The 144179-nt window shown below is 36.0% G+C and overlaps 2 protein-coding genes and 1 pseudogene across 2 annotated transcripts; 1 reads left to right on the top strand and 2 right to left on the bottom strand.

The window, feature by feature from the left end:
* The first annotated feature begins 14315 nt into the window (after window positions 1-14315).
* TIGD2 (tigger transposable element derived 2) lies at window positions 14316-16848 on the top strand. The gene has a single exon (XM_072625390.1). The coding sequence runs from the start codon at window positions 14954-14956 to the stop codon at window positions 16535-16537; it is 1584 nt and encodes a 527-aa protein (XP_072481491.1). The 5' UTR covers window positions 14316-14953; the 3' UTR covers window positions 16538-16848.
* A 57581-nt stretch (window positions 16849-74429) lies between these two features.
* On the bottom strand, window positions 74430-139223 carry GPRIN3 (GPRIN family member 3). The gene is given in 3 exon segments (XM_072625309.1): window positions 74430-82639; window positions 82642-82788; window positions 138653-139223. Coding segments are annotated over 2 exon segments (2055 nt in total). The 5' UTR covers window positions 82678-82788; window positions 138653-139223; the 3' UTR covers window positions 74430-80620.
* Window positions 93863-95635, bottom strand: LOC140513399 (TIP41-like protein; annotated as a pseudogene).
* Window positions 139224-144179: the final 4956 nt, after the last annotated feature.

The following is a 144179-nucleotide window of genomic DNA, read 5'->3' as shown; positions in this document are numbered from 1 at the left end:
GTAGCACCACTATCCTTCCAATGTCTTAGGTTTGTAACTCATCATTATCTATAACTTCTCACTCTCCTTCACCACATTATCAGTTCCCAAATCTTACTGCTTCTGTCTCTATGATATCTCTTTTATCTGATTCTTCTCTATTCACAAAATTACTTAGTTCATTCTTCACACCTCTCGTCTAGATTATTGCAACAGCCTCCCTGATTGAGGGAGTCCAACCTTCACACTGCTGCCAAAGTAATTTTTCTTAATCATAGATGTGACCATGTGATTCCCTACTCAGTTTTAGAAACTTCCAATTTCTTCTAAGATAATATAAACCCCTCTGGTTAGCTCCTAAAGCCTATACAACAAGGTTCAACTTACCTTTTTAGCCTCACTGGACATCATTATCTCCTCCTGCAATTTGTAATTCAGCTAAATTGGTCTCCTTTTCCTCACACATGATGCTCCATCACTCATTTTCATGTCTTTGTACTGGCCACTTCCCTTATTCCTAGAATTCACTCTCTCTTTACTTTGGCATCTTCAAGTCCTTCTCTTCCTTTGAGATGCAATTTAAGCACCATTTTCTGCATAAAGTCCAAACAACTTTGTATTGAACCACTTTGTATACATGTGTATTTAATTTTATATTTATTCTACGTATACTTTCACAGATACTTGTCTCCTCCATTAGAAAGTATGTTCTTTGCAAGTTGGCATTCTTTCATTCATAGTATCCTCAAGGCCAACCATTTATTATTTCAGACAACATGAGAACTGATCTTACAAAGCCCTCAAATTTGTGTCACCTCCAGCATGGTATATTTAGTTTAACCCACATTCTCTCTTTTTTTCTTCTTTACAGCTATTCTGCTTCCCATCAGGGATTAATCTTAAATTCCACTGTGGTACCTCAATTATCACTGGTGGAAAAAAATAGTATATTATAGAAATTTAGGCAGATCTTTCTGGGTTTTTTTTTTTTTTTTGGCTATTTGTTGTCATTCTTCAACTTTTATCTTGAAATGCTTTGGGGATATATTGGTTTAATTGGCTCTCACACTAAATTTTGTGCAAACTCATTTTTCCCTTCCAAAACTTTTTTTTAATAATAAGATGATAGTGCTAATAATCTTTAGCTATATTTCTTCATAAGATTTTGCAAATGAATTTATTTCCTTTCTAATTCAGTATTGCCTTTGACACATCTCTCTCTTTAATGTGGAGATCAAGTATTTTCTGGTTGAGGCAGTTTCTAGACTCTTGAGCTGTTTGTCATGGTATCTGTTTTTTCTCAGTTGAATTTCCATAGGAAATGGCAATACTCAATACTGATATCTCTTTCCCATTTTTCAGGATAAATAGTTCATTTCAATAGACCAGATTAGATCTGTTTTAATTTTCCACCGTATCTTTCTCTCATCTATTATTGATTTTGATTTAACAAGTCAATGGTATGATTTCCTGTAATTTCCAATATTACCAGCTCTCCATACTGACCTGTTTCCTCTGTATTAGTTATTCCTTTCATGTCACATTTTTATGAAATGATTGTTCCTTTTTACCTTTTTCTACTAAATTGATTTTTTAGAATCACCCCATCATACACAATTCAAAACCAACCTTTCTTCCAAACTGACTTAGTAATGACTACAGTTTTAGGAAGACTGATAACATTTTCATATATAATAAACATTTTCTTTATGAGTTCTGGTTTTTTTTATTACAAGTGCCTGAAAGTCTCTCAGTTCATCAAATGTCCATTTTTTTCCCCATTCAGGATTATATTCAACTTTGCTGGGTAAGTTATTCTTGGATGCAATCAAAACTCTTTTGCTCTTTGAAATCATGTTTCAAGACCTATGTCTTTTAGTGTAGAAGTTGCTAGATCTTGTGAAATCCTAACAGTATTTCTGCAGTAATTTTTTTTTCTTGTTGATTGCGATGTTTTCTTAACCTGGGAGTTCCGAAACTTAGATATGACATTCCTGTAAGTTTTCTTCCTGGGATCTCTTTCAGATAGTGAACGGTAGATTTTTCTATTTCTACTTTACTCTTGTATTCTAAAACCTCGGGGCAATTTTCCTTAATAATTTCTTGTAATATTGTATTGATTCTTTTTTTTAAATCATAACTTTCAGGTAGTCTGACAATTTTTATATTGTCTCTCCTCGGTCTGTTCTTCAGATCAGTGTTATTTCTTGGTGTCTTATAACATCATTTAATTTGCTTACCTAATTCTAATTTCCATGGAGTTAATTTCTTAAGATTTTTGTACCTCTTTTCCCAATTGGTTAACTTTCTTTTCATGCTTTTAAGCTAACTGGAAAGATGGATTACAAGTTTTCCTTTGAGGTCAAGGAGTTGGCAGAATTGGTTTTATCATAGCAAAGGCAACAAGAAACATCATGGGTCACTTTTACTTATTATCTTCATGAGCAATACACCTCTCTATTGATAAATGGTCAAAACATATGAATATGCAGTCTTCAGAGGAAGAAACACAAGCTATCAATAGTCATATGAAAACATGTTCTAAATTCCTAATAAATAAACACCAATTAAAACAACTCTGAGATGCCATCTTATTTCATCAATTTGGCAGTTAATAAAAAAGGAAAATAATAGCTGCTAGAAGGGACTGTGGGAAAATAGCTACAACTGTTGTTAGTGGAGCTTTTCAGCCATTCTGAAAAGCAAGTTGAAACTACGCACCAAAAATCTATTAAATTGTGAACACTCTTTGATCCAGCAATATCACCACTAGGTCAAGAGTGAAAAGAGAGCGATGAAAGAGGAAAAGGACTCGTAAGTGTAAAAATGTTTATAGCAGATCTTTTTGGCATGCCCAAAATCGAAAACCAAATGGATGCCAATAAATTGGCAAATGGATGATGTTATCATATATTAACGTGATGGAATGGTATTGTGCCGTAAGAAACGATGAAGGGAATACTCTCAGAGAAACTTGGAAATTTGAATGAACTGATGCAAAAAAAAAAAAAAAATGGTGCAGAATTGAGAACTACCAGAACAATTCATGGAGGTCATTGATTCAGAGCACAGTTTGAGGTATAAAGGTGTGCATACACACACACACATGACATGGTTAATGTTGGGAGTTTGATTTGCTTTGGTTTGGGGTGGCGGAGGTGCAAGTGAGAGAATTTGAGATAAAAAAATAAAATTGAAAAAAGTTTCAGTTCTGAGGAACCATTCTCTGTCCATATGAACTGATACTCACCTTACTGACATTAGTCAAACTACATCTGAAGTACTGTGTTCAGTTTAGGGTACCACATTTGGGGAAGAACATTGGGTGACCAGATAACCATCATAAAACCCAAATTAACCTCCATTTGTTCATGTGTAAAGAGGAGCTGTGGTTTGTTCTAAGGGTTCAAATGCGATAGTTCGTGAAAGATTTTGCAAAAATTAAAGCACTTTGTATGCCAATTATGTTGATTAAAGTGATGATGATGATGATGATGATGATGTTTTTGTGAACATCTTGGGGAGAAGAAAAATGTAGGAGTCATTGTTGCTATTGAATATTGGAAAAACTGTTATGTGAATTATAGGCACTACTTAATTTGCTTTGTCTCAGATGGTAGAAATAGGGCAAAGAGAAATCGCAGAGAACCATATCTGAGGTCAATACAAAAAAGTTTCTGAACAATGGCAAAAAAACCAAAAAACAAAAAGAAAAGAAAAGAAAAAATGCCCAATTGATTTAGTGATTTTAAGACTCAAGGTAAAAATTTACAAGTATAAGAGAAATAATGTTAAGCAAAAGTACAAGTATGGAGACACATAAGTCACTTGTATCTGAATGGGGAAATTGTTTCTACAACCATATAGTGATTTTTGAAGTTTCTCTTTCATTTTACTACCTTTACTTCTGTAATTTTTTTTAAAAAGGTTCTGGTACTTGCTTCTATGTTTTTAATTTCTTCTTTTTTTCTTATTACTATTGTTAGTATTACAGAACTGCATCAAGTAATAGAGGGGAGAATGTGCATCCTTACTTTACTCCAGCATTTACTGGAAAAGTTCTGGTGAATCTATATTACACATGATCCTTGCCTTTGGCTTAAGATACATTTGATTATATTAAAAATGCCATTGCCCAAAATTGCCCATATTTTATGTGGTTTTTAGTAAAAATGACTATTGTGCTTTGTGAAAAACTTTTTCCACATCGAATGAGATAATCATGTGGTTTGGGATATTTTTGCTTTTTAATATGATTAATTAGGTTGGTTGTTTTCCTAACGTTGAACATTCCAGCATACTTGGATTACTTTGTCATTCATAATGAATGACTTCTTGGATAGTTATAGTTTGACAGAATTTTGGTTAAAATTTTTAATTAAATTCATTAATGATATTGGTATATATTATTCTATTAATGATACTGGTCTCCTTTTGTATTTTATCCTTTTCTGGTTTAGATGTTAAATGGTCAGAATAAAATATAGAAAAAAGCAGAAGCCTTTTAAAATATAAAATATTTAAAAATACAGATGACTAAATAGAGGAGGAGACCAGTCTCATAAAAGGAAATAAAACTAGCTATAAAACAAGTGATTCACAGTGGAATTCTATCAAACTTTTGAGAACACACACACACACACATACACAATTCTATCAAACTTTTAACACACACATAATCTCAAAAACTGAAAAGAACCTAGTAGAATCCTTTTCTGAGACAAACATAGCCCCAATAGCACTGGCTTTGCTGTGATTTCAACTTGCTCATTTGCTATTTTGGTGATTCAGTTTTCTACCTATAAAAAATCAAATTTTCTAAAGGTATGTCAGTATTATTAATCTTTAAAAGAACCAGCCTTTAGTTTTATCATGTTCATAGTTTGTTTTTGTTTTTTTTTGGAAAGGTGTTTCATTTTATATATTTCTCTTCTGATTTTATTATCTCTTCTTTTGTGACTATTTTAAGTTTGTTGCCTCTCTGATTTTTTTGGTATGGCTATTTAGTTCCCTTATTCTTTCTTTTTCTGTTTTGCCATTGTGTTTTCATCGGGATACAATTTCCCCTCCTAAGTACTGCTTCAGTTGTATCTCAGCAATGAGTGTTTTCATCATTTTCTTTTACGTAAGGTTTCCATAATTTTTTCTTAGAATCATTCTCTTTTTTTGTGGGGAGGGGAGACGTAATTATTAAACCTTTGTTTGGGAGTCTTTTATCTGTAACTCTTGAACTTATTAGTATTTTTTTGCACTATGGTCTATAAATCTATTTTTGGTTTTTTATATTTGTTTGCAACATCTCTGAGCCATATCACATGATCAAATTTTGTAAGCTTCATGTGGCACTGAGAAATACATATATACTTTAACAACCCCATTCAAAGGATGACAAATATTTTTTAGATATAGTTTCTCCAGCAATTTGTTTAGTTTCATATTTTCCCTTTTGTTTATATTTCTGTTTAATTTATCCAAAACTGAGAAGACACTGAATCTCTTATTACTATTGTTAATGTCTTTTTGTAGCTCGGTTAATTTTTCCTTTATGAATTTGAATGCTAAGGTATTTGGAGCATATAAATAATATTGACATTGATTTGTTGTCTACAGTTTATTTCAGTGTAATGTAGTTTCCTTGTTTATCCCTTTTAATGTTTTGAAATTTGCTTTTGCTTGTCTGATAGCAAACTGCAACTCCTATTTTTTTTTTGGATTCACTTTATGCACAATAACTTTCTTTTTGCTAGTCCCTTACTTTTATTCTGTGTATAGTATTCTTTTTTTTAATGTTTCTTGTAAGCAACAGATTGTGGGATTTTGTTTTCTTATCCAATCTACTGCTCTTTTTTATTTTATTGCATTAATCCATTTACATTTAAAGTTAAGAAAGTTGGGAGGAGCCAAGATGGTGGAGTAGAAGGACAGACCTGCTGTAGCTCTACCCCCAAAGCCCATAAAATATCTGTAAAAATGACTCTATACAAATTCTGGAGTAGCAGAAGCCACAAAATGACAGAATGAAAGAGATTTCCAGCTCAAGGCAGCCTGGAAGGCTGACAGGAAGGGTCTATCGCACCAGGCTTAGACAAGACTGGAGCAGGCTTCAAGGCATGGAATCCTGGGCAGCAGCTGTGGTTCCCAGATTCCTCAACTCACAAACACCAAAGACAGTTTCAAAGGTCAGTGAGAAAGCTCTTTCACCTGATTGAGAAAGGAGCAGGGTCCTGCCTTACACGTGGCCTCAGGCAGCTGCAGGCATCCATTTTTTTGGAGTTCTTGGCCTAAAGACCCTGGGGGAATCAAGCAGCTGATCTGAATCTCAGCCCTGAGTGGCAGCCCTGGGGTGGGGAGGAGCACTGACGTGGTGGAGCTGGAGGCAGTTGGGGAGAGAGAACCCTACTCACAGATCCTGGGCAGAAAAACTTGTGGTTGCTCCCAGAGCAGAGTGCAGGCCAAGAGAGGAGTAAACTCCTCTCCCTTGATTGTGGTACCTTGGAGGAACTGAGAACTTACAGGTCCCTAGAGTACACTCTCCATTTGACAAAGGACTCAAAAGTTAAGTAATTGGCTGGGAAAATGCCAAAAAAAAAAGGGGGGGGAAAGGATAAGATTATAGAAGGTTCCTTTCTTGGTGAACAGGTATTTTCCTTCATCCTTTTGGATAAGGAAGAATAAAGAATACCTTTAGAGGAAGACATCAAAGTCAAGGCTTCTTCATCCAAAACCTCTAAAATAAATTTTCAATGGCTTCAAGCCATGGAAGAGTTCAAAAATGATTTTGAAATCAAGTTAAAGAGAGGCAAAGGAAAAATTGGGAAGAGAAATGAGAGTGATGCAAGAAACCCACGAAAAACGAGTCAACAGCTTGCTAAAGGAGACCCAAAAAATGCTGAAGAAAATAACACCTTTCAAAATAGACTAACCCAAATGGCAAAAAAGGTCTAAAAAGCCAATGAGGAGAAAAATACTTTAAAAAGAAGAATTAGCCAAATGGAAAAGGAGGTTCAAAAGCTCACTGAAGAAAATAGTTCTTTAAAAGTCAGAATGGAGCAGATGGAAGCTAATGACTTTATGAGAAACCAAGAAATTAAAAAAAAAAACCAAAAGAATGAAAAAATTGAAGACAATGTGAAACATCTCATTGGAAAAAACAACTGACCTGGAAAATAGATCCAGGAGACAATTTAAAAATTGTAAGGGGCGCTGACTGCCACACCATCTGGGATGCCACACTGACGGACATCAGGTAAACTGAGTCTGGTGCAGGGAAAGGTGAACAAGATGGCGCTGGAAGGGATGGCCCCACCCCTGGTTTGTTGTTGTCACTATAGTTCCAGCTTGTGTTCATTTCTATAGTTTCGGGTTTGTTTATGTGTGTTACCATGGTTCACTGGGCTAGCTGGCAAAGACTATATAATCAGAGTGCTCGCTTGAATAAATTGGAGTTGCTTACTGACCCGCTCTCCCGCCTCATTCTTTTACTCTCGAGCTCCACAGGAGGACAAGCAGCCTGCTGGTCAGGCATAAGACTTGCTCTTCTCGGTAAGCTATGCCGTCACTATAGCAAAAAATTATGGCACTACCTGAAAGCCATGCTCAAAAAAAGATCCTAGACATCATCTTTCATGAAATTATCAAGGAAAACGGCTCTGATATTCTAGAATCAGAGGGTAAAATAAATACTGAAAGAATCCACAGATCACCTCCTGAAAGAGATCCCAAAAGGAAAACTCCTAGGAGTATTGTAGCCAGATGTCAGAGTTCCCAGGTCAAGGAGAAAATATTGCAAGCAGCAATAAAGAAGCAATTTGAGTACTGTGGAAATACAATCAGAATAACACAAAATCTAGCAGCTTCTAGGGATCAAGGGGCTTGGAATATGATATTCCAGAAGTCAAAGGAACTAGGATTAAAACGAAGAATCACCTACCCAGCAAAACTGAGTATAATACTTCAGGGGAAAAAATGATCATTCAATGAAATAGAGGACTTTAAAGCATTCTTGGTGAAAAGACTAGAACTTAATAGAATATTTGACTTTCAAATACAAGAATCAAGAGACACATGAAAAGGTAAACAGGAAAGAGAAATCATAAGGGACTTACCAAAGTTGAATGTTGAGAATTGTTTTTGCATGCAACTGGGAAGTAAGAAATACAGGTAATGGGGTATAGAAATCTATCTTGCCCTACAAGAAAAGGGAGAAGATCAGGATAAGGGAAGGGAGAGGTGTGATGGAAGAGAGGGCATATTGAGGGAAGGGGTAATCAGAATGCATGGTGTCTTGGGGTGGAGGGAGGGAGACATGGGGAGAAAATTTGGAATTCAAAATCTTATGGAAATGAATGTTGAAAACTAATAATAAATTAAAATGTAAAAAAAAAAAGGAAAGTTAAGAAAGTTAGGTTTATATCATTCTCCATTGTTATGTATCACTGATATTTTGTTTTCAAATTATGATTTTTTTGTTCTTCTGTAAACACAACAGGATGCCTTCAGGTATTTTATTAGTTATATTTTAGCTTACTCATTTTAAGGCAACCTGAATCCCACCTGCTTTCTTTCCCTTACTCTCACGGCCTCCCTTCCCATTCGTTACTCTTTTCCTTAGTTTTGGATTTCTGCTCATTAGTCCTTTTTCTTTCTTGCTTCTATCCAGGTACTTAATTCTTCCCCCACTTTTTTTCTTAGTTATGTAACATCTTTATTTTTAACTGTTATTCATTAGTTTTTAAATATTCATTTTTTGTGCCTATTTCTAAAAAGCATTTTTTCTTCTTTCACTTCATCACTTATCTTCACTTTATGTCATCTTTTTATTCTTTGCTTTATGTCCCATATATGTACATATATATAAATATATGTGCTTTATTCTCTTTATGTATTCTTCTGTATTATCTGTATTCTTTATTCTCTGTATTCTCTTTATTCTGAATTAAAACTTTTGAGGCACCAATTTTAGGTTCCCTCTTCAAAAGAGTTGCTATTATTGTCTTATAGATCTTAATTCCTCTTGTCGGTTTTGTCTTATTGATAGAAATATCAATTTCTATAGGTAATAGAGATGGTGCCCTATGGTAGTAATCCTCCTATATCCCTATACGACCTGTGCCCTCTTCTTTTTTTCCCATTTGCCTCAAAATTTCTTCCCTGGTTCATAACCTCCCAGTCTTTTCAGTTTCGGCTGTCTTCAGGACACCACGGAAGGAAGAGTGATTTCTCTAAACACCACATCACTCCAAGATGATACCCATTGTATTTTCCTCAATTCCCCTTAGAGAGTATCTCTTTTCTCCCATAGGAAAATGCATCAGTGGCATCCCCTCCCAACATTGAAACCAGGTTTCCTTTCTTTTCCTCTCTTTTAATCCCTCTCTTTGCCTCCTCACCCATTTTACTAGTTTCTCTTCTTCCTAAGTTTATTTCCATTCATTGTTAGGCTTTGAATTGATTAGGATACACCATACATTCCTCCGTAACATCTCCTTCCCTTCTGCCCTTTTATGGGATCTTTCTTGCAGTAATTTTGTCTCACAAAAAAAACCCAAAAAAACAAAACCCAAAAACCAAACACTGATTCATCTGAAAGTGGGGTGTTATAAGGTATAGTCCCTGATGTTTCAGGACTACTTGTCCACCATCACTTCTATTTGACTTCTGTTTTTGTCCTTGTTTCTTTGTGTGCATTTAGAGGGAAATCTTATAATGTTTCCATTATTTTGTTGCTGTCCTTGGTTGCTGCATTTATTTATCCATCTTGTTGTCTGGGGTATTTGAGAAGCAAATAGTTTCTTCTGACCTGATTTTTTTCCACCAGGAATGTTTTGAATGCTTTCACCTTCCCTGCCCACCCCCGCCCCCCCCATCCATCTTTTCTCATTTATGGTTAGGCTCAGATTTGCCAGGTAGCCTATCTTGGGCATCTTGAGCTCCTTTGCTCTTTGGGACACATTATTTCTTTCTATCCTGCAGTTTGGGGGTATAGCTGTCTGTCTTTCTGGGCATTAACTTTTGCATTATGGTGTTCAGGTTTTTTGAATTGTGTTTTTCTGGGACATCTATAATCCTTAGGTTGTTTTTATGTACTCTGTCTTTGAGATAAGAATACTTGCTATGTATGAAGAGCATCCTTTCTTTTAATATTATTGCCCTTTGCTTCTCCTATTCCAGACTGCCCATTTCTATATATTTGCATTTCCAGTTATCCTCTCATTTCTTTGGTGAAACTTGCCAGTGTGGATTCAAGTTTTTCTTTCTGCAAACTGTTTCTGCTATGAAGGTCATAAATTCTGATTTCACAATTTTTTTCCCCTTTTATTCAAGAAGATCTTACTTTGGTTTCATACTGTCTTGGGAATCTTTTGACTTCTCAGACTCAGCAAGTGTCGATTCATTTTCTTTTGTCTGGTAACATATATTACTCTTTTTCCCTGATCTGCACATCATTTCCCCAGATTCTTCTAACATTTTCCCTCTTGGTTTATCTGCTTATGTTCAAAGTCTTTAAATGAGTTTTCTACCTCCTGAGATCTTTAGTAGTTTCAATCTTTTAGAAAAAAAAAAAGTTTCCCCCAGTTGTTCTTCCTACTTCTCTCCCCTTTGATGGCAGTTTCCCTGGAGCCTGGATCTCAAAGCTGTCTTATCCTCTTTTCCATGCTACAGAAACCTAGGGTCTCCACTCTATGTGACTTCTGGGTGGGCAGCACTGGCTCCAGCTGGATGCTGGTATCTTTTCCCCAGGTTTGGAGTGACACATAGCTCTCCACCTTCCCCAACCTCCCCTGCCCCCACCCAACACACATTTGTCCTGACCCAGTTCCCTCTATTCCTCAGTTTTCTGGCAGAACTCTTTTGGGGCACAGATTGCTATGGTCACACACCTCAATGCTATTTACAGCCTGAGCAAATTTCTGTCATTTGGATCTTGGAGACACTGGGAGGTAGGTGGGGTGTCAAGGTATGAATTTGAGTTCTATTGCCATCCCATTTGTTGTGATTGAGTGCTATGGTGAATGAGCCTAGTAGGGGTTAGAGATTAGCTTTCTCCACTATTAGTTCAATACATTTTTATATTATTTGGGTTCTTGGTATACTAGAGCACAGAAACAGCTGAAATTGCTTTATCTTTGATGCATAATTTCTATTTTTGAGAGGTCTGAGAGACTGTGAGGATCTAGTTGGTCACAAAACCTGGAAATTACATTGTGTCTTTAGTGACAATCAACAATCAATAAACATTCAGTGCTATGTGTCAGGCAATGAGTTAAATGCTGGGGATACAGAGAGAAAGCAAAAACAGTTCTTGCTGTCCAGGAGAAACACAATGTACATAAATTGGTACATATTATATTTACAGAGTAGACAACCTTCTGTTGCACACTTTCACTTATATATGCAATTAATTATTGAAAGGGACTTTGCATGACAGAAACTCAATATTAGTTGATAAAACAAATAATTATCAAAAGGTGACCACATGACGATGTGTTCTAAATGAGTAGTTGGCAAGTGATGGTCCATGGGCCAAATGCAGTCTGCCACCAGTTTTTGTAATCTGTGAACTAAAAATGATTTTTATATTTTAAAATAATATTTCATTGTATTTTAAAATGTAAAACTATTCTTAGCTTACAGGTCATACAAAAACAGGTGGCAGGCTCAATTTAGGTCTTGGTTCATAGTTTGCTAACCTTTGCTCTAAATCACTAATAGAAAGAAAAACTCAAAACAGTTCTAGGATTTCACTTGACATCTATAACATCAGCAATAATAACAAAAGATGTAAACAGTCAAGGTATAAAAGATTCTGGGAAGATAGGTACAACGATGCACTGTTGGTAGAACAGTGAAATGTTTTGATTTCCATAGGGAATTTCTTGTATTTCATTTTGAAATTATGCAAGAAAAAAGGACTAATTTGTGGGTCTACAAACTTCTATGGAAGTTACGGAAATATGATATGGAAAACACAATACAGACTTACAGTAGCCTATAAATAATAAATTATAGTCCTTCTAAGTAGGTCCTATTTTTTCTCTGGAGTTTTAGAAGTCCTCTAAAGTCAGCAAATCAGAAAGAAACGGACTTTGGGTTTGCCTGAAGTTTAATCCTCCTACCCTATTTTACAGTAAACTATCTTTTCCCAGATCATCCTTCTTCAGAAAAATCTCATGTGAAGAAATGGAGAAATAATTTTTTTTTTAGCATTTTCATGGTTATGAAGAATGAGGATTCGTTAGTACATCTTTCTCAGTTCTTAGCATTCTATTTCCCATATAAAAATGAAATTCATTAGATCTCGTAAACTTGTAGAAAAGAGCTTTGTACTAGTGTTGAGGTGATGAAGTGATAGGCCTATCAAAATCTAAGGAGGTAGTCTGGTAAAATGAAAAGCATGGGGAGTTAAATCTTGACTCTATTGCTTCTATCTAGGAGGCCTTGGGCAAATCATTTAAACTCTCCAGGACTCAGTTCCACATCTGTAAAATAAAGGGTTTGAAAGATTTGACCTTTTAGGTCCCTTTTCGGCTCTAATTCAATGATAGTGGGGTTTACTTTTAAATTACTTATACTTATTAATATATATTTTCTTTTAAATTAAATTGGGGGTTTTTTCTTTTAAATTATTTATATTTATTATATATTCTTTTAAATTATATATTTTGGTTTTTCTTTTAAATTATTTATATTTATTATATATTCTTGTAAATTATATATTTTGGTTTTTTTCTTTTAAATTATCTATATTTATACATATATTTTTCTTTTAAATTATATATTTTGTTTTTTCTTTTAAAATATTTATATATATATTTTTCCTTTTAAATTATATTATATTTGGGTCTTTTCTTTCAAGTTATTTATATTTATAAAATATATTTATTTCATATAATTATATATTATAATACACAATACGGTTCTATAATTATACAACATATTTATTTAATATAATTATAATGAAATAAAACATGATGAAGTAATTCTCGAAACTATACCTATCGAAAGGAGGAGCTCAGTTGAGGTTCCTTTTCTACGCTGACAATCTTTGCCCCCTCAGCGCTCCCCCTCCCGTTTCCGGCCCACTCTCCATCACGCCCACCTCTCCTCTTGGGGGGGGGGGGGCCTTCCGTCCCTCTGATGGCCTCCCCCCTTTCTGTTTCTCCACTCAATTCATTACCTGCCTGAACCTCCCAAGGGTCACGGTAACCCAAAACTGGGGAAAGGATGGAGGGAGCGGGGCTCCTCGCGCACGCGCACTCCGAGCGCGCCGGCCCCGCCCCTGCAGGACGCTACGTTTCGCTCACCCCTCCGGCGGGCGGTCACGAGGCACGCTCGCACTCCTCGATGGCCTCCTCACCATTGGTTTGAGTTCACCTCTTCTGCGGCTCCCCACCGGGATGCGCGCGCATCGCCTGCTCCTCGCCCCGCCCCTTCGCTGACAGCCGGATGTGGGCGGGGCCTCCAGCCTGCCGGAGGGAGGGGAGCTGGCCCCGCCCCCTGCGTCCTCGGAGGCGCGCGCCTCTAATCCCAGCGCCTTCCGGCTCCGGCGGCTACGTCGAGCTTGCGTCAGCCCCCGCTCCGCCGGAGGCTGAGCCTCCATTAGCCCGCGGTGCGCGGAGGAGGCGGAGGAGCTGCGGCCGCTCAGCGGCTTCCGGCGGTCCGTCGTTCCGGGCCGCCTCGAGTTCGCCGCGGGTCTCCGGCGTCCGCGGACTGCGCCCGCCCCCCCCGCCCCTCCCCCAGCCGGCGGGGAGGCGGGGCTCCGCAGACCCGTTCCTGCGGGGGCCGGGGGCTCCCCTGGACCTCTTCTTGGCCGGAGGTAGGCGCCCGAGGCCGTGCCCGCGCCCCGCTCGTGCCCGCGCCCTCAGTCTGATGTAGGCATCAGGCTGGTGAGTGTTGTGCTTTGTGCTAGCCTTAGTCGTTGCGCACAGTGATGATAATTACGGTAAATGCTGCTGACCCTGACGTTGAACCGTGTTTTTGGTGTTTTTCCTTAGGTCTTGGAGGCTCAGCATGTGTACTCAGCCCTCCCACCCTCACTGGGCCCACGGAGGATCACCCTTCTCCCGGATCTTTGTAACAAACACCTTCCTCACTGGTCTTTCCACCTTTGCCCTCCCCTGCAGGTCCTGGGTGCGCCTCCGCACTTGGCTTGGATGCTTGTCCACTCTGCCAGGTGACCACGCCTTCCCCCTGCTTCCTCCGGAGCCCTCTTGGGTCTTCTCCACTATCTTATTTTTAAACGTCCGTTTCTTACCCCTCCGAGAATAGTAATCACTCAAATAACCTTGAAGAAGCATGCTCCGCTTCTGTATAATCTCTGTATGTCCCTCGCAGGAATCCCGTCCTCTCTTGAACAGAACCTGATATAGTTTTAGATCCCGTAGAAATATAGCAGTATTCCTATATAGAAATAGAGGAAAATTCTCCCAACACATTTTGAGTATTATATTCCAAGTCAATGTCCCGGCCTCTCCAAATTTTTCTGTTAAATTAGATTTCTATTGGGCAAAGGGAGATCCAGCATTAAATCATTGTAGTAGAAAACGGTAAATTATTGTTCCTCCCAAATCTCTCCTTCCTCTCCCCCACATCTCTCCTTCCTCTCCCCCACCACCCAGTCCAAGGAGGTAGCGCATGCTGAATTGAGAAGGAAGTAGAAGGGCTATAATTGAAAGTGGGAAAATTTTTCTTTTGGCAACAGATAGCACTACTTAAACCAGTTTTCTTAGTGTTGGGCTTTGAGGGTAATTTTCCAGCCTCAGAAAACATTTTCATCAAAAAGCATTTATTAAACTCTTGTATAGAGTTCACTGCCCCAGTGAGTCTCAGGAGTGAAGAGGAACAAAAAAAACCCAAGGACTTTAAAATTTTGTTATCTCCTTTCTGCTGTCTTAAAAGTTCTGAATTGCCAAGAACTCAGGAAATAAATAAGGTCAGGGTCCCATCTGTTGATCGTATAAAACACATAGTTAAGATGTCTGGAAAGCGTAAGCGTGTAGTGTTGACAATTAAAGATAAACTTGACATTATAAAGAAACTTGAAGAAGGTAGCTCTTTCAAACGACTTTCAGTTGTTTATGGGATTGGTGAATCAACAGTTCGTGATATAAAAAAGAACAAAGAGAGGATTATAACTTATGCAAATAGTTCAGATCCAACAAGTGGTGTATCCAAACGTAAATCTATGAAGTCATCAACATATGAGGAACTCGATAGGGTTATGATAGAATGGTTCAACCAGCAACGAAATGAGGGGATTCCAGTATCTGGAACAATTTGTGCGAGGCAAGCAAAATTCTTTTTTGATGCTTTGGGGATGGAAGGTGATTTTAATGCATCTTCTGGCTGGCTAACCCGTTTTAAACAGCGACATGGCATTCCAAAGGTTGCTGGTCAAGGTACAAAGTTAAGTGGGGATGAAACAGCAGCCAGTGAGTTTTGCTGCAACTTCAGGGAGTTTGTTGAAAAAGAGAATCTACAACCGGAGCAGATTTATAGTGCTGACCAAACTGGATTATTTTGGAAGTGTCTACCATCAAGGACATTAGCTTTTGAAACAGAACAAAGTACTTCTGGGTACAGGTCAAGCCGAGAGAGAATCATCATCATGTGCTGTGCTAATGCCACTGGCTTACACAAACTTAATCTTTGTGTAGTGGGGAAAGCAAAGAAACCCCGTTCATTTAAAGGAACTGAAACTTCCAACCTCCCGGTCTCTTACTTCAGTCAAAAAGGTGCATGGATAGAACATCCTGTTTTCAGACAATGGTTTGACAAAAATTTTGTGCCACAGGTAAGAAAGAATTTAAAATCCAAAGGGTTGCTGGAAAAAGCAGTATTGCTTTTGGATTTTCCACCAGCTCATCCAGATGAAGAAATCTTGAGTTCAGATGATGGTAAAATATTTGTGAAATATTTGCCTGCTAATGTGACAGCTTTAATTCAACCTATGAGCCAAGGAATTCTAGCCACAGTGAAGAGGTATTACCGAGCAGGACTTCTTCAGAAATACATGGATGAAGGTATTGATCTTAAAATGTTTTGGAAGAACCTAACTGTGTTAGATGCTATTTATGAGGTGTCAAGGGCATGGAATATGATAAAGTCAGTGACCATTACAAGAGCATGGAATAAACTTTTCCCTGGTAGTGAGGAAAACATAGGCTTGAACTTTGATGAGGGAGCTATTTTAGCAGCTAACTTAGCCACAGTTTTACAGCATACAGAAGGTTGTGAAAATGTTGATATTGAAAACATTGAAGACTGGTTTGAAGCTGAGAATACTGAACCAAGTTATGATGTATTAACAGATGGTGAAGGAACACAGGGCCAGGTAGATCAAACTGATCACTCAGGTAAAAATGAGGAGGTAGAGGAAACAGAACTTATTTCACAAAGGCACATTAGCCATAAATCTGCTCTTGAGTGGACTGAGAATTTACTGGATTACCTGGAACAACAGGATGATATGCTCCTGTCTGACAAATTGGTATTAAGAAGGCTTCGAACCACAATAAGAAAGAAACAGAAGACCCAAAATAATAACAAAAATCAGTAGCAGTGTTTTTAAGTGTTTGTGACTTTGTGACTGTTAACTTGCACTGAAGCTTCATTATTTAGTGGTGTTCATTCCAAAACCAAATACATTTTATAAATAAGGTTAGGATTATCAATGGCACTGCTTTCTTCCAGTAACACTGATAATTAAGAGTTAATCTGTAATCTTCCTACTGTTTCTAATCTTTATTGTATTAGATCATGAGTCTCATGAAGCCAGTGATCGTGTGTCTGTTTTGTACCCAAATGACATAGAGTCTTAATATAGGACCATCTGCTTTTGGCTTCTCAATAAATACTAACTAAATTGTATATTCACTGACTTCAGTGAACTTCAGTTTTCAATTTTAACATATGGGGTAAGTTTTTAAATTTTCGTGATATTTCTAGGAATGCATCAAAGATTTTGCTTTAAAATGTTCACCATTCTAACAACTGGATCAAAATAGTGGAAAAAAGGCTGAAGCCTACAAAATATGAGAAGAATGAAAAAGTGGTCTTTAGAAAATCAGTAATCCAGCTTTGACGGTAGTAAATGAAGAAGGAAGATCAAATGTCTCTTTATTGAAATTATTTTAATCTTCACCTTTGAGGGGGGAGCTCCTCTATTCTGGGAATTCTTCTTTATTTTGTCTACTCATCATACAGAATGTGAAATTGGGAATAGTACATTACGGATGTGGGACTGGTAGGAGAGGAAAAGTTTGTGAGAGATTCTTATCAGGGAACATTAGCATAAATGCTTCAGACATAAGCAATCATACCAGCACAACTTCTCTTGCCATTTCCAGACCTTAGGCAACTGCTAATCAACAGGTTAGAGTAATTTGTGTAGGAAAAACTCAGGAGAAAATTTAACACTATAACAGCTGACATTTTAAGTTAAGAGGGCTTATATACTTACACAGGTAAAGAAGCTTAGCATTCAGTGTGGAGCCTTAGATTGACAAAAATGATTTTGAGTCTTAACTGAAAATGATTTTGGTATTAACTCTCTTGCCAAGAAAATCAACATGATTTTATTTGAAATTTATTTCCTGTATTAGGAAAATTTAAGTTTTTGGTGATATTCACAGTTCATTAAGCTGCCTAGTTGTCTTTATTTTATTTTATTTTTAAGTTCACCCAGAACCCTGGGAATGTTGGTTGAAATTAGTTTGAGTCAAGTGGATTATCATCTTGTTGGGAAGGTAGTAGGACTGGAGAATATGTATATGGGGAAATGATTACATTACAGAAGAAAGGAACTGGAAAAAAAAACAACAAAACAACAGCTTGGAAGGTAGTGGATATCATAACCAGGGCTGGCAAATTATACATCCCAAGTAGGAGGCCATTTATTCATTTTGCAATTTGAGAGTGTCACTGAGCCCTACTTGTACAAAAATATTTTCCGCATCAACCTGCTCCTTGTGGCTAAAATTTTTCACCCCGATTTATTGAATAGCGAACACATCAATGGCACTTGAGTGTTGGAATGAAAAAAAAATAAAACTGCCTTGAAGTTACAAAACATTTCTGTATGGTCACTAGTAAAATACATGTTGTCTTGAGGACAGACATAGCACAGTTTAGTTTATCAGATTAGTCAGCTGTTAGAAGTTTGAAAGAGGTGAAGCACAGTATAGGTAAGGTTTATATGGTAAGGAATTTAGAAAAGGCTCAAAACAGATATTAATGTGAAAGACCTTGAGAAGCCCAAAGAGACTGGGTCTCTGTTGTAAGGGTTATTAGAAATAAGGCATACTTATTTCATGATTTTTTTGTCTGACAGTGGTGGCAGTATCTGACAACCTGTTGATTTTATAGGATCAAGGGACTATATAAAATGTTGCTCTTTTTAAAGTATTTTCATTTAGCAATTTAGTTCATCTGATTTAAGAATACTAAATATTTACAAAACGAGGAAAGTGGTTACTATTGATGGGACTTGTTCACATTTTGTGTTGGGATTTCTAGGAATTTGTAAGGAGAATTTCCTAAGTCCAGGTTTGTGCAACTAGGAATGCAAGATGATTTCTATTATATCATGCCCGACTTCAGACATAAATATCATATTAGTTGAAGACTAATAAGCTATGGAAAACAAACTAAACTGTGTTTAGTTTTGAAGTTGGCCCTGAAGGATCATAAGGCTGTTAAGTATCCTCAAAGACTATGTCGTCCAACCCTTCATTTTATTGATGAGAAAACTAAGTTCCATGGAGATTTAAGTGACTTACATTAGGTCACACAGAAATGTCAGGTAGGATTTGAACTTGGGCCCTCCTACTGCAATGCCTGTGTTTTTTCTCTGTAACCTTGCTCTCTAAGGAGTAACATAGAGGATATTGAGAAAGGGTTACTTGGGTGTTTAAAGCAGCCGCTGAGGGTCATAGTGGAGAGAGAACTAGACTAGGAACCAGGGAGATCTGAGTTTTCCTCTTGCCTCTGACTCTCCCTAGCTGTGTGGCCCTGGGATAGTCATGTGACTTTTCTTGATATCACCAGTGGAGATGATACCTGTGTTGTTTTGTGAGCATTGACTACGATAATATATGTAGGTCATTTTGCCATCTTTAAAGCACTTAAGTATTAGCTGTTATTACTATTATAGCCTTAAATCTGAACCAAATTCTGTGTTTTGAAAACACTTTTATTTTGCATGTCGAAAATGTGAAAATCAGTTGTAATTGGTGTGATGTTTTATAATTTTTAACATGTGACAATAGTTTCAGTTGGTGTTGCTTGAATAGTTGGAACATGAACTTTTTTTTTAGCTAAAGATTACAAATTATGGTAACAACTAGCATTTATATAGCGCTTTAAAGTTTGCTAAGCACTTTACATTTGTTGTCTCATTTGATGCTCTCAGCAACCCTGGAAGATGCTCTTATTATCCACATTTTACAGACAAGGAACAGATTGAGAGAAGTTAAAATGACTTACCCACCCGTCACACAGCTAGTAAGTTTTAGGTAAGATCTGAATTAAAGTCTTCATGATTCCAAGTCCAGCTCTATCTCCTGTACCACCCACCTGCCTCAAACTGAAATGTGATTCTATTTAGCTAACCCATCACTGGATTTGTAATCAAGTGATGTTAAGACTCCTTTAAAACAAAAATGTACTACATAACCCATTTCCACATTTCGTGTCAGTGACATCTCAGACGTAAGGTGAGACAAGCAATGCATAGAAATTGGGCCTGCAATCAGGAAGAACTGAATTCACATTTGAACTCAAATAATTAAGTCACTTAAGCTCTGCCAGTTTCCCTATCTGTAAAATGGGGATGGTAATAACATTTACCTCAAACAGGATTGTTCTGAGGATAAAAAGAGAATAATTGTAAAGTGTTTTGCAAACCTTAAAGCACTTTTGTGTTTGATTAAAAAAAATAGGTGTCAGACAATAACATTGTAGCAGTCAAACTTTTTTTTCTTAACTAGCAATATTTGTGTCAGGGATAGGCAACCAAACTTTGAATATTAATATAAATTGCTAATGATGAGAGATATTTGCCTGGTTTTTAAAAATCTTTTTTGGCTTAATACATATGTGTATCTGCGGAAATTCAAATATTGTATTTTGTTGACATTTTAGTGTTTAAATGATCTAATTCAAACTTCAGCATGGCATAGTAGGGTCAGGAAGACCAGTCTCTGACTTTTATTAAATGTATGTGATCATTGACAACTTATTTAACTTCTCAGTGCCTCAGGCTACTCCAATACTATGTTGTGGATAAGTTGATGATTATGTTTCACTGAAGAAGAATTTTCTCACACTGATAAAATCTCAGATCTGAACACTGATGTCCCTCCCCAACCCTCTCTCCTGCACTCCATTCAGACTGTATATGTGTCAGCTTACCTATAGTCCAACAATACAGCTATTAGAAAATGACTGTGGTGCATTTATGTTTATTTTAATTGTGGAATTGGAATCAGCAAGGTACAGTGGAAAGAACATTGGTTCTGGAGTCACAGGAATTGTGTCCCAAGTTTTCAAGATGCTACCCATATAATTTGGGGAAAATCACTTAACTTGCGGGGGCCTCAGTTTCTTTACCTATAAAATGAGGGTGTTGGAGTAGATGACACCTGGGATCCAACTCTAGTTGGATTTTATAAAAGTCCTGATTCAGTTTTACTTTCAGCCTAGTATTGAGATAAGCTACCTATAGAATAGGACAACTAAATTATTATGTTACATTGTAGTAGGATATTCACTTTACTATAAAGTAGGATTCCCCACACACACATACACATTAAGCATGTAAATGCAAATTTCTACTAAAATGGCTTAAGATAGTAGAACAGTATTACTGTACCAGTAAAAGCAGCTAGGTGGCACAGTGGAGAGAGCACCAGGTTTGGAGTCAGGAAAACCTGAGTTCAAATCTGATCTCAGATGCTTACTAGCTGTGTGACCCTGGGTAAGTCATTGCCTTGTTTGCCTCAGTTTCCTCATCTGTAAAGTGAGCTGGAGAAAGAAATGGCGAACCATTCTGATATCTTAGCCAAGAAAATGCCCAGTGTTATCACGAAGAGTTGGACACAACTGAAATGGCAGAACAACAGAAAGACACCTCACTGCAAGCTATTTAGATATTTGGTTTATAAGATAACTTTGATACAAAGAAATTTCTTACTTTATTTGAAAAGAAAAAGAAACCTTAACAGAATTTTTTTCTGCGTATTCGATATGACCTGAAAAAATGATTGTAATGCTTTCTGTATTTTCAGTTTCCAGAATTTATTCGTTTAGACAGATGTGTATAATAGTAAAGTCTTGCTAAATTAGAGAAGAAATAAGAGAAATAGAATAAAAATTAATGAAATTTCAGACATTTTAAAAAGAAATACCATTTAATCACTTTCAACTCTATTACATAAATTAAGAACTAACAAAATATGGGAATTCTCTATAGATCTTGCATTGTCTTTCCCCAGACATTGCCCTTCTTCTGTCTTCTCCCCATTCTTTGTTTCATTGTCCTTGAGTGAATACCTTAGCTCTGAGACACTTCTCTCTGCTAATTGCTCAGTCCATCCGTCAGTAATGCAGACAAGTTGAGGAGCACAAAATACTGCACTAGTTTTTTTTGTTTTGGGGTTTTTTTTTCTGCAATAGATAATTGCTGGGGATGACACTTGTGAAAGTCAGTAGAGGCACATGGCCACAGAGAAACAACTAATGAACTACCCTTTGTTAATTTCATCCATGGAAACTGAAAACACTCTTTCTCATCAGTGAAACCAACAAAGCTTCATCCAGTGTTGAAAGAATGACAACTGTTTAACCACAGAGGACTGGGTTTAAAGCAAGGGGAGAGGAGAAACTAGTAATCTGGAAAAGAAATGAGGAAAATGGGAAGAGCAGGTAGAATGAGAAGGCTATGAAGAGAAAAAACAAAAATGTTATTATTATCATGGAAAGTTGTCATTAATTCAGGGTTTAAGAATGTATAACTAAATGAACGTACACAAAAGGCAAAGATGGTTGGGGACAAGAGGGAAGAGAAAAGGACAAAAGGATCCAGAAAGGGAAAAAAAAAAAAAGAGAAACAAGTACAAAAATTGAGTGTCAGGAGGAATAAAGGGGATCAGAGGAGAGGTTCTTGGGTAACCTTGGAAAACTTCAAGAGGTCTTAGTATCACTAAGTCATCAGTTTAACACTTCTCAGTATTCTGTATTCGTCCTTCATTGCCAAAGAAGACCATGCCATCAGAGAAATAATGACATGACTTGCACTTGACTTTGTTTTGTGTGAGGGAGGGCTGTGCAGGTCACCAGCCTCACTTCTCCTCTAGAGCCATCTGAATCCAGTGACCAGATATTCATCAGGATGACTGGAGATGACCCAGGATGAGGCAGTTGGGGTAAAGTGACTTGCCCAAGGTCACACAGCTAGGGACAAGTGTCTGAGGTGAGATTTTGAACTCAGGTTCTCCTGACTCCTACACTGGTGCTCTATCCACTGTACCACCTAGCTGGCCCTCTCAGTATTCTGCCATATTACTGGAAGACCAAAGTGGTGATAAGTAGATATTGAGGAACACTCCCTTATATTAGTTGGTTTTATTCATCACTTGTGAATCATTCACACTCCCTAGCTCTGACCCTAGGTAGTGGAATCAGAAATTTTCATTTCAGTTGTGATGGGAGAGTCTGAAGTCAGGTGGAGGAGAGAAGTCATATACTGTATATATGACAGTATACAGCATAATCCAAACAGGAAAGGGTGTGTGGTCCTCAGAGAATCCAATATGCTCCAAGGGAAAGGGGGAGAATTAGGTCCCAGGAGAGGGCCACCAAGACCTTGGAGGTGGTGAATGCTGGGAGATCAAGTGAAGGAAGAATGTCATGGCCCAATAGAGGACCTTGGGGACAGTGATCACCGCACTATCTTAGGGATTCCACCCCACACCCATGTTAAGTTTTCTGGGGCAAAGTCCCATTCACTCCCAGAGTTACCACTGATGGATAGAGAACTACAATGGTGCTGTGCTTCAAAATGTTATCTCACCATCAGTGTCTTTCTTGTTTCTTTTCTGTATGTGCCTTCCAAATGTGCTTTCACTGTACCCTGGGCTCTCATAGCCATTAATTTTTGTGTCAAGGTTTCTGCTTCTGTTCCTTACAGGATTAAGTTCTCACCATGATAGGTAGGATTTTCACTCAGGCTTCCTGCCTGGAATTCCACTACCTACCTGTTCAATTTTTGATGTTTTATTAATATCATAGTTCCCTAACAACACCATCCTCTGTTGACACCTCTACTATAGCTAAGAAAATTGGTTAAGCAAAACCAATTGACAAGTGTTATGGCTGATAGCATATGCAGTGCTCTGCACTGGTAATTACTAATTTCTTTTTTAGAGGAGACAAGTATTATGCCAATCTGTTGCAGACAATAGTTGACTTTCCTGACCTTGAACTCTGCATTTCTACCTAAACTTCAATAGCTAAATATCCTTCCCTATTCTTAGGATCATGACGCCTTGCTATCAAGGTTTCTTTGGTCTAGTTACATGCTTGGTCTCAGAATCTCTTAGCCTGGCCTATTTTGCTGTCCCCCAGTTCAAGAAGTAGGTATTTTTCAGGCATAACATTGAGAAGGAAAGTAATTGAATGGTAAGTTGACTTTTATAGTAAGCATTTATCCTTAACTAAAAGATTTTCAGATAATTTAGTTAGGATGACTTAGAATGTAGTTGGACTTTTACAGAAGTTAATCATTTGAACTGGTTCCTTTGGGAGTATAGTTAGTTTGAAAAACTTAAATAAAAGCTAAGAAGTGAAAAAAAACTGACAAAAGTACAAAATAGAACTAGATGTTTTGTAGGGGAAAAAATCGAATTTAATATCCAATTAAGATTTATGATATACAAAATTTCTGAAAAGATATTTAAAGCATCTTTTTCTGGTAGGAAAGTAAGGCATATATTTTCTGTTATTATTAGCATAAAAAGTCATGACATTTTATATTTTTAAATTGTTAAATCTAGTAGTACCATAGTAAATTGAAGTTGTTTTGTGTGTGTATGTGTGTATACACATCCTCAAGAGGATTTTGTTTTTTTGTAATGTGATTATACAATTCAGTAATATTAATTAAGCACTACTATGTGCCAGGTACCATGCCTCAGAGCCAGAGATAAAAGAATAAAAACTAAATGGTTTCTGCTTTCTGGGAAATACATACATATAAGTAAATGTAAAATAGATATGAAATAAAGTAGTCTTGGGGAGAGGGAGAACAAACAACTAGAATAAACTAGAAAGGTCTCTTGTAGAAGGTGTCACCTGAGCTGAGCCTTGAAGTTTAAGCTGTAGGTCAGGGGTGGGGAACCTGCAGCCTTGAGGCCACATGTGGCCTTCTAGTCCTTGGATTGCAGCCTTTTGACAAAGTCCATTTTTACAGAACAAATTCTTATATTAAGGGGATTTGTTCTTTGAGGTTTGGATTCAGTCAAAGGGCTGCATTTGAGGACCTAGAGGGCCAAATGCAGCCTTGAGGCTTCAGGTTCCCCACTCCTGCTCTAGGGGTTCTAAGATAGATAGGAGTAAGCATGCCAGGCATGAAATTTTGCAAAGGCAATGATCATATTTGGAAAATATTAAGCAGGTCAGTTTGACTAGAACATATTGTTATGAGGGTACATAGATAATGTGTATTCCAATCTGGGCTAGGGCTAATAGCAGAAATGTTACAGACTGGTAGATTCACCAAATTATTCCCAAGGAAATCTTAAGAAATAAACTTTCAAATGGCAGAAAAACATTCCCTACACAGCCAAATTCTAGGATAGCAAAGTTCTCCCATAGAACCCCATTCTACCCTACCAAATACACAAAACCACAGCCGTTGCTGTATGTATAATATGGTATGTATTTTCTCTCTCTGACTCTCTGTCTCCCTATCTATCTATCTAAAGCGGAATTGTGTATACATAGTGTATATATGTCTATATAGTGTGGAGGATATACATACTTATATTGCACTTATAGGTATAGAGTAGAGTATGGAAGGATACTTATATATCGTGTGTGTATATATATCTGTGTGTGTGTGTATGTGTGTGTGTACTGCACCTCCTGATTAGAGGGGGTGGAGGATGGATGTTAGAGAACTCCCAGATTCTCCATTATTTAAGGTTGGCATCCTGGGAATTATTTCCCATATGTCTTAATTTCCTGGAATTTATTTTTTTGTCACCAGAAATGTATCATTCTGCAAGAGAAAATCAACTCAGAAACTTATAGTTCCTTAGATTATTTCCCACCCTGGCTGCATGACTTCATTCCCTTGAGCTGAGTAACCTTCCTCTCTTCCTCCTCCCCCTAACTTTTTAGCTTCTTTTTCTGTGTTGCTTCCCCCATTAGATTGTGAACTCTTTGAGAGCAAGGACTGCCTTATGCCTTTCTTTGTATCCTCAGTGCTTAACATACATGCATACGCACGTATGTGTGTATATATATGTAGATATGTAGATATATATGTGTATATACAGATATGTATGTGTAGATATGCATATGTAGACATATATGTATAAACATACATATATATGTATATATATAAAATCACCTTAGGAACCCAAATATTAATTTGAAATTTGATACATTTCTGGAATTCATAGGAACAATTGGCTCTCTCCTATTCGGTCTGTATTCTAAATGGAAAAGATACCTCTGTTTCAGTCTAAGGTAACAATGCAGTACATTGTATAGAACACTGGACCTTGAGTCTAAATACCCGAGTTTAAATCCAGCCTCTGACATTTACTAGATGTGTGACCCTGGACAAGTCACTGGCACATAATAGATGTTTAACAAATGGTTATTCTCTCCCCTCTAAAAGCTTACTCCAAGAAACGGATATTGAAATCCAGTGAAGATATACAATGGCATTAATATACAGTGGAGAATTTCAGCTCATATTAGATTATTGGGAGTATATGGAATCTGGAAAATCCTATAGGAGGAGCCCTAAATTATAGTTAATAATTTAGATGTATAAAGAGCATTGTAGTGTTTAATGGTAAGTTCTAGAAGAGTCCAGCTAATTTACTCACATTTGCTTTACATTGATTTGAAATGATATGATAGCTATTTCAAACTAAGACTATGAACCATTTCTTTGAGAACCAATATATAAATTGGTAAAATATAAGATCCTTAAATCTAATATAGTTATAAGAGCACATAGGTTCAGTATCCCCTGGAGAGAGCTAGTTTATGTTAGATTGTTGCCAATAGCAGGAATCCAAAAAACCCAGCAGAAGAAATTGACTATAACCCTTAGGAATATAAGTATGTGACTCAAAATCTGGTATATTCCTGGAATATAATATGTGGCATAAGAACAGCTATTTTACTCCTGTTTGGTTTTTATTCTGCGTGCAAAAAGATATCTGTATTTCAAGCCTAGGTTGAAACCCTGTATAATCTACAGGAACTTAGATATGCAGTGAGAAATTTAGTACCTTCCTCAGTATAAGAATTAGTTTTTCATCTGTCTTACATTCTTCTAAAAGAGAGGGAGAACACTATAAGTTGGACAGTGAAAACATGCTAAGAACCAAGATAATGAAATTGAATCCAGTCTGAAGACGATGCAATGAAGAGTTTCATTTCATGTGGGATTCCTACCAGTTATTGGAATGCTGAAACCCCTACAGAAGAAACTCAGTACAACTTTTTAGAAACCCAGATATATAATTTTTAATGGAACATTCCTTGGAAATAATATATGATCTAGAGAACAATTTATTGCCATTTTGTTTGAATTTCAGGCTGACAGTGAAAGTTTGTTACTAGAGATCAAGATACTGAAATACAGTACAGGTGTAGAAAGACACTGAGTCATTATCCAATAAAGAATTAGAATTCTTATTAAATTGCTGCTATGGTGAGCGCATTTTTAGGGTTAGGGTTCGAGAAATGTAAATATATAACTAGACATGGTACATGCTTTGACTTTACTACTTGAAAATTAATGAAAATTAATTTGTTCACATTTGTTTTATGTAGTTCTGAATGGAAAGCATAGCTCAGTTTCAGACTAAGGAAAGGCATTAGGTTTAAGGAGGACTAATAAAGGCTTCTTACAGAAGGTCAGATTTTCATTGAGGATCAAAGGAAACCACTGAAGCTGGAAGATGGTGGCAAGGAAATCCCAACCATAGGAAATAGACTGGAAATACATGTAATCAGGAGATGGAGACTTATGTGAGAAAAACCGCTAGGAGGCCAGTGCCGCTGGGTCATAGAGTACATGAAGATGAATAAAGTGTAGAAATAAAGTGGAAATGTAGAAAGAATTTAGTTTATCAAGGACTGTGAAAGCCAAACAGGATTTTATATTTGATTTTGGAGGTAATAGGGAGCCACTGGAATTTACCAAATATGGATTTATCATGTTTTAGGGTGATCACTTTGGTAGCTGAGAATGGAGGTGAAGGCAGAGAGGCATTCCAGAAGGCTATTTCAGTATTTCACATAAGGTGATGAGGGCCTGCACCAAGGTAGAGCAATGGTAGGAGAGATGCTCCAAAAGTAGAATTGATAGGATTTGTCAGCAGATTGAATATGATAGAAGAGAGTGAGAGAATGAGGAATCAAGGATAACTGAGGTTTTGAATGTAGGTGACTGGGAAGATGGTTGAAACCCTCAACTGTAAAAGAGAAATAAGGGAAGAATTTGTTCAGTTTTGGACATTTTGAGTCTATATGTCTATAGAGTATATAGTTTAAGATATATACTAGGCAGTTGGATATTTGAGACTGAAGGTCAGGAGATAGACTAGGGCTAGATGCATAGTTCTAATCATTTGCATATGAATCTTAATTGGATCTGTGCAAGCTGATAAGATCACTAAATGAAGTAATATAGAATAACAGGTCTCAAACTTTTTGGTCATGGAAGAGGAATGACCACACATCTCTGCAGATCACAGCACCTTGGAAGCAAAAAAAAAAACAACAAAAAAAACCCCATATAGACCCCCAGAATTAGCTGTGAAAACAGCAGCTTGAAAAAGCCTGAAGCTTAGGACATCCTCTCCCCACCCCTCCCATTTCTCCTTCCCCAGTGAGCAGAACCCAGTTTAAACGAAGTTTAAAGTTTAAAAAAATAGGCTGGAAAATGAGAAACCAGTAAAAAGGGAACCTGACCATAAAAGCTACTGAGGTGATGGGGAAGATCAAGACACAAACTTAGAAGAAAACAACATGGTTGAAAAGGCTATAAGCAACATCTCAAAAAACAAAATCAAATTGTATATAAGCCCATCAAGAATTCCTGGAGGAGCAAAGAAAGGGCAAAAAGGAAAATGATTTAAAAATTCAAATAAGAATGGTAGAGGAAAACTTGGGGAATGGAATGAGAGTACTGCAAGAAAATTATTTAAAAATAATTATTTGCCTGGTAAAAAAAAAAAGCACAAAAAATATACTGAAGAAACTATCATCTGGAAAAACACAATTAGCCTCATGGCAAAAGAGGCACAAACATTTGATAAGAAAAAGAACTCTTTAAAAAAGTAGAATTGGAAAGTAAAATGCAGAAATGGGAAAAAGAAGTACAAAAGAAAAAAACATAATGCTTAAAAATTATAATACATGGGGAAATAACACACACCAAAGTGGCAGAGCATCCAAATTCTTAAAGGAAAAGTTAAATGAGTTACAGAAGGAAATAGTAAAAGTATGCTAGTGGAGGATCTTAATATTCCCTCTCAAAACTGGATAAATCTAGACATGAAATAAGAAAAGTTAAGGAGATGAATAGAATTTTGGAAAAGTTACATATGACAGACCTTTGGAGAAAACCAAATGGGAATAGAAAGAGTATAGCTTTTTCTCAGTTGTACGTCACCATTCACAAAAATTGACTATGGGCAAAAAAAAACCAAAACACAAATGTGGAAAAGCAGTAACATTAAATGCACCTTTTCTGATCATAAAGCAACAAAAATTATATTCAATAAGTGGCGTTGGAAGCAGAGGTTAAAAATTAGTTGGAAACTAAATAATCTAATCCTAAAGAATGAATAGGTCAAAGGAAGCAATCAGAGAAATAGTAATTTCATTAAAGAGAATGACAACAATGGGACAATATACCAAAATTTGTTGTTGTGTGTTTGTCCTTCATTCTCAAAGAGGACCATGACAGCAAGATGCTGACAGATTTTGACTGGAGTGAGGAAGGGCTGTGCAAGATCACCAACCTCACTTTCTTCTCTAGAGCCATCTGGAACACTGGCCTAATATTCATCAGGACAACTGGAGATGACCCAGGATGCAATGTGAGACTCTGGCCATTTTAGGCTAAGATCTTACCACAATCTCACTTTGAGTGAGATACATCCATTCAATGAATAGGCTTCTTCAAGTAGTTACTCAAAGGATGGCCCCATTTAATGAGGAAAAAAAAATCAAACTGGGAGAGTTCCTGGGTAAATACTAAATAAATACCAAAATTTGTAGGATGCAACCAAAGCAGTACTTAGGTAAAAAATTTTATATCTCTAAACTTTTACATCAGTAGTGGCAAAGAGCAGATAAATGAATTGGGCATGCAATTAAAAAAAATCTAGAAAATTCCCAATTAAAGACGAAAATACAAATCCTGAAAATCAAAGTAGAGATGAATAAAGTTGAAAGCAGACAAAACACTGAAGTAACAAATACAAATAGGAGCTGGTTTTATGAAAAAAAAAGCAATAAGATAGATAAATAATTGGTTAATTTTAATTAAAAAAAGGAAATAGTTTCAAAAATGAAAAGGGTGAATGCACAACCAATGAAGATAAAATTAAAGTAATTTGGGGGGCTATTTTGCCTAATTTTATACCAACAAACCTGACAATATAAGTAAGATAGATTAATATTTACAAAAATATAACTTGCCAAGATTAACAGAAGAGGAAATAGAACACTTAAATAACCCTATTTTAGAAAAATAGTTTAAACAAGCCATAAATGATCTCCCTAAGGAAAAAAAAATCCTTGGGACCAGATGGATTTATAAGTGGATTTTACCAAACAATTAATTCTAATCCTATATGAACTATTTGAAAAAAATAGAAAAAGGAGTTCTACCAAATTCCTTTCATGATACAAATACAGTTTTAATATTTAAACTTGGGAGAGGAAAAGTGAGAAGAACTACAGAGGCAAAATTCCCTAATAAATATCAATGCAGAATTTTAAATAAAAAAATAATAAGGAGGTTGCAGCAGTAATGTCACAAAGATCACACACTATGACTAAGTGGGATTTATACCAGGAATATAGGGCTGGTTCAATATTAGGAAAACTATAATCATCGTTGACAATATCAATAAAAAGTATAAAATGGGATTTTATTAATAGACAAAGATAATTTTTTTTGACAAATTACAACATCTTTTCCTAGTAAAATCCACTAGAAAGCAAATGAATAAATGGAGTTTTCTTAAAATGAAAAGATCTAAAACCAAGAGCAAGCATCGGCTGTAATGGGAATAAACTGGAAGCCTTCCAAATAAGATAAAAGGTGAAGGAAGGATGCTTATTATTACTGCTATTTTCAATATTGTACTAGAAATGCTAACTATATTTTCCAGCAAGAAGGCAAGAAAATGAAATGGAAAGAATGACAATAGCAATGAGAAAACTAAAGTATCACTTTTTGCAGATGATATATTTAGAGAACCTTAGCAAATCAACTAAAAAGCTATCTGAAACAATTACCTTTAGCAGAGCTACAGGATATAAAATAAACCCACATAAAATACTTGGGAGTTCACCTGTGAAGAGAAATCCAGAAAGTATAGTAATAGAATTTCAAACACATTTCACACAAATAAAGACAGATCTAAACAACTGGAGGAATAGTAATTCTTTCTGTGAAGGCTGAGCCTGTACAATAAAAATGGCATTTCTACCCAAATTAATTTATTAATTAATTTATATACTAATCAAACGACCAAAGAACTGTTTTATACATCTAGAAAAAATAATTCATCTGGAAGAAATAAAGGTCAAGAATATCAAAGGAATCAATGAAAATGTGTGAAGGAAGGCAGCCAAGCAGTACCAGATTTCAAACTATTACAAAGTGGTAATCATTAAACAGTCCCGTACTGACTAAGAAATAGTGATGGAACAGTGGAATAGATTAGGTACACAATACCCAGTAGTAAATGACCATAGCAATGTGTTTGATCAGCCCAAAGATCCAAGCTTTGGGGGCAAAAACTGAACTTCACAAAAATTGCTAGGAAAACTGGAAAGTAGTCTGACAAAAAACTAATTATAGATCAACATCTCCCACTATGTCTCAAGATATACCTAAAGGATGATATTGTAAGCAAATTAGAGAAGTATGGAAAATGTTTCTTGTTAGATCAATGAAGAAGGGAAGAGTTATGCCAAAGATGAAATAAGCAGCATTACAGGATGTACAATGGATAACTTTGATAATATGATATTAATAAAAAGTTTTTGCACTAACAAAACCAGTATAGCCAAAATTAGAAGGAAAGCAACAAACTAGCGGAAAAATTTTACAGCAGTTTTTTTTTTTTTGGATGAAGTCCTCATTTTTCAAATATATGGGGAACTGAGTCGAATTTATAAAAAAAAAAAATAACTGATTCCCCAGCTGGTCAAATTGATCAGAGGATACGAACAGGTAGTTTTCAGAAGGAAAAACAAAGCTAATGAAAAAATGATATTAATAACTAGAGAAATGCACATTAAACAATTCTGATATTGGCTAACAAACTTATCAGATTGGTTAACAAAATATAAAAGGAAAATGATAAATGCTGGAAGGGATGTGGGAAAATAGGAACACTAATTCACTGTTGGTTGTAGTGTGAACTGATCCAGCCATTCTTTAGAACAATTTGGAACTCTACTCAAAGGGATATAAAATTGCATAATTTGACTCATTAACTAGATCTGTATTGCAGAGAGATCAAAGAAAAAAAGGGAACCATATGTTCAAAAATATGTATAGCAGCTCATTTCATGTTGCAAAAGAATTGGAAAGTGAGGGGATGACAATCAATTGAACAATGGCTGAACAAGTTGGAGTATATGATTGTGATGGAAGACAATAGTGCTATAAGAAATGACAAGCATGATACTTTCAGAAAAACCCAAGAACACCTACTTTAATTGGTGTAAAGTGAAGTGAGGAGAACCAGGAGAACATTGTACAAAGTAACATTTATTTTAATGTTATAATGATGATGAACTGTGAAAGACATAACTACTCTGATCAGCACCATGATCCAGGACAATTCCTTAAGAATCATGATACAAAATGCTAACTGCATTCAGAAAGATAACTGATGATGATGATGAACTCTTGAGTAGTAGTCTTTGAAGTAGTCTTTCTTACTTTTTTCTTTTTGTAATATGGAAATATTTTTGTATGATTTCATATGTATAATTGAAAGCATACTGTTTGACTTATTACTGTGTGGATCATGGGCAGGAGGGAGGGAGGAAATTTGGAACTCAGATATTTAAAAATGAATGCTAAAAATAAATAATAAAGCAAATAAAAAAAGAAGTATGACTGAAAAAGATACGGGGGCTGTTTATCATCTAATGCTATACCCAAAGAACCTTCTAGTGTAATTAAAACAGAAATGATGTGGGGATGTCTTGGTTTTCTCTGATAAGGTTGTTTGGATAATGATTCTATGTTATCACAATCCCATTTTCCCTGCTGGGTGTTCAAGGATGACAGTTCTCAAATTGCTAGATGGTGAAGAAAATCCTTTGGAGGATATCAGGACCACTAATGTAAGTAGTATGGGTACTGGGATTTTGGAGAATCAATAATGAAATCCTGAAGAGAAAACAGTAATAAATATGCCTTACTATGTCCAAATGCCTCTGTAGAGTAAATAAATACAAGATTATAAAATATTGCAAAAACTCAAGAGTGAAGCACATTTTGAATAAAATTGTTGTAAATGTAAAACTAAGGCCTCAAAGCAGGGGCAAGGACATTTTTAAAGCCAAAATTGTTATTTGATTTTAAAAAATCTTACAAAAGGAGAAGACCAAGACCAAAACCTTGTTGAAACCCCATGGCTAATGGGCACAACCTGAATGCAAATACACCAAGAGAGAGTGAGGAGTGGTTACACATTTCAGAAGAGAATGAGGAAAGAGTAGTGTCACAGAAACCTCTGAGAGTAGCCAACAAAAGGCGATTGCTGTCAGTGTCAAAAGTTGCAGAAAAGTTGAGGAAAAGGATTGAGAAAAGGTCATCAGATTTGGCCACTGATAGTTGAGATGGATTTTGACTCATTGACAACATTGGAGAAAGCAGTTTCAGTTGAAGTATGAGTTCAGAAGCTAGACTGCAGAGAGTTAAGAAAAGAGTGAGATAAAAGCATTGATGATAGATAACTTTCAAGAAGTTTAGCCAGGAGAGGGAGAAGAGATGTAGAACAGCTGTTCAGGGAAAGTAGTAACTAATGGGAAGTGGGATCAGGAATAGGACCACTTAATGAAAGAATAAAGTAATTGTTACTTTGCTGAAAATAACTTCATTTACTTTAGTCTCTTCCCCTTTACAGGAGAAGAGGGAAAATGAATAATTTGGAAAAGACAATATTAGAGAGAAATGGAGGAAAATATAAATAATTCATAATTTCAAATGTAAATGGATTAAACAATCTAATGAAAAGACATGATTATATATGATTAACATATATAAAACATTTTAAAGAAACATTTAAAAACATACAAAATAAAACTGAATCAATGGGAACAAGTTTAGATTGCGTCAAGGGAACCTTAAAAAGCAAGAGTCACGATAATGTTTGACAAAAATAAACATTTGGGAGCCAAGATAGCAGAGTAGAAAGACATACATACTCTAGCTCTTCCCCCACAGCTCATAAGATACCTGTAAAGAAAGACTCTCAACAAATTCTAGAGCAACAGAAGCCACAGAACAACAGAGTGGAGGAGATTTGCAGCACAGGGTGACCTGGAAGGCCGATGGGAAAAGTCTGTTGCATGGGATGCAGAGCAGAGCTCAGCCCAGCCTTGGCCACATGGCTGGGAGGAAGACCAGAGCAGGCCTTGGGGACAGAATCTGCGGTGGCAGCAGCCTGGGTTCACAGATCCCTGAACCCACAGGCATAAAAGGCAGCTTCAACTGTCAGTGAAAGGGCTTTTCCACCTCTGTGACAAGGGAGCAAGGTCCTCCCCTAGCCCCAGCCCCAGGGAGCGGTGGCTACAGTGGCCTAGGAGGCAGCAGTCAGCATCTATTGTTGGACGAAGCCCCTGGGGATTTGAGCAGCTGATCTGAACCTCAGCCAGAAGCCAGGCCAGGGAGTGAACTCCTTTCCCTTGATTGTACCACCTTGGAGGAACTGAGAACTTACAGGTCCCTATAGTATGCCGTACTCTTGACAAAGGAACCAAAAGTCAAGTAACTGGTTGGGAAAATGCCCAAAAAAGGGGAAAAAATAAGACTATAGAAGTTTACTTTCTTGGTGAACAGGTATTCTCTCCCAGCCTTTTGGATGAGGAAGAACAATGTTTATCATTAGGGGAAGACATAAAAGTCAAGGCTTCTGCATCCAAAACCTCCAAAATAAATATGCAGTGATCCCAGGCAATGGAAGAGCTCAAAAAGAATTTTGAAAATCAAGTAAGAGATATGGAGAAAAAATTGGGAAGAGAAATGAGAGCAATGCAAGAAACTCATGAAAAGTGAGTTAACAGCTTGCTAAAGGAAACCCCCAAAAATGCCGAAGAAAATAACACCTTTGAAAATAAGCTAACTCAGTTGGCAAAAGAGACCCAAAAAGCCAATGAGGGGCAGAATGCTTTAAAAAGCAGAATTAATCAAATGGAAAAGGAGGTTTAAAAGCTCACTGAAGAAAATAGTTCCTTAAACATTAGAATGGAACAGATGGAAGATAATGACTTTATGAGAAACCAAGAAATTAAAAAACAAAACCAAAAGAATGAAAAAATGGAAGATAATGTGAAATATCTCACTGGAAAAACAACTGACCTGGAAAATAGATCCAGGAGAGACAATTTAAAAATTATGGGACTACCTAAAAGCCATGATCAGAAAAGAGCTGGGACATCATCTTTCATGAAATTATCAAAGAGAACTGCCCTGATATTCTAGCACCAAAGGGCAAAATAAATATTGAAAGAATCTACAGATCCCCTCCTGAAAGAGATCCAAAAGAGAGAAACTCCTAGGAATATTGTAGCCAAATTCCAGAGTTCCCAGGCCAAGGAGAAAATATTGCAAGCAGATAGAAAGAAACAATTAGAGTATTGTGGAAATACGATCAGGATAACACAACATCTAGCAGCTACTACATTAAGGGATGGAAGAGATATGGAATATCCCTTCTGTAATATGGTATTCCAGAAGTCAAAGGAACTAGGATTAAAACCAAGAATCACCTACTCAGCAAAACTGAGTATAATACTTCAGGGGAAAAAATGGTCATTCAATGAAATAAAAGACTTTCAAGCATTCTTGATGAAAAGATCAGAGCTGAAAAGAAAAACTGACTTTCAAACACATGAATCAAGAGAAACATGAAAAGGTAAATAGAAAAGAGAAGTCACAAGGGACTTACTAAAGTTGAACTGCTTACATTCCTTCGTGGAAAGATAATATTTGTAACTCTTGAAACTTTTCTCAGTATCTAGGTAGTTGGAGGAATTATGCACACACACACACACACACACACACACACACACATATATAAAGAGAGAGAGACCACAGGGTGAGTTGAATAGGAAGGGATCATATCTAAAAAATAAAACTAATGGGTGAGAGAGGAATATATTGGGGGGAGAAAGGGAGAAATTGAAAAAGATAAATTATCTCTCATAGAAGAGGCAAGAAAAAGCTTTTCCAATGGAGGGGAAAAGGGGGGAGGTGAGAGGGAAAAAATGAGGCTTACTCTCATCACATTTGGCTCAAGGAAGGAATACCATGCACATTCAATTTGGTATGAAAATCTATCTTGCACTTCAGGAAAGTAGGGGAGAAGAAGAAGCAAGGTGGAGGGAATGGTGGAAGGGAGGGCAAATGGGAGGAGGGAGCAATTAGAAGTAAACACTTGGGGAGGGACAAGGTCAAAAGAGAACAGAAGAAATGGGGGGCAGGATAGGATGGAGGGAAATATAGTTAATCTTACACAACATGACATTTATGGAAGTCATTTGAAAAACTACACATATGTAGCCTATATTGAATTGCTTGCCTTCTCAGTGGTGATGGGTGGGAAGGGAGGAAGGAAGAGAAATTGGAACTCAGTTTTAGGAACAAATGTTGAGAATTGGTTTTGCATACGACTGGGAAATAAGAAATACAGGTAATGGGTGATAGAAATTTATCTTGCCCTACAGGACAAAAGAGAAGATGGGGATAAGGAAAGGAAGGGATATTAGAAGGGAGGGCACATTGGTGGAAGGGGCAATCAGAATGGATGGGCGTTTTGTGGGGGGGAGGGGAGTGATGGGGAGAAAATTTGGACCTCAAAATTTTGTGGAAATGAATGTGGAAAACCTAAAATAAATAAATTTTTTGCAAAATTACATTTCTCATAAAAAAACTAAAAATGAACGTTCAAAAATTAAAAGATATAAACAAGGAAACTGCATTATGGTGAAAGGAACTGAAGGCACAAAACCTACATCAGTTATAAATGTGTGTGCTCTAAAATGTCTTCCCATTCAGATACGTAAAGGAGAAAATAGCTTTAAAATCTTAAAATCTTTTGGTGTTGTCTAAATGATATTGCAAAAGAATGTACATATTTCTCTGCATCACATGGAACCTCTAGAAAATTGACCATATATCAGGGCACAGAAATATTGAACGTTAATGGAAAATGGAAAAATAGTTAATGTATCATTTATAGAACATAACAGTAAAAATAGACACTAGTTTAGGGACCACAGACAAAGGACACAGACCCAAATGGAAACTGAATGATGAAACCCCAATAATAAGTAGATCAAAGAACAACAACAATAAATATAGTAACACTAAATAATTAACAACATGAAATGATCATGATGAAACAATATACCAAAATTTCAAGGATACAGTTAAAACAGTCGTTGGAGGGAAAAAGCATATATCTACAAATACATTTTAATAAAATAAAAAGATTAATAAACTCAATGTGAATTTTTAAAGTTAGACAATAAACTTAAAATAAGCATAATGAGATTAAAATAAAAAAGAAATAGATAATTGGAAATAACAACCCAGAAATTATAAATTTGAAAGCTAATTCTCTGAAAAGTAAAATTTATTAATCTTTAACTAATTTGATTAAAAAGAAGAGGACAGAAAATCAAATCAATTAAGCAAGACAAAATTACAACAAAACAGAAAAAGTTAAAAGAATAACCAGAACATAATACATACTTGTATGCTCACTAAACTGAAAATAGAAAAGAAACAGAGTAATACTTTCAAAAATATAAAATATACAAACTATCAGAAGGCCAGAAAGAGATTTTAAGTAACCTAATTCCAGAAAAGGAAAAGACCCAGCTGTAAAAGAACTACCAAATGGGTGATGATGGCACATAACCTCTTGGTCTCAGGAGAAATTTTTTAAACTTTTCAAGAATAATTTGTACCAGTACTTCCTATATTCTCAAAAATTGGGAAAGAATGAACACTATGAAAATTCCTTAATGATTGAAAGATAATGCAAAGAATGAAAACTATTGGCCAATATAATAAATAAATACTCAAAAATTTTGAATAAAATCCTGTCAAAAGGATTACTTTGATTTATCCAAGAAATCACTCATTATGACCAAGTGGGATTTATATCAGGAATGGATAGGAAAACAATTGACATAATTAATCATATTAAACACCAAAACATCCCAAACTATCTTATCATCTCAGCTGATACAAAGAAACCTTTGACAAAGTGCGGCACATTTTTTGTGAAAAATCCTACAAGTATAGGGGGACCTTCTTTTAATACCATGACAAGCATCTAACTAAAACCAAAAGCATGCGTCATATATATCATGAATAGGCTAGAATCTTTCCCAATAAATATGAGTAGAGCAGATATTCACTCTCCCAACTATTGATAAGACTTCTGGAAATCCTAGAAACAGAAATAAGACAAGGGAAAGGAAAGATCTAGAATATGAAGAGAAATGATGAAAAGAAATAGATATATAGGGGACTAGCACTTCCCATATATTATAAAACAGCATTTATCAAAAGCATCTGGTTTGGTTAAAAATTGAGAGTATACAATAAAAGGTACAATCAGGAATAATGGAACTCGATAAATCAATGTTTGACAAATTACATAGGAAAATACTATTTCATTTAAAAAACGTTGCTGAGAAAACTGGAAATCAGTCTGGCAGAAGTTAGGCTTAGACAAGCATTTTATACCATATTCCAACAAGACATTCTAAATGACTTTAATATTAAAGATCACAGTTTTAAAAATCAGAAGAAAAGCAGAGCATATACCTCTTACAGCTACTGGGAGAAGATATATTCTTAACCAAAGAGGAGATAAGGCAATTATAAAAAAAGTAAAATAGATAACTTTGATTACATGAAACTAGAAGGTTTCTGCACAGAAAAAATAATGCACCTAGGATAAGAAAGGAAATAGTTAAATTGAAAAAATTTTGCATGGAGTTTCTCTGATAAGAGTTTGTTATCAAAGACATAGAATTAATAATTATACATAACACTACTAGCCATTCCCCAATAGATAAGTGGTCAAAGAATTTGAACAAAATCCTTGTTTTGAACAGTTTTGAAAAAACAAGTTGCAAAGTATTTGTAACCATATGAGAAAATGCACTAAATCACTAATAATAAGAGAAATGAAATTGAAACAACTTTGAGTTATAACCTCATGCCCATCAGATTGTATAAGATGGCAGAAAAAAGATGGCAAGTGCTGGAGGGTATGTGGAACAGTATGTACATTAATACACTATTGGAGCTGTGAACTAGTCCAACCATTCTGGAAAGCAATTTGTCACTATGCCCCCAAAAGCTATTAAAATCTTTCACTATACCTTTTCATTCTACCTATTTGATCTATATCTGAAAGAGATTTAAATAGAGAGAGAAAAAGGGCCATATGTACAAAAAATATTTATAGCAGCTCTTTTTGTGTTAGCAAAGAATTAGAAACTGAAGGGATGACTATCAATTGAGAAGTGACTGAACAAGTTATGGTTTAAGAATGTAATGAAGAAATTTTGCTATAAGAAAGGATGAATAGAATACTTCCAGAAAATCTTGGGCAGACTTGTATGATCTGATATAAAGTGAAGTGTGTAAAACCTGGAAAACAATTTGCACAGTAACAACAATATTGTAAACATAGTCCACTCTGGAAGACTTAGCAACTCTGATTAGCCACACAAGCACTATTCCAAAGAATTCATGATGATGTTACATGGAAGTGAATGTTATCCACCTCCAGAAATTGAATTGATGGACCCAGAGTGCAAATTGAAGCATTTTTTCTTCTATTTTTCTTTTTCTTGGAATATGGCAGAAATTTGTTTTGTGTGTTTACGTATTTGTAATGGATTTAATTTTTCTTGCTTTCTTAATGAGTGAAGGGGGAAAGAGGAACTGGAAATAAAATAGAATTTAAAAAAAGAAAGTCACATAACTATTCTGACTGGGTCCACTACAAATTTGTGTTACACAGCCTCACTATCTTACTGATAGTGTCTAATACTTCTTACTGATAGCAGTCTAATACCTCTTCTCTCCCACATTTTCCTTCACAGACTCCCAAACACTTACTTACCCTCTCAACTGAGAACTCTGCCTCATATTTTACAGAAAAAAAGTCAGGCTTTTTGTCTGAGCTCACTCTTCTCCCCTTTTTCCCACCTCATAACACACAGTTGCCTTCTGTCACTATCTTCTCCTTTACCCTTATCTCACATGAAGTGGTAACTTTATTCCTTAGCAAGGTAAACCCCTTAATCCATTAATTGGTTGGTTGCTGTCTGTCATTCTTGAAGAAGACCAAAATGACATCACACTGTTGGAGTCAAGGTACAGTGTGTCCAACTGTAGCTGATTAGATCAATATAAGCTTGGAAGTCAGACATAGATAGTCTACATGAACATTTGGAGTGGAGATGTCTCTAAATTTGCACATTCCATTTGCTTATAAAGCACAGTGCCTTTTTTGATGTGGGCACACCATGCTGGGTGTTCCTTTGCCAGTATCTCCCATGTCACACAGCCCATTCCAAAGTTCTTCATAGAATCTTTGAGAGTATCCTTGTATCATTTCTTCTGACCTCCATCTAAATGCTTGTCTTATGTGAGTCATCTGTAAAATAATCCATAATATAGTAAATAGTAAAATAGGCAAATATGTTTGGCATTCACTCAATGTGACCAGTCCATCAGAATTGTGCTCTCTGTGGTAGAATTTGAATGCTTGACAGTTTAGCTTGAGAAAGAAACTCAGTGTTTAGTACCTTATCTTGCTAGATTACCTTCAGAATCTTCATGAGACAATTAAAATGGAAGCTATAAAGTTTACTGGTATGTTGCTGGTGTTTCACAGACATGCACCAATAAGGTCAGCACAATACCTCTGTGGACCTTCGGTTTAGTAGGCAGTCTAATACCTCTTCTCTTCCACATTTTCCTTCACAGACTCCAAACACTGAGCCTAAAGAGTCTTTCTGACTCCAGGCCCAACATTATATCCAGTCTGTCACCTGGTTGCCTGGGAAATTCTTAATTGTGTGCCAAAACACAAGTGCCGGATAAGTTTCTGTGCCTTGTCAGAGCATGCGGCTGGTAAGGGAGGAATTTTGTTTTGGAATTCTCCATAGTTAATACATAAATGTATTATATTGTTGGGCTTTTTGTTTTATTATTCTTTGCAAGCATCTCTATTTGTCACTGGTGCACAATTTCTCTTTTTGCTTTTTTTTTTTTTTGACAGTTATTGGGGAGTGGATAAAATGTTTAGTCCTCTAGCTTGTTGTTTTGTGATACAGAAATCCTGTATTGGATTTTTAAACCATTAACTTGTTTTGGGATTAGCTAATAAAAATATAATGATACCTGTAAGAGAAGAATATTAATTTGGTGGTTCTTGTCATTCAACTAGAATTTCATTTGATTCACAGCATTCCAAAGAAATTTTATTTTGACTATATTTTTATTTTATTTACTTTGGGAATGTAAATAGCATGAGTATTTTGCAAAGATAAAACATGTCCTTTTGTAGACATGCATGTTCTGTTTTGTATTATGATACTTAAAGAAATTATAGTGTTCATAATCATGCCACACAAGGTGGCAGCACATGACAACTTTATGACTTTTAACATTAAATTCAACCTAGCACTATGGATTTCATGTTTAAGATGTAAACTGCTTCAGAGAGAACACTTCTCTCTAAATATCTTCAGTAATACTTCACCAGAAGTAGCTGAAGCTGTGAGGGGATTCAGGACTGTTTGCTATCTGAGTGCTGATCAAATCATCTATGCTCAGCTTCTCTATAGCAGCTGGCCATGGTGCTGATAATAAGAGTCTAACACTTTCACCCCCAAGGCACAACACAGAACTTTTCATATGAAAGAACAATAAACATTGGTTGTATTGAGTAATAGGACCTCAGAAATAATTACAGTCACATAAAATTGCAAGTAGAGTGAGCCATTTCTCTCTCCACCAGTGTCATTGAATTATCAATCAATCAGCATTGGACTATCCAGCAATTAAATTTATATTATGCTGTACTGGCCTATCTGATGTTGATTATCAGCTGACTCAGCTGTTGTCAAGGGATGTAAGATTCATTCTCTGATTTCCTTTCTCCACTCTGTGATTCATGACAAGAAGTTCTCAGAATTGCCTTAAAGATAATTTCATTCTTCAAAAAGTGGAGTAACTAACAAGTTTATATTACATATTAGAATTGATTTACATTAACAGGGAGGAATTGATCATTGTGGTGAAAATGATACACTGGAGGAAAGTGAGCACTATCCCCTAGAGTTTGTGACAGAGAAGAAAGCTGGCATGAATGTAAGATTTTGGGAAAACAAATAGGAAAGGGCACCCAGAAAGTAAGGGATACTCTCCAAAAAATGAAATTCTGAAGACACAAAGGGAAATAATTCAGTTGAGGAAAAGAATGAGAGTTGCCTGAAGAGACTCCTGTGGATATATGAGCAAAAACCAATTAGTGTATATTTTGAAGATCTAAGTAACAAAGATGAAACCAAGGGAAAGTAGCAGAGGATGATTGGTCTTGTAAATGTAGTGTTAAAATTCAGGATGTGCTGAGGCTGCTGAGAGAAACCAAGAAGAACCAAAAGGAATTTTTATTCATATAAGGGCAGGGAATATTGAATTAATTGTGATTAGATGTTATGTACTGTAGTGAGAATGTCTCAATTAAGCAATCAATAAACCAAAGGTTTTAGATTAAGTTAAAAAAAAAGTTTTGCAAGCTACTAGATGAAGTAGAGTAAGGCTGCATGAGAAATGTGTTTGGATTGAGGGAAGAAATTTGATCTTTCCTTGTAGAGAATCTAGAAAGTAGCAGAGTAGTTTAAAAATGAGAGATTGGAACTAGTTTTGAGTCAGGAGATAGTGTTCCGGCTAAATCCCTTAAAAGGAATTATTTGGATAGGAGGTATAGGGGAGAAGGACAATGGCTCAGCCTTGACCTAGGGTTCTTCCTCTTTGGTTTGAGGACATCAGCTTTTCCTTGGCATCCTCATAGCATCACAGAGTCAGCAGTGACCATCAGTAGTTTATGTATGGAGAACTGAGGATGATACTGCATGTGATAAAGAAAGAAAGATTCAGTGCCCCATGAGGAATCCAACAGAAAAGCTACAACATATCTAAGATAACTTTCCCCTGGACTCTGTATGTACAGGTAGGAGAGTATGTTACAGACATTTTTGGTGGGGAGGGGGGAAGTTTTGTATTTGTATAGCATTGCAGTAAATACCTATTTCTAAAAGCTAATTAAATCTGGCTGACTCATAGATTCCACTGACAATCATTGAAATGGGAACACAGTAGTGGAGACTCATGAGCTATAATATTAGAAAACAACCCTCACACCTCAGGGATGCCCCTAGAATCCGGAGGTGAGATATAGTAGCCACCTTCTGGGGACCTGATTTACCAGTCTACAAAGATTGGAGAATAGCTCCAGTGTGCATTTAGTTTTATTAGGGAAAAGAGGACAGATATATTCAAAAGGGATAGGACTATTCTTGGAATGAATGAGAGAATCTTAGTAGCATGTAAGAACTATTCCTTCATATCCTTTTGACTATCGCTCTACTGGACAGTGGCTTTTGGCCTTGTTAACTGAGAACAAAACCCAGAACTGAAATAATTTAGAAAAAAGTTTATTAAGTCATTCAGCAGAGGGGACAACCAAAAAAAAAAAAAAAAAGAAAGAAAGGAGTGAACTACCCTCCCCGCACCAAGTGCCTGTAACTTACACATATAGGATTTTAACAAAGGAACAAAGAAAAAGTCATTGACTGGTCGATATGGAGACAGTTTTCAGATAAAACACCTTGGGCTACTTGAGATGTATAAGGGGAGAAAACTCCTCATGGTCCTTGCATTAATCTTTGAATCTTACTGTGTTTCTGGTCAGCATAACCTGAAGTCCTAAGTTAAGTATTAAACAAATCTGGTCTCTAAGCAATAGCCATGCAGGGCTAGGTTCAAACAATACCATAAAGTTTTTGTAATCTCATATTTCTATATAGTTTGGATATCAGAACTTTATCTACGAAATATGATACAAAGATTTGATTTGTATTCATTTTGCTCATGAGAAAGCTTTCAATTAATATATTCAAAATAATATATTTAATCTTTTGTGAACATTTCTATTCTAGGTTTAGTAAATAATTCATCCCCTCCCCCAGCATAGCTCTGAAAAGTATATGGTGTGCTTCTCTTCTAATTTTTATATCATATTATCTTTAATATTCAGTTCACATATCTATTTGGAATTTATTGTGATTCGGAATGGTGGTTAAAACTAATTTATACTAGATTGTTTTCCCTAAAGTTATTTTTGAATGGCTAATTATTTCCTAGATGATTTATGCCTTTTGGCTTATTGGACACTGGGTTGCTGAGTTCATTATTTCTAGCTCTTCCTTTTCTAATCTGTTTCATTTATCTACTTTTCTGTTTTTAACCAGTCTACAAAGTCTAATAGCAAATAGTTTTAATGATAACTGTTTTGCATAGAGTTTGAAGTCTAAGTGCTGTTCCCTAGTTCCAAGTATGTTAGGTTGAATGAGTACCTTGGGTTCCAAATGGGAATGAAGTGACCCATTTATATTCCGTCTAACAGTTAACAAAAGAAGACTTAGTCAAAGCAGGGAAAGGATGCTCATTACAGCAGTAGTCTTTTTTTTTTTTAAACACAATTTATAACAGATAAAGCAATTCAGACTTTCGGTCAGGTGATACATCTTTTTAAAGCATTTACAATATGGACCACAAAAGAATTTTTTTTAAAAACATTAACCGAGACACAGATAATATTTATGTTGCTAACTTCACAAGCTCTTGACCTAATTGTCTCCACAGTATTACTAAGAATTAAAGGACCCTAACTTAATGTTGTTGTTCTAAAATCCTATGCCTAATAGATTAATTTTAGACAACCTTGGATGTTCTCCTATCCATAATCTATAATTGAACAGATCTGGTATTGAGCTTACAAACCTTTTGACTGTAGGAAATTGCCATCAATAGTAAGGACATTGCAGGGATACAATATCTCCCCAACTTCATGTCAGTTCCAGGCAGGATTAGATTATTCACTTGCATTCAGTCAGGCTTGAAGTCTACCAGGTGTCAGTGGGGAAATTGAGTCAGGAGAATCCCACCTCAGCCCATGCTGAACAGCTACTCTCCCACCTTTCCCTTGAGATCACCTATGCAGTTCATACCAGCATCTCATCAGCTTACTGGCATCATGTATTGTAGGCTCAGATCACCTTTCTTGCTACCATACCTGGAGTTAGACTCAGAAGAACGTTTACTTAATAGTCCCATAGCATCTATAAATGGCAAGTTCCAATAACCAGGTTTCAAATATGATTATAGTTTCACTTTGGCTAAGGAACATCTTTTGGGGCAAGTCTTAAGTGGCCTACATGCCTTTCTACACATGTTCTAGTTCCCGATTAAATGGCAATCATAAAATCAAATTTGCCATTAAAACCTTGACTTTTCCATCAATGCCAAATTTTACCCAGAGGTTACCTTCCTCTAGGAAATTTACACAGAAATTCTTTTCTCCAAAGTAAAGATGTCATTGATTTATTCTCAGTAATTAATTCAGCCTATTGTTTTAATACTAATTGCTTTTACCTCACTTTGTAACATGTCCAATTTTTCTCCCCATCACTCCCCTCCCCCTGCTTCCTAATACCTTGCATTCTGATTACTCCTTCCCTGAATGTACCCTCCCCTCGAACACACCCCACCCCTCTCCTATCTCCATCTTCTCTCTTTTTTTGCAGGGCAAGATGAATTTCCATACACCTATCCCTGTAGTTCTTGTTTCCTGATTACATGCAATAAAAATTCTCAACATTCATTTCTAATACTTTGAATTCCAACTTCTCTCCCTCCCCCCTCTCTCCCCAACCCCACTGAGAAGGGAAGCAATTGAATACAGACTAAATATGTGTTATTTTGCAAAAGACTTCCATAGTAATAGTGTTGTGTAATACTAAATATATTGCCCTCTGACCTACCCTATTCCCCTTTATTTTCCCCCCTACAATTGACCTTGTCCCTTCTCGAAAGTGCTTATTTCTAGTGACTCCCTTCTCCCATTTGCCCTCCCTTCTAACATTCCCTTCACTCCACTTGTTGCCTCCTCTCCTACTTTCCTGTGGTGTATATAATTTTTCATATCAAATTTAGTGAGCATGTTATTCCCTCCTTCAGCCACACATGGGGAGAGTAGCTTTATTTCCCCCCCTTCTCCTTTATCACCTCCACTGAATAAGATTTTTCTTATCTCTTTTATGGGTTATAGCCTACCCTATTCCATTACTCCCTTTTTCTTCCTGGAATTTTCCTCCTTCACCCCTTAATTTTTATTTTATTTTATTTTATTTTTGTGTGTGTGGATATCATCTCTTCTGATATAACACACCCTATACTCTCTATCTATCTATGTGTATGTGTGTGTGTATGTACAATCTCTCCAACTACCCAAATACTGAGAAAAGATTCAAGAGTTAAAAATATTTTCTTTCCATGTAGTAATGTAAACAGTTCAGTTTTAGAGAGTCTTTTATGATTTTTCTTTTCTGTTCACCTTTTTATGCTTCTCTTGATTCTTGTCTTGGGAAGTCAAATTTTTAAATACAGATCTGGTCTTTTCCTCAACATGAAATCTGGAAACTTGTCTATATCACTGAATGACCATTTTTTCCCTTGAAGTATTATATTCAGATTTGCTGGGTAGGTGATTCTTGGCTTAAATCCCAGTTCCTTTGACTTCTGAAATATCCCACTCTAAGCCTTTCATTCATTTAATGTTGAAGCTGCCAGATCCTGTGTTATCCTGATTGTATTTCCACAGTACTCAAATTATTTCTTTCTAGCTGCTTGCAGTATTTTCTCCTTGATCTGGGAACTCTGAAATTTGGCCACAATATTCCTAGGAGTTTCTCTGTTTGGATTTCTTTCAGGGGGTGAATGATGAATTGTTTCAATATCCATTTTGCCCTCTGATTCTATAACATCAGGACAGTTTTCCTTGATAATTTCATGGAAGACAATGTCTAGGCTCTTTTTTTGATCATGGCTTTCAGGTAGTTCAATCATTTTTAAATTATTTCTCCTGGATCTATTTTCCAGGTCAGTTGTTTTTCTAATGAGTTGTTTCATGTTATTTTCTGTTTTTTCAAATTTTTAGTTTTGTTTATTACCTTCTTGGTTTAACTCATAAGTCATTCGTTTCCCTGGACTCGATTCTCTCTTTCAATGAATTATTTTGTTCAGTAAGCTTTTGAACCTTCTACTCCATTTGGCTAATGCTGCTTTTTAAAACCTCCTTCTCCTCCTTGGCTTTTTGGACCTCTTTTTCCAATTGAGTTAGCCTCTTTTTTAAAGCTGTTATTTTCCTCAGCATTTTTTTGATTCTCCTTTAGTAAGCTGCTAACTTGTTTTTTAGGTGTTCTGTTGCCTGAGCTAAGTTTAAGTCCCCTTTGGAGGCAGGGCCCTTGACTTCCTCTGACAGTATGCCTTGTTCTTCCTCATCTGAGAGGATGGGGGGGAGATGCTTGTTCCCCAAGAAAGTAACCTTCTATGGTCTTATTTTTTTTTCCTTTTCTGGGCATTTTCCCAGCCAGTTACTTGACTTCTGAGCTTCCTCTCCACACCCATCTCGCCTCCAGTTCCACCCAGCTAGTGCTTGGGGGCTGGGATTGAAATGCTGCTCCCAAGCCTTAGGGGTTTTTGGCAGGGGTGGGGCTGCTATTCAGTATGAGATTAAGTTCAGCTGCTCAAGTAGGGGCAGGGCCGCTGCCTGGGGACTTAGTTTCTTCAGGGGATTTATGAGGAGACCTTCAACAATGGATCTGAGCTCCTGCCTGCTTTGGGAGCCTCTGTTTGCTGCTGCCTCCCGAGGGGGCCTGAGTTATGGGGATACCCTGCTCCCCTCTCAGCCAGCCAAAAAGACCCTCTCACTGACCTTTGGCACCTGTGGGTTGAGGGATTTGCGCTGCTGCTGAAGATTCTGTCCCTGAAGCCTGCTTGGATCTGCACCTCTTGGTGCCACGTGGTCAAAGCAGAGCTGGGCTCTGCTCCATGTCCAGTGATCGACAGACCTTTCCAGTCAGTTTTTCAGGTCTCTCTGGAACAGAAATCTCCTCCACTCCCTTGTTCTGTGGCTTCTGCTGCTCTAGAATTTGCTGAGAGTTCTTCTTTACAGACTGTTTTTTTTATGGACTGTGGGGTAGGAGCTAAGCGTCTGTGTATCTTTCTACTCCACAATCTTGGCTCCTCCTAAAGCAGTAGTCTTGATTCAACTGATTACATCTATCTTGTGCTGTTATTAGTCCTGCTACTGGAACTTAATAAAAAACCTTAGGGAGGAGCTCTAGTCCTTCATGCCTTATCATTTTAGTACTTACAAGGTCAGCAATTTAATATAACATAGAAAGTTACATCAGTGTAGTCCCTTAGTCCCTTGAACCAATTAGATCTTGAGGAGAATTTTTCTCCTTTATTTTTTTGGTTAAATTTCTTGGATAGTTTTTGTTGTCATATTGCTTAAATTCCCCCCATATCCATTCCCTGCTCCTTTCCAGTGAACTAACCCATATGACAAGGAATATTTCTGTTAAGAGGAAAAAAGAAAAATAAGAGAAAATATAAGCAGAAGCCAATATATTAAAAAACTGGAAACAATATGCATTCTTCCATAAGGGTAGGGTGTGTGTGGAAGGAATCTTCTCATACCTTTTCTTTGGGGCCATGCTTTTTCTTTGTAATTCTGACATTCACTTTTTTTCTTTTTATATTTTGGTTGTTCTTTTTCATTTACATTGTTGTAGACAATAAATTGCTTCCTTAACTACGATTACTTCTCTAAGTATCACCTCTCATAGGAATTTCTGTGCTTCTGTGTATTTATCATTTTTTTAATCTCACAGGAATTTTCCATTACATTCATGTATCATGCTTTGTCTCTTTGTTTTCTAGCACAAAAAGTGCTGCTACAAATATTTTGGTGTATATGAAGACTTTCTTCTTATCAATTACCTTTTTATGGACATTTATAAGAGTAGAATCTGTGGTTCAGAGGGAATGGACATTTTAATCACTTAATTTGCATAATTCCAAAATTACTTTTCCAAAATGACTATTACAATAACAAAAGGTCCAAAATTGAAATGAAAGGATATTCATAATCCATCTAACAGTTAACAAAAGGAGACTTATGTTCCCACAACTGCTCCAAAATTGACTATTCCCATCTTTTATCAACTTAGTCAATTTTTTTGGGACTGAGTATTTTGGGACTCAGTGTTATTGTTTTTTGTGAGGCAATTGGGATTAAGTGATTTGCCTAGGGTTACACAGCTCGAAGGTGTCAAGGGTCTTAGGCTGGATTTGAACTCAGGTCCTCCTGATGCCAGGGTCTCAGTGTTATTTTGATGGACATTTCTGTTATTATGAGTAATTTGGAGCATTCTTTCAAATGGTTTTTAAGATTTTGTAATTCTTTTAAGAAATGTTTGTTCAGGGGAACAGAGTCAAAATGGTGAAGAAAAGACATGGACTTGTCTGAACTATCCCAAAGCCATGATCAAAAAAAAAACCTAGACATCATCTTTCAAGTAATTATCAAGAAAAACTCCCCTGATATTCTAGAACAAGAGGATAAAATGGTAATAGAAAGAATCCACCAATTACCTACTGAAAGGTATTCCAAAATGAAAGCTCCTAGGAATATTATGACCAAGTTCTGGAGCTTCCAAGTCAAGAAGAAAATATTGTAAGCAACCAGAAAGAAATGTCAAATATTATAGAGCCATAGTCAGGGTAACACAAGTTTTAGTAGCTTTTACATTGAAGTATCTGGGGTGGGTAGGGGTTGGAATATGATATTCCAGAGGGCAGAGGATTTAGGATTACAACCAAGAATCACTTATCCAGCAAAACTGAGCATAATCCTTCAGGGGGGAAAAGGATACTAAATGATACAGAGAATTGTCAAACATTGCTGATGAAAAGACCAGGGCTGAATAGAAAAGTTGGCTTTCAAATACAAGACTCAAAAGAAATATAAGACAAGAGAAATCATAAAGCATTCAGTAAGCTTAAAATGTTTACCTTTCTACATGGGAAGCTGATACTTCTAACTCATAAGAATTTTCTCTTTATTACGACAGCTAGAAGTAATATTCATAGGCAGTGGATATAGGTATGAATTGAATATGATGAAATGATTTCTAAAAATAAAATTAAGGGAAGAGAAAGAAGAATGCACAGGTATAAGGGGGAAGGAGGAGATAGAATGAGTTACTTCATAAAAGAGGCACGAAAGATTTTACAGTAGAGAGAAAAATTGGGGAGTTATGTGGGACAGCTTACTTCTATTGGAATTAACTCAAAAAGGGAATAACACACACCCTCAGTTGAGTATTGAAATTTATATTACCCTATAGGAAAGTAAGAAGGGAAGGGATGATAGAAGGGAGGGTGGATTGGGGGAGGCAGTAGTCAGAAGCAGAACACTTTTGAGGATGGACAAGGTGAAAGGAGAGAGGAGGATAAATGAGAAAATAAGATGCAGGGAAATATACTTAATAATCATAACTATGAAAAATTTTTGCAAGAAGTTTCACTAATAAAGGCCTCCTTTCTCAAATATATAGAGAACTGTAATGAGAGTTAAAGATCTTCCCCCACCTGTTAATAGGCTTCACCTGGAGCCCATTAAGGGAAGCTTGATTAGGGGAGGCTTGTTTTGGAGGAAGGTCCACACTTTTGTTAGTTGTTAATGAGGCACTGGTAGTATCATACAATTATGCTATAATACATGTGAATATATTTCATAATGTATTTATCAGATATTATAATTATATATCATATGTAGCTATTGTATAGTTGCAAACTATATTTTATATAGAGAGACACATCATGTATCTAAAATATATATTGCATACAAAAGTCTTTTCTGAATTTCTTTTCCTCATCCTTTTTTTTTTTTGTTAAATACATTTCATGGGTGTCTTTCTGGCTTCAAGTGCAGCTCTTTATCTTGACAAGTTTTGAAATCATTTTATATTCATTAACTCAATTGATCCTCACAACAACTGTATAAAATAGGTGTTACATGTATCAAAATCTCCATTTTACAGATTAGGTCATTTAGGCTCAAAGATTTTAAGGGACTGATTGGCTTATAGCTCCACAGTTGTCACCAATGCTGGTATTCATATGTGGGTCTTTCTAATGCCAGTGCTGCCTCTCTTTTTGTTTCCTGTCCAATTTTTTTGTTAGGGTCCTTTGATTTCATCAGTGTAGAGAACTGATGGCTAAGTCCATTCACTAAAACAGGTAAATAATGTGACTCAAACTTACAATCTTAGAAATGTGCTGGTGTGGGGAGAGCATGATGAAAAGGGGTCACAGTGAGGAGTCAAATGACCTGACCCTGACCATATAATTATTATACATCAGAACCAGGATTGCAACTGAACTCTTCGTGACCAAAAGGTGCCCCTCTTTCCATTATACTACACACTTTCTCTTCTTTTCTCATTCCCCCCCAACTTTCTCTGCTTCTGAGGTTCCCTAATATTATTGAAATAACCACCATCTTGCACTCCTCCTTCTCTCTAACTCCCATGTCTAATCTGTTGCCAAGGTTGTTGATTTTGCCTTCATAATGTTTCTGCCACTATCCTATTGGAAGCCTTCATGAATTCATGCTTAAACTATTGCAACCACAGCCTTCTGGTTGGTCTGCCTGACACAGATTTCTCCTGACAGCAGTTCTGACTGCACTCAATTGCCAAACTGATGTTCCTAAAGTATAGGTCTGATTCTTACTCAATAAACTCTATTAGTTCCCGGTCACCTCCAGAATCAAATATAAAATCCTTTCTTTTGACATTCAGATTCCTTTATAATCTGTTCCATCTCACCTTTTGGTGTCTTCTTACACCTTGTGTTGTTGTTCAGTAGTTCCATTGTGTCCAACTCTCCATGACCCTGTGGACCTTATTGTCCATTGGATTTTCTTGGCAAAGATACTGAGTAGTTTGCCATTTCCTTCTCTGGTGGATTAAGACAAACAGAGGTTAGGTGACTTGCCCCAGGGTCACATAGCTAGTAAGTGTATGAGGGAGGATTTGAACTTAGGTTTTCCTGATTTCAGGCCCAGTGTTCTATTCATGGAGCCATTTAGCTGCCCTTCTTGTACCTTACATCCCTCTAGGTACTCTTCAAACCAGTAACACTGGCCCCTTCGCTGTTTCTCAAATAAGATAATTGATCTTCCCACTTAAGGCACTTTTCATTGACTATTTCCTATGTTCCCTGATGCTCTTCATCCTCGTCAGTGCCTTCTGGCCTCCCTGGCTTTCTTCATATCCAGCTATAAAATACCACCTTCAACAGGAAGTCATTATTAATCCCACTTCATTCTAGTGTTTCCCTCTGTTGATTGTTCCCAATTTATCCTATACATAGCGTCTTGAATGTTGTCTCCCCCATTAGACTGTGAGCTTTGTGAAATCATGGATAATATTTTACCTTATTGTATCCCACAGGGCCTGGTAGGAGCTTAATAAATGTTGTTGACTTACTGACAATACTTTGTGAAATCTTGTAAATTCATGCTGATTTTTTTCTTGTTTAGACAGAACATTCCTATTTCAAGTGCTCTTTAGATTTTAGAAACTGAATTGCTTTTCCTGAGTGAATGTCAAATCCAACTATTTTCAGGAACATTATAAACATCATATGTTTCTAAAACTCTACTTCTAGTTTTCCCTTTCCCAGACCTCCAGGTCTTCTTACTAAACTTTCCATTTTCTAAGGCAGAATAATTAGAGGATCATAGATTTAAAATTAAATTAAAATATTTGGAATTAAAATTACAGACTGTAAGGTCCGTAAAAAGTTATCTGGCTCAACCAACTCATTTTACATGGGGAAAAACCTGATGCCCAGAGGGGTTGTGATTTTCTCAAGATCACTTCAGTAATAAATGATAGAGCTGGGATTTAAATGCAGTTCCCTGATGTCAAGCCCAGTGATCTTTCCATCGTACCAAGGCTGTCTTCGAGTGAAAAAAGTTTGTTAAGGACTGAAACATATTTACTTTCAGCTGGAATTGAGATTGTTTTAAAATTAAGAATATAGTGGGAAAAAATGAACTTTCATAGAGTTCTTTGAACATCCATTACTACTGAAGGTCAGAAATCACTCAGTTGTATATATCCTTGAAAGTTCCAGACAGAAAGAATTTACAGGATAGAATACTCCAGCTAAAGGATGAGAAATCCTTTGATTCAACACACATATGAGAGAACTGAGGTTCTGGGAAGTAAAGTGGTTCATCCAAGGTCACACGATGTTTCTAGGACAAGTTTAACCTTCAAAAAGATAACAGTGAATAGTTGAAAGTTATATGTGAATATCAGGGGTAAATTGGTTTACTCATCTTTCTGAAATTGTTGAGAAAAAGAACAAGAGGACTTCATGAATGTGCTTAGGAAAATCACTGCTTGCAAATGTTATTAACGTTTTCAAAATTTGAAATTCCTTAGAAACATGCAAGATGTGGGAGAGAAGCAACCTAAAATTATAAAACAAGATATCCTCAAAAGATCTGTCATATGTGAGAAAATTCCCCTGTAGGTTATTTAAGTTCACATATACTAAATGGGGACATCTTTGGGAAAGGAACATGACACTCATTTTGATAGGTATTTTGCTGGTAAATTATGACATTGACAGATGTGAATTGATGTATTACCCTGTGACCTATTTTGAACTCAGAGGTAAATAAAAGACATGAAGAACATTATTAGAATCTCATATCCTTCATATGACCTTCCAAAGGGACCAAAACTTATTATATGCTTTCTACTATTTCCTAATATTTAGAACACACCAATTTTGAGACGTTTGATATTAAGATTAGTTATGTTTTTTTATTTCCCCTTTCTGATGAATAGTGAATATAAATCACAAATCTATTATTTATGAACTCACTTAATAATTACAAATAGTGTAACCAGCTGGGTCTTCTGTTTATTTTGAAAATTTTCTGCAAATTCCATTAAGGCAGTAAACCTAAATGTGTTATAGTCTATTTTCTGAATTTCTATTGCTATGAATTAGAAAGAAGTCAGAGAACATAAGAATGAATGAGAAAGGATGCCTCCTTTTCACTAGCTAAACTACATTTGAAGGAGTTAGCAAGTGAGGATTACTATAGTGTTAAGCCTGTGGAATAGCCTCAATCATTGGCAAGTTTCCTCCTCCTTAAGTGCATATTTCTGAATTGCCTTGTAAAGACAGAGTTTGGTTCTCAAATCTGTTATCTTTCCTTTTCCCCATGAATAAACCTCTTCTTCAAGCACCTGTGTCTTATCTGTTTTTTCAGTCACTGAATTCATGATGTGAATAGCAATAGCATTCACCATATATGCTTCTGTGGCATGCCAGTATGAATACATATGATGCATCTGCAGAGCACCTTTGATGCTACACAAATGTGGAAGAGGGAAGGAATTATGCTCCCAGGACAGTTAAGAGGAAGTATCATGGAAATTCAGGGAGATGTATTGAGGTATGTGTAGATATTCTGTAACTGGCTCTAGTTTGCTAGCTACGAAATGAGAAGAAGGCTTTCATTTAGTTCTCTAGCTAGAAATAGGAGTGTCTTCCAAAAGCTATTGTCAACAAGACCTTTAACCATTCTCTTTGACTACTCTCTCTTAAGTTTAGTTCCTTCACTGATTACATCAGGTGAGAGGCATTATTACAAAGAGAAAGGTCTTGGGCTTTCTCCCTTCTGAGGTTGCTATGTGATCCTATGAAAATAGGCCTAGGTCATTTTGCCTCCCTGCTTGTTATTTTCTTTTTTAGGTAAAGGGGATTAATCTGGAAACTCTGACCTTGTGTGTTTTGAAATGTCAGGAATACAAGGCTCTGGGAGTCTGGGATCCTGAATACAGGCTGAGCTTTTAAGCCAGAGAGCAAGAAGTGACTTTCAGAAATGACATTTAGGACTCTGCACAATGGTAGCTGAGATGAAGAGTCATCTGGAAGTCATTACATCTGGATTGAGCTTGGTGATACAAATGGTATGGAGAAACCATGTCAAATCTTAGACCATTCTCTCTCTAGATGAAGAAGAAATTGAGAAGAGTGTGGCCTCAGGATTGGGGGAAATGTTCTTATTTTTTATTGCTATATCCTAAAAGTAAATTTTCTTTTGTTAATTGAGTTTAATGGGTTCAATTCAACAAATATTAAGCACCTGCTACGTGCAAGGCACTGTGCTTAGCACCAGAAATACAAAAAGAGGCAAAAGATAGTCCTTACCCACAAGGAGCTTACAGTGTAAAGGGGAAGACAACATGCAAATAAATACATACAAAGCAAACTACATGCAGGATAATAAGAAATGACTAACAAAGAGAAAAAAATGGAATTAATCAGGGCTAAGGAAAACTTTCTGTAGAAAGTGGGATTTTAGTGAAATGAAGCCAGGCAATCAGGAGTCAGAGCAGAGGAAGGAGAGCTTTCTAGAAAGGAGAAACGGTGAAAGAAAATGCCTAGAGCTGAGAGATGAAATATCTTGTTCATAGAGCAGCCAAGAGGCCAGTGTCACTGGATCAAAGTATGTGCGTTGGGGAATAAGGTGTAAAAAGACTGGAAAAGTAAGAGTGGATGAATTTATTAAGAGCATTACAGGGCAGAGCAAAGATGGCAGAGAAAAGGCAGAGACTCACCTAAACTCTCCAAAATTCCCTTCCAAACAACTTTCAGTAACACCCAAAAACAAATTCTGGAGTGGCAGAACTCACAAAAGGATAGGGTGAAACAGTTTTCCAGCTCAAGATAACTTAGGTCGGTAGGATAAGTCTATTTCAACTGGGTGAGAGTGGAGATCAGTTTAGCACAGGCTGCACCAGTGTAGGCCATCCACAGCAAACCAACATCTAGCCTTGGGGCAACAGCAGACAGTGTGAAATATCTCATTGGAAAAACAAGTGACCTGAAAAAATAGAACCAGGAGAGATAATTTAAGAATTATTGGTCTACCTGAAAACCATGATAAAAAAAAAAAAAAAGAACCTAGACATTATCTTTCAAGAAATTACCAAGGAAAACTACTCTGATATCCTAGAACTGGAGGATAAAATAGAAATGAAAAGATCACTGATCACCTCCTAAAAATGATATCCCAAAATAAAAACTATAAGAACTTCCAAGTCATGAAGAAAATATTGTAACCAGCCAGAAAGAAGCAATTAAAATATCATGAAGTCACAACTAGGATAACACAAAATTGAGTAGTTTCTACATTAAAGGATTAGAGGGTTTGGAATACAATGTTCTAGAGAATAAAAGAGCTAGGATTATAACCAAGAATCACCTATCCAGCAGAATGGAGTACAATCCTTTGCGGGGTGGGGCAGGGAATGGATATTCAATGGAATAAAGGACTTTCAAGCATTCCTGATGAAAAGACCAGAGGTATGACTTTCAAATACCAAGACTCAGGAGAAGCATAAAAAGGTAAACATAAGGCATTCAATGAAGTTAAACTGTTTACATCCTACCTGGGAAGATGATATTTGAACTTTCTCTTTCTTAGGGCAGTTAGGAGTACACAGAGACAGAGGGGACAGATATGAATTGAATATGATGGGATTATCTCTAAAAATAATACTAAGAGGTGAGAAAGAAGGAGAAGGGGGAAGGAAGGAAGAGGTAGAATGGGGTAAATGATTTCACAAAAAAATAGACACAAAAGAGCTTTAATAGTGGAGGTGAAGATGGAGGAGATTCATCAGAATTGGCTCAAAGAGGAAGTAACATGCAGGCTCACTTATGTATAGAAATCAATCTTTGCCCTACAGAAAAATAGGAAAAAGGCTGATAGAAAAGAAGGCAAGTTGAAGGAGGAAGTGGTAAGAAGAAGAACACTTTTGAGGATGGACAGGGTGAAGGTAGAGAGACAGAAAGAGTAGGATAAATGGGCAAAATAGGATGAAGGGAAATTCAGTTTAGTAATCATAACTGTGAAAGAAAATTTACAAGTTTCTCTGATAAAGTTTCTCTCAAATATATAGAGAATTGAGGCAAATTTATAGAAATAAGAGGCATTTCCTAGTTGATAAATGGTCAAAAGATATAATCAGGCAGTTTTCAAAGTAATCAAAGCTATCTATAATTATATGGGAAAATGTTCTAAATTACAATTGATTAGAAAAATGCAAATTATAACAAGTCTGAGGTACCACCCCACACCTATCAGGTTGGTTAACATGACAGAAAGGGAAAATTATAAATTTGGAGGGAATGTGGGGAAATTGAAACACTAATGCATTGTTGGAGCTGTGAACTGATTTAACCATTCTGTAGAGCAATTTAGAACTATGCCCAAAGGACTATAAAATTATGCACACTTTTTGACCCAGCACTACCACTATTAAGTCATCATCCAAAAATATTTTTAAAAGGTAAAGGATTTATATGTACAAAAATATTTATAGCAGCTCTTTTGATGGTGGCAAAGAATTGGAAATTGAGGGGATGCCCATCAGTTGGGAAATGACTGACCTATGGTACATGATCTGGTGGAATCCTGTTGTGGTATTATAAAAATGATAAGCAAGATGATTTCAGAAAAAAACTGGAAAGACTTCGATGAACTGATGCAAAGTGAAATAGACAGAACCAGCAGACTTGGGCACATTAGCAGCAATATAACATGATGATCAATTCTGAATGACTTAGCTATTTTCAGCAATGCAATGATCCAAGATAATTCTGAAGGACTTATGATGAAAAATGCATACTATCTCCAGAGAAGAAACTAATAGAGATCAAAACATAATTTAAAACACCTTTTTTTTTTTTTTTTTTTACTGTTTTGTCTGTTTTCTTTCATAACTTTACTAATATGGAAATACGTTTTGCATGACTGGACATGTATAATTCATATCAAATTGCTTCCCTTCTGAATGAGGAAGTGGGGAAGGAGGGAGAGAATTTTGAACCCAAAATTATTCTAAAAAGTGTTAAGTTGCTTTTTACATGTAACTGGGGAAAGTAAAATATAAAACAAATTTTAAAAATAAAAGAAAAAATGAACAGCATTGCATGCCAATCAGAGCATTTTTTTGTTGCCTCCTCAAGACAATGGGAAAGCCATTGGAATTTATTGAGTGTGAGAGGGACAGGTGACATGATCTGGCCTTTGTTTTAGGAAAATAACTTTAGTGACTGATTGGAGAATAGATTGAAGCAGGGAGAGACTTGAGGTAGGCAAACCCATAGCAGGCTATTGAAGTAGTCAAGGCATGAGGGCCTATTTTAGAGTAGTGGCACTGTCAGAGGAGAGAAGGGGACATATTTTAGAGATGTTGCCCAGGTAAATTTGACAGATTTTAGCAACAGCTTAGATATGGGGCATAGGGTGGAAAACTAGTGAGGGAATCCAGGATGACTCTTAGGTTGTAAGTTTGAGGACCTGCAAGGATGATGTTGTCCTCTACAGTGATGGGAAGACAGGGTAGGGTGGGAAAGTTGAGGGGGAAAGACAATAAACTCTGTTTTTAACATACCAAGCTTAAGATGTCTATTTGACATCTAGTTTGAGATGTCTGAATACCAGTGGAGATGCAGGATTAGAGGTCAGCAGAAAGATTGGGGCAAGAAAAGTATTTTTGAGATTCATTGTCATAGAGGCGTTATTTAAATCCATGAGACCTGATGAGATCACCAAGTGAAGTATTATAAAGGAAAAAGAGGGATAGAACCCTGAGGGATACCTACATTTATAGCACATGATGTAGAGGAAGAGCCAACAAAGGAGCAGAGAAGATGTGGGTAGATAGATATGAAGAAAACCAGGAGAGAGAGGTATACTACAAACCTAGAGAGAAGAGAATATTGAAGAGTAATCAATGATGTCAAAGTCTGCAGACTGGTCAGGAAGAATGAAGAATGAGAAAAGGCCGTTAGTTTTGGCAACTAAGAGATCATTAGTAACTTTGGAGAGAAGGATTTCAGCTATCATATACTCTTCCTCTCTTTTATGCCCTTATTTTACATATTTACATATGTATATACATATACGTATGTATGTATGTATTTTTTTCCTTGCCCTGTCTCAATTCTTCCTCAAGGATTTGCATGTTTATCTGAGTAGTATACTGTGTGTTACAAGGTAGTACTTCTGGTGCCTGAACATCTCCACCATAACCAGAATGAGTTCTCTTACAGAAACATTATTCTCAAAGAAAGGATCCCTACAAGTCCCACACTGATTTAAGAAACCACAAGTTAACATCTCTTTTTATTTATTTTGCTAATAATTTTCCAATAACATTTTGAGGCTTGTAGCCTCTGAACTGTGAGTTTGTCACTCTTACAGGAATAATGTAATCATGGTCCTAACCAGTGACATTTCAGAGAATAAAATTCTTCAAAATTTTGAAATCCTCATGGCTTTAGCATGTAAATTGGCCAGTGAGGTAGAAAATCAGTTAGGAACCAATAGTAGTGAGCAGAGAAGCAGTTTCCTGACAAAGTTTCTTTTTCAAAGTCCTTGTATAAGGTTTTCCTGATCATCTTCACAAATTAGAGATGTACTGCTCATCCACCTCTAAATACAGAGCTGTCAAATAGAGATAAGTGCTGAGCTACCCACTCATTAGGTATCTTTACATTGATGGCAGTTGAAACAACCACAGTGATAGTGAGTGATGTCAGCAAGCAAATGGCAGTGCATAATCAATCACACATATAACAGGAAGTGATGATAGCAAGCAACATTTTACTCATCAATCACCATGAACAAAGCATATCTCTGCTTCAGATTATGCCTAAATGATATACATGACTAAATAAGATAAGTAAAAACACCAGAGGAAAAACACCACCATTCTTCATTTTCAATTAGTAACAATATCAGAGAGAGGATATGAACAGTAGCTCTTTTGTTTCAATACCAGTTCACTTATTATTAAACACTCTTTTCAGAATACAAACTCATCTGTATAGTATGAAGGAAACATCCAGTGACACAACTATATTTGAACCATCCAATAAAAAAGAAGACAGTTCAATAAGCTATGTATTTACTAAAAAAAAAAAAAAGTCAAAATTTAGATGTTTTCCTTCATCTATATTTCCTTAAAGTCTCAGGTTAACATTTCTATTGTGTGTGTGTGTGCATGTGTATTTTATAATTGAGGTGCATGTTCACTTATGGGAAAGAGAGCTGCCTGGCAGGAGGCAGGCTTCCCAAATCACCCACATCCACGCCAACAAAAATCTGAAATTCACAGAATACAATGAGAAACTAGAAAAAGTAAGTTCTTCCACCCAGAACTGAACAAGAAATATTATCTAGCAGTCTTCAGGAAATAGGAAAAGAAGCAGCCAGAAAAGAAAAATTTGTTTGTAGGCAAACAACCTACAGTCTCCCAATGCAGCCAGAGAAGGATCAGAGACAGGTATACTCGGAAAGGCTCTCTGTCCAGAGGCAGCAAGAGCAGAGGGCCCCTCATGAAAGGTCTAGGATTCTTATAAAACTACATCAGAACACCTGGGGAGCATTAACAACCTGTGCAGCTTTAGCAGTGGTCACAGAAGACCAACAACACTTGGTTTTGGATGGCCCAAGTGGCTGAGACTTTGAGATCCTTGGCACTATGTCATCCATAGAGGACCCTGGCTCCTAGAAGAAGACTGCAATGAACCTCAAAGATTAAGGGGTCAGGGCTAATCCTGGAAGTCAGAGCAGGAATCTACGGAATCCAAGGTGACATTAACCAGGGCTAATCATACCACTCAAAAGTGCAGCAAGGGGCAGAGACTGGTCCTATCATGAACCCCAAATTCAGGAACTAAAGAGATGAGTAAATCCTAGGAAAGAATAATATTTTAAAAATTACTGTAAAGCTAGAGATTCTACCCCCTTCCCCAAGGAGTAACTCTTTAGCAACTGCAAGCAGAAAGACTGAAAGGGGAAAATAAAGCTTTTCTATAAGGACTAAATGATTAGCAAAAAATAAGTAATAAGAATAAAATAAAATGAAAGTCTTAAAGGAAAGAATTGAATGGAGAATAAATAGCTAAATAAACTTTCTTTTCTTAATAATGAACTGCCTTAGTAATCTCTGTCTTAGTTAATGGACTCCATGAAAACTAGAATATAATTCTATAATTCTGTCTTTCTGTCTATTGTAGATCTTTGGTTCATGCCCCCTAGACTTATCTAGGCCCTCTCTATTCTCTGCATTCCTCATGGAATCAAAACTTCCAAGGTATTCATTCCAGGCTGTACTCTCTAAGCAGTTTCTGCCACTGCCTTATACAGCTTACCTCCACCTCACCTTTTCCATTGTACCACACTGCCAGAATAATGCCAATTCTAGCAGGTGAAAGAGAGGACACTGCCCCATAGAAGAATGTCTTGTCTCCATGTCCTCAATTATGTAGCCCATAAATGAGGCTTTCCCTTCCCCAGTCACCTTCTTTCCCCACTTGCCTCTATATCTCCTGTCTGAGTTGAGACCCTCCTACCCCACTACAGGTACCAGTTGCTCCCAGAAGCTCTAACTACCACCTTCCCCACCCAACAATTCTGAGAAAGGATAAATGATATCCCTAAGCAACAAATTCTCACAGCGACACCTGCTGGAAGTTCCTGTCTCCCTTCAAAGAACATCTCTTTTCATCTATAGAAGCAATCATCAGTGGCACCTACTACAGCAAAAGAAGACCTTTCCATTCTCCCTTCCTTCTTTTTGCTCCTTCCTCTTGCTTCCTTACCCACTCTCCTGAAGACTCTTCTCTTCTTGAGAGGTCCCAGGAGTCACCTTCCCCTCATTGCTAGCCCTTGACTACACCAGAGTATATCAGACATTCACCTCTATCCTCCTCCTCCCTTTCGTTTTGTGCATCCTTTAATTATATAAATTGGTCACACACACCCCTCCCCCAAATAACATTGATTCATCTGTAAATAGGGTGACATGAAGTTTTTTCCATAATGCCCCAACCTTGCCTCTCCGCTATCACCTTTATCTTATTTCTGTCTTCAGCCCTTTCTCTTTGTGTATATTTATAAAGATCTTACTGATTTCTCTGCTGCCACTCTGTTGGTGTCCTTGGTTGCTGTATTTGTTCACCTTGCCTGCATTTTTATTGTCTAGGGTGTTTGAAAAGCAAATAATCTCTTGATATTCTATCCAGAACACCCCTTTACCACTGAATGCTCAAGCTCAGATTTTTAGGATAGATCGCCTTGAGGTTCATTTTGAGTTCCACTGTTCTTCAGAGCACATTATTCCTTTCCCTCCTGCATTTTCTAGTAGAAGCAGAGAAGTCTTGTGTAATTTAAATTTTGTGTTCTTTCCTGGTCACTTACAGAATTTGTTGTTTCTTAAGAACTTGTTAAATGTAACCACTATGGAAGAGCCCCACTACATGCAGAGACTCACCTGAACTCTCCCAAATTCCCTTCCAAACAACTTTAAAATAATACCTCAAATCAAGTTCTGAAGCAGCAAAATCAACAAAAGGTTGGGACAAAAATTTTTTAGCCCAGAGCAACTTAGAAGGTTGACAGCAAAGATCTGTCTCAGTCAACTAGAGGTCAGACCTGGAGCCCATCACAGATAGTTTACCACAGGCCACACCAAGGTGCCAGCAGCACATCTTGGAAGCACTTCATAGGTGGCAATAGGAGTTTCTGGAGCTCTCAACTCACAAAATGTAAGGGGATCAAAAAACTGGTCAGAAGGGGACTCTGCTGCCACTGGGTACAGGACTCTAGTGCAATATCTGTATGTAATTCTGGGCTGTCTTCCCAGAAGTAAGAGAAACACTAGTTCACTAATCCTAAACGCTTGTGGCTACAGGGGTGCAGGGGCCCTGATTACAGTTCCAGGACAGAAAAGGTGTCTGTCACAGCCCAGAGCAAAGGCCAGGACAACAGTGACCATCCCTCTCCTTAGATCATATCACCTTAGAAGAAGTGAAAATCTATAGATCCCCAGAGATAGCTCTGAAAACAGCATCAAAAGGCCTGGAGTGGGGCAGCAGCCCTCTGGAATGGCCCAAGTGACTGAAGTTCTGACATCTCTGGCTCTTTGTCCTCTATAGAGAACCCTGACTTCTAGAAAACCTTAGTGTTATGGTCCTCTTACCCACTTCTGGGAAAAATAACTGCCTGGCAGGGTCCCCTCCCACCCAGGAGTAGAGTTTAATATAAAGTTATGTGAAGAAAAAGCTTGCAAAAATGAGGAAACAATAAGAAAAAGAAGGTCATAGAAAGTTACTGTGGTGACAGGGAAGATCAAGATACATACTTAGAAAAAGACAACAAAGTCAAATGCCACTACATGCAAAGCTTCAGATAAAAATGTGAATTGGGCACAGGCCCAAAAAGACTTCCTGGAGGAGCTCAAAAAGAATTTTAAAAATCAAATAAAAGAGAAAGAGGAAAAATTGGAAAAAGAAATGAGAGTGATTATAAGAAAATTATGAAAAAGGAGTCAATAGCTTGGTAAAGGAGGCAGAAAAATAATGCTGAAAAAAAACCAAAAACCTTAAAAAACAGAATAGGCCAAATGGTAAAAGAGGAGAAAATCTAAAAGTCCTTAGAAACTGGCCAAATATAAAAGAAGAACAAAAATACATTGAAGAAAAAAAGTCCTTAAAAATGAAGATTGGGTAATTGGAAGCTAATGATTCCATGAGAAGTCAAGAAACAATACAACAAAATAAAAAGAGGGAAAAATAGAAATGTGAAATACCTCATTGGAAAAACAACTGACATGGAAAATAGATTGAGAAGATATAATTTAAGTATTATTGGACTATCTGAAAGTCAGGATCAAAAAAGAGGCTAGATATCATATTTCAAGAAATTATCGAGGAAAATTGCCCTGATATCCTAGAACCAGAGAGTAAAATAGAAATGGAAAGAATTCACCACTCACCTCTTGAAAGAGATACTAAAATGAAACTCCCAGGAATATTATAGCCAAATTCTAGAACTCCCAGGTCAAGGAGGAAATACTGCAAGCAGCCAGAAAGAAACAATTCTGTACTTTCAATAATTTCATAAATCCTAAGAGCAGAACTTAAAATGCAACCTTATCTCTTATTCCTTTTTACTTCTGGATATGTAAATGACCCTAACTCTCTAGTGTCATTCATTTTCTTTGCAAATGTGGCTTAGCTGGAGGGATAGGTACCTTGTTCACTGAGTCTATGAATGTCTTCTCTTTTGCCCTGAGCCAAAAGAAGGAAAGAAGGGTGAAGGAATGGAAGGAAGGGAGGTCAAGAAGATACTAGAGAAGACAGTTCTTCCTCTGATCCAACTCTGTAGGTGGACATAGGAGTGATCTGTGAAAATTTTGACCAATTTGTTCATTTTCTGTTTGGGAGGAGAAAGTGAAGAGAGTATAGACAGCTAATCACTACAGTGACACCGAGAAGTGATAATTTTATGTAATATATTTCTCTTTTTGAGATAGTGAGAATGGTAAATAGGCTGAGATGTAGCTTCTCACTGTGACAATTTTCTATACTTCTTAAGACCTTAATTAGTTTTAACTAATGGTTCCAAACATGGTTTAAGGAATTATTGTCTATGAAAATTCAAAAATATTTCTTAGTTTTATTTAATGTCTAATGTGTTTAGATTTGTATTATCGAATTAGTCTAATGTGTTTTAATCATAAGTAACTTCATAATAAGTTTCAACTCTCTAAATTCCTACATGGGAAGATGATACATGTAACTCCTAAGAATTTTATCATTATCAGGACAGTGAGAAGGATAAACATAGAACGAGGGCATGGGTGTGAGTCAATTATATTAAGATGATTTTTTTTTTTTTTGAATAGAGGGATGAGACTGAGCAATGCACCGGGAAAGAGGGGGAGAAAGAGGAAGAGTCAGGAAAATTATATCACATAAAAGAAGCACACAAATAAAAGCTTTTACAATGGAAGGGAAACTGGGGGGGGGGGGGACAGTGCTTGATCCTGACTCTTATCAAAATTCGTTCAAAAAAAGAAGATCTGTGCATACTAAATTGCATATAGAAATTTGTCTTACCTCAAAGAGAAGTTGGAGGGAAAGGAGATTTAAAAAAGGGAAGAAAAATTAAGAGAGGAATGATCAGAAGCAAAACAGACTTTTGAGGAGGGACAAAGTAAAAAAGAGAGAGAGACAGATAAACAGAAGAAAATAGGATAGAGGTACTGTGGTTCTAAGAAATACAAGGACAAAAAAAAATCGGAAACAGTTTCCACATTCAAAAACATTGCATGTTATTAGGGGACACAATGTGTACGCGTAGAAATGTATGTCAAACAAGCAGGTTATTAAAAAGGGGAAGACAATAGTAGCTAGAGACATGAAAAGTCTCATAGGAAGCACAGTGCTAACTTTTAAGGGAACCAGGGCTTTTAATAGGCACAGGGAAAGGAATGACAATGACAAAAATGAAACAACTCCTCTCTTCAAATGGCTTACATTCATTCCATCAGAGAAATAGCATGTTTAAAAAAAATGACAAAGCATGGGATAGGGATTGACTTCTGATTTAACCAGTACAGGGAACACCTACTAAAATAAAGAAATTCCCTTTACTAATGCAGGTCAGCACTCTCTCTGCAACTTGTCTTGTCAAGTTGCTTAAATCACTTAACTTCTCTCAGGCTTGTTTCCTCATTTGTAAAAAGGGCAAAGCATACACATATGTAATATATCCATATGCCTGTATATGTATATATATATTATATTTTATTTAATACATTGAGAAATAAAGGTAATTTAGTGACTATCATTAATGTTTTTTGAGAACTGAGGAAAATCAATGCAAAATTCAAATTTCCTGCCAAATGACTTTTACCTTCTATTTTTCTTATAGTCAGCATTGAACAGTGGGTACAATTCTGGATTTAAAGTTGGGAAGAATTAAGTTTAAGTACTGATACTCATTAGGTATATAACTATAGTCAGTCACTTAATGTCTTGGAGCATTAGGCAACTCTCCAAAGCCCTAAATTATAAACTCTTTGTAATCGTATTACATTATGTGTCCTTAATATACTGATATATTTTCTTTCTACTCACTCAGTAACTAGCATTTATTAAGTTATCTACTAAGTGCAAGACATTGTGCTAAGCACTAAAAGTGAAGCTTTCTTATCTGGGAAGGGGCTTTACTCACACAATTTCTTATTTGCTAAATTAAACATTTGACATCTCCAACCTAGGATGGACCATTGTAATTTCACTGTGATAGAGCAAATCATAGACAAAGCTTTATTCAAATGTATAATCTAATAAATAGCAGTGACACCATATGGCATCCTCTTCAGCCAATGGAGAATTACTTAAATTGTGAACTCACTTCTACTGTAATTCTGGATTCCATATTATTTCTGCAGTATTGCATAGTGGGTAGGAAAACAGCCTTGGCTTCAGGAAGACCTGAGTTAAGAGTTGCCTTTGACAAACACTAGCTCTCTGCCTCTTGGCAAGCCCCTTAACTGTTCAGTGCCTCAGACAGTTCTTTAAGATTGCAAGAGAAGTTGCTGATGTACATTGATGGAGTTTCCTCAATCCAACCCAGAGTTCCTTATACCAATTAAATCACAGTTCCAGAGAAAGAAAGAAACGAAGGAAGGAAGGAAGGAAGGAAGGAAGGAAGGAAGGAAGGAAGGAAGGAAGGAAGGAAGGAAGGAAGGAAGAAAGGAAGGAAGGAAGGAAGGAAGGAAAGTAGCTATACTCGTTACAGGGGTTTAGGTCCCAATTGCTTATTCTAATTTGAGGAAGCTGCTTCTTTTTGGACAAGGAATGGTTCACTAACAATTAGGGGAATATTCACAAAGGTACAATGTATCTGCAGCATGTTGGGATGTTCAATATCTCTTTTAGGAGGCCAGATCAGTTTATTTTCCCCTATGAATTCTCCAAAGCTCAGAAGAATCTCAAATCCTGGACTTGGTAAAACTGTCTGCTAGATCAGAGTGCTTGATTTCATAAGCTCACACCTTAGGATGGTCCTTGACATTCCAGGGATTGCGATGTTCACAGGAGAGGACATCTTGCTTATGACCATTAGGTCATAAGTATGGCCTAGGAGGTGCTAAATCTTTTATTCTGCTTTCCAATTCGTGCTCCATACATATATCTTGATTAATAAAATGAACACTACCCCTACAGCAGTAAAAAAATTAATGGTTCTACATTAAAATACAAACTCTTCAGCTTAGTATTTAAAACACTCCACAACATGCCTGTTACCTACACTACTACTATATAACTCTGTCACCCAGCCCAGTAATACTCACCTGTTAGTGACATATTCCTTTACACTTCATTTACTTTCTTTATGCATCTGTGACTGTTTAGAATGCCCTCCTATTTCATCTCTCCCTCATAGAATCCCTAGCTCCCTACCAAGCACAATTTTCATGTCATCTTCTACGTGAATCTTTTTTTGATTCTCCAGTTATTATCCCTCTCTCTCTCTTGAATTTACTTTTTATTTGCTTTGTAACTAATCGGTGCATATGTTCCAACCTCCTAGTGTGATGTTATCACCTTAAGGCCAGCAGGTGTTTCTTTTTTGTCTTATATCATCAATTGTCTTATACATAGTGCTGGAATATGTTGAATTGTTATAACAAAATTACCATGGTTCTAATTTGTACATTGCATAGATATAAAACAAAATCCTATGTAAAACTTTGGGGCAATATTATTGCCCTACTATCAAACTAAACCATGCTTGAAATTCATACTGTGGAAACACCTTACCTTTGCCTACATTGTCTTATTAAAAGGGGCTTTTAATACTTTAATAATTAAAATCTCCTAGTTTGAATTCAAGGCAAACTCATGAAATACTGATTAGTATCATATTGAATTTGTCATTCAAGATCTTCCTAAAAATTGAAACATTTCTCCTTAGATTTCAATGAAAGTAGTTAAAGATTATTTATCTATCTGTGCATATACATCATCTGTCTATATGTATATATGTATATATATACATACATAATCTCTATATCTATAGCAAACAGAATAGAGAAATACAGACCAATATCTAATCTTTTGATAATTATTCTATTTTTTCCCATGTTTCTTTAGATGATAGTGCTGGGTTGGGGATAGAAATTAAAAACTGAAAATACATTGGCAGAAGCACACAGACTTAGGCATGTGGATATTTTCTTATTAACAAAGTAAAAACTATAGCACAGAGGGTAGAAACATTTTCTTTTCAACAAAAAACAGTGCCATTGGTCATCTTATATCAGGTCTTATGAGCATTTGCAAAATATCCATATGAAAATAAATTCAGAGAATGAGTAGGTAGAGAAATTCAACAGAGAGTCATAAATGCTTCCAAATTAACTAAACATCTCCTTTGATATTTGTTAAGTTCAACACAAAGATCCGTCAGGTGAGGATGGTATGGTGGAAACTAGGATTCCGAAGGAAGAAATCAGATGGACCCCAAAGATGGTCAACTATAGGAATAATTTCTTTAAGAAAGGACTCAGGAAGCTCTGGGCTTCAGAAACAACAAATCATATTCAAAAATTTAAACAAATTCCCTTTCATTATACAGGAAATGTTTCATTATTGATGTGAGTCATTCCCAAACTAGCTGCAAACAGTCAGATCATGGAATTATTAGAACAAAGGTAAAAATTAATACAAGAAAGTATACAAACAGAAAAAAAAGATATGGCATGCAAGTTAAATGACTTCAATATGACCTATTTAAACAGTCTGCTGAAGAAAGATAGGAAATAGGTACATGTATCTATATGTGACACTGTGACATATTGTAAGCATTTGCTAAGGAGGTTAAGAATTTTTAATCAGTTGCCATGTTGAGGAGAGCAATAGAGCCTAGAACCCAACTTAGCCAATTAACACTCTTATTATCCGTTATAAAGACCTGACTCGCAACACCACTTTAGAATAAAAACTTTATTTCAAAATCTTTTGAAGGCATGGCTGGGGATCCAACAGATAGGGAGCTGGACTTGGAGCCAGGAGGATCTGGTTTCAAATTTCTGCCACATACTGACTGTATAACCCTGAGCAAGTCACCTAACCTCTCAGTGCTCAAGATAACTCTAATATTATAAATTGCAGAGAAGGTATTGACTTTAGTTTGTTTATCTGGGATTTCCTTGCACCAGTGAAATTTTAGGTCTAGTGACTAGTCTATCCCTATCCTTTGAAGGAAGAGAGTTTTCATACTAACTATATCAATATTGATATACTTTGGTTCCTTCAGTACTATATCAATTAGATAGGAGATTTTTATCAAGAATTAATATTTATAGACAAGAACCTGTGATTCTAATAACTTCCAGCCACCATCACTGTGGAAATAGAAGGGGGTATATGAAACTGAGAGAATTTTTGTATTTTTCTTTGTTTTATGTGTTTTTATCTCCAAATTTCTAGCAATACATTCCTTTATGCTTAGCCGCTCTCAGTGGCAGACACAATCTATCGCTAAGACTATATTTGAAGCCTTTCCAACTTGCTTGAATCTGTGAGGTCTTATCATTCACTAACATTATCTTTAAGTGCTATGGGCATCCAATAAAAAAGTTCTTTTTTATCATCTAAGTTGTTCTTCATATTAATTGGAGAAATGATGACTTTGGAGTCAGAAGGCATAAGCCTGAATCTTGGTCATTTCCGCATATTTACCTGGGTGATCTTGGGCAAATCCCTCAGCCTCTCTGGGCATTAATTTCCTTACCTGTGAAGTGAAAGAAATTGAAGAGATGATCTCTGTGACCTAACTCTAAATTCTTATGAACCTATAACTCTCGAACAAGAACAGTGACCATTTATCATTTCATTTAGGCTTGGCATACTATTGCTTTTTAATCATGACCTTGAACGGATTTTTTTATAGTGTGAATTGAATCTTCGGAAATCTAGCTGAGCTTATTTAGAATATCCAAGCTTATAAGCCAATATACATCAAAGCTTAGAATTTCTACATAGACAGGTCTCTATTGGTTTGACCAGTGAACCACTGATTAGTTGCATTATTTGAATTTGCACTGCATAGGTCCATTGGGCTAAAACTAATTGCCATATTTTACATACACTATGTAACTTCAAACACATGCAACTGGCTGGGGAAGCAGAAGACCTAAGTTCTAGTTGCAATTATGCAATATAAGTGACCTTATGCAGGTCACTTCACCTCGCTAGGGCTCATTTTCCTCACCTGTAAAATGAACTCCTTCCAACTCTAAAATTGGAAAGATTCTGATTTACCTTGATTGCAACAAACATTTTAGACCATCATAGTTTCATCTTCACATGCCAAAGACAAATTATTCATTCATTATTGGTCTTCAGAACATTACCGAAGATGATAATGCCATCTGTGATTCTGAGGTGCTTTAGTTACAACTCTTTTGACCTTGATGAGTTTGGAGTGATTTTCCTTTATTCAGATCTTTTAAAATTAACATTTTCTTATGGAAAGTCCTAGTTATGCTACTTTAACTCAACCAAAAATCTGGGTGTTTTTTTTGGTTGTTGTTAATACTAGCTCGCTGAAAATAGCCTTTCAGTAAAATTCCACTTTTTTACTGAAGGCAGTTTCTTGGAAATAAAAAACCATATTATAGTAATATGAACTAACTTGAAAGACCTGTCTGAAACTACATTTTCAAAGGAATTAATTTTGATTATACAAATGTGGGAAGTAAATTCAAATAACTTAAATTGTTTTTTATTGCTTAATATGAATCTTGTTTTAATGAATAATAAATTTACAATTAGTATTTTTGCATAAAAAAGAACTATAGGTATCTACTTTTGTGGATGAATGAGGAGATAAGAAAAATAACTGTAATATAAATTTTAATATGGAACTGCATAGGACAGGGCCAAAGAGTCTGGCATAAGAAATAAAGAAGAGAGATACTATATATAATAGAATGAATGAAAAATGACTTTATAGAGGAGGCTGTGCCTGAGTTGGACCTTGAAGAAAGGGGAGAATTTCAATATGTGGCAATGAACGAGTACACAGTGTGCTACCTGCTAGTGATACAAATACAAAAGCAAGTTGGCTCGTGCACTTAAGGAGCTTACATATTGTGAAGTATCTGTGGAAGACTAGGTACAAGGGAAGGGGGGTTTGATTTGGAATCATAGTTGAGTGGATAGTTATACTCTTTCCAGTAGCAATGGTAACATTGATGTGATTACTGTTTCCAGAGCAAGAGAAAACATCCTGGCATCTTGGCAGATTGTTGAATAGGATGTGAAACATGGTCTGTGCCCAGTTGGACATAGTGGGTCCGGTTACTTTTTGCTTATTCAACTGTCACCCGAGGTGAAGTACCAAAGCTGAGTGGTGCTAATGTCGTGCATGTTCCCATGAATAAAGGACTGTGTACAAAGGCAAAGAGGAAGGAATGAATAGGAAGATAAGAGGAAATAGGTAATAGTATGTTATGGTTAAAATGTGGAAGGTAAGTACTTTACATAAATGTAGAAAGGGTAGTAAAATGTACAATTTCAATTATATTAAATTTTAAAACATTTTTATACAAATAAAATAAATGTAGCCAAGATCAGAAGGAAAGCAAAAAATTGGGAGTGAGGGGTAGATTTTATAGGCACTTTCTCAGATAAAGGTCCAATATCTCAAATATATAAAGAATTTTGTCAAATCTACAAGAATAGAACTCATTTCACAATTGATAAATGATCAAAAGATGTGAATAGGTAGTTTTCCTATGAAGAAATGAAAACAATTTATAATCATAGGACTGCATTCAATTGTAGAAAGTTTTGAGTGCCAGGGTAATGTCCTTACATTTTGTTTAGTTAACAATTGGCAAATACTAGAAATTTTTAAGCAAGAGTGTGTAGTCTTTAGATCTATGTAGGAGAGAGATTATTCTGATAGGGCTATGAAGAATAGATTAAAAGGTGAGATAAGAGGCAAGGAAACCAGTTAGGGGTTATTATTTAAGTGGCAACTGGTGCCTGAAGCCCAGATCTCCTAACTACTAGTCTAGTCATGCAAAGTGTTTTTCTTACACCAACCAACTGACCTAGAGAAAGCAAATATCATTTATTCCTATTTTGTAACTGAAGAGTGTAGGCTAAAGAGACAGATCTTCTGATTTTAGGTCCAGTGGTCTTTTTTTTTTAATCTATTCATTATGAATGAACCAGATTCCATTTGGCCAAAAGAGCATATATGTTGGACCATCCTAGTAAATTATTTTAAAAACATCGAGTGTCCTCATTAGCTTTATGTTTATTTAATAATTCAGTATGAAATGGTGGTCAACTTTGTGAAAACCTCTTCATCAAATCACACTTCAGTGTTAGAAACTGCATCATAGCAGGTGGGTAGAAAGTTCAGGAATGTGATGAGACTCAGTTTATAAAAAGGCTAAGAAGCTAATCAAAGAGAGGTATCCCCTCTCTGTGCTATAAAATAAAAGATGAAACTGAGACTCAGACCATTAATTGAAGTCAAGGGTATAAACAACTGATATTTATTTGGCAGCGGGAAATGCATAGCATTAATGACCAGTGACCTAAAAAAAAATCAATTTATTTCAATGCCCACAGAATTGGGAGGTAGTGCACTTGACTTGGGTCAGTAGAATTGGGTTCAAATCCTACTTCTGACATGTGGCCTTGGGCAAATCTTAGACTCCTTGATCCTTATTTTCCTCAATCTGCTGACTGAAAGATTGGACCAGATAACCTCTAAGGTTCTGTCTGACTCCAGATTATAATTTTGTGATTATAGGATTATTATTTTATTTTACTGTAAATAGCATTTGGTCCTGAAGATTTATGTAGCTGATTTATTTCCCCAATTCTGAATATGTTTGCATGCAAACATACACAGAAGAGGATAAATGCATTTCCAGGAAACCATTTTACTCTTAAACAAGCAATTTGGTAGGGAAAGGGAGAAAGGGTCAGGAATTGGTTGATTTTAGACAAAAGATATTATAAAAATCTTTTTTTTTTTCTAAAAAAAATTCCTTTTTATTGAGTTTTCATCTTTCCCTCCTGGTTCTGTTCTCAGAATTCTTGAAACAAACAAATGGTTTCCAGTGGAATTGATCAGTAAAATTTAATGATTCTTAAGGGAAAATATAATAAATGCCATGAAACATATGGAGAAACTCCTACTTCTGATGACCAGGGGACTTTTTTAAACACCGACACTCTATCTTTTTACATTTCACTTTTCTCTTTGGATTCCAAAGTCCGTGGTCTAGAAGTTACCTCATCTATAAAATGTATCTCCCAAGGAAATAAACTAAGATTGATCTCCATTTAAGTAACAGTATTTATTCTATTATATTCATAGTGGAAATCAGATGCAAAACAACACTAAATTTCTTAGAGGTTTGACTGTCAGCATTTGAATTTTAGTATCATACAACTTTTTAGAGAATTTTTGACAAAATCACAGGTTTAAACCAAAAATCAAATTAACCTATGTCAGAAACTAATTTTCAGAGGGAAGTGGACAATGTATTCTTAAAATTAAATTCTAACTTTGCACAGTGTGTCACATTCTATTGTTTTATATTAAATAAAGCTTCAGGATTATTGTTACCAGAAGAAGGTTTATACATTCATTTATCAAGCATTTATGAAATGCTTATTACTCTTGTACCTGATTTACTACTAGAGAGTGATTTAGACACAGGAGAGACACTGGACTTCATATTTATAAAAGCCCAGTATGGAGGAGATAGATCTTTCATCTGGTAATTATAAATAATGAATTTGTCTTTTTGGGAGTTGTCAGTACCTAAGACATCACTCTCATGATGTTATTGATCCCCTTTGAGAACAAAGGAAAATAACAATAAAAGATCAAGTTCAGTCCCCTCATATGCAAGGATGCCTCTGTTGACTTTATTCATGGTCATATGCATGTGCCCACCTGTAGAAAGAATTTGGTCTTAACATGTGATATGGTATTTTTTTCTACACATAAAAAAGGTAGCACAAACACTCTCAGGCTGATACATTCATTAACAAAAATATATTAGCGTACTTTTGCCAACTATAACAGTACAGGTGACATATTGCTTCTACATCAGTATCACTGGAAATATATTTTGAAATTTCTTTTCTTAATTTTCCAGTTCTTCCAAACTTTACTCAAAACTTAGCAAGGAATTTCTGAAGGACGTTATAACTTTTCCTCTTACAGAGAATGGGAAGGATGACAACAATAATGTCATTTCTTGAGTTACAAATATGCTTTTAAGTATGTTCATGATGCTGCAATGTGAAGGAAAAGAAATTGGGTAATCATCCAACTGAAAGATTTTGGCTAAAAAAATGCTTGCTTAGCATTTTTAAAATTTAAAATGTTAGTAAAATGTCTTACTTTAAAAGAAACCTTTTAGAAGCCTTGCACTCATTCAATATATTGTGCTCTATACATATCCAACATGGTTGCATTTTATTAGAAGCAATTACATGAATCAGAAAAATCAACAACTGCTGAGGACTTTTGCAAACAAGTAGATTGTTTAATTCCAAAATTAACAAACAGCAATAATGGCAACAGTGATGAAAAGTAAACGTAGAATCTTCAGCCCAGATATAGATAGATGCAATCCTCCCTCCCCCTCCCCACACCTAAATCCCCATTACATATTAAAGATGCAAAGATGAGTAATCATGCCTTTCTCTTTAAATCCTCTTGAAAAAAATTCCCCTTCATGCTCAGCTCACTAGAGCATCTTATCATGGGCATCACTATGGTGGTTGTTTGCTAATAAACCTCTCCAGAAGATCAAAATATGGGTGTCTTTCTGAAAGTATCTATCTTCAGCCCAATCATCCTTACAACCAAAGGACCAAGTCTACACTTGAGTTCACAAACATCTGGTGTCGAGGATAACTCCACTGCAATACTTTTTCTTTTACAGAGAATACATCATTTGAGACCTTTTTGGATACATGAATTCACACATTTTCCCCAGTATTTAGAGTTGTTTTATTTCATTTTATTACTTGGAAACACAGTTCTCATTACTCCTGCCTGGTAATCATTTGCACTGAGTCAAATCAACTGGTTCTGAATTGGTGCTATTTAAGAAATTAAGTGTGTGTTAATGCTTTCATTTTTTTATCCTGTTTTGCATATCTTTGATTTTCAGTTGGGGGAGCCATTGTAATGCTATATTTTTCTTGGCCAGCATACGGATCTCTTTATGGTGAAAGCTGACATACATGGCCACATCCTTGCTAATTTTTTCTTGTGTCCTTATAGAAATGGCAAAGATAGTTTTCCAACTACGAAGGAGAAAGCATCACTTCAGGTAATTTATAGCATGGGTCCTAGGATCCTTAAAGTAAAAAAAAATATATAATGTGCATGTAGTGCACACATCTCTTGGTACCTTTTTTGGAAACATTATTGTTTGGCTTTGACCACAGCAGTTATTCTGATGATTTATGTCTTAGACTTGTGTGTCTTATTTTTTAATGTAAGTGAGTTGCACTATTCAGAATGCTCTGATCCTTTAACCAAGAACTTTTATCAACACTTGAAAATGATCATCAGAAAGCATTTGCCCAATAATCAATATCTTGTATTCTGTAATTTTTGTTCTTTCTCTTTATACCTATGTTAATATGTATTGGATTTTTACTACTTATTTAGAAAGGTTACTAGTTATGGTGAGTGGGTAGCTGAGCTGGTGAGTGTTCACAGTTAAAATGATTGCTGGCAGATGTTACTAATTACTTGTGAAACAGATGAACTTCACAATTCAGTCCATCTTGATGGTTGCTACTTACTGAAAAACAAATACATTTTGTGTCTCTGTTCAAGAAAATTGATCAAGTTCATGGCTGCTGACTTTCTCTTCCATGAGAAATTTGGAGATATTTTTGACCCCATATCAATGCAAAAATGACATTTACAACTAAGAGGTGCCTCAAATTCCTCTCCCCCAAACAGTCATTTAGATTAATAATTTCATTCAAAGTAATAATAAAACAAGAAATGAAGAGTAAATTCTATATATCAAATGTCATTTTTCAGGTGGTGGTAACACCTACATTTGTATAGAACCAACCAGTGAGGACAGTAGTATCAATACCTAAATAAGAAACTAATCTTCTAATGAAAAATCACAAACACCAAAACAGACAGAGACTCCACCTTAATGGGTAGGAGAGGAGAAATGTGCACAGAGTTAAGTAAGAGCAAGCTGTTGAATTCACTTAACAAAGATGTTGCTTATTTAATTCTGTAGCTATCACAAATAGCAATTCTCTACAGTTTCTGTTTTATTTCCATTTTCTTCTACATACTGAATTCCAGCTCACTTCTCTCCCTTCTTCCCTTCTACTTTTCCCCTATAAACATCTCTATTAAAGAAAATAATTTTCATAGGTAGAGTAGTTCATAAGAAATTAATCTAAAAACTTACAAATTCAAATCTCTAGTAAAATAGGAACAAAGGAAAAAGGTCCTCAGTTCCACAAAATAAGTTTTGAAACAACTATCTAAAATGTCAGTCAAATATGAAATGAAATATTCTTGTGGTTTGAATTATTGATATTCTCACAATCAATTATTGATATTACGTTATTCTTCACCAATTTCTGCAATGTACACCTATATTTATATTGCTTATTGAAGCTAACAAAATTTTAAATAAAGACTTGTCTAATGGAAAAAGTTAATAATTTAAGTATATTATGATGTAAGAATACTACTATCTCAAAGGAAACCCACATTACAAATAATTGTAATTAGCTACTGTCATAATTCTGTTAGTTTTTTAAATATTGTTTCTTTTTTTAGAACTCAATGATCAATAATTTAGTATCCACAAAGACTTTTACATAGTAGGTACTCAATAAACATTTGAAAAATAAATAATTATTGCTATATTCTGAAACACTTTATAAATATGTAATTATAAAAATAAAATTTCATAGGAGAATGACCAGAAAGACTATAGCATATAGTGTAACACAAAAAATAAATCACAGGAATTAAAGGAAACCTGGGAAGATGCATGTGAACAGATTGAACAGAATGAAAAAGCAGAACCAAGAGAACCAGATGCATAGTAATTACTGAAATATAAATGAAAGACTCTCCAAACAAACAAAAAAAATAAACAACTGAAAATTATGAAATATATTTCTCTCCTCCCTGTAATATAATTGGGACCTACAAGGACAAAATTTGTAAACTGTCAGACATAGTCACTAAATTTGGTGGATTTTTTTCTTAACTATTTATCTTTATTACAAAAAATAGTTCAAATGAGATGTGGGGGAGGAAAGTATTTCCAGTAATAGATGTGATATGAAAAATAAAAGGTATAAGGAACAAGGTGGCTCAATCCCTATATCCTGTTTTGTTTTGCTTTTTACTCCTTTAACTCTATGTGTGTGTTCGTCCTTTCTTGCCAAAGAAAACCATGCCATCAGAGAAATAATGACATAACTTGCACTTGACTTTGTTTTGAGTGAGGGAGGGCTGTGCAGGTCACCAACCTCACTTCTCCTCCAGAGTCATCTGAATCCAGTGACCAGATATTCATCAGGATGACTGGAGATGACCCAGGATGAGGCAATTGGGGTTAAGTGACTTGCACAAAGTCACACAGCTAGAGAGTGTCAAGTGTCTGAGGTGAGATTTGAACTCAGTTCCTCCTAACTGCTGCACTGATGCTCTATCCACTGTACCATCTAGCTGCCCAACTGTGTAAAAAAACAAGGCTCTAGGGCATCAGGCAGACCAAGAACCTTGGATCCATTTTACTTCTGCAACCTCATGCATTACTAAAGAAGCTTATGTGGAAAAGAATAAAAGTCCCACAAAAGTTAAATTTGGGATTAGTACCAGATGCTAATCAAACTGCTACCTACAAAATATTTTTAATTAAAAAATGTTTTAGAAGTCAAAAATGCAACTCTGACCCCAATAGACCAAACTATATAATTTAATTTCTTTGAGACATATGTCCCCAAAGCATTTGGGGCTCTGTTTCATTTAAACATATGGGAATAATATTTTCCTCCCAGTATTATTTAACCTGTGGCTTCCTTCTAGAGTTAATATTGATGATGGTTGTTGCATACTGTGTGTCTATGTAAAGAAGAAACAGAGAGAGAGAGAGAGAGAGAGAGAGAGAGAGAGAGAGAGAGAGAGAGAGAGAGAGAGAGAGAGAGAGAGAGAGAGAGAGAGACTACTGCAAATGCCCATGGAACCATAGAGTTACACCTGGATATTATCACATGCTAGTAATTTCAGGAAAGGGTCAAATGAGTTTTTGACTTTGTAGTTGCTTGAGTGTAGGAGGTATTTCTATTTCAGCAAACTTTTTAATATAGTTCAAATGGCCAGGAATGAAAGCTTTTTTAAAAAAAAATGGTACTATGATATATTTTAGAACTCCTCCCAAAAAACAAATAATTGCCTATAAATGGTTTATACGTGTTTGAAGGAAAGTCCCTTGAATGGACAATCCTATTTCAAACTTGCGGCAGGATATGGACATGATTTGCATAGAATGGTCAGGAATGGATGAGCTATAATCTGTATCAGTGGAAGAAACAGTCATATCATAAGATCACAGATCTATCTGAGTATTAGATGGTTTGAGAATAACTCTTCTCCCTATCAATTATTTTGTTTATAGCACATTTGCACATAGATGAATAATAAAAACAAACACACCTTATGGAATAATCTTTAATCATGTATGTCTTGAGCAATTTATGGCATTAAACTTAGGTATTGTTCTTCACACATTCAAAACTTGCAAATCAAACTTAAAAACAACAAATGTTTAAAAATCAACTGAGAGGGCTTGCTAGACAGAGTATTGTACTGGGTGCAGAAAATATAATCTCTGCTCAGAGACCTGCTCTTTAAGAAGAAATTAATATCTTATATCAATTAAAATCAATGACCTTTTCAGCAGCCTGCACCCAGTCAATGCTCTACATCTAGGGATGAGCCAATGTTCACCTCAACAAGAAATATTGCAATACATGCCTCCTTAGTCTGTTCATGTGTGTAACTTTTACCAAACTGCATGAGATGACAATAGAGGTGGGTTCTGCTTAGGCCACTTAAAAACTTCTCTATTCTAGCTGCAGTCTATCATACTGAGGCATGTGGTAGATGGTGGCTGTATGAGAGAGAACCCAAAGCATAAACATACCCCAAATAGGAAATTACTGTTCAGAAAAGGAATAATCTTTTCTTTTTGTATTTTTTCTGATTAAGTGTATCATAGTACTTCTCAAACTAAGTTAGTTAGTGGGGTCACTTCTTTTCTAGCAAAAAACTTGAACCACAAACCCAAATTAGATATGGAGAAGGGAAGACACTAAGTATTTATATAGGACCTATTATATGCCTGGTACTGTGCTAACAGTGAGGATATCATTTGAGCCTCACAACAGCCTTGCAAGGTAGATGTTATTACTATCCCTATTTTACAGTTGAGGAAATGGAGGCAAACAGAGGTTTTTGTTTTACTTTATTTTGCTCTGGGTCACACAGCTAGGAAGTGTGTGAGGTCAGTTTGAACTGAGGTCTTCCTGAGGGCACCAGTCCCTGGCATTCTGTCCACTGTGCCACTAGCTGCCTCTGAAAATATTGCCCAAGGAAACTCATATTCCACAAAAATTCACCATATTTTCTTGTATTAGGCCTGGGACAGATTCAATAGAAAAATGACATGTTTTTTTTAATTTACATAATTATTGGAACTGGAGTCAGCAACCGAATGTAGTATTCTTATTATTTTCCAACAAAAAACCATGTGATATCTGGGCATTTACATTTACTGAGAAGTTTCTTAGAATTTTTTTTTTTGTTTCTTAGTAGAATGTCACAGAAAACTCCTTCCATAAATTCAGACCAATGGACTCCTTATGAGAATGTGAAATTGTACCAGAGAAGAGCATTGAAATCTGACTATAATGTTTTCATATTATCTTTCCTACATACAAGAAAAGGCTTGAGGGTCTCTAATAAAACTTGCTTACATTTGCCAACTATTATAGCAAGACTGATGTGCTTGAATGTCTGTATATACATTTAAAAATTCATTAATTTTGGATGTTTCTATGCATTTTAAGGATTTTTTTAATTTACAGAATCCGTCAATAAATGAAAATTCAATTTCATGTTTTATATTAGTTATCTTCTACTTAACGTTTTTATGTGTTGATACCACCATCATTGAATTAAGATCATAGAATTTAAGCGCTACTAGGGAACTTGAAGATGATTTTATACAGCCCCTTCACTTTCTGGATTAGGGTTTTGGACAGAAAATTTATAACTGTGTTTGTGCCAGATCCCTATTTTTTAATACACAATAAAGATTTGAATACAAATAACTCCAGTTTGCTAAAGTGAGGAAACAATATAAAAATGAAATAGCTACAATGTTTTTTCCATAAATATTTCTGTATCTGCCTATTATTTCCAATTTAGTATGTAAACCTGCACTAAAATGTGTTCCTATTATCTATATTTTTCTTTAGATATAACATTCAAATGGATGAAGTTCTAAAATATTGAAGCAATTTCCTGAAATTAACACTTTCTTGTGATTAGCAGACTTCCTCATTAAATATACATAACCTTCATCATAGATCAAGATTCAAACTGGTAGTGTCCACACACTCTTCTATACATTTCCTTTTTTAATCTAACACAGACGAGGGAGCAGGGTGGACACAACAGCTGGGACGTCTAAAGTTCTGCATCATGGCCTGGAACATATTGTGATGCCTCCCCTTAAGCTTTTTACTTGAAGATGTATCAGAAGAAATGGATTTCCGGTTCTGATTGTTTTGGACCTTAATCAGTTTCTCATGTTCCCTGATTTGTCTCTGTAAGTGGTTCTGAATAGCGATGCCAAGTGACTCAGGGTCTAGGGAAGCACCATACACTTCCCATGTCATGCCTTGATCATCCCATATGACATCCCTGACTTGTTTGGACTGTTTGAATTGGAGCTTTGCATCAGAACCAAGCTGCTTTTTCTTTTCTCCGGGGGTAAATCCAACTTGAGCAGCAGCTGCTGTCACATTTAGTTTTTGTTCCCTTAAGAACTCACTGACACGGCTGCCACGACGTGGACTTGCTTTGACTGACCGAGAGGGTGTACGTTTACCAGAATTTGGACTGGATTCCCCCATTGACTCTCCCGGTAATTCCAGGCTTGTAACGGTTTTTGCCTGCTTACTTTCTTGAGAGGCTTTGTCCTGGTTCTTTCTGCCTGTAGTAGGAGTGAGCACAGTTAGTCCTTCTGCATTAGGACAAAGCAATTCTGATTTTGTCTCCGCTTTTGGTTTTGTATCTGCCTTGGGATTAACAATCTCCCATTCTTTTACTACCTGAGCAGGCAAAGGCTTCTCAGTTGCACTATCTTTGTCAGTGACATTCAGGTTATCCAATTTATTTGGTTCATTGTCAGGGCTGAGTGGTTTACAAGATGGGTTACTGGGAGTACTTTCAGCTTGGTAGGTGTTAATGGTTTTCATTGACAACTCAGATGATTTAGTTTCAACTTTCCCCAAACCATGACCTACATCAGCTTGATTGCATGCATGGGTAGAAATCTGATCAACTGGTTTTGTATTGGGTGGAATGAAAGTAGTAGGTGCTGGCTGTGTAATGATCTGACTTTCTCCTTCAGTGACCATTACTACTGCCAGCTGTTCATCCTTGCATGTAGTTTTAGTATCACTTGATACCTGTAGGTCAGACAATCTGTTGTTTGACACCATTTGATAGACTGTGGGTGTGGAATCTGTTGACTTATTTTCCACACGGAAAGCAGTAACTGCCTGGATGTGCACTTCTGTCTTGTTACTAGAATGGCAAGGCCCTTCTCTTGGACCCACTAACTTCTCAGAGAGCTCTGATGGATTGTTCATGGTACTGTTGCTCTGGTAAAGAATGTATAACTGTTCTTGTTGCTCCAGAGTCTCCGGAGGAGGAATTTTCCTTAAGAATGAAGCAAGGATACTTGGACTGGTAGAGACAGATCTACTCTCCATACTGGTTACTGTCTGAACCTCAGCATCTTGCCAAGTTCTGTTTGCCCTCTTGTCTGCCAAAAATCCACTCTCATCCAGGCTTGTCATTGTGCCTGTTTCTTTGAATCTGGAGGACAGATGCCCTGTTTTCGAAGTCTTTTCTTGCTCTGTAAGGCATACTGAATGTTTGCTAGTGAGACAAGACTGATGAGATGTCCTGGGGGATTGATCTGCTGTAGTCAAAGAAACAACATCTGTCAAGGTCTTTGGCTCATCGCAAGGTGTGGGATGGATGACATCCTGGTTGACTGGCACTCTGACAACTGAGTGTGTAAGGGTCAAGTCTACTACTGAACCTGGGATTTGTGCTACATGTTCACTGCTACCTTGATGTTGAGAGCTATCCGAAGGGCTGTTGTATGTGGGAGGTAATTTTTCATCCTCACTGGAGATACCAGAAGACATGACTGTCTGGGTGAGATCATGCTCAGAATTTTTCATTATAGTCTCTACTAGTTCAGGGCAACTGAGGTCCAATAAGCCAACTCTAACAGATTTTGAAGGAAAGCATGGAAGACTGCTAGCATTGATATAGTCAATGATTGATGTCTGCTGTGGAATAGAAGGCTGATGACCTTGAAGTTCTTCTTTCTCTTCTGAAGCTACAGTCAGGGAAGCTCTTTGGTCAACCTCAGCGGGTCAGGCACAATCCCCATGGAAGATATCTTTAGGACATTCTCTGGGAACTTCCTCTGACAGTGTCCCTGCTGAGTGACTGTTGATCTTCACAGCGAGGGCAATGAGACACAACTCCTCCACAAACAAATCTTTGAAAAAAGGAAAACATAAAGTCAATAATAACATATTATATGAATAACTAAAAATACCTAAGTCTCTCAAATAAGAATTCATTTTCTTCAAATATGTTAAATTCTAAACTTTTTTTTTTACTTTCCCAAGAAGTCTTGAAACAAACTAATAAAAAGAATAGTACTCTGATACAAACTTAATGTTTACTTAGATATTGAGAAACAAATTCCAAAAGAATTGTTTTTCCACCAAGATGTAATTCACACAGAGAAGAATATATATATTTAAAGTGAGGTAGTATAGAATCTCTTTCATTTAGAGTTTACAATAAAATGTTAAGCATTCACACAAAGTATTGAAAGAATCCACCAATCACCTAGTGAAAGAGATCCCCAAAGGAAAACTCCAAGTAATATTGTAATCAAATTCCAGAGCTCCCAGGTCAAGGAGAAAATATTGCAAGCAGCCAGAAAGAAACAATTAGAGTATCGTGGAAATACAGTCAGGATGACACAAGATCTAGCAGCTTCTACATTAAGGGATTAGAGGACTTGGAATATGATATTCCAAAAGTCAAAGGAACTAGGATTAAAACCAAGAATCACCTACCCAGCAGAACTGAGTATAATACTTCAGGGGAAAACATGGTCACTCAGTGAAATAGGGGACTTTCAAGCATTCTTGTTGAAAAGACCAGAGCTGAATAGAAAATTTGACTTTCAAACACAAGAATCAAGAACCTGAAAGAGAAATCATAAGGGACTTACTAAAATTGAACTGTTTACATTCTTACATGGAAAGATAATATTTGTAACTCTTGAGATTTCTCAGTATTAGGGTAGTTGGAGGATTATATGCAGGTAGACAGAGGGTACAGAGTGAGTTGAATATGAAGGGATGATATCTAAAAAAAATTAAACTAAGGGATGAAAGAGGAATATATTGGGAGAAGGAGAAAAGGAGAAATAGAATGGGGTTAATTATCTCTCACATAAAAGAGGCAAGAAAAAGCTTTTTCAACAGAGGGGAAGATGGGGAGGTGAGAGGGAAAGAGTGAACCTTATTCTCATTGGATTTGGCTTAAGGATGGAATAACGTGCATACTCAATTTGATATGAAAATCAATCTTACATTACAGGAAAGTAGGGAGGAAGTGGATAAGCTGGGGATGGGGGGAATGACAGAAGGGAGGACAAATGAGAGGAGGGGGTAATTAGAAGTAAACACTTTTTAGGAAGGAAAGGGTCAAAAGAGAGAAAATAATAAATGGAGGGCAGAATAGGATGAAGGGAAATATAGTTACTCTTTCACATCGTGATTGATTGTTATGGAAGTATTTTGCATGACTACACATGTATAACCTATATTGAATGACTTGCCTTCTCAGTGGGGATGGATGGGGAGGGAGAAAGGGAGAGAAGTTGGAACTCAAAGTTTTAAAAATGAATGTTAAAAATTATTTTTACATGTAACTGGGAAATAAGGCATACAGATAATGGGGTATAGAAATCTACCTTGCCCTACAAGAAAATAGAGGGGAAGGGGATGAGAGAAGGGAGAGGTGTGATGGAAGGGAGGGCAGATTGGAGGAAGGGGTAATTAGAAAGCCCAGTCTCTTGAAGTGAGTGGAGGGGAGAGATGGAGAGGGAGGGGAGAAAATTTAGAACTCAAAATCTTGTGAACATGAATGTTGAAAACTAAAAGCAAATTAATTAATTATTCTTAAAAAAAAAAAAGAGGTAGAATGTTATGGTGAACATTGGACCAGTCTCCAAGTCTGGCTGACCTGAAGTCACTTCTCTGAAGTTTCAGCCACTAGGCTTCTTGTTTATGTTTGACATTCTTCTTCAAATCAATATTTTGAATTAAAAATGCAATCTATAAAACATAACTATAATGAACTTTTTGTCATTTAAAAGATAATTAAATTTAGTTACTATCTATTATAACAGCCTAAATGTACTCCTGTATCTAATCCCTGTACCCTCCCAGAAAATTAAACCAAATAATGTTGTTTAAAAGAAAAAAGAGGAAGAGAAAAAATAACAGATACTACATTGAAAAAAACCTGATAATATGTAGATTATTATTCACATAGACTCCCATTTAAGCAAAGCAGTATGTGGAAGTGTTTTCTCATATATCTTAGTTGGGACCAAGCTTATTCTTTGTATTTTGCAACATTACTTTTCAGTTGTTTTGTGGTAGTTGTTCTTTCTGTTATATGCCATCATATATATTGTTTTCATGGCTCCTTCACTTTGTGTCAACTCTTGTTATGTCCTGCCCTCCATCTCTACTCATCATATTCACCATTTTTTGCAACACAAAAATATTCCATAATATTCATATACCACAATTTACCTAGCCATTCTACAATCAGTAGACATAAACTTTGTTTCAACTTTTTTGCCACTACCACCACCACAAAGAGAACTGGTGTAAATATTTTGGTGTATATGAGAACTTCCTTTTTTTTTTTATCAATGACCCTCCTGTAGTATATGAAGAATAGTAGAATTTCTGGGTTAAGGGTAGGATATTTTAGTCAATTTATTAGCATAATTCCAAAATAGTTGTATTAATTCAAAAGTTTACCAACAAAACATTAGTGGGTTTTTCTTTCCACAATCCCTGCAACATTGATTACTCCCATCTTCTGTCAACATTACAATTTGAGGTGAAACTTCAAGGATATTTTGATTTGTATGTCTCCAATTATTAGTGATTTGGAGTATTTTTCATATTGAAGTAAATGTCTGTCATTATTTTTTGAAAGCCATTCGTTCATATTCTTTGCACAATTAATTATCTGCTGGGGAATGGCTTATGACCTTACATATTTCTGTTTGTATTCCATAAATCTTGGATCCCAAACCCTTATCAGAAAAACATTATACCATGATTTTCCCTATTTGACTCTATGAAAAGTATGTAATCTAATTCTCTTCTAAGTTTTTAATGATGCGGTTGCATATTATTCAATATTGTATTGGAAATCCTAGCAATGGCAATAAGAGAAGAAAAAGAATTAGAAGGAATCATTACAGGGAATGAGGTAAGAAAATGATCTCTTTTTGCAGACAATATGATGACATATACTTGGAAAATTCCAAAGACTCAACTAAAAAGTTAGTTGAAATAATCAATAATTTTAGAAAAGTAGCAAGATATAAGGTAAATTCATATAAATCATCAGTATCCCTATATATCACAAACAAAACCCTTCAAAAAATAAACAGTAAAAGATGCCTCATTTAAAATGCATCAAGACATTATAAAATACCTGGGAGCACACCAGCCAAAACAAACCCAGAAACTATGTAAACAAAATTATAAAAAAAACTTTTTAGTATAAAAACTTTTATACAAATAAAATTAGATTTAAATAATTGGAAAAGTGTGCGTGTGTGTGTGTGTGTGTGTGTGTTTGTCCTTCATTGCCAAAGAAGATCATGCCATCAGAGAAATAATGACATGACTTGCACTTGACTTTGTTTTGAGTGAGGGAGGGCTGTGCAGGTCTCCAGCCTCACTCTCCTCCAGAGCCATCTGACTCCAGTGACCAGATATTCATCAGGATGACTGGAGATGACCCAGGATGAGGCAATTGGAGTTAAGTGACTCGCCCAAGGTGACACAGTTATTGAGTGTCAAGTGTCTGAGGTGAGATTTGAAGTCAGGTCCTCCTGACTCCTGCACTGGTGCTCTATCCACTGCACCACCTAGTTGCCCCAATTGGAAAAATATTGATTGCTCATAGGTAGGGAGGACCAATATGACAAAAATTACAATTTTACCTAAAGTAATTTATATATATTAAATTACCAAAAATTGTTTTACCAAGTTAGAGAAAAATAACAAAATTCATTTGGAAAAACAAAAAGTAAAAAATATCAAAATAACTAATGAAAAAATTATAAAGAAAGAAGGTTTAGCAGTACCCGATCTTAAATTGTTAGGCAATAATTATTAAAACTATCTGGTACTGGCCAAGAAGTAGAAAGGTAGATCAATGGAATAAAGTAGACACAATTTACAGCATCAAATAAATGTAATAACCTCTTATTTGACAAGACTTAAGATTTTGGGATGAGAATTTGTTATTTGATTTTAAAAAATGGGAAAACTGGAAAGCAGTTGGGCAGAAATTGGGCATAGACCAGTGTCTTACACCACGTACAAAGATGAGGACAAATTAGATACATGACCTAGACATAAAGAGAGATATTACAAGAAAATGGGAACATGAAACATATCACTTATCAAACTTTTGGATAAGTGAACAATTTATGAATACATAAGAGACAGAGAGCAAAGTTAGGTAGAAAATGGATAAATTCAATTATATTAAATTAAAAACATTTTTACACAAGTAAGATAAATGTAACCAAGATCAGAAGGGAATTAGAAAATTGGAGGGAAATTTTATAGACAATTTCTCAGATAAAAGACTCATATCTCAAATATATAAGTAACTTTGTCAAATCTATAAGAATATGAGTCATTCCTCAATTGATAAATGGTCACAGGACATGAACAGGCAGTTTTCCAGTGAAGAAATCAAAACAATTCATAGTCACATGAACAAATGCTTTAAAACATTATTGATTAGAAAACTACGAATTAAAACAACTTGAGATATCATTTTACACCTAACAGATTGACTAAAATGATTGAAGGAGAAAGCAACAAATGTTGGAGGGGATGCTAAAAAACTGGGACACATTCATTATTAGTGGAACTGTGAACTGATCCAACCACATTGGAGAGCATTCTGGAATTATGCCCCAAGAGTAATTAAACTGCTCTTTGACTGCTAGGTCTATTTCAGAAAATGATTAGGGGAAAAGGAAAAGAACCTATATGTTCTAAAATGTTTATAGCAGTGCTCTTTGTAGTGGCAATGAGCTGGAAATTGCAGGGATGCCAATCATTGGAGTATGACTGAACAAGTTGTGGTATATGGTTGTGATGGAATACTATTGTGCAGTAAGAAATGATGAACTCAATGATCTTAGAAAAACAGAGAAAAACTTGCATGAAATAATGAAGAGTAAAATGAACAGAACCAAGAGAAAATTGTATACAGTGCAGCAATATTGTTTAGAAAGATTGTGAGTAAATAAGTCTCTTTGACTAGAATATATATATATACATATATATATATATATATATATCCAAATTAACTATAATTGACATATACTTGGACAAAAGAATTGGCCTAAGTATTTCTTTCATGTTTTCTTCCTTAGTTATGAACTCATCTTTTTTTTTTTTTATATTGGTCATCTTGATTTCTTTCTTTTTAACACAAGTTAGCTAAACACTTTATTTAAGCTATTTTTTCCTTTTAATAAAAGAACTCTTACACTAATGGTGCAGTTCTGAACTGTAGTTGATGGACTTGTGAACTGATTCAACCATTCTGGAGAGCAGCTTGGAACTATGTCCAAATGCCTATAAAATCATGCATACCCTTTGACCCAGTAATACCACTACTAGATCTGTATCCCAAAGATACATTCATTAAAAAATGAAAAAAATAGATTTTTTTTTGTGGTGGCAAAGAATTGGAAATTGTGGGGATGCCCGTAATTGAGGAATGGCCAAACAAACTGTGGGATATGATTGGGATGGAATACTTTTGAGTTATAAGAAATGATGAACAGGATGATTTCGGAAAAACCTGGAAAGACAATAAATTAACGCAGTTAACACAATAACAGCAATATTATACAATGGTCAGCTGTGAATGACTTAACTTTTTTCAGCAATACAAAGATCCAATCCAATTCTGAAGGACTTATGATGAAAAATGCTATCCACCTCTAGAGAAAGAACTGATGGAGTCTGAACACAAATGAAAGCGTACTATTTCTTACTTTCTTTATTTTTCATTCTTTGTTTTCTTTAGCAATATGACTAACATGGAAATATATTTTGCATGACTGCATATGTAAAACCTATCAAATTGCCTACCTTCTCAATGAGGCATTGGGAAAGTGGGGAGGGAGAGAATTTGGATTAAAAAGTTTTTAAAAGATTGTTCAAAATTGTTTTTACATATAACTTAAAAATAAAATATTTAATTAAAAATTCACTAAAAGAAAAAATAAAGAAGCTTCCAGTTTTATTTATTAATTTAATTTTTACATTCAAATTTGTTGGTGACTCTATTGATTATCAAATTTTGTATTTTGTTGTTTATCTGAGGCTTTACATTTCCCCCCTTTTTAGTTTTATAGTTACGTGCTCAATGCCTTGATCTTCTTTTTCTTTTATTAATGACAATGCTTAGACACACAAATGTTCCCTTAGGTACGACATAAACTCAACCCTCCAAATTCTGGTATGTTGTTATTATCTTTAAATTAAACTACAGATTGTTTCTATAACTTGTTCTTTGACTCACCCATTCTCTAGGTTGAAATCATTTAGTTTTCAATTATTTTTAATCTTTGCTTCAAAGCCCTTTTATCATATATGGTTTTATTTTGCTTCTGTAATTAAAAGATCCATTGAAAATTTCTGCTTTTTTGAACTTTTTGGTGAGACATTTGCATGCTAGTAAATGATCATTTTTTTAGAAGGTTCCATGCACAATGAGAAATAGGCACAATTCTTTCAATTCCAATTTAGTATTCTCCAGATATCAATCATATCAAGGTCTTCTAAAATTTTATTCAGACACTTTATTTCTTTCTTTCGTGTTTAGATTTATCTAGGTCTGAAAGAAGTAAACTTAAGTCCACCAGCATTATCATTTCGCTGTGTATTTCTCTCTATAACTCGGATAACTTTCCCTTTAAGAAAGAAGATTCTATACCATTTTGCCTATTTATTGTTGAATCATTTAAGTCATGTCCAACTCTTTGTGATTTTATTTTGGCGTTTTTCTATTTGGTTTATTCTAACTTTCAGGAAGTTTTTTCCTTGGGTACCTTAACAAAATACACTAGGGAAAGAAGGTTTTGTATCTTTTTAAAATTCACTTTTTATACCTTTCTTCCATAGATCACATTTCTTTTGCAAATTTTCCTCTATTGCTCTAACTTTGCTTTTAGAGTAATTTTCAGTTTTTGAAACAGGGAAAAAGTTCTTGTTTTACTTACTCCAGGAATTTTGATTGGAGCTTCTGTGCAAGCTGCATTTTCTTTGAGGCACTGCTTTGTATATGCTTTGGAGTATTTTTTTCTTAAGAAAACTTAAACTTGCTGGCACTTTCTTTGTGTGATTTTGTTGGTTTTTTAAATTTTGGGATTTTTTTTGCTCTTTCTTTAAGTATATTTTTTTTATTTTCTGTTAGCTTGAGTATTTTTATATTTTTGAAAGAGATCTTGCATTTCTTTGTAGTTTTGGGTTTTATTGACTTTTATCTATGTATGACAGGTTCTTCCCGTTTTATTGTGATATTACTTCAGCTTGGCTTAAAGACATCAATTTTTTTAGTCTTCAAAGAACTAGCTTTTAGTTTTCATCACTTTTATAGTTTTGGCTTCCAATTTATCAGTTTATCTCTACTTTTTATATTGTCCATTTTCTAACTTTTTCAATGCCCATTTTACCCCCTGGCTCTAGTATATCAAGGCAATTTTCTCTTATGATTTCTTGAAATATAATGTGTAGGGTTTTTTTTTTTTTTGATCATGGCTTTCAGGTAGTCTAATAAGTCCTAAATTATCCTGCTTGATCTATTTTCCAGGTTAGTTGTTTTTCTGATGAAATAATTCACAGTTTTCTTCTATTTTTAATGTTTTTATTGTTTCTTGATGTCTCACAGAGTTATTAGCTTCCACTTAGGCAATTTTAATTTTAAGGTACTATTTTCCTCAATGAGCTTTTGTACTTCCCTTTCCATCTGGCTAATTCTGCTTTTCAAGGAGTTATTTTCATCAATGAAGGGTTTTTTGTTTTTTTTACCTTTCCCCCATTTTGCCAATTCTGTTTTTAAAGTGTTTTCTTCATTGCTTTCTTGTTCCTTATTTATCAAATTCTAAATTATCTTTTCATAATTTTCTTCTCTCTTTTTCATTTCTTTTCTCAATTTTTCTATCCTTTTTATGTGATTTTGAATATATCTTCCAGTAATTATTGGGCTTTTAGCCAATTCACAATTTTTTTCTTTGAGGTTTTGCTTATAACTTCTTTTATAACTTTGCTTATAACTACTTTGACATTGTCTTCTTCAGAGTTTGTATCTTGTTCGTCCCTATCACCACAGTAGCTATTTATGGTCAGATTATTTTTGTTGTTGTTTGCTTACTTTTCCAGTCTATTTTTTTGACTTTACACTTTATGTTAAAGTTGGGCTCTGTTCCTAGCATAGGGCTGGGGGAGGCACTGACCTAACCTTCAGATTTTTTTTGCACTGCTGTTTTCAGAGTCAGTTTTTGGCGTCTGGCAGTTTTTGGTGCTTCCAAGGTAATGCCATCGGGGGGAGGTGTGGTCATTTCTCTTTTAATCAGGGCTTTTATTAGGAAGAGTCCCTGATCCCTTTGGATTGCAATTGATTTTGCTACTCAAGGCACCAGCACCCTGGGATCTCTAGTGATTATGCTACTTAGAGTTCCTTATCCTATGTGACCAAAACTTGTACTCCTCAGGGACCCTGCTCCTTCATTACTGGAAGTGCTCCTCTCCATTCTTGAACTGTGAGTGAGAAATGGATATAGGCAATGGAGTCACCAAATTTCATTCAGTCCTTTGTCCAGTGTTAGAAAAGGGGTCCCCTGTAATCTCTTTCTGACCATTTGCCAGGTCTTGTTACTTTCTCTGGCTTGAGTGCTCCTGAAGTTGCTGTTGGTTCTGTCACCAGCATCAAGTCCCACTAGTGGTGTTGCATCCACTTGGATTACAGCCCAGCCTCCACCCCTGTGTCATATATCTTTCCTTCTGAGCTCCTAAGTTGTCTTGGCCTAGAATAATGTCTCATCTTGACATTTTGTTGGCTCTGCCACTTTAGAATTTGATTTGAGATGTTATTTTATAGCTGCTTGATGTGGAATATAGGGAGAGCTTGCCTGAGTGCTTTCTCTACAGTGCCATCTTAGCCTCACTTCTGTGTCTTTCTTCTAAAAGAAGTTTTTTAACCTTTCATCTTAATTCCTTTCCCTTTCTACTTTTTGATTCTTTGGTTCATCATCCTTATACTTACTTATTCCTTCTCTTGCCTTTTTGTATTTCTCATGAAGTCTTCTAATGTATCAAATTTTGGTGCTCTTTTGTAGACAATTGCTATGTTATTTCCTTGTTATCTTATCCCTTTGCTCCTTTTTTATTCTTGCTGTACCTCACAGCATAAATACCATTTCCTGTGGAAAGTTATCAAGATAGAATTAATGCCCCATGATAGAATTTTCCTTGCAAAGAATTGGAAAGCAGAATGAAGCAGAATATTTTCTCTTGCGTTTTGTTTTGTTTGAATTTTTCTCGTGGTTTCTCAGATTAATTCTTCCATGTAACATGACTAAGGTGAAAATGTATTTAATAAGAATGTATGTGTAGAACCCATATAAGATTGCATGCTGTCTTGGGTGGGGGGGATAGGGAGAAAATCTAAGACTTATGGAAGTGATTGTAGAAAACTGAAAACAAATAATTTTCTAAAGGAAAAAATGTAGGAAAAAAAGTAATCCTTTGATAGTATGATTGGCATGGAATACAATAAGCAAGCAAAGTCTATAAAATTTTAAGAGTATATTTTTAAAATTTACTTTTGCATTTCACTGGAAAACAATTCAGTCTTTTCTCCATGGACCCTAAGTTTATTCTTTTTTAGAATCCCCTCCCCTGCCATATTAGAAACCTGAATATATAAACTTAAAAACAAGGTTTTATTTTTAAACATTTTCTCTTCACCTGATTTTCTTACCCCCTATCCCAACCCCCAATATTTTTTTAAAATCTAGCTTCAGGACTTAATATATAGCATATTCCTCCTTGATATCATATCCAATACATCAATATATCCCTAAAACTTCTCAGTATTGATACCATTAACATATTTATTCACATTTATTTACAGTCAAAAACTAGTTGTGACCCCAGTACCAATATACCTGCCAGTGAGGGACCGTAGCTGAGAGCTATACGCTATTAATCACTGTTTCCTTGGATGACCTAACTTGAAATTCTGAAAATAAATTGAGTGTTCTGTGTTGTAAGTATAAACATTTTGCCATATAATCCCATTTAATATAAGGAAAAATATAACTCACTCTGTGAATATTAAATGTGAGATTTTATTTTAACCTCAAGTCACTTTTTTCCAGTGGTACATTTTATCAATATTTTTCTGCAAAGCTAAAATTGGAAAGCTATCAAAATGTACAACCTTTCATTTTCTAGGACTCCTATTAAAGTTACACAGGAACTATTAGATTTGGTTCATTTAATTAATCTCTTCATGCAAAATAATATTTGTGCTAATTACATACTCGTTGCCTCTGACTGCTCTTCAGGGTATATAAATATCTATTGCTGGGGTCCCATTCTATAAAAGCACAAAACCTCCACTGAACTCAATTTCCCATTAATTTTACATATGGATAGACAAGTGGTACAGACAGCAAGTTGTGTAGAATCTGCCTGCATCAAGCTTTCATTTTCTTTCCTTTAAGGCTATAGAAAAGGAAAACAGCTCATTGTCTATTAGACAACTCTCCCCTGACCTCCTAAAAAAGGTAATCCTCTCCTGTGAGCATTCCACATAGACCTCATGTTGTATGACATTTTATGTAGATTTCATACATCTATTTTTCTGTGTAGCCATAATCCCTTCCTTCTGGAAACTCCAACTTCTCACATACTTCCTCCATGTAAGTATTGTGATATTACATTAGACTATGTAAAGAGGGCTGATGGAACATGCATTAAATTTGCTATTTTGCTCTCTCTTGAAGTGTATTCTCTTAACATGTCTTGTCGACCTCATGGTAGAGTCTTGTGTCATCCATTCTGATAAGCACACCATCAATTCTTTTTTTTTTAAATTAAAATTTTTTTGTTTTCAGTGTTCAACAATGACTTCCATATATCTTAGGTTTTTTTTCCCCTCCTTTTCCCTCATTCCCCCCTCCCTCCCTGATTTGGCATACAATGTTATATAGGTTCTACACATACATCCCTATTAAATACATGTTGCATAGAAGAATTAAAATGAATAGGAGAAACCATAAAACAAAACAACATAATACAAAAGAAAATGATATGCTTCTTTCTGTGATCCAATTCTATAGCTCTTTCTCTGAATGTGGAAGGCGTTGTGCCTCAAGAGTCCATTGGAAATTTTTTTAAGTCCTTACATTGCAATGAAATACTAAGTCTAACAGAAAAATTCCTTGCATACCATGGTTGTTGCTGCGTACAAAGTTCTTCTGGTTCTGCTTCTTTCACTCAGCATCTGTTCATATAAGTCCTTCCAGGCCTCTCTGAAGTCTTCCTGTTTATTGTTTCTCACAGTACAATAGCATTCCCATTCATATACCACAGCTTGTTCAGCCATTCGCCAACTGATGGGCATCCCCTTGATTTCCAGTTTTTGGCCACCACAAAGAGAGCCGCTATAATATTTTTGTACATGTGGGACCCTTTCCCATTTCTATGATCTCTTTGGAGTAGAGTCCCCAAAGTGATATTGCTGAGTGAAAGGGTATGCACATTTTTGTAGCCCTTTGGGCATAGTTCCAAATTGCTCTCCAGAATGGTTGCATCAGCTCACAGCTGCACCAACAACACACCATCAATTCTTAAGAAAAACCTTAGTAGCAGGTGGAAAAGAGAAGGCATCGCTCTAATTTTCACATTTAAGCTTGAAACTCCAAGATCATGAAATTCATTTCCAAACAATAGAGCTTCTTCAAAAAATTCATGTATTCTCTGGTTTTCAGTTTTTTGGTGCCTATATGATTTGTTGTAGACACAGCCTTCACACTTCACCATGTAATGTCCCTTTGTGATCTGTCGTATAGGTCCTATCATATGGTCTAATCATCTCTTTGGAGTGTTTTCTCTCTGGCTATTCTTCAGCAATATGCCACTTTTTTTTACACAGTTTTAAAACATCATTCGCATCCAACTCAATTCAAAGCCAGAAGCATGTTGGATTCTTAAAATGTCGTCTGCCAACATCATTTCAGGGACATCGACTCATTTCTCCACATCCGCTGACTTCATGGAGTGCTTCTTGGCCACTGTTAGCTCCCGGGGCTGGAAGAACTTCTGGCTGCAGCTCTGGAAGCAGTTGATCATCATGACCGTGAGGATTGCGAGGAACCAGTGCGATTCTGGGTGGCAGCTTCTCTCCTCCCCCGCCCCTTCCTCAGCCTTCTCTCCCTCCTCCCCCAAGCGGATACCATACCCAGCCACGATTCCCAGGTCCCGCCTAGCCCGCACCTGAGCCACGTAGACCTTCTGCCCCTGCCTCTTTCCATTTCTTTTTCTAAGGTAAGGTTATTTATTAGTATACTATTTCCTATTCTGTAAATCTGGACAGTTTGTCCTTTTGCAAATTACATCCACTTAGTTTAGATTGTCATGTAGCTGGGCAAAATAGCTGTTAATGATTTCCTTTATTTCTTCTTCATTGCGAATTTATTTTTTTCATTTTTAATAACTGGTAATTTGCTTTCTTTCGTTTCTAAAATAAAACTGGTTAATGGCATGTCTGCTACTTTTTTTTTAAATCAGGTCTCAATTTTATTTATTGGTTTAATTTATTTGTTTTACTTTTATTAATCTCTCCTTTATGTTCCAGGATTTTTATTTTGCCATTAAATTGTCTTTTATTTGTTTTTAATTATTTTATTTATTTTGTTATTATTGTTGTTATTTTTTATTAATTTCATTTAATTGCATGCCCAATTCATCAATCTGATTTTTATTTTTATTAATGAAAGAGTATATATATATATATATATATTTGTGTGTGTGCATGCATACATGCACACACACATGCACACGCACACGCACACATAGATATATAGATATATATAGATATATTCCCTTAAGTGCTGCTTTGGCTGCATCCCACAAATTTTTCTATTTTGTCTTGTTATCTCGTTACTGTCAATATCTTTAAAGAAATTGATTGTTTCTATAATATACTCTATGTTGATAAGATATAGTTTCCAATTAATTTTAAATCTGTTTCAAAGAACCTTTTTTGAGTGTATTTTTTGTTACATTACGATAAGTAAAGATACATTTAATATTTCTGCCTTTCTACATTTTTGATGTTTTATGCTTTAATACGTGATCATTTTTTGTGAAGGCATCATGCATAGTTTAGAACGTGGTATTTTTTTTTGTTCTCATTCAATATTTTCCAGTGGTGTGTCATATCCAAGTTTTCTAAAATTCTTTTGAGGTACTTGACTTCTTTCTTGTTTATATTTTGGGGATAGATTTATGTTAGTCTAAGAAGGGGTTCTCCAACTATTATAGTTTTACAATTTCAACCTGGAACTCGTTTTTTCTTTTAAGAATTTAGATGTTATGCCATTTGTTGTATACATATTTAGTATTAATATCTATTCATTGTCTTTGATACCTTTTAGCAAAATGCAATTTTTCTATTGATCTTTTTAAATAAGATCTATTTTTGTCTTTGCTTGTTCTAATATTGTGATTACTACCCTAGTCTTCTTTTTACTTCAGCTGAAGCATAATAAATAATGTGTTTTTTATTTATTTTTTACCAGAAAAAATTGTTGGATTCTGATTTCTGACTTGTGCTAATCCTCTTCTGTTTTACTGGTGAATTCATCCCTTTCACATTCAGTATAATAATTGTTATTGTATTTTCCACCTTCTTCCTTCTGTTTTAGTCTCTTTCTCTTTTTCTCCCTGTTCCACTTTTGAGAAATTTGCTTTCTTCTGACTTTTGTCCTCTTTACTTTCCCTTTTATTCTCCACCCCATTTCCTTTATTCCTTTTCCCTTATTTCTCTCTTCAATAAGATGAATTTCTTAATTTCTGAGGTTCAACTGCTCCACCCCACCCCCAACCAAAACTAGGTAGAAAATTTAACATACAAACACAGTAGTCAAGGGAAGCATTCAAAAGGTGAATATGGGTGAGAAATCATAAAGGATGATATGAGGTTAAGTTGTTTACATTCTTATATGAGGATATGATACATGTAGACCCTCAGAAGTTTATCATCACCAGAACTCATACAGGGAGTCTAATTAAACAGAGGGTTTGGTGTGATTCTGATATGTATGGAAAGGGAGGGCAAGAAGAATGAACTAGCAGAAGGGGAAAGGGAGAGGAAGCATGGAAAAATTATCTCACAGAAATGGAGTGTTCAAGGAGGCATTTATACAGTAACATAACTTTCTGAGCCTTTGAGTTAGGCATTAAAGCTATCTCAGTAATAAAAGGAAATTCATCAGCCTTACTCAACTTCTGAAGTGACAAGATTAGCCTCACTTAGATGGCAATCCTCTTACTGTCAGGCCTGGTGCATCCCTCATACCAGTGCCTTGTATCAGTTTCATCTGTTTTTAATTCTCTAGCTGAGTGCACTCCTTACCTTTAGAAGACTGTGGCCACCTATACGTTTCTCTCCTCAGCTGGGTGGAGTTAAGGTCTGCTGTTTGTTGCAGCAGAATTGTGGTGTGAAGGCAGAACACACAGGCAGAGGTTGCTGCAATAACAGCAGAAAAATTGCACAAATAGGGGGTCAAGTTATGCCTTGATGTTTTATAGAGGCTGGTGGGAGAAATGTGAAGGAGAAGAGTTCTTTCCTACAAACTTATAAGACTGCTAACAATGTCAAGCTTCTTAATTTCTTGGACTGTGGAGATGATGGGGACTGCGGAAAATGGCTAGTCTTCCATCTTATTGGTCACAGAGTATGATTTTTTATTCCTATATTAGCTCTAACCCCATAGCTTAACTATCAAAATATGACCATACAGTCAATTTGGAAAGCAATATGGTAAAAATGACCCAATTTTATAGATTCCTGAAACCTGAAGATGTACCAATTTTAGAAACAGACACTTCTGATTAAAATATAATAGTGTCACTTGACTAACACATGGATGACTTACGCATTTTCTCCGATCCTCACTACCTCTAAAAACTCTCTAAAATAAGTACTACAGTCAAGATGTAAGGTAAGTGCAGCTGTTTCTACAAGTTAAAATAACAAGAATAACGTGATAAATATAAGCTGAAGGCTATTTATCTCCAGCTTCCATACTCTGGCAAGATACAACAGCCTGGTCCACTTAGCAACACCCTTGCTGCTGTTGTGATCTCTATCAGTATACCCTTCCCCACACCCACCTTAACTACACCATTCAATGACAACAAGACAGAACTAAGCTCCTTCCTTTTCCCTGACAATCTGTGCAGTGAAGGTGAAATTATATTTAAGCAGGTTTGCTCTGCTTGAAGTGGCAGCTACTATACCACAGCAATCAATATTCGGCCAGTGAAGTAAGGAACAGAGGAAACTGGGGAAAAGGATTCAGTGGGGGGCGGGGGGGTTCACCAGGGACCAGAATATTAACACCATAGTATAAAATAGTACTGTGATGCCACTACTAACAACAGTAATAATAATTCATATTTTATAGCACTTTAAGTTATAAAATTCACCTTATGTTCATACAGTTTTATTTGATCCTCACAAAATCCCTGAGCTATAACAATGTGCAATACACATCATAATTTAGATTTAAGATTACTTCAGTAAATATTGGGGCAAATGCTCTACGGTTCAGAATGAGCTGATGCTGGTGAGGCCCCCTAAGAAATAACATCAGGGAGAAAGAGACGCTCAAAGAAGCAGTAGAAATACCATGTGGAGTAGATGAGAAAGACAACAGAGAGAAGCCAAGGGCTGCTCAATTCTGATTTCACTTGTTTTTTCTGCCCACAGGAATGACTTTTGGACACAATAAAAATGAATACCAGGGAGTTGGCAATCAAGATAAGTAAGGAGATAGTAAGAGAGGACTTAACTACCCTAAGTAAATTCAAGTTAACTGGTACAGATGAACTACGTCTTAAGATGTTGAAAGTAGCAGGTGTGATTGCTAAGTCACTGAAAGAATGTAGAAAATGAAGACGTATCATAGGATTAGATATCAACATGTTTTGTTTTAAAGGGAAGAGAATAGATTCAGAAAGCACACTAAGGAGCTTGACTTTGATTCTTGGAAAAATTAAGCATGTATAAGTACTTAAGAAATGTTTAGTTAACATCTATAGAAGGGACTGGAATGACTTTATCAAGGAAAGGTGATGTCAGACAAATTATTTCCTTTTGGGGGTATATATATATTATGTTAGCGATGCATTTCATGCATTTAATACATGTTATTCTTGCAAAAAATTTGGAGAGGTCTAAATGATAGTATAATTGGAGTTATTAGTTAACTGATCAAAACAGTTAACTGATTCAAAGAGGAGTCATTAATATTTTGGTATCAAATAGGTTGACTGTCTCCAGTGGGGTGTTTTAGAGATCTATACTTGATCAATGGGTAAGATATGGAAGGAATCCAACTTAAATTTAATGTCAGGAAAAACTTCATAACAGAGGTATCCCTAACTCATAAAGTGGTGGGTTCCTCCTACTTGTATATATTCAAACATAGGCTAGATGATATCTTGATGAACATGTGATATGGGAATTCATTTCCAAGTATTGGTTGAAATAGATTGCCACTAAGGTCACTTCTGATTCTAAAATTCTGTAATCCTGTGGTGTTATTCCCCTGATCAAGTAGCTTCAGTCATTCCCTATTGCCTCTAGGATAAAATAATAACTCCTCTATTTGGCATTTCACTATTTGGTTGATTTCATATTACTACCCTTCAAAAAGTCTATATTTTAGTCAGTCTACCCTACTTGATGTTCACCACACAGATATTTAGTACAGACCTGGCACATAGTGGGTATTCAATAAATGCTCATTGAATTTAATTGAATCATATCTCTTGGCCACTTGTTAATTTGGTCATTTAGTAATAGTAGGTTATTTGATTTTTTCTGAGAATTTAGCATCCTATTCTTTTACAGATATGTTGAAAAATGATCCTTCAACACCTGTAAATTGTGTCTTTCCCTAATGTTCTTCTTAGTATATTTGGTTTGTACAGAAAAGTTATTCTCAGCATCTATGTAACATTTCTACTTCTCATACTTTTCATATAAGGAATGTGATGCTAGACTATGAACACTGTAAAATAGAGAAAAGAGTTTGTTATAGAAAGATTTATTCCTTTGTTTTTCATGTTTGTCGTCCTAATTTCATCCCGAAAAACTCTTAGGATGATTTGGATGAAGTGAATCACTTGCCAAGTCTTTTGTAGACTTGTCATCTCTACTGCTTCTTGCTAGATTGTGAGCAGATACTGCTCAGATGTCCTCCCATCTTTGATATTTTTCAAAATAATTAATATTCCACAATTGTGGAATGGCCAAATAAATTGTGGTATGTGAATGTAATGGAATACTACTGTGCTATAAGAAATGATGAACAGGAACACTTCAGAGGGGCCTGGAAAGACTTATATGAACTGATGCTGAGTCAAAGGAGCAGAACCAGGAAAACTTTGTAGACAGAAAAAACCACAGTGTGCAAGGAATTTTTCTGGTACACTTAGCACTTCATTGCAATGCAAGGACTTAAAAAATTCCCAATAGACTCTTGAAGCAAAATGCCTTCCACATCCCAAGAAGGAACTATGGAATTTGATCGCAGAATGAAGCAGACCATTTTCTTTTGTATAATGTTTTGTTTTGTTTTATGATTTCTCCCATTCATTTTAATTCTTCTATGCAACATGACTAGGGTGAAAATGTATTTAATAGGAATGTATGTGTAGAATCTATATAAAATTTCATGCCATCTCAGGAAGGGAATGGGGAGGGAGGGGAAGTGAGGGGGAAAATCTAAGATACGTGGAAGTGATTGTAGAACACTGAAAACAAATAAAATAATTTAATTTAAAAAAGAAAATAAAGGGAATATCCTCAAGAAAAGAAAAATTATAATTTATATTCTAAGCTACTGGCATCTTTGATCACCATGTCTCTTGGCTTTCAAGGATATTAAATATTTCCTGGCTGAGTTGAATTCTTTCAGTCTCCTTGAAGGGACTGATTTACACCAGTTAAATTTCCTTATCACTGATTTGTAACATATATAAAACAAAAAGCTGGGAGTTTGAGTCATGAATTGTATTGGAGAGGGGTGATTCATCATTAGTTCTGAATCATTGATTTTTAGTACATGTCTCTAGAAACATAAGAATTTGGCATATTTTGCCCTACCTCACCATGACCCTTTCCCCCAATACTGCATCTGCATATATCATATGTTAGGTCTCTAGAGAGAAGGCATAAAGGAGGTTCCATATTCCTATGCAAGCATTTATGATAAAAGTATATTGAATAAGATACTGTCCCAAAATATATATGTTTTGGCAGTGGGACAGTTTTATAAACGACACATATTTTGTATCTACAACTGAAGACCAGGAAAAGCACTGTGGATGTACACTACTGTCTTTCGGTGACTAAATTCTAGACAATTCCTCTTTAAAAAGGAAGAAAAACATGGGTAAGCTATAAGTCCTACCTCTTGCAAGTTCTTTCTATATGTAACTCTTTCTCATCTCACTGTTTTCCCTTCTGATTTCCTTTATCTATAATGTTAATGCATTAAGAGAGAATGAAGGAAGGAAATCTACTTGAGCACAGTAATCTGAGGCTTTATTTTCACATTAATTGATATCGATAAAAACATAAGAAAGATGAAATTCAGGTTGCATAGAGTCATATAGTTTATGTAGATATTGCGTTGACATCATTCTCTGGCAGTGAAAGAGAATATTCCTACATGAGAAAAGTAAGTTAGTTAAATAAGGTGAACTTTTAATTTTCATGGCCAAATTAGACGTCTAAATTATTTGTATTTTAGGACCACCACTATAAGTGTTAAGATTGATTTCCTTCGGTCTCTCTCATGCTAATGCTTTTGTTCATCAACTTGTTCCATTAGAGTGTAGATATCTTTTCTTTTACTTAAATTCTTTGACGTGGGCAGTAGTGATAGTTTCTCAAATAAAGTCAATTAAAAGGATGAACAAATCAAATAAAAACTACTGAGAAGCCAAAGTTAGGGTGATGAGAGCAAGAACCATAAAGGAAAGGAGATGAGGGACAAAAAGAAAAAAAAAGATGAAGGTAAAAGGGATTAGAAATCAGAGGAAAAATAAGGTTGAGAAGAGAGGAATGAAGGAATGAATGAAGGAGGAAAAAAGAGCAAGTAATAGAGAAAAGATATTGAGAGAAAGGACAGGGGAGGGCAGAGGGAAAAAGAAAGGGAGAGAAAGAGAAGAGGAGCACACTGTAGAATTATATTCTAGAAGGATCCTTTAGGAGAAATATAACTTTTTCTTCCAGACAAGTTAATACCTAAAAGCATTGAAAATAATAGCGGTATACTTACCTACCTAAGAGGATACTGGAAAGTTTTCTATAAATTCTCAAAAGAAAATAAATACAACTACCTTTTATTTAAGAAATTAAAGTGTATCATGTAGTACTCAGAAAAAAATATAATTGAATAATTCTCATAAAAGTTAGAACTTGCTGGCATCTGGATGAGCCCTCTAAATGATCCTTCCCACCTCAAAATAAGGCCGGTATGCTCTCCTCTACAACCATGCCCAAGTCCTTGAAGAAGCTGGGGGAGGAGAACTGGGAGAAGAACCAGACCCAGGTGAACAGAGCATCTCCAGCAGGCTAGATGTCGATGGCTGGTTTACTTTATTCCACAGTACACAACTATTTATCATTCACAACAAGCTAACAATTATGCCACTAACCAGCAGAATTGAACGATCTGGAAATCATGGTCTTTTTCAATAATCACATTGAAGAGCTGCTGACACACATGAGCAGCCTCCAGATATTTAAACAACTGAAACTTGGCATGAAGAATCTAAAGCATTTCCTTCAAGGATTTGGCTCTTTCTCAGCTGTGTTGGTCCTTGGGTCACAAAGAGTCAGACAGCACTGAAACAACTCAACAGCAATAAAAGGTCCTTGAGTTGATTTTAAAAGACTTGAATGAAAATTCTTTTCTCAGAAATTTCTACCTTACCACCTTGCACGCATGACATGAGTCTTATTCTCTACAACCTTTAGATAGATCTCATGACTTTCAGTCCTCTTTGTTATGCTAAACATTTCTAGTTCCTTGAAATGTTTCTAAGATACCTAAGGTCACTGTGTTCTGGGTAAACATATGCTGTTTATGTTTGGATTTGATTTATTTGATTTCTTATCAAACAGAAGTAAAGAAAATAAATATGAAATATATTGTTGGCAATCAGGACAGAGGTTAATAGAAGTAACAATTTAGAGCTAAAAGATCACTTAGTACAACATGCTTGTGATATAGAAGAGGAAAACCACAGTACTAGTATGGAAAATGATTTCCTCAAAACCACTGAATTATCAGTGTATCCATAAAATACAGTGCCCAGAACTGAAAATAATACACTTCAGGTATGACCTGACCAATGTAGAAAACAGACTGTGTTAGTATTAGGGCAGTTTGGTGGTACAGTGGATGGAGTGCCAGGCCTGGAGTCAGGAAGACTCATCTTCCTGAGTTCAAACATGACTTCAGACAATAACTGTGGGACCCTGAGCAAGTCACTTAATCCTGTTAGCCTCAGTTCCTCATCTACAAAATGAGCTGGAGAAAGAAATGACAAATCACTCTAGTATCTTTGCTAAGAAAACCCAAAATGGAATTATGAAGAGTCAGACACTACTGAAATAAGCAAATAGCAATAACAACAAAATATTAATATTGGCTCATTAATGACAGCAAAAGGGAGCTTGGTGGAGAATAGCAGGGCATGGATGAAAGCAGTGTAGAGACAAGATATCACAAAAGAAGTAGAGGGAGGGCAGTTAAGTTGTTATTTAGTTATACTTTGTACTCAACCTATTCCTAGAAAGATTTGGAGGTGGTAGGATCCTTTAGAATAAAACAGCTGGAATATGCAAATCCGAAGGTTAAAATTATGTCAGAAACCAAGGTGATAAGTCAAAGTGAAGGTGTAGAATTTAATTAAGTGAGCCAGGATTAGTGTCTCAGAATCCATACTAGACAAGAGAAAACAGGCAAAACAAAAGCTCATTTATAAAGGGAAAAGGTGGGATATCTAACCTAGCACATGAGTATTAGTGACAGCATACACTGACTCACAATCCAGCATAAACTGGGGAAGAAGGAATACAATGAAGTAATGCAGTGGAAATATGATTGCCCATCCTAGGATAGAAGTTGTCAGTCCTCTCATATTAAGTACCCTCAAAGGGATGAGAAGCGACTTTTATTCAGTTAAGTTTCTCAATTCTTTCTCATGAACTGCCTCTCCCATCTTTTACTTGTACAATTAATTTTAAAAATCTAATTGCAAGGCTTTATAACTTTCCCTTAAATTATATCTTATTTTGGTTTGAGCTCAACCAGTTAAAATTACTTTAGCCTTGATTCGTATTAATTATGCTCTTAATGTCATCTTCAAATTTGATAAATACTTCAATGGGAGGTATCGATTGGTTGTTGTCCTTCGTCTTTGAAGAGGACCAAAATGACATCACCACGATAAAGTGAAATTTCAGGGTGTCCGACTATGGTTGATCAGACCAATATGAACTCAGAATACTCTACCACAGGTGGAGCACAGATAGTCCATGTGAATATTTGGGGTGGTTATTCCAAATTTGTGCATCCTGCGTTTTCTTTGTGCTGTCTCAATTCTGCTTTGCTCAAAGAGCACAGCACCCTTTCTTATGTGGGCACGCCATGCTGAATGATCTTGTGCCAGTGTCTCCCATGTTGCACAGTCACATTCAGAGTTCTTGAGACCTTGAGAGTATACTTGTATTGTTTCTTCTGGCCATCATGTGATCACCTGCCCCATGTGAGTTCTCCATAAAATATTCTTTTTGGCAAGTGTACATTTTGCGTTTGAACAATATGGCCAGTCCATCAGAGTTGCACTCTCTGAAGCAGTTTGAATGCTTGGCAGTTTAGTTTTAGCAAGGACTTCAGTGTCTAGTACCTTATCCTGCCAGGTGATCTTCAGAATCTTCCTAAGACAGTTCAAAGGGAAGCGATTCAGTTTTCTGGCATGGTGCTGGTAGACTGTCCATGTTTCACAAGCATATAACAAAGAGGTGAGCACAATGTCTCTGGAGACCTTAAGTTTGGTAGTCAGTCTAATACCTCTTCTCTCCCAAACTTTTCTTTGGAGCCTCCCAAACACTGAGCTAGCTCTGGCAATGTGTGCATCAACCTCATTGTCAATGTGTACATCCCTGGAAAGAACACTACCAAGGAAAGTGAACTTATCCACAGCATTCAAAACTTCTCCATTTGTTGTAACTTATAGTTCCAGATAGGCAGGTTGTGGTGGTGGCCGATGGAGAACCTGTGTTTTCTTCGTGTTAATTATTAGACCAAAATTAGCACAGGCAGCAGAGAATTGATCCATACTTTGTTGCTTCTCAGCTTCAGAGGCTGCATTGAATGCACAATCATCTGCAAACAGAAAATCATGCACCAATACTCCCTCCACTTTGGTTGGGTATCACAGAATGGGGGAAAGAGGGCTGGGTTTTGAATCAGAAGACCTAGGTTCAAATCCCAGCCCTTCCACTTATTTTGTTTCCCTGGGGAAATCATTTAATATTTCTGGGTCTCAGTTTGTCTGCAAAATGAGGGGGTTGAACCAGATGACTTCTGAGCTACCTTCTAGCTCTGCGTTTACGATCATACATTTTTATCCAGGACATTGACAAAAATATTCATCAGGACAAAGGGTGGACACCTCTGACATTCAATTAAAGACTTAATTTTGAAGGTCTTTTAGACAAAACCATCAACTCCAGGTACAGTTGCTTATTCTTTTATGACCTTGTATGTCCTGGTCTACTAGAAGTCCTATAAAGAAAGGAACTGAGGTTTGTTATTGTTATGATATTTTCTTTTATTTTAATATTTCTTGCCTTACTAAGTTGTTTTATGTTTACTGAATTCTAATTTTCATACCATTCGTTCTGGGGTAAGTTTTCTACTCTTTGTTCTAAGGCATCAATTCTTCTTGATATTTTTTCCCCTAGAGCTATTCATTTTTTGTATCTTTTGTTTCATTTCTTCCAGGCATTCTTGTAGTCCTTGTGGTGTGTGTGTGCGCGCGCACGCACACTCACACATAGATCTCTATTTCTTTCTTTTCTCTGAGACTCTATGTGGATTTCTTGTGGAATTACTCCCTTATTCTGTGAATAATTCCTCAAAACAGGGATAAGAGATAGAGGGAAAGCTAAGTTTAGTGAAAGTATAGTAAAAGATTTCCAACTAAGGAGACATCTCAAGGATATTTAAGGATTAAACTGGGAGAACACACAGAGACAAACATGTACAAGATTACACAAGACTGTGGTAGCAATCAGTTTACTTTGGTTGACAAGGGATATCTTGAGCTAAATAAACTATGGATTTATGCTATTAAATTGTACGTAGAGACAATGTATTTTTAGTGCCTGGTACTAGCTCTTGGATAGTTTAACACACATACAATGTTGCTCAATTTAAATTCTTCTATGAGGTATGTTATAAAATTGATTAAAGCATGACATAATAAAGAGTCTAAAACAACTCAGTGGGAATTGGTTTTGGTACAACCTTGAGCTTCGAGGCCAGGTAGTTGGTGAGAAGAAGAATCCAATGAAAGATAGGTCTATTTCCCATTAAATATAACCATAAAAGCTACAGGCAGTTCATCTGCCTCTCTTTAGAACTACTGGTCATGCTACAGGTGACAGATCATCTTTAACAGTATAAAAATGTATCTTCTAGATTAGGGCTATCAAACAGTATTAAAATGTATCTATATGCTCCTTATTTCTTATTTGAATCTTTCCTTTTTGAGCCCCAAGTCCGCCTTTCTAGCTTCAGGTCCAAATCACATTGATGTCAAATCCACTTGTATTTATGTCCCATATCCAATACCTACTGACTGTTACCTCCAATACCAACTTAACTTTGATGAATGGGAGCATCTTTAGAATATGTTGGGTTTTTTTATATGATTATGTTCATCTAAAAGTTCTCAGTAATTTATGTTGCATCATCAATCAACTCAGTTCAACAACTTTCAACATGTAAGTTTTAAAGTGGGGACAGGATCTCTCTCTCTTTCTCAGTATTCCACACTTAAAATAGTAATTTTTCTAGCTTCAAAGAAGTTGTAGATTCTGGCTAGAATGGAGTGCAAATGTGAGTATAAGTTCCTTTCTTGAAGGCCCAACAAGTGCCTATTCAACCTATTCCTGAAGACTTAGAGTATGAGGAATTCACTACTCCCAAAATGAACCCATTTCACTTTGTGGCAGCTCTTGTTAGGAAATTTTTTTCTTGATTAGTTTGAAATTTGTTTCTTTCTTAATTTTGCCCTCTAGGAACATCTGAAGAATTTATTTAATTTATGCTTTCAAATTTTTTGTAACAAATTCATAGCGTGTTTGTGTGCATGTGTGTGTGCATGTGTATGTGCATGTGTGTTTGTGTATAATTCTCACAGTACAGTATGTGTTCCAAATACAATACATATTCTACAATATTCTAAAGAGAAATGATTAGGTCAAAGGGATAGAAAGAAAATCCAGAATGTAGATTTGTTTAAAATGGCGCAACATTAATAAATATTAAGTATTGCCTATCCTAGAGAAAGGAGTAATCTAAAGAGAAACTTTCTTGTTAGGAGTAATTTTAAAGTTTGTGTATATCCATATGTACTACAAAATTCTACATGTAATAAACATGTAGAAATATCTGTCTATATCTATAGATATATCTATGTATAGAAATATCTATATGTATGTACATAGCAAGCATGTATACACATAATTTCAAAGAATGGTTACTATATTCAAAGTTTATTGTTATTTCTTTAAAAACCCTAATAGTTTATATAAAGGAGACAAAAAAAATCCTCCCTTAGGAAAAAAAAGGCTATCAATTTTTACTTTCTTGAGAATTAAAACAAAATTTTCAAGTATTCTCTTCCCTTGAGGTGGCTCAGGAGCAGAAAACAGTTTCTTTAATAAAATTTGAAAATCTTCGTGACCTGGGTATTTGTATAGGTATTTGTCATCATGGAACTGAGAACTTCCTATGAAACTTACAATTATGACTGGATAAATAGAACAAGCTTTTCTTTTTCTCTTTTATTTCTTCATAAAATGTAAATGTTAACTTGCCAGATTGAGATCCCAGATTACATTCCAGTGACAGAGTTCTCGTTACATGTGATGTGAATGATAAGGCAAACAAAGGCCTCTTTCATGAAGGAAAGAGAAAAATTATAGCTAAAGACAAAGTGCTACACAATTATATTTTAGTGCTTCTTTCTGTGGATAGTAGGCAATAGGTAAGAAGAAAAGGGGAGACATGGATTTTACTTCTTCTGGAAGTGATACACAACTTGGCCAATAAATGTTATCAGACTTCTGAAGAAGAAAAACTTTGTCTTTTAACTCTGTTGTGGTCCCTTCTATATCTTGCATTGAATAGGAATTATTGTTTGTGATTTTTGGTTGGTTAATTGGTTGTTTTGGATGTTCATTCTGACATCAAATATAAGATTCTGGCCCTGTGGAGCACCAGAAGTCAATGTTTGGTCATAAAGGTGGTTAACTGCAACGTCACCAGCAGGATAATTCATCTGTTTCTAAGAGCATAATTTTTAGCTCCATCGAATGTAAAGTGCAAGCAAATCTTAGAAAGATACATGCTTCTTGGCTCAGTAAGAAGGCAGATGAGACTGAGTTTTATTCTGATAGTAACAATCCAAAACACTTCTTTGATCCCCTGAAGGCTGTTTATGGTCCAAAGACCTTTGGTACATCTCAGCTGCTCAGCACTGATGGAGCCACATTGATAAGGATGTGATCCTGGAGAGACACGCTGAATACTTTCATAATATTCTCAATAGATCATCATCAACCAGTGTTAAAGCCATTGACTCTATACCTCGAGTTGAAATCAGTCCCTTTCTAACCAAACTTCTAAATGAGGAAGAGGTTTATATGCTCCTCTTCTGTGGCAAGGTGCCTGTTGCTGTTTCCATTCCAGTAGAGATCTATAAGAACCTACAAGGTCCACTGTTCATACAAAACTGGCTGAAATCTTCCAGCTTATATGGCAAGAGGAGGTTATCCCCTAGGAGATCAAGAGTGCCTCCATTGTCTCTCTCTATAAAGAAAAAGGAAATGAGTTGTCCTGTGACAACCACAGAGATGTCTCCCTATCAGTCACCGCCAGGAAAATTCTTGCCAGAGACCTCCTTAACCATCTGATCCTTCACCTGGAAGATGGTCATCTAGCTGGGAGCCAGTGTGGCTTCACAAAAGGCTGAAGAATGGTCAACACGGTGGTTACTGCCCAACAATTCCACAAAAAATTCCACAAACAGAAGTCTGTACACAACATTTGTCAACATCATCAAGGACTTTGATGCTGTCAGTTGTGAGGGCTTGTGGAAGATCATTACAACATTTGGTTGCCTGGAGCATATTATCAGTATTGTATGCCAGTTTCATGATGACATCCTTGCATAGGCTCTGGATGAAGGATGATACTCTTATTTGGTCTCAGTTAGCAATGGAGTAAAGCAGAGCTGTGTGCTTGGTCCCATGCTTTTTAGCATGATGTTTTCCATGATGTTGTCAGATGCCTTTAATGAGGACAAAGACAGAATCAAGGTCATTGATTCCTTCAAGATTCTTGACCTTTTGGTCTTCCGAATGAATTTTATTTTTTTTCTAGCTCAAAATGTTTTTTAGTAATTTATTTGGGATATCATTAAATAAATAGAGCAGTTTCAGTAGAATTGTCATTTTTATTACACTGACTCTGCCCACCCATGAACAATTAATAGTTTACCGATTATTTATATAAAAATGTTATAATTATGTTCATGTAGTTCCTGGGTTTGTCTACTCCCAGGTAGTTTGTGGTGCCTGTGATTATTTTAAATGGAATATCTCTTACTTTCTCTTCTTGCAGGGTTTTATTGGTGATGTATAGAAATGCTAGTGATTTATGTGGGTTTGTTTTATATCTTGTTACTTTTCTAAAGTTATTCACTGTTTCAAATAGCTTTTTCTTTGAATCTGTAGGATTTCCTAAGTATATCATCACATCTTCTGTAAAAACAGAGAATTTTATTACCTCATTGCCTATTCTGATTCCTTCAATTTCTTTTTCTTCTGTTATTGTTATTGCTAGAATTTCCAATAAATATTGAGTAGTATTGGTGATAATGAGCATCCTTGTTCCACTCCTGATCTTATTGGGAAAGCTTCTAGTTTATCCCAATTACAAATAATGCTTGCTGATAGTTTTAGGTAAATACTTTTTATCTTTTTAAGGAAAAATCCTTTTATACCTATGCTTTCAAGTGTTTTAAATAGGAATGAGTATTGTATTTTGTCAAAAACCTTTTTCTTCATCTACTAATATAAATGACATGATTTTGTTACTTTTGCTATTGATATAATCAATTATGTTAATAGTTTTCCTTATGCTAAACCATCTCTGAATTCCTGGTAGAAATCCCACCTGGTCATAATGTATGATCTTTATGATATATTGCTGTAATCTTTTTGCTAGTGTTTTATTTAAAATGTTTGCATCAATATTCATTAGGAAAACTGGTTTATAGCTTTCCTTCTCTGTGTTAGCTCTACCTGGTTTAAGTATCAGCACCAATTTATGTCTTAAAAGGAATTTGATAGGACTCCACCTATTTTTCCAAATAGTATATATATACATATTCATTAAATGTTTGATAAAATTTGCTTGTGAATCCATCTGGCCCCAGGGATTCTTTTCATATGGAGTTCATTGATGGATTGTTTAATGTCTTTTTCTGAGATAGGGTTATTCAAGTATTCTATTCCCTCTTCTGTTAATCTGGGCAATTTATATTTTTGTTAGCATTCATCCATTTCACTTAGCTTGACAGATTTATTACCATATTATTGGGCAAAATAACTCCTAATAATTGTTTTAATTTCCTGTTCACTGATGGTGAATTTATCCCTTTCATTTGTAATATTGATTATTTTGATTTTCTTCTTTCTTGTTTTAATAAAAAAAACCATAATGGTTTATCCATTTTATTGGCATTTTCATAAAACCATCTTCTAGTTTTTTTTTTATTAATTCAATGGTTTCTTATTTTTAATTTTATTTTCCTTTTGCTTATAGGATTTCCAATTTGGTGTTTAATTGGGAATTTTAAATTTCTTCTTTTTTTAGATTTTTATATGCACTCCCAATTCATTGATCTATTTTTTGTCTATTTTATTGATATAAGAATTTGGGGGTATAAATTTTCTTCTAAGTACTGCTTTGGCTGCATCGCAGAATTTTTGTATGTTGTATCATTGTTGTCATCCTCTTTAATAAAATCAATTGCTTCTATGATTGTTCTTTGACTCACTTATTCTTTGGATTTAGATTATTTAGTTTCCTATCAACTTTTTTTTTTTTTTTGGTGAAGCAGTTAGTGTTAAGTGACTTTCACAGGGTCACACAGTAAGTATCATGTCAGGCAAGATTTGAACTCAGGCCCTCCTTTTTGCAGGGTCAGTGCTCTATCCAGTCTGCCTCCTAGCTGTCTTATTTCCCATTTACTTTTAATCTATCTTTCCACTACCTTTTATGGAATGTAATTTTTATTACATTATCATCTGAAAAGGATGCATTTAATATTTCTTCCTTTCCACATTTGCTTATGAGGTTTTCATGCAGTAATATGTGATCAATTTTTGTGTAGGTGTCATATATTAATAACAAAAAGTTATATTTCTTCTCTTCCTATTCAGATTTCTCCAGATGTCTATCATATCTAATTTTTCTTAAATTCTATTCATCTCCTTAACTTCTTTCTTGATTTTTGCTAGATTTATCTCATTCTAAAAGGGAAAAGTTGAGATCCCCCACTAGTATAGTTTTATTATTTCCTCCTGTAATTATTTACCTTCTCCTTTAAAAATCTAGATGTGGTCCATATATGTTTAGTACTGATATTAGTTCTTTGTCTGTAGTACCTTTTATCCCCCTTATTTCTTAATCTGAATGTCCTTCTGAGAATCCCTTCCTTATCATATCCCCTCACCCTCCTATTTCTCTTTAAATTTTATAGTATATTTACACATATATGTATATATATACATATATATATGGAGAGAGAGAGTATTTGTATATGCATGTATGTTCTTATGAGAATAAGGTTCTAGTACTACTAATCTTTCATCCCCACCAGCCCTCCAGTTAACAAATCTTCCATTCATGCCTCATTAGTAGGAAATAATTATTCTCTTTTTACTTCTCCCTTCCCATTTTTATTTTTTAGGCTCATCCCACCATACTCAACTCAGTCCCAAGTCCTCTATCTGTTTATGCTCTTTCAAACTAACCTAGTAATAATAACAAGCTTAAGAGTTACAGATCCTGCTCCTTTTCTCTTCAGAATATCATGACCCATGCCCTTTGATCTTATAATGTAGAAGCTGCTAAATCTTGTATTTTCCTGACTTTAGCTCCACAACATTTATATTGTTTCTTTCTAGTTGCTTGTAGTATTTTCTCCTTGACCTGGCAGTTTCAAAAGTTTGCAATAATATTCCTAATTTGGGGAATCTTTTTCGGGTGTTGATTGGTGGATTTTTTTCAATTTCTATTTTGCCCTCTAATTCCAAAACTTTAGGACAATTTTTCTTAATAATTTCTAGAAGTATAGTGCCTAGACTCTTTTCTGTTGATCATAGCTTACACTTAGTCCAGCAATTCTTATATTGTCTTTCCTTGATCTATTTTCCAGGTCAGTTATTTTCCTAATGACATGTTTCATAGTCTCTTCTATTTTTTAAATTTTATTTTATTACTTCTTGGTGTCTTAGCTTTTCTTTGTCCAATTCTGATTTTTAATAATTTATTTTCTTCCATAAATTTTTGGATCTGCTTTTCCAGTTGCTTGACTTTTAACAATTTTCTTGATTTTCATGAATTACTTTTTTTCCTCTCCTCTTCTCTTCCTTTCCCCCCCACCCATTAAACTATTCCTTACAGAGCTTCCAGATTGATATTTTTAAAGCATGACTTTGTCACATGACTTTGTTATTCCTATGCTGAAGAAATTCCAATGGTTTCCCATTGCCTTTAAGACAGAACATAAATTCTACTTGGTATTTAAAGTTGTTCACTATTTTTTCCAGCCTAACTTTTTGACCTGATTTAATATTTCTGCCTTGACATCCTACTTCTTCCATTATGACATTACATCTCTCTCCTCTAAGCCTTTTTTACAGGATATCCTCCATAACTAAGATAAATAGCTTCCCTCTTTACCCATTCCTCTTGGAACTTCCTAGTTCCCCTTCAAGTCTCAGCTCCAGCATCACTTCCTTCAAAGGGTCCTTCTTGGTTTCCTTCACTGTAAGTACATGTTTCCTGGTCCCCACCCATGTTTCAATGTGTATTCACTTTGCATATATTCTGTATATACTCATATGCAACATAGAACTCTCTAGTTGAAGGTAAACTCTGTGAGGGTATTTCATTTTTGCATTTTTATCTGCAGTGCCTGTTAGAAGGTGTGTTCTTAATAAATGCTTATGATTGACAGATCTAGTGTGAACTCCTAATTTTTCAGATAACAAACAAATTCCCATTGTGATTTTTCCCCTCAAATTTCAAAAATTTGCATGATGGCTAACTAGAATGCAAATTATGATAATCAAATAGAAATATTCCTCCTTGCACAATTGCCAGACAACTTGCAGATGATTCAATTAGAAACACTGACCTAATTCATACGATGTTTAAAGACTAGCAAGACCCATGAAAATTTTACAATTTATTCCTTCAGTCTCAATTGTCCAAATGTTAGGTGAAAGTAATAACCATGAAATGGCTTCAATTATGTAACTATACAATGATTTTCTCCCTTAAGATTCTTTTTGGTGTATTTGTTTTTTATAAACATCCAGTTATCAACCCTAAAGACCAAAATTGTGCATCAATGTTGCATTCATGACTTCACATTCATCTTGCACATATTTACATAACCTTGACTTTGTTTGGATGCCTTTTTTTAGAAGGACGTTCACATGATTTTTATGAAACAGCAATGGACGATAATGAAAAGTTCTCAGAGAATGGGGTATACTCTTACAAAACCTATAACAAATTGTACATTCTCTCCAAGAGAGCAAGGGATTTTATTATTGACAAATGCTTCAATGTTTACATTAATGCTTCAGCGTGTACCTTATCTAAAGAAAGAAAGCATTCTACACAATGGAGAGGCAGCAGTGCTGGATCAGGAAGACGGAAGTCAAATTTTCCATCTAACACTTGCTTTCATGACCATGCGCAGAAAACCTCACATTTCTGAGCTTTGTTTTTCATATCTTTATAAAGGATACAATAACATCCACAGCATCTATTTCATATCTATCTGCTGTGAGGCTCAAGTGAGATGATGCAGTACTTTGCAAACTTTTATGTGTTACTTAAATGCCAGCTGCTTTTGTTATATCCCTAGAACTATCTAGATATTTATGGAACTAAATCTGCCACCCAAGGCACAGTGAACACTGGCAAGATATATTGCCTTTTGAGAAACAATGACCTCTAAGTAGATGTGAATATTGATGTTTAAGAACGAGTTGTGTAAAAATATTTCAGACACATAGCCAAAGTCAAATACAAATACAAATGATGAAAGAATGTTCATGAATGGGTGCTTTCACCTGGCACTGGATTGCATGAGTTGAGAGAATAATTAGAACTTCTAATTGAAAATTTGGCCCTCAAAAATTTCAAGATATTGCTTATGACCATTCCAATGTTCTTTTATTCCTTTTGTTCAGAATGGAGCCAGGAAACAAAAGGGAAAACCTTTTCTCCATCCCTCTCCTAAGACTATTCTCTTAAGTCATTTGTAGTATGGGAAGACTCACTTCTCAAACTGATGAATGAGGAATTTTTTTAGATTACTTTAAAGTGGCATGGGCTTAGGTGACAGAATAACAAAGATAGACCCCTCTTTCACCATCAGTCATATTTTTTTCAGGCACTACCCTGGGTAGCATGGTATAGCATTGGTCTTTGAGATACTCTCAACTCTGACACGTTCTACTCATGTGAGCTTAGGCTAATCACTTAATCTTTTTGATCTTTTGTATCTTCAGCTCTTAGATGGGGCATTTTGATAATGCCTGCCTCACCAGGTGTGTGTGTGTGTGTGTGTGTGTGTGTGTGTGTGTGTGTGTGAGTGAGTGTGAAGAAAATGCTTGAAGACCTTCAAACACCTAAAATATATAAGCTATAATGAAAGGCATGAATTTTAAGTCATGGTTGAGTAGAGATATATTCTGGCTAGGGTCATTCAACAGTCATTCAACAAAATTCTGTAACAATGTGCTAGTATGTGCTGCATAACATGCTATATACTGGGGATAAAAAAATAGACAAAAATGAGTCTTGGTTGTCAACAAGCTCACCATTCTGATGGGAAATATAACATGAAAATGATTTTATACCCACAAAATATATACAATGTAAGTGAGGGTAACAGGGAGTCACCAGAATTTATTGACTTTGAGCTTGACATGATAGGACCTGGGTTCAAGTCTTTCCTCTGATACATATTGCTTGGGTGATCACTTTGTGCCCTTCAGATAGCTCTCTCCTACTATAAAATTGTTGAGAATTTGATAGTCAACATGAGCTGAGAAAACTTGCTCAACAGGGAACTCAGTATGCAAATGAAAACACAGGGTCTTTCAGAAAATTTTGTTGTCATGTTTGTAGACCAAACCCATTTTATTATTTATTTTATCTTCTTCAACTCCCCCTTTATTACTTCACCAGTCTTCCTATTTATTCTGTACCTCATGGACAGATACTTTTCACGGGCAACAAAGTCCCTCAATCCCTTTGGTGCTTCACTGTAACCATCTTAGCTAATATGCATTCCTAGGTAGCTCTCCTGATTTGTTTTCTTAATTCCTGCTCACAGTTTGCTAAATGTTGAAGAAAGTTTTTAAAAATTACTAATTATAAACATTTTAGCTATTTAACCTCACTTGACTTACCAGGGAGCCCTGTGGCAGCTGCAGATAGAGACCATCTGCTTCCCAGTCCCTGTTTCCCCTCAGGGCCTTCTCCAGAGCTCTGAAGGCTGTTATTAAACAAGCCCCACCTGTCAGCTCCTGCCTTTTTCCCCTGGGCACACTTTCCCTTAATCCTCCTGGCTATATGTGAGGCACCCCACACACACAGGAGATAGGATACTAGAGTATTTTCCAACAACAATTGGTCTTTGGCCACTGCTTTCCTAGCTGCCCCAAAGGCAGCTAGTGGTGCAGCGGATAGAGTTTGGATTTGGAGTCAGGAAAACCTAAGATAAAATCTGGCCTTAGACTCTTAATAGCCTTGTGACACTAGGCAAGTCACTTAACCACTGCCTCAGTTCCCTTTTCTGTAAAATGGCACCTATCTCTATACTTTCGTATCTTGTCCATATTCTTCCATAAATCTTTTAGAGAGGAGTTCACTCTAAATGCTAAGTGTGTCTTGGTAGTTTCCACAACATTGTGTGAACGCCCATGGCCAAGAAGGTTGTTCGTTGGTTACTCCTCATTCTCACCACATAACCAGTACTACTTTCCTTCAGGTCATATATCACCCCACGCCTCTTGGTTCTGAGGACAGAACAGGGCTATATTTGTCAAAAATAGTTCTCAAACCTTAAATAAATACTAGTTATTATTATCATCTTGGTAGTCTTGCAGTAAATAAAAGGAAATTAAGGTTAAATAGAAGAATGACTCACAGATTCTCCTTAGAGACATAAAAAGAATTGTAAATGGTTTATCATGAATCAAAATAAGAAACATCATTTCATAAGATTCTTGGTTAGTTTGTATTAAGATGCCCATGGTAAGGTTTTATGGGAAAATCAACTTGAAAATGATTACAGCTTATGTACCAATGCCTTTTTTAGTAGATAAAGAGGCACAGAAACTCTAGAAAAAACTTAGCAAGACCCACTTCATTAAATCAATCCAGACTTTTAATATTCAATGACTGCATTGTGAGGGAATTTAAACAGCAAGCAGTAGTTGGGAATTGGGTGAAATACACTGACTCCATCTTGTGACTCAATTCTGGGGCTAGCTCAGTTCCCTTTCTATTCAATTATGGAAATGATGAGAAAACTTTTATTGAACTGTTTGAACTTAGCCCTATGTGACTGGGAAACTGGACCACCTTTACCTGTTTCTTGGGGACTTAGGTTATGCCAACCAGCAACCCAGTCAGATCCCAAGACTGATGTAAGGAGTTTTCTCACAATTATACATCTCAAGAAGCCCATATATCTTATCTGAAAACTCACCCCTGTACTGGTCAATCAGTTATTGTTTCCATCTTCCTTTTTTTTGAATACTGATATTTGGAGAGAGTGGGACATCTCTTTTTCTGATTTCAGGGAATTGCACCTGTTCACTCTTCGCTTCCCAACTTGGAAAGTCCCTGCTTTTTCCTCCAATGGGAAATCAGACTACTTAATTTTGTATTTAGTTAATTGTTTTCTTTTAATGATTTGGTATTACTTGATTAATTTTTTAATGAATAAAAATCTGTCTCCCTCTGTTTTGTGGCTCTTCAATCTGATTGTGGATAATCCATCAAATGAATGCAGATCACAATGCAGATCACAAAGTACAATCTGTACTTTTCCATCTTTTCTTGAGCAATCTATGAACTTTCTAGATGTGGAAACTGAGGCACAGAGAAGTGCCCAAAGTAAATTGTTCTGTTTTGTTTTCCTCTTTAAAGGATAAACTCTTTGAGCCAAAGGGGTCATGTTATTTTAAATTAAATTTAAATTAAATTAAATTCTCAATTAACATACACCCCCAAAATATCATTTGCATATACAAAGTAGAACATAAAAAGTATTCTACATGAGCTATGAATTCCTATTCCATATTTCTTGTTTTAAAAAAGATATAACATATTCAATATGTTCCTTTCAAAGCTGTCATCCTTCTCTGTGCCTACTTCTGAAATTGTTTCTATCTTCTGTGAATTTTTAATGACGCTGGTTCCTTATGTTCTTTTTTTAATTGACCTTTCTGTTAAGACCACATGTTGTAACACCCAAATTTTCCCAACCCCAAATTGAAAATAAAAATACCTAGAAGCAAATAAGAATAGTCAAGTAAAATAAATCCACACAGGGGCCATATTCAATAATTTATCTCTGTGCCTTGAAAGTTGGGCAGCATATTTCATCATAGGTCCTCTGGAGTTGTGGATTAGTCATTGTTTTGATCAGAGTTCCTAAGTCCCTTAAAGTTGTTTTTCTTCACAATGTTGCTGGCATTATAAAAATTGCTCTCTTGCTTCTGCTTACTTCCCTCTGCATTATTTCATACAAGTGAAACAGGTAACCTGACCAGTGGGAACCCACCAGAACATGTTTACTGTCAGATAGAAAAGGTTATGAGAAAATGCTATCCACATCCAGAGAAAGAACTATGGAGTCTAAATGCAGATAGAAGCATACTACTTTCACTTTTGGGGTTTTATTTTCTTTGTCATCTTTTGCCTTTTGTTTTGATTCTTCTTTCAGAACACAACTAATGTGGAAATATTTTTAACATGATTGTACATGAATGGAGATATATACATACATATCTATATATAGATATATCTATATTTATCTATTTTATATATCTACATATAGATACATACATGATTGCTTACTCTCTTGGAGAAATGAGAGGGGAGGAAGGGAGGGAGAAAAGTTTGGAACTCAAAAATCTTACAAAAATGAATGTTGAAAACTATCTTTACATGTAATTGGAAAAAATGAAATACTATTAAATGCCAAAAAAAAAAAAAAAAAAAAAAAAGGAAAAGTTTAGGAAACTTGCTTCCATGAAAGCATAATGACCTGTAATGGAGGGCCCTAGTATTCATGCCCCAGGTATGCCTCCCTTAAAGCCAGTAAGAAGCTATGAGCACATGGCCATGTTCTTTTTTCTCTTGCTATTTTTTTCTGTTCTTTCCTGCCTTAGGGGAAGGACATTTGGAGATGGAATGGATTCAGTTACAGCTCTGTAAGCTTCAGTAGGTCAGGACAATAACCAGAGAGCCAGGAATAGGAGTCTAGATCAGAATTTAATAGACAGCAAAACCTAAAAGTGACTGGGACTCAGCCCACTTGTGAGCTGATCTCACAGTCAAGACATTGGATCCTATGAGAGGGAAAGATATATCCATTAACTATGCCATATTCAGATGTGTGATAATATAAAATTGATGAGACAAGTGCTTTTTAAGTATGAGCCCACTTTACCAAGAAATCTGAAGTGGTATAGAGGAAGTGTGTGCCCCTAGAAATTGGAGAAATAGTTCGTAACTTACTATTACCATATCTTACTTATATACTTACTGTACTCTTACTATATCTCAGTAAATATCTTTTAGAAAAGTGAATTACTATTAAATTGCTTAAGTGCTAATGGCTGGAAGCTATTCATGATATAATGGAGATACAAGTTAAAACTGACAAGAGATATTGATGAACCCACCAGAATGGTGGCTCAAGTTGAAAGTATAGAAATCCCCACTCACCTAAAATGCTGAAAAGAAACAGTAGTTAGCCTTGACTTTTGGTCTAGGAATAACCAAGTCCCTTTTGACACCTTTCAAAGGGGGTCAGAAATTGTTAGACCTCTCTCTGTCTCTAGGAGTAGGTGAGAAGGCAATTTCAGGAGGCAATTAGTGGATTCTTTCATTTTTCAATTGAAATAGTTATGGACAATTATTGTGATTTCTTGAAGTCTCATGTCTAAACTGATTTGCACCGTCTGATTATTTTTAAATTATCTTCCCTTGATTATTTTCCATGTTGGTGCTTTTGATAAATTTTCTCCTTTTTTATCTTTTTATTTTATTCTGATTCTTGTTTTCTCATGGAATCATTGATTTGGGGGTGTATTTTAATTTTTAGTGATCTGTTGCTTGGATATGGTTTACCACTTTATGTTCTAAGCTATCTATTCTCCTTTAATTCTTTCCTCCAGAACTTGTATTTAATTTCTTAATTTCTTGCTTCATTTCTTTCAGAGATTCCTGCTGTGTTTGTGAAAAATGCACTTTTTCTATTTGAGTCTATGCTTACAGTTGTTGTGGAGTTACTTTCTTCTAGCAGGATGGATTTGGGGGCATCTGTCCATCCATAATAATCCTTTGTAATAGTCAATATCTTTTTTCCAATTTATTCATATCTCCATCTTTAGTTCATGATTTAGGGCTTTGTAGCAGGGCTAGGTGCCACTACCTTTTGTGCTTTTGAATGGTGTGGTCAGTACTGCTTGATCTCACCCTATTTCTGACCTCTAAACTTTGGGATGTGTCCACACTAAGGAAATTGCTAGGTTTTTTTAAGGTACCCCTCAGTCTTTAAGGTTTAGAGTGCTAGATCTTCACTGGCATCAATGGGCATGCTCTTTGTAGTCCTGGGAGCCCCTGGACTACTGCTGCCATGCCTAAATTGGTTGCAGCTGTTTCAAGTTGCTTCCAAGGTCCACAATGAGATTTTCCAAACAATGAAATTTTCTGGTACGTTCCCATTATTTTTTGCCTTTCATACTTGATATCCTTGTGGGATATAGATGTTTTTAGTCTAGCTCCAGTAATGGCAAGAGACTTCTGTCTTGATCTTTGCTGTATTGGTGTTGGATTTTTAAATCTTTCCTTTTGCCTGTGGACCTTGGCTGACTTTTTATGTCATTCTGGAATGAATAAAGTCACATACTATATATATATTCTCATTAGATTTTTAAATCATTATTCAATATGCTACTGTTTTAGGTTTGTACTTGAGTAGGTATGTAGGAGTTGTCTATCTTTATTTAAGCAGTCATTATAGCCAGAATTGCTGCAAATCATGTTTTTCAATATTCTGTATCTTCTTATCCAACCTGTAACTCTAATATGAAAAGTAGGCATTTAGGAAATGATTTTTTGTGGTGGTGAGAAAGAAAATGAGTACACATAACTGTTGTTTTAAAAATTAATTGATGACTGATATTTTAATATTGAGGAGTAAGTTAGAAAAGGTGCCATAAGGGACATTAGACCATTCCTGGAACTAAGAAGGTCTGAATTTGAGTCCTACCTCTGACATACTGGCTAGGAGAATACCATCAATTTACTTCACATCTCCTCCCAGTACTCCCACACAACTTTCTAAGACTAAAAATGCCAAGGAATTGCTGATCTATTTTGATTAGAGGGAGACTCGAAATCAGGATTTCCCTAAACTAATGAGATCACAAATCTGAACAAGAACAACAAAAAATTAAAGATAAAAGGAAAATAGCTAGATATGTCAGGTTGTTTGGTGTCAACTGAAAATAAATGTTTGTTGACTTCGCTTAACTCCTACAAATGAAAAAATGAGCATCTAAAAATGAGACAGAAACCTCACTCCTTCAGCTAGGAAGCAGTTTGAAACTATACCCCCTCTATTTACAAGTACTGCCAAAAATTTAATTTTGGAGAGCCTTCTAGAAGTTATTATATTTAATTAAAACTATATATTGATTAAAATAAATATTTTATTAAGAGTTTTCTATTTTTATTTGATAGTTGCCATTATACTCTTTCTATTTAGGTTACAAATGCACAAGGTAACAAATGTCATATTGGATATACTATCCCTCCTAGCTGAACAGTAACAACCTTCTCCAATGCCTCATCATTATTTGAAGGTGAATTTGGGTTCTTGAAGACTTTGCAAGAAGAATGCAAGGTCCTGTAGATCTTTCCAATATAGAAAGACTTCAAGAAAATGCCTGAGAATAAGGAATATATCTTTCATCCAAGTATCAATGTAGGTACATGCACAGATCACCACCAGAAAGCTGGTTATCAAGTAATACCTTCCTGAGCCACTTCACCTCACAATAACAAAGTGTAGCAAAGGATATACTAGGACTGGCCATCAACACAACACTTAAGCAGCTTTTGTAGCAAGGAGTGGATTTGCTGCATCTCAATCATCTGACCTTATCTCTGCTTGAAGTAAACACTACATAGTTTTTAAATGGTCACATTTTTACCAGATCCATACGTGATTATAGAACAAAAGAAGCTATGGGGTACATGTGGGAACTAGACCTATGACTGCACTCATTAATACCGTGTTTGATCCATTGGTATGGTCACTCATTAATTCAGAGCCATTTTGAGTGAAAGTTATCTCACAATAAAAGTCATGTCCTTCCTGATTATTTTTAATGTTCACTTATTCTGCGGGTTTGCTCACGTTGCATTTTAACAACCCAACTTATAGCAATATTCATATGGATCAGAAGTAAATGAAAAGTGCAACAACAGTCTCAACTTCAGAATTTGCATTCATATGTTTTTAAGTCTTGTTCTAACATGCTAGAAAGCTTTTGAATATTGTCTGGCAACAATCTGTTTGTACTTTCTATGCATCAGCCTCACTAAGCAGGGAGACGAATGAATGAACATATGAATGAATTAAAAAAGCATTAATAAACCCATTCTATGGGCCAAACACTGTGCTAAGGGAACACTGGGAATACAAACAGACAACTTGAGACAGTCCATTCTTTCAATGAGGTCTGTAATTATTCAGAAGAATTTATGTTATGCATACAAGGCAAAACATAGCATTGAAAAACCTCCTGGCCCAGGTAAGACTTATAATCCAAGTTCCAAAGCCCATTAATGTAGGACTGTATCTTCATTGGGGGAAATCAAAGACTCTGTACCTAGATGAGGGGCAGAGCAGAGTTGGCATGAGCCAGAGAAAGAAGAGCTCCCGTCTTTTCAGTTTCTCCATGATCTTCAGTTACTTTGAGTGCTTCTGGCTTCCAGCTTCAAGACAGAAGTCAAGTGATGCTTACCCCACTTCAGGGCAACAAAGTGGTACAGTAAATAGAGCACTGGGCCTGGACTGAGGAAAATCTGAATTCAAATTTGGCCTTAGACACTTACTAGCTGTGTGACCTTGGATGAGTCACTTGACCTCTATTTATCTCAGTTCCTCATCTGCAAAATGAAGAAACGCTGGAGAAGGAAATGACAAATCACTCCAGTATCTTTGCCAAGAAAACCGCAAGGACAAAGTCCAGGGGGTCCTATGGAGTCAGACACAATTGAACAACTCAACAACAGCAACCCTACTTTCAGGTTGCTGCTGAGGAGAGAACAAGACTTTGAAAAGTAGCTGAAATGAGAAGAGGACCTGGCAGTCTCCATAACATTCCCTATCCCAGTTTGCTACACTAGAGCCTTCAGGGAAATTGTCCTTTCACATGAGATTTAGGACTCTCACTCTCTCTGTGTCTCCCTATCTCTCTGTTTCTGTCTCTCTGTCTCTCTCTGTTTGTCTCTGTCCCTCTCTCGAATAGAGATATCTCTCTTTCAGTGGGAGACCTCCTTTATACTGTACAGTTTGGTATATATTTTCCTATTTATATTTTCTCTGATTTCTGCTTTTTATGATTTGACTTAAATAAATGGGCTCCTTAGATACTTAAATTAAAAAAAAGATCCCCTATAGACTAGACTCTGATTTGTAGTTCAATAGGTAGCCCATAGAGCTCAGTCATCAGTATATATGTCTTGGATGCACACTGAATAGAGATGATGAATTGGGCCCAGAACTGAATAAGAGATAACATCAGAGGTACACATTCCTTTCTAGCCTGCATTGCTGAATGTCCCAGCTTTCTCTGCAGTGACCTCATGCCAGATACCGTCATCTCTATAATGCCCCAGAAACCTCTTCACCCTGTAAGTTCACTCCACCCCTGGACTTTACGCATTGGAATGCCCTCTATCCTGAAGCCTCTCCCATTGATTGGCTGGTTCCTCCCAGAACCTTCATTTTAAGTACAACGCCAATGGTAGACATGTCTTCATTCCTCTCCAGGTTGTACTCCTGATTTCCTGAACTTTCTCTGAAATGCTCCCATGCCAAAAATTTTACCTCCTCTCTCCTCCCATTTCTCAGTACCAGTGTTCTACTCCCTGTCAGTGCTGTTTAGAGGGACCATCCTACCTCATCCAAATCCTGAAGGTTACCTCTTGACAAAGAGCAATTGTGTGCCCTAAACACCGTTCAGCTAAGGTCCTAATCTCAGAAAAGTTCAACATATTCTAAAAACTCTAGGTTTTGCCCATTAAAGTTTTTGAAATGACTACTGCCTCAAACTATTACTCAAATCGCAAAAGCATTATTTTAAAAATAAAGTTTTTAAAAAGCAATTTATTTTGAATTTCCTTACTTTGATAATCCTTTTTTAAAAATTCTTGAAAAGAGTCAGGGGATATTTCGTTTTTGTATTTTTTATTTTCTTTAGCGCTCCTTAATCATCCATCACATCCAACCTTACAAAATCATTGATAATTCGTTGCTGCTCCCACTAAGAGATCTCCACAATTATCTCTAACAGTGCTGTATACCTCATTTGCCCCACTTCAACAATGAATGTAATCAAAACAATTTTTCTATCTAACCTCATTGATTATTGCCAAATATTATGGATCTGGCCTAACTTGTTCAGTTCAGTGATTCAGTCTTGGGATTATAATGTCATGAGATAGGTGATGGAATAGAGAAAGCTTTACAGCTGAGCTTTCCCAACATTCCCCTTTAACCAACTTTAAAATAACAGCTCAAATCAAATTTTAAAGCAGCATAGCTAACAAAGTATCCAGGTGAGACATTTTTCCAACTCAAGACTCTTTGGGAAGTTAGAAGGAGAGGTCAGTGACACTGAGAACGAGGTGGATTGGAGTGAATGCAACAGCACCACTGGTGGGTAGAAGCAGCAGCAGCAGCAGCAATTTCAGGAACTCTCAGTCCAGACACATTAGGGGATTGGACAACTGTGCTAGCACTGGGACAGGACAAGGTGTTGTTTGGCAAATTCATTGCCCATGTCCACTTCTAGGTTGAAGTTCTGGTGGGAGAGGAACACTAGCAGTCTCAAAGAACAAAGACCCTGAGCAGCAATAGTGCTTGTCACTAGAAGGGATCAGTGAGTCCAGAGTGCAGACCAAGAAAACAGTCAAGATCTTGAAATGCTTAGATTCGTAACAGAAAGAAAGAATAAATTTAAAATCTCCAATTAAATACCAAAATGGAAATCCTGAAAATCAAAGGAGAGATTGATAAACCTGAAAGTTTAAAAAAAAAAAAAAGCATTGAACTAATAAATAAGACTAGAAGTTGGTTTTGTGGGAAAAAAATGGTTAATATGATTAAAACAAGAAAGAAGAAAAACAATTTATTAAAATGCAAAATGATACCAAAGCAGCTATTAGGAGCTATTTTGCCCAATTATATGTCAGTAAAACTGACAATCTAAATAAAATAGATGAATATTTACAAAAATATAAACTGTCCAGATCAACAGAAGAGGAAACAGGATACTTAGATAACCCTACCTTAGAAAAATAAATTGAAGAAGCCCTCAATGAACTCCCTAAGGAAAAAGAATCCTTAGAATCAGGTGGATTTACAAGTGAATTCTGCCAAACATTTAAGGAACAATTGATCCCAATATTACATAAAGTATGCAAAAATAGATAAAGGAGTCCTACAAAATTCCTTTTAAAATGCAAATATGTTTTCGGCACCAAAATTAGGGAGAGCAAAAAGAGATAAAGAAAACTATAGGCCAATTTTCCTATTGAATATAGTTGCAAAAATATTAAATAAAATACTAGCAAAGAAATTATTGCAACATATGTCAGAGATCATATGCCATGACCAGGTGGAATTTATACCAGGAATACGGGAAAACTCTGAGGATAACTGATTAAATTGGTAACAAAAAAAATCTCCAAATGTATAATTTACAGATGAAGAAAGAGCTTTTGACAAAATACAACACTATTTCTATTATAAATACTAGAAAACAGGCATAAATGAATATTTTCTTAAAATGGTGTTGTATCTATCTAAAACCAAGAGCATCCATTCTCTGTAATGAGGATCAGCCTTTCCGTTAAGATTAGAGGTGAAGCAAAGATTTTCATTATCACCACTATTATTCCATATTGTACTAGAAATGCATGCTATAACAATAAAACAATAAAAAGAAATTGAAGGAATGTGAATAGGCAGCAAGAAAGCAAAGCTATCACTCTTTGCAGATGATATGATAATATGCTTAGAGAATTCTAGCGAATCAATTAAAAAACTTATTGAGACAATAAATAACTTCAGGAAAGTTGCAGAACATAAAACAAACCCAGCTAAGTCATTAACATTTCTAATTCCACTTAAAAAACTGTAGACATGTATAACTGATATACTGCTTGCCTTCTCAAAGAATGCGGCAGGAGCTAGAGGAAGGGAGAGAATTTAGACCTATTTTTTTTTTTAAAGGCACAACTCAAGTGCTAGCTTCTACAGAAATAATTTTCTGGTTCCCTCCAGCTGCAAGTACCTTCTCTCCCTCCCCAAACTACCTTGAATTAATTTTTTTTGAGGACAATCACAGTAGAAACTTGTTCTGTTTATTTCTAGCAATTGTGTTGATAAAAATTAAAAAAATTAATAGTGGCATTATTTGTAATAGCACAGAATTTGAAAAACAATCTGGTCAGTAATTAGAAAAACATCAGAATAAATTATGGTATATTGAAAAAAATTGAATATCAAAGCTGTAAACCAACACCATACATGTGAAGAATTCCTTTTGAAGCCTCCTTACCTTAGCTTCCTTCAAGGCTCATCATAAAAGTCCCTTCCTACAAAAAGTCACTCTGATCCCCATAGCTATTCATGCTTTTTCTCCACTTCAAATTAAATCACATTGATTTGTGTTCGAGCCAAAAGAAAATTTCTTAATAAGCTTCAAAAATGCATGTCTTATGTCACTCCTATACTCAATAAACCACAGTGGCTCAACATTAACTGTAGGAGCAAATATGTGCTCCTCAGTTTGGCATCAAAATCCTTTCATGAGCTGGCTCTAACCCGCATTGCTTCCCTTTGTTCACTCAAGTCAAATTTATCTTCTTATTGATTCTTAGACAAAAGATCATTTTCCATTTCTGTGCTGCACAGGAATGTGCTCATGCCTGGAATGTACTTCCTCCTTGCCTATGAGTCTTAGAATCCTCACTTTATCAGCTTTATTACACACACACACACACACACACACACACACACACACACACACACACACACACATCCTCTGTCTAGAGAGGATATAAGTTCCTCAAGGTCAGAGGCTTTTGATTGTGTTTTTTAAAATGAACCATGTAAGTGGATGATTTTGTGTAATTTTCTTTTTATTATCTTTTACTTATTTATTATCTTTTTCTTTTAATTATATACATATATTATTTACTCTTTTTTCTTTTTTCTGTTATTTATTTTTAGTGTTCAACATTCACTTTTATAAGATTTTGAGTTCCAAATTTTTCCCTTTCCCTCCGCTTTCACCTCCCCAAGACAGTATGCAGTCTGATATAGGCTATACCATATACAATCATATTAAACATCGTTCCACATGAGTTATGTGATTTTGTGATTTTCTTAACTTGTATGTTTATTTTTGTTGATAAGTATGAATTTATCATTGTACCTTTCATATAAATAAAAGTAAAAATGATCTCCAAAAGGTAATAGCTAATTTCTTTCCCTGGCATGCATTAAACACATATGTCTCTCTGTCTCTGTCTCTGTCTCTGTCTCTGTCTCTTTCTTTCTTTCTTTCTTTCTTTCTTTCTTTCTTTCTTTCTCTCTCTCTCTCTCTCTCTCTATCTCTATCTATCTATCTATCTATCTATCTATCTATCTATCTATCTATCTATCTATCTATCTAATGAGAGATTATGCCTAAATCTTAAACACTGAGACATAAACATATTGAAAAGAAGATGCCATTGATTGTATAAATAGACAAGATATCTAATATTCTAATTGATACTGTCCTCAGGCCTCCCTGTCATCTCAAAGTTATGGTGAAGTATCAAAGATGTTCTGGAATTAATAATTAGATGAGAGGACGTTTTTAGAATATAAGTAGGAGGTAGAGAGTGGGGGTGGCAAAGCAATTAAATATGCGTCTGAGGAGGGATGAGGGAGAAGGCAAGTAAGGAAATAATGGGAGATTTAATAGAACTATTCCTAGGAGTTTGGTGCCAATAGAGTCACATCTGAAATATCCAGTTTGCTAAATCAAAAGGGCCCCTAACTTCTCCCATGAACTATTATAATACATTCTTAACTGGTATCCTTGTCTCCAGTCTTTTCTTCCTCCATCCAGACTACACAGAGCTTCCAAGATGATATTCCTAAAACATAAATCTGACTATATCACTAAGTAAACTTTCGCCTACCTATCATCTCTAGGATCAAATATAAACTGCTGCTTGGGCTTTAAAGCCCTTCATAATCCAGCTCCAATTTCTCTTTTTAGGCTCATTATGCATGATTCTCTGGCATGCATTTTCTCACCAAGCTGGTCTTGTTTCAATTCCTTACACATGACACCCTAACCCCCAACACTGCATTTTTACCCAGGTAAATGTCTGGAATGATCTCCCTTCTTACCTCCTCAGTTCCCTTCCCAATTTAGCTCATGTAACATCTCCTAGTTGTGGTCTTTCTTTGTATATATTTTGTACATATACATATTTATGCACATACATAGGAAACATATATGTGCATATATGTGTGTATACCTGTCTTCCCTGAAGGAATGTAAACTTTTTGAAGGTAAGAATAGTTTCCTTTTGGTCTTTGTATCCTCAATGTGTAACAGTGCATGACAGAAAGTAGAGGCTTCATAAATCCTTGTTGATCATTATTTTGCTTATTATTTCAAGTTCTGTATTTACAGGGCATGAGTCTGAAAGAGAAGGAAACAGTTACATTTTTGGTCCTTGTTCTATTTATTAAGTAATTAAAGAAATTCCAACGTTCACAATCTCAAAAACTCAGAGTTAAAAGACAACTTGGGATATCGAGGTGCTGCAGTGTATAGAGAAATGGACCTAGAGTCAGGAAGATCTAAGTTTAAATTCAGCCTCAGCCTCATGTACTAACTGTGTGACCCCATGCAAGTCACTTAATTTGGACCACTTCAAAAAAAAAAAAAAAAAGATAGAGAACTCAATGGTCATTTAATGCAACCTACCACTGAACAAGAATTCTTTGCATTTATCAATGCAGGGATCTAAGACAACTCCAAGAGACTCATGATGGAAAAGGCTATCCACATTCAGAAAAAGAACTATGGAGTGTGAACACAGATTAAAGCAGACTATTTGTTCTTTCTCTCTCTTTTTCTTTCTTCATCATGGTTTCTCCCTTTGGTTCTAATTCTTCTTGACAACATGACTAATGTGAAAATATGTTTAATATGAATGTATATGTAGAGCCTATATCAGATTGCATATCATCTTGGGTAAGAGGAGGGGAGGGACGGGGAGAGAATTTGGAACTCAAAATCTTTTGGAAGTGAATATTGGAAACTAAAAATAAATAAATGTTTTAAAAAGTAATTCTTTGTATTCAGCAGTTTTTGGCAGAAATACATGACTCTGGAGACACACTTGAATAGACTAGTATTCGAAGGATGAATTGAGAAATAAAAATAAAAACAACTTAGAGGTTTCAGACCATGCAAATTGGAAACAACAAAAGAGTAAATTTTAGAAGGGCTGTGAGAAGACAGATATACTAATACATTGTTGGTGGAATTGTGAAGTAGCCCAAACTTTATAGCTTTTGATGGCGAGTTTTGCAAGAAAAGTGGCTAAGTTGTTCATATTATTTCCCTTTACCCAGTAATCATATTACTAAACATACATCCTAATACAATAAAAGATTATAATAAAAGTTTATGATATGCCACATATATTTACTGATTAGTTGATTGATATCAAAGCGGCACATTCCTTGGTAATAATGAATAAGATAAAAAGTAGTGACATACCGATTGGAGAATAGCTGAAAAAAACATCGATATGTAAACATGACAGAACTTTAGTGTGCAGTAAGACATGACTAATATAAAGAACCTAGAAAAACACAGGAGCTGTGTCCTATGAACTGATATAGAGTGGGATAAGCAGAATCAAGAGAATAGTATAGATAACGACTATACCAATGGGAGTGAAAAACTGATAAAAAGAAATTTAACTCTAATGGAAAAGCCTGGGAGATCCCAGAGAGCAGAGAGTGAAACATATTTCCTTCTTCGTGTCAGAGGACTACTTATGAATTGATCCTTTGCTGATGAGAAAATCTCTTTCTGATTGCCTCAAAATTCAATCCCTGTAGGCTTCTTTGAAGGTAATTGAGTTCCAAAGAGATAGAAAAGAACTTAGCGAGGGTTTAAATTACCAGGCTGGAAGCTACAACAAAGCTGGAGGACCTAAAATACAATTTACCCCAAGGCATATCAATTGATGCAAAATTGACTTTGAAATACAATTTTTTATCCTATTAGCTCTGTTTTCTTTGGCCCATAGATAAAAAATATGCGCTATAAGTTGGTGCAGTTTGGTTCTTGAAGACATCCTTAAGTTCTGGTCTATTGTTAGATTTGTAAATTCTATTGGTAAAATATATACTGATATACATTCAAATATATACTAATAGGTAATATAAAATATACTGTCAAAATATAATGTATTATATTAAACATATAACATGCAATATGTTAAAATATATAAAATGTTATATTAAAAAATTTAAAATATAAAATATATTATGAACACAATACATGTATGCAGCTATGATCAAGTCATTTATCCTCTCTGAGTGTTAATTCCCTTATCTGTACACAGGAATATTACTGACCTCACAGAGCTGTTGTGAGGATGAAATATACATTTTATATATATATATACATATATATATATATATATATGTATATATATATATACATTAAGTACACTATAAACTTTGAAGCGTTATTTAAAGGTCAATTATTTGATTATATATTAATAGACTAAAGATTGAAAATCAAATATAGATAAACTGTATGTACCATATTCCCTAGTATACAAATCTGTTAAATAAAAATGAGCTCTCTAACATGCTCCTTGTGATCACTATTTCATTTTCTACATATTTACTAATCATCTCTTTAATCATTCTAAAATTTTAACTTTAGAAATAAATTTAGAATTTAATCAAAGCTAATCTTGCAGGTAAATATTTTTCAATTTCTATTCTCTTCCCTTTTATGAAAACTAGGGTCAGCGTTTGTTCTTGTCCTACCCTATCTCTGTTCTCTACTATGTTCCTAAGATCACCAACAATGATAAACATATATCAATTCTTGCTGTATCACTAAACATGTATCATTTGGATCAGGAGACTTGAACTTAATCAGGGCAACTAAGTACTCTCTCACTACTTCCTTATTTATCTTGGGTATCCACTCCCTATTAGTCTTCCTTCCTTCCTTCCTTCCTTCCTTCCTTCCTTCCTTCCTTCCTTCCTTCCTTCCCTCTCTCCCTCCCTCCTTCCCTCCCTCCCTCCCTCCCTCCCTCCCTCGCTCCTTCCTTCCTTCCTTCCTTCCTTCCTTCCTTCCTTCCTTCCTTCCTTCCTTCCTTCCTTCCTTCCTTCCTTCCTTCCTTCCTTCCTTCTTTCTTTCTTTCTTTCTTTCTTTCTTTCTTTCTTTCTTTCTTTCTTTCTTTCTTTCTTTCTTTCTTTCTTTCTCTTTCTTTCATTCTGTTTTTCCAGTCCAGAGATCACTTTTTTTGGAAGAGAAAACAAGGATAAAATAAGAATTGTGTAGCTCCATCTTTTTTCCAGTATCAGTTATCATTCCAATCACCCTAAGCAGTAAGTTTTGGGGGGATTCCTTCTTTTTCCAGTGTAATTAATTTTCTGAGCAACAAAATCTTTTCGCTGTCCTCAGCTTCCTGTCACTCTTCCTATAGGATCAAGCCATTCTTTTGTATTCATCCTCTTTTACAATTCCTTGTTTCCACCTTCTTTTAAAAATCTAAGTGGATTGGGATGCTCCATGAGCAGCCATATGGGTGTCATTAGACAATGGTTTCCTGTCTTCTTCATTGCAATTGTTTCTCTTACTATCTACTGATTTCATTCGTGAGAGCTTCCTATCCCTCCATGTTAAGCTCCCTCTTGTCATCTCTAAAATTTTGGGCTATAAAATCACACTTATCTTTTTTCTCTGATCACTTTGAAATGTTTTTTTTTTCTAATTCATGTTGCATGTCTTAATAATGTTTCCAGCTTTCCTTTCCTGATCACAAATTCTAGAATGTGGTGGTCATTTCTCTCAAAGGTTGCCATCATTTTCAGTCAGCCAGTTAACACTGATTAAATGTTTGCTCTGTACTAGACACTGTGCTAAGCACTAGGGATAGGAAAAGAAGGAAAATGAAAGTCCCTGCTTCAAGGAGCTCACAATCTAATGATGGAGACTATGGGCAAGTCAACACACATGAAAGGGACAAATAGGAAACAAGCAATGAGCTAGAATTAAAAGGGATTAGAAAAGACTTCCTGTAGGAGGCAGTATTTTAGATTGAAAGCCAGGAAAAGGAAAAGGGGATGGAGGACATCTCATACATAGGGGACAGCCATGAAAATGCCTTGAGTTGAGAGATGGAGAGTCATGTTTATGAAAAAGCAAGGAGGCCTGTGTCACTGGAGCAAAGAGTATATGAATAAGATGTAAGAAGACTGGAAAAGGTTGTGGAGGTCAGGTTTTGAAAAGGCTTTGAATACCAAATAGACAATTTTATGTTTGACAGGTGATAATCTGTCATTGGAGTTTACTGAGGAGAGGAGTGACATAGTCTGACCTTTGATGTAGAAACAATCTCTTTGGTAGCTGAGTGGAGGATGGACTGGAATGGGGTGGGGAGAGACTTGTAGTAAACAGGTCACCCAGCAGGCCATTGCAATAGTCAGTGCATGAGGAAATAAGAGCCTGCACCAAGGTGGTGGCAGTATCAGAAGACAGAAGGGAGCATACGGCAGTACCCTCAACAGTAACAATAACGTCCTGAGGAGGAGAAAGTTTCTAAGGAAAGATAATGAGGTCAATTTTGGATGCATTGATTTTTAAAGGTCTAGTAGGCATTCAGTTCAAGATGTCTGTAATGTTAATTAGAGTTAAAGATCTTTCTTGCCCATTAACAGGCCTCACCTGAAGCCCATTAAGGGCTTTAATTAAGTTTTTGTTAATTTCAATGAGGCATTGAGTCCGGAGGGTCATGATGCTCTCTGGCTCTGAAAAGTATATATGTACTCTGAGATGAGGTTTTGCTTTGGGGGCCTGGAAGAAGGCTTATGTGCCAGATGAGATTCTGGGTAGTCATTAAGGAGTTCCCCTCCCTCCTCCCAGGTTTTGAAAACCCAGACGTTGGTGCTTCTTTCTCCGGTAAATATGTATGTATGTAATGGTCAAACAGTTGGATCTGTCTGCTGATCTGTGATGTATATATGCTTATAGTCAGACAGTTAGAAGCCCTGTCTATTGATCTCTATTTCTCTGTTTGTATTTTCTGTGTTGGTGAATGTAATTAAATTAGATTGCTGATCCCTCAAAAGTTGCTTTCCTTTTAGAAATGCAGATCTAAGAACCTGTACAGCAGGACCTCCTGTGTATGCCAGGGTGCTTGCTGCTACAATATCTGAAAGGCAGTTTGAGATGTGACACTAGAAAGGTTAGGAATGGATAAGCAGATATGAGAATCATCAGTATAGAGGTGATGATTTATCCGTGGTGGCTAATGATATCACCAAGTCAAGAAGTAGATAGAAGAAAGAGATGAGAGGCCAGGAGATAGCCCTATAAGACACCAATGGTTAGTGGGAATGACCTGGATGAAGATCCAGCAAAGGAGACTGAGAAAGAGCAGTCAGATAGGAGAAAAACCAGGAGACAACGATGTCCCCCACACCTAGAGATGATAGAGTATTAAGGAGAATACGGTGATTGACAATGTCAAAGGCTGCAGAGAGGTGATGAAGAAAAAGGATAGGGAAAAGGTCATTGGATTTGGGAATCAAGAGATCGCTGGTAACTTGGGAGGAATCAGTTTCTTTCAATGATGAGATCTAAAGCCAGATTGTAGATAGTTAAGGAGAGAATGAGAAGAGGAGTGGAGGCACTTACTATACATGCCTTTCTCAAGGAATTTATCCACAAAGGTCAGGAGACGTATGGGATAACATTTAGTGGAGATGTAAGAATCAAGTAAAGGTTTTTGAAAATAGAAAAAGGGTTGTTTGTAGGCAATATGGAAGGAACAAACAGAGAGATTGAAGATAAATGAGAGACTGAAGCGGGGGCAATCTGATGGAGGACATAAGACATAATGCAATTTCTCATACAGGCAAAGGAGTTTGTCTTTCCAAGGAGCAGGGTCATATATTCATATGCGACAGAGGTGAAGGACAAGATACTGGCAGAAGGCATTTATCTGAAAGAGAAGACAACGTCCTCAGCAAATGGCCTCAGGTCTTTTTCAGTAAATTGAAGCAAGTTTCTCAGTTTAGAGAGAAGGAAATCCCTCAAAGTTTCAGGAGGAATGAAAAAAATGGGAAGAGTTGTTGTAAAGAGTGGAATTAATTGATAAGTAAATTCTAGAAGGACTGTCTAGTGAGAGTCAGAGCCCAGTTGAAATTACGTAACTTAAACTTATATTTGACCCCTTCAGCATGGTTCTATGATTTTTTTTTCTGGTGATATTTTATCACCAGTGGTGATAAAATAAATGGTCAACAAAAAAGGAGAGTATAGGATTGATCTGATTCACTAAAGGGTCAAAATGGAATGGACAGGAGAGTGACTAGTGCAGAAATGATGATCTAGGAGAGAACTAAGAAAATGGAGGTCACAGCATGGTGAAGCAGTAGGATTTGGTATGGGAAGGCAAAGGGAGAGCGGGAAAAGGGCATTGTGTTCAGGTAAAGGATTTTTAGTGTTCTTAAACATGGAGGTAGCACATTTATGGGTGATGTCAGGATCAAAAGTATGATCATCTTGGTATGTATGTGGTTGTGGTGGGATGGAAGAGTAGGTCATGAGAAGGTTGAGAAACTGTGAGGTTAAGGTGTTAACGGGAGTATTTAAGGGAGTATGCTGAAAACCCCTACTACGAAGGCAGGGATTAGGAAGGAGAAAAAAATCATGAGCCAGGTACTGAACTCATTGAGGAAGGAAGAAAATTGTCCTGGAGTTCTGTAGACAATAGCTACTAGGATTTTCTTTGGGTGGTAAATGTGCATTGAATGGATCTCAAAGGAGATATTACTGAGTGATACTGGTAGGGAGATAACCTTAAAGTAGCCATGGGGAAACAAGGAGTATCCCAACTCCTCCACCTTGACCAGTAAGCTAAGAGGAATAAGTGAAAGCACAGTTAGTGATAGAAAGACTGGCCAGAGAGGCAGTTCTAGCAGAGGGAAGAGAGGGCTCAAGGACAGCCAGGAGATGAAAGGAGTGAGAAGAGATTAAGGATGAAAGCAAGTGTTTTGTTGCCTGAGGAGGAGACATTCCAGAGGACACAGTGGAAGCATTTGGTTGGTCCTTTGGGGTGGGTGGGTTGAGGGAGATAAGAATAAGGAATGGGGGGAGGACTGGGGGGGGGGGTGGAGAATAGACTTTGGATCATGACTGGTGGCTCTCGGAATCAATATGGAAGTTTGTTAATCAGCAAGTGAAAGGCACCTCTCCTCTTTTCAGCAGAGGATGGAGACAGCATGAAATGGAAGGTGAGTGGTCAGAAGAACCAGCTCCTCCTTCCGATGGATTGTCCTAAACGATTTCCCTCAGTCTTGGTTTTCAATTTCCTTTTGAAATGTGCGTTACCTTCAGTTTTCATTTATTTTCATTGAGCTTCTGTGCTTCTGGACATTGAAAGCTGCGTACAATTATTAAATGTTAAAAATGTACTCTTTTTGCACATCTTCTTTGTAAACTCATGTGAACTAATTATAATCATCCAAGAGCTATGGAGTTATTGAAAGCTCAAATTTCACATTCTCACATTTATTCTCACAACATTCCTTGAGGTAGGAGACATTTTACAGATGATGAAACCAAGGTTCAGAGAATTTAAATGACTTGCCCAAGGTGATAGAGTTATCTCTCCACCTAGGTAGCAACATTTTTCAGTGTTAGTTTCATGGGCTTCCATGACCAAAGAGTACAGTTCCTAGTGGCCAGCCACCTAGTGTGTGATAAGCCTCTCTGTAGTAAATGAAATAAATGAAAGGACAATTACATATTTTAAAAAATTATCCAGATTAGATACTTACTCTTTAGCTTAGTTGAGGAAATTGTTTGGCTTCACTTAATATGGAAAGATATAACACTTTGCTTGACTTTATATGGAGAGATATAACTTAAGCGTAAACTAGGGCTGAAATCTGTCATCCTAACCTGGCCTTTATTGCTTTATCCACTAGTCTGCAATTTTTCTGATAGGAAATTCCAATAGATACAGAGGGATACAAATACCAAAACATACTGACCATAAAGTTTAGAACTATGAAGCTTCTTTATGTGGCAGAAACCATTTATCTGAAATGAGGCAGAGGGGAGAGGAGAGGGCCCGCAACAAATGGCCTCTTTTTTTCAGTTAAATGAAGCAAGTTTCTCAGTTTAGAGGGTGGATGAGGGAGAACTCTCAAAGTTTCAGGAGGAATGAGAAAGTTGAGAAGAGCTGTGATGGAGAGGAATAAGTTGATAAGTAAACTCCAGAAAGATTGACTAGTGAGAGTGAGAGCTCAATTGAGGTTATGTAATACAAATTTATAGTAGACCCAGTCAACATGGTTCTGGGTACCTTAGCTCAAAGATATGTGCTGTTGTTCAGCAGCACATCATAGGAGGCGGAGGTGTGACAACCACTGAAGGGGCACCAGCCTCTTACTTTGGTCCAGACACAGAAAAGTCAAGTGACCTGTCTGAGGTCACACAGCTAATGGCAGAACCCAAAATTTTTTCTCCTAATTCAATTACATTAAATGCATTGTTGACACTTCCAAACCTAAAATGAGGAGGCAAAAATCTCAGAAGTATTATGAAAAAAAATTTAAACCCATCATATTATGAGTTTATTAGAAACCTTTTTAAAAAAAATCCAAACCCTGACATATAGCTCAGTGTTTTGCTTAGCCGGAATTATTTTGTTTAAATACCTCCCCTCTTTACTTGAGCTGCACAGAGCCCACATGTGTATATCATTTTAGTTTGTAGACAACCTCTGGATTCAGAATTTTAATAAGAATAAGAATAAGGTTTAGGCAATGTTAAGCCGAAATCCACTTCCTTCTTGACGAGTATTTTCCTCCTACCAAATATTCCTTTTCAATAATAAAATAAAACACAAGAATATTAATCAAACATGTTATCAATAGATTCTACCTGTTACATACATCTATCCTAAAGCCTTTCATATAATGTAGTATTTGAAAACATGCTTGTTTTTATTCTGACCTTCATTGTTAGACAGTAAGCCAATCATACCCCCAAACCATCTACACTGGTTTTGTACAGTTAATCCAAAAGGAGCATTTTTAGGTACAAACTTCTGTCTTTTACAGATTTAAAATTTTTTTTAAAGTAATTCTTTTTTTAAAGCAGTTTTTTTTTACTTCTCATTGACTCATATCTGTATTTACATCCCCAAAAGAGTAAAACACATACAATAGTCAAAGTGACCACAAAAAGCTCATGGAAGCGATGTGCAAGCATGTCCTTGGGTTAAGAGTTAATCAACTCTTTCTCTACAAGTCTCTCAAAACCTTTCCAGTGGATGTAAACACTTCAGTTTCTTTAAGTCCCACCACCAATCAAATTTCTAGCATTGAAACAAAACAGGAATAAGGGCCAGCATGCTTAGGAAAATATTTTGAAAAATATGTCAATGTAGTATTTGCAATTCCGGAAAGGGAATGTATTGGGGGGAAAATGGAGAAAGTCAATGATCACTTCACGGTTCTATTTCTTTCTCTCATTACACTTGTATTTTTCCCTTCTACGCTACACATTATGAATTCTTGAAATTCCTATCCCTAACCTTGAAGAGCAAAAAGCTTATCCTTCTTAAGATACCTCCCCTGAAGTCCTTTTAAACCTTTTGCAGTCATTTCATAATAGCAATAATAAAATTAATAACAACGATGACATAATAGTAATTGATGTGCCAGGTCTAATCTCATTGGTTGGGTGTCCATCGGTGAGGCCCCAGTTTTCCCAGGATTTTCTTCATAGGCCTGGAGAGCAAAAGAATCAGCCCCTGGCATTGTACTTTTTGGTTTACAATTCCCTTAAGAGCTTTTAAAGACGCACCTCCAAAGGACACTTTACAGTATGTATTTAGCACCCTGATTTAATGTGATTCCAAAGTTTACCTACAGAACAATTTCACCACCTTCTCCTCCTAACAACCCCGGACTCAGGGAAAACCAGAACCTCAATTTGCAATAAAGGCAGGAAAAGACCCTATGGATCACAGGCGCTTTTCCACCGCTGCAATACACCTCTCCATATAGGCACACGGGCGCGCTCACACACGCACACACACACACACACACACACACACACACACACACACACAATGTGCCCACTGTGTGTGTAATATATATGTGTGTCTATATACATATTTATAAATTTCCTCCAAGCACAAACGGGAGGGAACGTTCCCTCTTTCTTACCTTATAATAAGGTAGGACACTGAAAGCAATGACCTTGCAGCGAGATTCATCACCTGGTAGCAGCCAGCAACTGCTCCTTGTCCTTGGGTGTCGGGCAGAACGTGCAATCAGAGTGACCTCCAAGATATCACGGGGTACAATGCGAGCCGAGTGGGAGCCCCAGGAATCACGGAGGGGAGGCAGCCCGCACAGCCACAGGTCATTTACTCCCCCCTCCTGTGTCTCCACTGGCAGGAAAGCTCTCGGCTCGCTCTTGCAGGTTTGGGAGTGTGTGTGTGTAGGCAGGGGTGCCCATCCGCTGCCAAAGCTTGGCACGCAGAGACTGAGATGACCGAGGCTGAGCCTGCCGCTGCTCCTAGCTCCCTTTTCCTCCCTCCGCCTTGCCTTCAAAGAATTAGTGCAGAGGAGGATTTTCCACGTGCCCGCCTACAGATCAACCTGGCAGGAATCTCGTCACCCTACCCCTATCACATCCCCCTCTGCCTCCCTCTGTCCTACAGTTGAACTCGCCTAGTCAAGAAGCATATGGAACACTGGCCCGCCACGGAGGTAGAGGCAGGCGGAGTGGCAGGCTCCGCCTCCTTGCCAACCCTTTCAGACTCTTCTGCTTTCTGCTTTCCCAGGAATCGATCCTGATATTGCTGGGGAAACAGCAGCCTACAGCAGGTCTGGTCTGTGGTCAAGGACCTGTGACACCCACAGAGAGTAAGGGGACACAGGGACAGAGACAGCCTCAGCAGGGATTCCGTGCTTTTCTACCTTTCGGTCTCCAGACTCCATGTCTGGGATCTTGTAACTGTCAGGATACTTCTCGTAACACCCTGCGCACCGAAACTCTAGAGAGGCAGCAGGTTGGGGTAACAAGGTTGGAACTGGAGTCAGGAAAATGGGGTCGGAGTCTCAGATAGGCAGGCAAGTCACTGCTAACCTTCGGTTTCCTCATCTGTAGAGTAAGGATTAACAAGGTTGTTGTAAAGAACGTGCTTTAGGAATTGTTAAAGATGTGAATCATTGCTCACCTACACTGTAATGCTGAGTTTAGATGACCTTGATAACAATATTATAATCAATCCTCTATAAAAGGATTGCTGGAAAATAGAGATATTTGCAGATCTGATTCTCCTGGAGAATGTGTAGTGTTTTCTGATTATAGTTGCAACCTGTTGTTACGTTTATTACATAAATCATACGCTGAAGTTAAGATTGCTGTCAGATTTCCTGGAGGCACATAACTACCTAACTGACTTTTAAGAAAAAAGCACAAAACTATTTCTTACTTCCTTCAGTATTTAATAGATAAGTGGGTTTTATCAGGGAGGTCATTTGATGAGTACACCTAATTAACCTGAGATTATAGGACACAAGAGTCTCTTTGGAGGCTCCTTCCCTGAAGGGCACCTTCCCTTTGAGAATGTGGAAATGTCTTACTGAATAATGATAGTGATGATGGCTATGAAGATGGGGATAACCCTAATTTATACAGGCTTGAAGACTTGCAAGGGAGTATCTTATTGGATCATAATCCTGGGTTGTTGCGCTATAAGTATCTCCATTTTACAGAGGAAGAAACAGAGCAGTTTATTTAACTTGCCTCTTTCCCAGCTCATGGAGGCCTGGGCATTAATAGGACACCTGGAAAATAACGTGGAAGGAACAGCTTTATTTATTTATTTATTTATTGCTTGCGTGAACCAAGAGAGATGTACTTAGACAATATTCCTGAACTTCCAACTTCCTGCCTAGAAGCTGGTGGTGATGGCATTTCCTAACTGATATGGTCCCAGACAATAAACTTCTAACCAGAGAATGGGTTTTCAGTGTATCTTGGGCAATTGCCTCCTGAGTATGCTCCAAGTTGAAGAGTTCAGACATCAGAGTTTGCAAAAGAAATAAGAGGATTATCCTAGCCCCTTATGACTGTCTTGGTGACTGTAAGGCCCTGTCCCAACAGAAAAAAAAATTGAAAAAAAGAAATAAATGTATAATAAGTAACAGGAGTGAAAAAATGACCAAGTGGTTGGTCATTGTGTTGATCAGAGTAATGTCTTTCCAAGTTGATTGTCTTTACAGTATTGCTGTTACTGAAAGGATTGTTCCCTTGATTCTGCCCACTTCATTTTGCATCAGATCATACAAATCTTCCTAGGTTTTTCTGAAAATATTCCCTTCCTAATTTTTTTACAGCACAAGAGTATTCCTTCACATTCATGTGCCATAACTTGTTTAGGCATTCCTCAATTGATGGACATCCACTCAATTTCCAATTCTTTGTTGTTACAAAAAGAACTTTTATAAATATCATTGTAATATAATCTTCCCCCCTCTTTTTTTATTTCTTTGGGAGATAGACCTAGTAGTAGTATTGCTGGCTCAAAGGGAATGCACACTTTGATAGCTTTTGGGGGCAAATTCTAACTCGCTTTCACAAAGGATTGGACTAGTTCACAGCACTGACAGCAGTGCACTAGTGTACCTATTTTCCCACATTGCCTCCAGAATTTGTCCTTTCCTTTCTTAGCCAATCTGATGGGTATGAAATAATACCTTTGGAGTTGTGCTAATTTGATTTTCCCTTATTGTTAGTGAATCAAACCATTTTCTCATGTGTATTTAAATTTTCTCATATCTTGATATTTTTTCCTCTGAAAATTGCCTATTCATGTCTTTTGATAGTTTATCAGTTGGGGAATGACTCTTATCCTTGTAAATATGACTCAGTTCCCTATATAGTTTAGAAATGAATCTTTTATTAAAGAAACTTCAATACACGTTTTATCCCAGTTCCCTGCTTTCTTTCTAATTTTAGATGCATTTGTTTTATATGGGAAAAATCTCTTTAATTTTAGTGTAATCAGAATTGTCTATTTTACCTCCTGTGAATCTGTCTCTCATTTGGTCTTGAACTCTTCCCCATCCATAGATCTGATAGGTAATTTCTTCCAAGCTCTACTAATTTGCTTATGATATCACCCTCTATGTCTAAATCGTGTATCCATTTTGAGATTATCTTGGCATATATTACAAGGTATTGGTCCATATATAGTTCTTATCAGATTACTTCCTAGGTTTCTCAATGGTATTTTTTTTCAAATATTGAGTCTTTGCCCCAATAGCTAGGATCTTTGCATTTATCAAATTCCAGGTGACTGTGTTTAATTACATAGGTACGCTGTCTACCTAATTTGTTCCACTGACAAATTTTCTATTTCTTACTCATTACCAAATTGTTTTCATGCTTATAACTTTGTAGGGTAGTTTGAAGTCTGGTATTGTTAGGTTCCCTTCCTTCATTTATTCTTTCATTACTTCCCTTGATATTCTTGACTTTTTGTTTTTTCAAGTGAATTTTATTATTAATTTTTCTAACTCTGTAAAGTAATTCTTTGTTTGATAGTCACTGAATAAGTAAATTAATTTAGGTAGTATTGTCATTTTTATTATAATGATTTGACCTACCCATGAGCAATTAGTGTTTCTCCAATTATTTAGTTCAATATTTATTTGTGTGAAATGTTTCATAATTGTCTTCATATAGTTCCTGTACGTGTGTGGCTTGGCAGGTAGATTCCCAACCATTGTAAACAGGCCATAGCTATTGTAAATGAAATCTATCCTTCTATATCTTCCTGCTTGGTTTTGTTGATAGCATAGACAAAAACTTTGTTTTATATCTTATGAGTATGCTGAAGTTAATGGTTTTGATTAGATTTATTTTAGTTGACTCTCTAAGTAAGCCACCATTTTATGAGCAAAAAAGTGATATTTTGTTTCCTCATTGCCTATACTTATTCCTTTAATTTCTCTCTCCCCTCCCCATTGCTATAGTACAAGATGGAATAGTCATGGTGATAATAAACATCCTTACTTTATCCCTGACCTTATGGAAGCAGTTTCTAGCTTATCCTCATTACAAGTAGTGCTTGCTCTTAGTTTTAGATAAAATACTTTTCATTTTAAGGAAAGTGCTTTATTTATTTTTGTGCTTTCTAGTATTTTAAACAGGAATGAGTTTTGTATTTTGTCAAAAGCTTATTATGCATTTACTGAAAATATGTGATTTTTTTGTTTTATTTTTGTTTTTGATATGGTCAATTATGCTCATGTTTTTCCTAATATTGAATCAACCCCTGCATTCTTGGTTTAGATCCAGTCTAGTCATAGAATATGATTTTTGTGATATATTGCTATAATCTCCTTGTGAGTATTTTATTTATGATTCTTTGCAATGATTTCATTAGAGAAATTGTTCTATAGTTTTCTTTTTCTGTAGTGACTTGTCTTGGTTTATATATTTGTGTCATAGAAGGAATTTGATAGAATTCCTTCTTTGCCTACTTTTAAAGGTCACTTATGTAACATCAGAATTAATTGTATTTTAAACGTTTAGTAGAAATTGTTTGTAAATTCATCCAGTCCTGGTTTTTTATTTAATAGTTCCTTTACTGTTTATCTAGTTTCTTTTTCTAAGATAGTGTTATTTACAGTACCATATCCATCAAACCACCAAAACAATATTTTATAGAGCTAGAAAAAATGAAAACAAATTTCATCTGTAAGAACAAAAGGTCAAGAATATCAAGGGAATCAGTGAAAAATGTTGAGAAAGTGTCCTCGATCTCAACTACGAAGCAGATCTCAAGCTGTACTACAAAGCAATCATCAAATCAGCTTGGCATTGGATAAGAAATGATCAAGGAAATAGATTAGGTACGTTATATATAGTAGTTAACCAACCACAGTAACTTCGTATTTGATACACCCAAAGATGCTAGTTTTGGAGCAAGACTTACTATTTAACAAAAACTGCTAGCAGTCTAGCAGAAAATAGAGATAGATCAAGATCTCACACCTTATAGCAATATAAGGTCAAAATTGATACATAACTTGAACATAAATGGTAATATCAAAAGCAAATTAGAGGAGCATGGAAAAAATTACCTGTCAGATCTACGGGTAAGGAAAAAGGTCATGGCCAAAAGAGAGATAAAAAGGATCGCAAGAGATAGGATTTAGTAATTTGAAAAAGTTTTTCACAAATAAAACCAATGTGGTCAAAATCAGAAGGAAAGCAGGAAACAGGAGGGTAGGGAAAAATTCCTGCAACTTTCTCCAATTAAGGTCTCATTTCTCAAATATGTGAGCAAATGAGGCAAATTTATGAAAAAAACCATGCTCCAGTTGATAAATGGTAAAATAATATGATCAGGCAGTTCTCAGATGAATTTCAAAGCTATCAATAGTCATATACAATATTCCAAATCACTGATAATTGAAGAAATGCAAATTAAAACTATTTAAGATACCACCTCACAGTCATCACATTAGCTAACATGACAGAAAAGGAAAATGCCCAAATGCTGGGTGTGAAAAAATAGGCATCTTTATGTATATTAAGCTACACTTGTGTGTTACAGTAATATGCATTATTAAGTATAATGTGTACCTCATGTTGGTAGAGCTGTGAACTGATCCAACTATTCTGAAGAACAATTTAGAAATATGCCCAAAGCATAGACTGCTACTAGGT

The sequence above is a fragment of the Notamacropus eugenii genome, chromosome 7 (assembly GCF_028372415.1).
Source record: "Notamacropus eugenii isolate mMacEug1 chromosome 7, mMacEug1.pri_v2, whole genome shotgun sequence".
NCBI classification, from domain to species: Eukaryota; Metazoa; Chordata; class Mammalia; order Diprotodontia; family Macropodidae; genus Notamacropus; species Notamacropus eugenii.
The sequence above is the reverse complement of the archived record's forward strand: the minus strand, read 5'-3'. Positions and strand labels throughout refer to the sequence as shown.

Bases quoted from the DNA above. Each gene is read 5' to 3' on its own strand.
- TIGD2 (XM_072625390.1), top strand. From the start codon at position 14,954: ATGTCTGGAAAGCGTAAGCGTGTAGTGTTGACAATTAAAGATAAACTT.